At 45.4% G+C, this 144,179-nt stretch overlaps 2 protein-coding genes and 1 non-coding gene across 5 annotated transcripts in view; 2 read left to right on the top strand and 1 right to left on the bottom strand.

Annotated features, from left to right (window-relative positions):
• Window positions 1-22,498, bottom strand: part of PTPRO (protein tyrosine phosphatase receptor type O) — a 131,649-nt gene extending 109,151 nt beyond the window's left edge. For both annotated transcript variants that reach the window (XM_028745896.2, XM_028745897.2), the window contains exon 1: window positions 21,807-22,498. In XM_028745896.2, coding sequence (XP_028601729.2) covers window positions 21,807-21,899 — 93 coding nt within the window. In that variant the 5' untranslated portion in view covers window positions 21,900-22,498. The remainder of the gene's footprint in view (window positions 1-21,806) is intronic.
• On the top strand, window positions 15,541-15,612 carry TRNAG-UCC (transfer RNA glycine (anticodon UCC)). The gene has a single exon. It is a non-coding gene; the product is annotated as a tRNA-Gly (tRNA).
• Window positions 22,499-40,319: 17,821 nt separating the features above from the next.
• RERG (RAS like estrogen regulated growth inhibitor) lies at window positions 40,320-129,275 on the top strand. Of its 2 annotated transcripts, XM_028746147.2 has the most exons (5): window positions 40,326-40,588; window positions 50,711-50,890; window positions 119,676-119,732; window positions 126,217-126,290; window positions 127,039-129,275. In XM_028746147.2, the coding sequence occupies exons 2-5, from the start codon at window positions 50,830-50,832 to the stop codon at window positions 127,444-127,446; spliced, it is 600 nt and encodes a 199-aa protein (XP_028601980.2). In that variant the 5' UTR covers window positions 40,326-40,588; window positions 50,711-50,829; the 3' UTR covers window positions 127,447-129,275. The 2 variants fall into 2 exon arrangements, with proteins under 2 accessions (XP_028601981.2, XP_028601980.2); XM_028746148.2 differs by lacking the exon at window positions 119,676-119,732 and having other exon boundaries at window positions 40,320-40,588.
• Window positions 129,276-144,179: the final 14,904 nt, after the last annotated feature.

Here is a 144,179-nt window from a genome sequence, read left to right as displayed (position 1 = left end):
CTTTCTTTTTGTATTCTTATGTTGTGAACAATTACTAGGAAGTGACCACAAAATTGCACCTGCAGGACGAGGGAACAACAAGTGAGTGAGGATTGGCATCAGGAAAAAGGGAAATTTTCGGATGATGGGTGGTATAAAAAATTAATTAATAATAATAATAATAATCACTACCAGTGCCTTCCCGGCAACCCCCCGTTTGTTTCCTTCTGCTTTTCTGTTGAAGAAGGCTTTCCATTGTTCTGGTCTAGCAAAGCCTAGCCCAACAGCTGAAACCTGCCTCCCATAAATATCTGACCAACAGACAGCAATTCCATAATAAGAAAGGTTTCCCCTCCCTGCCTGTTGGACCTCTTCTCTGATGAAGCCAATCTATAATACTCTTGCTGCCGTTGGCAAATATCATTTTAGCATTTATCTCTCCATGAGGCGGCACTCATGAATAACACCTTCCATTACAGCTCCTGCCCGGCTGCAAAGATAAGAAGCTACCCATCTCTGCCACCCCCTCGCCCCCATTTATTTTAAAATGAAAAGCAGATCGCGCATCACATGTGTTTGCTTGGCGCCGAGTTCTATTAACAAGCAGGGGGAAGAATTACATCAAGGCCGCAAATCCTCGGGTGCAGGGTGGCAGCGGGTGGATAATTATGACTCTTTTTCTGAAAGCATTGCATTCTCTTCCAGAGGTTGGAAATATGCACACACAAAACCCCCGCAAAAAGCTTAAATTGGAGACATGACAGCATATACGTCTTGGGCTTTGATATTGCTGTTACACACATTTCTCTCCTGTTCTGCAAACTGTTAAGATTCAAGGTCTGTGATGGGCATGACGCTACTCTTTTGTTTACAGGGATCTTCTAGCACACTGTTCCGATTAATTCTGAGAGTTGTGCATGTTCTACCTGCCTTTCAAGTTTCCTTGTTTTGTTTTTAAGCTGTCTCTTGTTTTGAACCGCTGTCAGAGTTGGCAGTTTGGGAACCCAGCCAGGAAGCAGGGAAGCTGATATGCATGGATTGGTGGCATTCTAAGAACTTGGTCTACACCTCAGCACCCAGATGCTTAGATCAAGGAGCCCTGTTGGCATTCTGCATCTGGCTCCTGCTAAACTAGCAGCTACACTCAAACCCTCTGGCTGTCCACAATCTTAGTGCTGAATTGCAACACAGAGCAGACAGCCTTCTCCTTCCTAGTGGCTTAGATCAGGGAATGGGAGCCTCATACCCAGGGGTCAAATGCATCCATCCAAGCCTCTCTATTTGGCCCTCAGGACTCTCTCCAGGCCACATCCCTCATTGACCTTGCTTTGAGCTTTCCTTTACCGTGCTTTGCCTTGCTGAAAGTTGTCCTTGGACTCTGACCATGTCATCTTACTTGCCTCAATGGAGGACAGAGACGTGTGTTTGTAAAAATAGTCTACTGTACAAAAGTAAGAAAAAGCCTATTTGCTTCCCTGCCCACTTTTGCCTCTGCCCACAAAAGGTTACCTAGAAAGGAAGGTGACCCTTAGACTGAAAAATATTCCCCTCTTGGGCTTAGATCAGTGGTTCCCAACCTTTTTTTGGCCATGCCCCACCTAAGCATCTCTAAAATCCCGATGTCCCCCATGGCATATAATTCTCATTATTCAAAAAGTGAACTCCTATTCATGTAGAGGAAGCCTAAAAGGCCACTAACTGTTAATAACTCATTCTTGAATTGCCCCCCTTAAAAATCAAATTGCCCCCCTGTGGGGCATGTGCCCCATGTTGGGAACCACAGGCTTAGATCCTAACCAAGCTAATCACCAAGATTGCCCTGTGAGTAGCGTTCTGCTCATGAGATACACCCACAAGTGGGTTGGTTACTTTCACCAATCTCCCCTTCACTCTGAAGTCCATTTGCTCCTTGAAAATCTTCTTCTTCTTCTTTTCTTTTTTTGGGCATTGGGATCCTCTGTAGCATCAGGAGAGACAATGCAGAACAGCTGCAGGAAGAATGGGCAATTGGTGAAAAATGTCAGACGACTCGCATACTCCCTGAAATATACTCAGAGTTGAGAGTAGATTTCATGCTCTTTATTCAGCTCATAGTGGTGAGGAGGAATGGAAGTTCCCCCACAATATCTGCTTTATATACATTATTTACATAATGGGCTGCACGTGATTAGCTAATTCCGGGATTCTCCTGTAGGCCAACCAGGTTGTGGATTCACTTCCACCTGGAGCTAGATTGGGTTTCTCCTGCGGACCAATCATACTGCTGCATTGTTCTAGGACCAATCAGACTGCTGCATTCTGAATCCTATTGTTCTAGGACCAATCAGACTGCTGCATTTTGGATCCTATTGTTCTAGGACCAATCAGACAGCTGCATTTTGGATCCTATTCAACTCAGTACATAACACTTGCATTGGAGCCTTCATTAGATCTCAGTTCATTCCTTGAACTAGTCCTCACTTTATGGAGGACTAGTTAGGATCCATCGTGTGGTTCCCGGTACCACGAGAGTTTCCCAATTCAAGGCCCCCCTGGAGCTTATAAATGTGCCACGATGCCTCGCACATTGTGTGTGCCCTCCTTGACAATGACAACAAGCATCTTGCTGAGCGAGTGCAGCTCCCAAGTGAGATTCGCCAGAATTCAGAGATGAAATTGCAAAAGGCAGAGTTCCTAACGTCAGTTCTGGATGACGGCAATTGGTTTGAACTCTGGCCCCAAGCATTCTAGTGCCAATGAAGAAATTAAAAGCAGCTCGGGTTTCATCATGCGAGGAGGGATGTGGGGGACTTCCATCATAATTAAAAGTACACAATGGGTGTTTTTTTAAAAAAAAAAAAAGTTTTCTACTCCTTTGTTGCTGTATCATGAGATATAGGTAATAAAAGAAGGAATATTAGTTTGCATATCCCTGGAGTCCGCAACAAGGAGTTAGTAGACACCATGGCACTCTCAAGCACAAGTACTTGCCAAGACCCTCTTTTAAACATTTTTAAATGATTTTGTTTTTGTTTTTTTCCAGCTGGTGGTGTCTGTTTTGTGGGAAGATTACCTACTCTCTCTTTTTTACTGTGAAACGGGTATTTTTGTAGTGCCCATGGCAATTTATTAGATTTACAGATGTGGCCCCAGGTCCAAGAAACTGAAGGACCTTTTTCCAGTCTGTGGCTTTCATAATATGATAGGAGGCTGTACAGAAGCAAAACAACCCATTGCAAGTAGTCTCATTTTTAAAACTGAAGGTGTTTTCATTTAATTCACTCTGCTCCTAAACATGTTGGTGGAGGGTGGGATGGATTCATGCCAGTCTGCCCTAACTCTGGGCTTTGGGCACAGCTACCAAAGACAGTTGCCATTCTGCAAAAGAGCTTCCTTCTCTCTCTGCAATCAGAGCTGTCACCAAAGCCTGCTCCTTTATGACTGGACAGAGAGGGATACTTGGGATCACGTATGAATGAACTAGTAGAGGATCGCAGACATAACTTCCAGAATGTACCTTTCAGATAGCAGGTGTTGTTGGGGCTAAACAGATGTTACTGGGATCTGCAATGATGATGGGCTGGATAGGAATATTTTAAATAAATATAACATTGGTACATATGTTACGTAACCCCCACGATAAAAGGAAGAGGACCATGTGAACAGCTGAACCAGACGAAGTGCTCGCCATCTGCAGTTTTTTATTTAATAGGAAATCCAGTTTATAAGCAATTAAGAGCTGCTTTCCATGACTTCTAGGAAGTCATAAAAATAAGCCAATTTATTTATGATGCTCGATTTCCGCTGGTTCCCCACTGCTTCGTGTGTGTTCTTCTGCGAAATGTGGCTTTTGGCAATGTAAACATTACGGGCATTCATCAGCCAGCCACTAACTCTTGTTCTTATTTATTAAATTTGAATACTGCCCTTCTCCCTATGGTTGTTGGACTCTAACTCCCATCTGGCCATTCAGCTGGGCCACTGGCCAAGGATTATGGGAGTTGTAGTCTAGTAACATCTGGAGAGCCACAGGTTCCCTATCCCCGCATTAAGAAGTCGTCAGGATGCACTCACTACTGCAGGAGTAGACAGACACCAGTCTCATTGTCTCATTAGATCATCTCTCTCTATATATTTGCCAGAGTCCCAAGATGAGAGCAAAGTGCAAAAGACATAGTTAGAAGTGAACATGGTGCCTCCGAGCACATTTTCGGAGCCTAACAATTTATTTTCAGTACCAGAACCAAAATGAAACCACACATTTACAAAACCTTCTGCTCCTTCTTAACCTTCTTCATCCCAGCAACCTAATTTAGGTGGCCAAAAAGAAAACATGTCTTTTTCCTATGGTTAAAAACAGTGGCGAGTCAGAAATCTTTGCTGACTTAGAGATCTACCAGGAAATACTGATCTACCCCTGCGCTATTGGACTCTGGAGGTTCCACCGTTTTTTAAAAAAAAAAGCAAGATGAAAACAGACTACTCTTGTTATAGCTTTAATGAGTGTTTACCAGCCAAAGCCAGAACTTTCCATTTAAATTTCATTTTGAAGATGAATGCGAATGATTGTACATTAAGCGAAGAGTACTTCAGAAATGATTTCTAACAATACAGGTTGGGGGAGCTTCAGAATTGCCATGTGAGCCAATCAACCTGAAGTGCACAACAGCAGAGAATCGTATTAAATTCCAAGTGCTAGATAATAGTCTTGTGATGTGCAGGTTGTGCTCTGCTCCCATTGTTATGCAGTCATTACCAGGAAATTACAGAGCTCTGGATATCCTGTAAAATAGTTACCTTTCCCTCCAACAAGCAATTGAGGGTTTCGGCATGGAAGCGAGTGGAAACAAAAGACGAAGATGTCTCATGTGGTACTAGAAGTCTTTTGTTTACCCACAGATGTGCGCTGTGATGTCATCTGAAATGGAAGCAACACCATGCAAACGCTGCTAGAAGCAGCTAAAGGAGTTTCGGTTCGTGCAGCAAAAACACTTTACTTTTAAAAAAATGTTTTCCTGGCAAGGATCCAGCACATCCAACTGGGCAATTAGAGTTTCAAATGCTCCTCTTCTCAAAGGAGCTAAGGACGAGTGACTGGTCTAGCTGATGGACCGGGGGAAAGCCATGGCGACACACTTTCTACAAATGGGCTGATCCTAAGCAGACAAACCAGGATGTTGTAATCCACAGAACTTACTTAAACTTCTACGTTTGTCAGGAGCTGCCAAGGCAAGAACCAGAAGCCCCCAGTTCTGTCCAAAGATGCCCTGTGGGGTGAGCCTTGTGGGCTACGGGCCAGAAAATTTCACCTAGATCAAGGATGGGGAACCTGTGGCCAGTGTGGTGCAGTGGTTAAGAGCGATAGACTCGTAAGCTGGGGAACCGGGTTCGCGTCTCCGCTCCTCCACATGCAGCTGCTGGGTGACCTTGGGCTAGTGACACTTCTTTGAAGTCTCTCAGCCCCACTCACCTCACAGAGTGTTTGTTGTGGGGAGGAAGGGAAAGGAGAATGTTAGTCGCTTTGAGACTCCTTCAGGTAGTGATAAAGCGGGACATCAAACCCAAACTCTTCTTCTTCTCCAGAACTCCACCTACCATCAATCCTAGCCAGCACAGCTAACACTTAGGGCTGATGGAGTCTAGTAATATCTGGAGGGCCACAGGTTCCCTACTCTCATAAAAAGGGGTGAGAAATCTCTGGTCCGAGGGCCAAATGTGGTCCTCGAGATTCTCAGGTTGCTCAGCTGTGATGTGAGCTTGGCATCTTCCAAGCTCAGCAAGTAACAGATGGACACACCAATGAACCCCATTGTGTGTTTTTTCAGCTTGCCTCTCTCTCTCATTTTGGGGTGTTTGGGGTTATTTTAATGTCCTCATCTATGCTTCTTTCCCATCTTATTGGCGGGGGGGGGGATGCAACATGAAAATAGTTGTGAAATTGCTGTGCAATGGCATGGGAAAGGGCCAATCAGTATCATCTGCCCATAAAAACCACCAGAGACTTCTCTATTCTTTTTAAGCATGGAAAGGAAAGGTATATTGGAATTAAACCCGGGTGCAAACTAGATAATACAAGCATGCACTTAATGCGTATTTGGAGCTTTATCTTAAGAGGAAAAAAGTACTAGCCATGTGGGGCTCTGATCTGGGAATGTGGTGTTGCAAGGGGGTGGGGTATTTAGAGAGAATTGCTCGTGTGTGTTTTTGTAGAGTTTATGCAATGTGCACTATTCAGAATCAGAACTGATACAGCACGCAGTTCTGTGTTTCATTTTTAAAAAACAAAGTCTGGAAGTAGATCACTTTTTTACAAAAATGAAAAAAATCCACACAAAACTCCCCCCCCCAAAGGTAAAGGTAAAGGGACCCCCGACAGTTAAGTCCAGTCACAAACGACTCTGGGGTTGCAGCGCTCATCTCGTTTTACAGGCGAAGGGAGCCAATGTTTGTCCGCAGACAGTTTTTCCGGGTCATGTGGCCAGCATGACCAAGCCACTTCTGGTGAAACCAGAGCAGCACACGGAACACCGTTTACCTTCCTGCCAGGGCAGTACTTATTTATCTACTTGCACTTTGAGGTGCTTTCGAACTGATAGGTGGGCAGGAGCTGGGACCGAACAACGGGAGCTCACCCCATCGTGGGGATTCGAACCGCCGACCTTCCGATCGGCAAGCCCAAGAGACTCCGTGGTTTAGACCACAGCACTACCTGCGTCCCTCCCCCAATCCTATACAGGAAGCACATTCCATTGAAAACAGCGGAGCTCACCTCTGAGTGAGAATCCATAGGCTTCTACTCTAATAGTTCACAGGTCTTAAGCTTTCCCCAACCTGGTGCCCTCCAGATGTTTTGGATTACAGATGTCAGACCCAGGCAGCATGGCCAATTGTCAGAAATGACAGGAGTTTTCGTCCACAGTATCTGGAGAGCACAGCAAGGCTTATGAACAGTTCGGTCTTTTGGGTGTGGGTGCTCTAAGTACCCACCTCCTTTCCAAGGCAGGGGCCACCAAACCAGACCTTTGCAATCCTTGCCAATCAGCCCCAATGGCTTTATATCTGGGTCGTACAATACAGTTTAATAAATGACACCTGATGGGTTCAGTCACAGGCAAATATATCTGTCTCTTTCCCATTTTGTCTCCCTTTTCAAAATCCATATGGATTAAGTAATGCGTGATCACGATTCTGGGGCTGTTAGGCCAGCGACTAATTTACTGAACTACCCAAGCAATGAAGGATTATTTTATCTAATTAAGACGAAGCACAGTATTTAAGTCAGGACATTTGCATTAAGCGGGCAATTCTGAATTCTAAATACTGTTGCGTCTGAAATTATGCATGTTAATCTTCTCCCTGTACGACAGTGTTCTACTGACACATATTATAAATCACTTCCTTTAATGCAAAAACCTGCAGAGCCTTTCCCTTAAAACAAAAAACAACAACAACAAAAACCCACACACTGCAATTTTGTGGTGAATAAATGGAAGGGGCATGATCCTCACCCTCTGTCTATGGTTCTCCAAGGGACCCCAAGGATATGCAGCTGATTCTGCTGCTGGGCTGAACACACTGCAACAGGGACCCAATTATTTTCACACTCCCTAATGGCCTGCTCCATTCAAGGCCCCTAGCAGACAGAGCTCTGCACAATGGGCACCACACCCCTGGCAAAGCTTGGGTAGTTGGAGGCCCAGAGAGGATGCAACATGCCTGTCCCTTTAGGGCCCTTGTCGAATATCAGAGAGAGGACGCGTGTTGCTGATTATTGGCTTTCCTGGCTTGCCACACCAGGAACTGCCAACTGCACTAAAAGTGGAGTTTTATCATATGTGGTGGACTTGTAAAAGGGTAAAAGAGTATTGGGAAATGATATATAATGAGTTGAAGTACATTTAAAAAAAAAAGAGTTCTTTTCGTTGAGGATAATTCTGAGGGAAATTCCCAGGTGTCAAAAAAGACTGCTTATGTACGCTAGTACTGCGGCCCGTGTTTTGTTAGCCCCAAAATGGAAAAAGAGTGAGGTCCCAACCAAAGAAGAATGGCAACTTAAACTGATGGAATGCACGCAGCTTGCAGACTTAACATATAGAATAAGAGGACAAGGAGAATGCACGTTCAAAGAAGACTGGAAAGTGTTTACTGAATATATGGGTGAAAATTGCGCTCATTTAAAAAAGGGATGTGGGTGGCGCTGTGGGTAAAACCTCAGCGCCTAGGACTTGCCGATCGTATGGTCGGCGGTTCGAATCCCCGTGGCTGGGTGAGCTCCCATTGTTTGGTCCCAGCTCCTGCCCACCTAGCAGTTCGAAAGCACCGCTAAGTGCAAGTAGATAAATAGGTACCGCTTTATAGCGGGAAGGTAAGCGGCGTTTCCGTGTGCTGCGCTGGTGCTAGCTCGCCAGAGCAGCTTCATCACGCTGGCCACGTGACCCGGAAGTGTCTCTGGACAGCGCTGGCCCCCTGCCTCTTAAGTGAGATGGGCGCACAACCCTAGAGTCGGACACGACTGGCCCGTACGGACAGGGGTACCTTTACCTAAAAAAGCTGGCAGCATTAAGATAAATCCAACAGTTTAAATAAGCTTTGATGGATGAAACAATGGATTAGCAAATGGTTAAGTTCATGTAAAATATGCAGGGATGTATGGCATGCAAAGTGAACTGCGGGACGAGAAGAAGGGAAGTCAATGATTTAAGGTTGTTTAAATGGATATTTTGAAATGTAATTTGGAAAATTTTAATAAAAATTATATATACTGCATATATATATATATATATATATATAGTGGCATTCTGCCAAATGGATTTGCCCCCCGTAAACCATTTGATAAGCTAGTCATGATGGTGGCTATGTTCTCCCTCACCTGTCAGAGGCAGTATGCCTCTGAAGACCAGCACAAGCAGAGAGATGGTTGTTGCACTCAGATCCTGCTTCTAAGCTTCCCATGGGCATCTGATTAAACACTGTGAGAACAGGGTATTGGACTAAATGAGGCTCTTATGTATGAAAGTTGGGTTTTGGTTACGGAGCCTCTGTTTGGTCTCCTCTCCGTGACAGACCCTGGGTTCTTGTTTGTTCTTAGCTACATATTGCAGTTAAGGAAGAGAGGGCTTAACCACGACACCACTTGTATTCATCACAGCTCTACAGAAGCAGGATTGATGGGGAAGACAATGAGGAATGCATGCCTACACACACTTTGAGAGTCATTATGTTTGTTTTGATTATTTCTCTTGTTTGTTTTGGTTATTCTGCTTACATTTCCTGCTCAAAATCAAAGAAGTGCTTTCAGAAACAAGGCTTTTTTTGTGAAAGGATTTGCTAATCCCTTATTTGCTGCTCTCACGCATATAAACACACATGCACCCTCTAACCTTCTTGAAGACGCGCTGTTTTCTTGTAGAGGAATCTCGGGGCTCTGTTGTTTACTTAGGTTTTTCACTTGGAGAGAATCTAATTCCAAGGGCCTGCTAAGGGCTGTTCTACACCATTATGTGGCGCCAGCCTCACATCTGCCAGCAGTATACTCTCAATGGAGAGCAGCAACTAATCCTGGTTTTCTGATGAGTACTCTCAGGTTGCATGAGGAACATTTCCAAATATTGGGGATGGACCATTGGCCTAAGGCAGCAGGATATTCTGATGTTATTTACATGCCATACCCTCCGACATTCCTCAGATGAAAATAGGGACATTTCTCACTCCCCCTCAAGAAAAATTGATCCTCCTCGAACCCTGATTTTTTTGTCCCCTCACTGCAGAGCACTTCCTGTCAGAAGAAGGGTGAGCACCACCATCACTAAACCAATGGGTCACATGCCCTCAACCATCCTGAGAAAACCCCTTAATCCTGATTCTATGTTACAATGATACCTCGGGTTACAGACACTTCAGGTTACAGACGCTTCAGGTTACAGACTCCGCTAACCCAGAAATAGTACCTCGGGTTAAGAACTTTGCTTCAGGATGAGAACAAAGATCATGTGGCGGCAGCGGGACACCCCATTAGCTAAAGTGGTGCTTCAGGTTAAGAACAGTTTCAGGTTAAGAACAGACCTCCAGAACGAATCAAGTTCTTAACCCGAGGTACCACTGTATTTTATTCTTGGTGGATTCACAAAAAGAAAAACACACACACTGATTAATAAATTTTAGAAATGGGCAAGATGAGATGCAGACGCACAAAATGTTTATTTTAAAAATCAAGACTTCTTGCGCTCTGCTGCACTCCCCCTTTCTTCCCGCCCAGGGCGGCCCGGCCCCTCAGAGCAGGTATGTCACACAGAGCTGGGCCTTGGAAATGGCAGCCTCTCCTGCTCCTTGCCCTCTCTCCAGCAGCCCCGCTGAGCTGCCCAAGGGAGAAGGCTGGCAGAGGCAGCCATGGAAAGACATGGATGGCTAATGAGAAGCTCCCTCATCACTGCTGCCTGGGACAAACACCAGCTCATCCTCTTCCCTGAGCTCAGCGGTGGCAGCACTGGTGGGGAAAACAGGGGCATTCTGGGATCAAATCAGAAGCTGGGATGGCTTTCATAATTCCAGGACTGTCCCTGGAAATGCGGGGAACTTGGAGGGTATGGCATACTAGTCAGGAGGGGGTCCTGGCTTCCCAGCAAACCACCTATAGTCATGCTCCACAAATCACAGGCAACAGCTAGCGGTCTCTGGCAGGGGTGTATATTGGCTGGCAACAAGAGCAGCTAGCCAATGCCATGACGCAGATGCAAATGAATATCCTGCTCTTCCATCAGCTGGGTGCTCAGAAGCCTGCAAACAATCTACAGTAATTTGGTCTGGCTATTCTTTCTCCTTCCTGTACAACAAGCTCTCCTTATAATATACACAGTTACATGGTGGAGGGGTGATAGGGGCGGATGGACTACTGCAATGTGCAGCTACATTAAAAATGAGTCCATACATTTGGCTTCATTTCAAAGACAAAGTCATTTCCCAGCACACGGAGATTAGCCTCTCTCCTTGCTTTCGGTATTACATTTGCACATTTCTGGGCTTTTTTTAAACTTCATTTCAGATCCATCGCCAAGCTGGAAAGCACTGCTTAAAGATTTTGTTTCAACCACAAAATAAGTAATTCAATAATCCTAACACAAAAGGGATTTATTTCATTTGTTGGAAAGAGTAATGCGTTTTCCTTTTTTTTGTAAAAAGAAGAAGGGATCATTTTGGGTTTTGCATATTTAGGAAATAGAACAGGAGCACTGAGTGATGATATAGGTCTCTCTAGCCCAGTGATGGCCAAACTTGGCCCTCCAGCTGTTTTGGGACTACAATTCCCATCATCCCTAGCTAACAGGACCAGTGGTCAGGAATTATGGGAATTGTAGTCCCAAAACAGCTGGAGGGCCAAGTTTGGCCATCACTGCTCTAGCCACACCTTCAGCCCAACGTTTCAGAAAATATTTTGTAGGTACCAAAAATGCTGTTTAGCCAACAACCATGTGCTTTGAGGTCACTCCAAAGGCCCCATCAATCAAATGTGTTGAGTTTCATTGTGATCATCTGACACTCATTCACTTCTGTTTGTTATGAGGCTGGCCAAGACATACTTAATTTCAGAAAGCCATTGGTGAACCTGACCAATCTGATTTTATTTATTCTCATGATATACTTTATAGGTTTTAGGTCTCTGGCTAGCTGGCATTGGTACATCATTTAATTATTTAGCAAAATTTATATACCACTTCCTAGTAACGAAACTTCTAAGGGGTTTATAAGAAATTAAAATTCTCAATAAAAGCAGTTAAGAAGAAGTAGTTAAAACATATGAAAGACATATTAAAATCAACAGTAAACTAAAAAGAGATCAAAACACAACAACATCTATGTGTCTGGACAGGCTAGCCTAAATAAAAAGACTTTTGAGCAGGTGCTGAAAATACAGTGAAGGCCCTTACTTAATGTAGATTTATTGGCTTTTAATTTTATCTGAAGTCAATTTGCACTGTGCTTGATACAGACACAGTGTTTTAATTGTACAGGCACTCAAGGGCAAACCAGAAGAGTAAAGACAGAAAATTATGCAGAAATGCACCCATAAAACGTGGTGTAGAATATGTAACTGGTAACTAGGTATCTGCACATAAGAGGGCTGCTACATCAGCCTGGAGGCCCATCTAAGTCCAGCACCTGGTTCTTCCAGTGGCCAACTGGGTGCTAATGGAAAACCCACAAGCAGGACCCAACAACTGGTATTTAGAGGCCTATTGAGGTTCGAGGGAGGATCAACTGGGATCAGAGGACAGAAGGAATCCAGACAACTTGTCATTTTGCCAGGGTGCTGTCAAGAGTGCCACAGAACACTTACTTTCCACACAGGCGAAAACTTCTGGAGAGTAGCCCAGACCTCCACCTCCTCCTCAGCAGCAAATGACAAGTGGAGCATCACTGCCAGCCAGGGATTATGAGGCTTAGAGTCATGTCTATGAATCCCCAGAGCAAAGAGGCAATCAGCATCAGTTCCTGCCTCTGGGAATGTCCACCAACACTGCTGTTTCCAACCCTCTCCTTGTTAGCAAGTCATCTCCTTCTTCTTCCCTCCCCCCCCCCCCCCCCGGGAGAAGCAGGGCTGGCAGAGTGAGCAGGGAGTGGCAGCAGCTGGGTGCAAGCCAAATTTGGGCCAGCAAGCTCAAGGGAAGGGAGCTGTGGGAGCTCCACGTAGGGCTGCTTTCATTGAAGCCGAGGCGTTTGTGCTTCTTTGAACATCCCTGCTTCAAACCATCACCCCAGCCTTTGGAGTCAACACTAAGTTGTTGTCTTCAGCATCTTCTGCTGCATAAGGAGGGAGACCTGTGGCTGTACAGATGCTGTTGGACTCCCAAACCTGGCAGACCTGGGGCTGATGGGAGCTGCATTCTCACAACCTCTGGAGGGCAACAGGCTTATCCATCCTGGCATAATGCTGCACACAGAGTATATTTTAACCTCAGTGCATAGCTAACCTCTGGAATTTGTTCCCATCAGAGGCATTGATGGTCGCCCACCTGGATGGCTTTAGAACATTAGATCAATTCATGGAGGATGAGGCTGTCAGTGACTCCTAGCCATGATATCTAAACTCCACCTCCACTGCCAGACGCATTATGCCAGGCATAGGCAAACTCGGCCCTCCAGATGCTTTGGAACTACAACTCCCATCATCCCTAGCTAACAGGACCAGTGGTCAGGGATGATGGGAGTTGTAGTCCCAAAACATCTGGAGGGCCAAGTTTGCCTATGCCTGCATTATGCCTTTGAATACCAGTGGAGAGAGTGGCTGTTGCTCCTGGGTCCTGCTTTCAGGCTTCCCACAGGTATATCTGGTTGGCCACAATAGGAACAGGATGCTGGACTAGATGGGCCATTGGCCTCATCCAGCAGGGTTCTTCTTATGTAGCTCTGCACTCAGGGAGAGTTCTGGTGTCAAGCATAGGTGTCAGCGGCTGGACTGAGGAGGAATGGTGTGTGGGATGTGAAACACAACAGCAGTCAAGAACAACATTCCTAGAGTGAACATGTTTATACATGAGGAGGAATGTTTGTGCAGCCAGCAGGTAAACTTCCTGTTTCCTTCTAGGCTGGGACAGACTTCCTCTGCATGTGACTAGAGGTGGGCATGGCCTCACCTGTGCAGGTAACAAGAGAATAGGACTGGCCGCCATCTCTCACTCTTTGACTACATGCATCAAAGAAGCAACATCTGTTCAGCCAAAGATGCTCTATTGGCTTCTAACCAAGAGATGACAAAAGGACTGTTTCCTTCTGAGAAAGTTTCCAGGTGTTTGTTACTTTTCTAAGCTAAGTCTGCCTTCTGGGATCCAATTGTGAACAGAATGTGAGTAAACTCATTTTATACTTTTATAGAAGACTGTGTCGTGTCTTATCTTTTATGAGGGAATAAGGGGAAAATACCAGAACAGTTGTTATAGAGGCTTTGGCGAGCCTGAGCAAACGCATCCGCTGTGAGTTTAAAAAGGTTACTCTGCTAAATTGTGAACTTGTTAACACAAGTTGGAAAGGCTATAATCAAACAATATATCCTCTCCTGCATCCCTGAACATTCCCACATGGTGGAGACTGCCCCCCCTCCTCCTGGCACCACACAGAGAAGAGGGAGACAGTGTAGATTTACAACAGTGGTTTGCAGAAGGTCACAGTGCAGAGATAGATGAGGGACAAAGCTGAGGAAAAATGGGAGAAGAGGAGGGGAGAAGCAGAGCCAGAACAGCTGGTTGACACATTATCATTAGAAAGCATTCCAGACCACCACCACCCCTTCTCCCAGCATTGAAAGTAGGAGAGCAAAGAGCTAAGAGGCAAGCCGCCGTAATAGGAGTGGTGCTGTTGACGATTGAGAAGGGAAGGGGGTGGAGATTACTCTGAGCAATGCCATTACTCCAAGTGGCTCTCTTTTGAAACCTCTCTCTGTTAATATTGAATAAAGGACTTTGGTAAGAGTTGTTCTTGTCTATTTATCCCTGGCAGCCTGCCTGAGGGTGGGGTGGGGGATCAGATTCCCTGACGCCTGACAGTAGGGCACATAGATGTGACTTGGCCAAAACAGACTCACAGGCCTATTTAGACCAGTGGAGCAGAGCTTCCCCCCTCCAACACGATGAGATTCTCTTGGCTTTAGTGTTCCCAGCTATCATAGGAGCCCAACTCCTAGGGGCTGAGGTCCCTTCACCCCCTGCCCTCCATAAAATATTTGAGGGGAGTGAGACTCCCAAAAGTTGGTGGGCAGTGCCATTCAAATGGGGTGCATGCACCTCATCTTGCGATTGATTATGTGGGGCAGGTCTTACCTGCCCCCACCCACCCAATATTTTATGCAAGTTGTCATCCCTGCCAGCTGCTTTCTGCAAGTTTCATGCTTGTGTTGCTGAATCGGAGGTTTATAGGACCAGGATTTTAAGGAAAGGACACACCCATTTCCAAGCAACACCAATGATTAAGGCTTAGTCATGTGAAAAATGACCATCACCGTTCTCTCCTGGGGAAGAGATCGGGAACTCTCGGGCGCTGGCTTTTATTTATTTCTTTTGCATATGTGCCGAACGCTGTCATCTGAGCGCAATGTTAATTACAGCCAATGGCGCAGAGCCTGGGTGGCTGGCAGCTCTCTCTGTAGCAAAGTTTCGTGGAGCGTATGAAATGCACTCCGGGGGGGGGGCGGTGGAGGGGGGAAGAAGGACCAACAGGCTCACAGACTAAAATGTCATGTGTAACCAAGCTTGCAGTGTTAAGCAGAACTCAGAGAAATGAATCCGTCAAGAAAATACGCTGACCCTGTTCTATCTGGCTCTGCAGTAATTGGAAGGGGCTGGCGAGGGGGGCAAAGGTAATATAGATGGCACTGGCTCTTTCTTCTATCAGCGTGTCGCTGGTGCTGCCATGAGACTGGGAATATGCTGTGAGCACAGACAATGTGATACTCAAACACTCAGCACACTTGACCTAGAGATTTGAGCTTTTTTTAATAGATAGGGGGGAATAGGTTCCCAAAGACAATAGGGTGTATCCAACTAAGTTAGAATCGATCCATTGAAATTATTAGTCCTAAATTAGTTGCATGCATTAAGGGCTGTAGCTCAGTGGCAGAGCATCTGCCTTCCATGCAGATGGTCCCAGGTTCAATCCCCGGCAGCTCCAGGTACAGCTGGGAGAGACCCCTGCTTGATAATCTAGTTTCTCTTCAGATCATATACATCTTTTGTCTTTTGTGGAGAGACCCCTATCTGAAACCCCTCCACTTGTAATATCCAGATTTGAAATTGCAATATTTGGATTTGAAGACTGGAAAAAAAAAATGGGTTTATAGAAGATAGAATGGTTGGAAATTAATGAGTAAATACTACATTTAGCTGCAGGACAGAGAACTGGAAGTCTTTTTATCTTTCTTTATTTCTCCTCTCTCTTCTTTCCTTTATTTCCCTTTTTATTTTATTTTTTTTCTTTCCGCCTCTGTTCCTTTTTTATAATAAACAATCCCTTTTATTTCAGTAAATAAATAAATAAATAAATAAATAAATAAATAAATAAATAAATAATATATTATTTATACCCTGCCCATTTGGCTGGGTTTCCCCATCCCCTCTGGGCGGCTTCCAACAAAATATTAAAATACAATAGTCTGTTAAACATTAAAAGCTTCCCTAAACAGGGCTGCCTTCTAAAAGTCTGGTAGTTTTTTCTCTCTCTCTTTGACATCTGGTGGGAGGGCGTTCCACAGGGTGGGTGTGAACTTTTGTATATCTTTGGCCAAGTATCAATAAAGAAACTGAAACCCTTCCACTTTTGACTAAACGCCAATGCCTATTCAGATGTTACCTGGGTGTAGGACTAGGCAATATTGAGGGAAAACAGGACCATGCATCTGGCTGATGTCCCTCTCCTCCCAACAGTCATGCATTCAGTGTGGTTGCTTTCAGGGAAGCATCTACATGTGAACAGCTTCTGATGTATAAACACTGATGTATAGATCAGGACATCGATAGTGCGTAGGTGCTCTCTTGAAGGCATCCCTCCGAAATGTGTGAGCATCAGGGAGCAGACTCAGTGGGGCAACCCATCTCAGGACAGGGCAATCAGGACCAACCATTTACATTTGATCACACATAGCTCTGCACATGAGCAGAGCCACAGTTTTCCATAATGTTTGACTCCAGGAACTGTGGCTTACTCTAACTCTAGTTTGTTAAAACAAACTGGGGTTGAATCATGGCTTGATATCCTGGTTTGTTAACCAGTGCATGACCTTTAGAACACATCTAACCATGGTTCTAGCTTTTTAGCTGAACTGGGACATTAGCTCAGTGATACTTCTAGCAGTCTTGCAGGAAAGACACTGCTATTGTCCTCTTGCATTGTTAGCTGGAAGCAGAGAGAAGGACTCGACTAAGGTTAGTTAGCATGTGGCTCAGGCAGGATCTGAAGACATCGTAGCTCACAGATTATTTTACTTTTAATAATAATAATAATAATTTTTATTTATACCCCACCCTCCCCAGCTAAGGCCAGGCTCAGGGCGGCTAACAAGCAATAATAAAAACAAGTTGAATGAATACAACTTAAAAACAAGATTAAAATACAACATTAAAATATTGAAACGTTAAAATACAGCCTCATCACAGGAGGAGAAAGGGGGGGAAAAGAGGGGGAGGGAATCAAATTGGCTCCAAGCCAAAGGCCAGGTGGAACAACTCTGTCTTACAGGCAAAGAAATCAGATCCTGCAGGGCCCTGGTCTCATGAGGCAGAGCGTTCCACCAGGCCGGAGCCACTGTTGAAAAGGCCCTGGCTCTGGTCGAAGCTAATCTAACTTCCTTAGAGCCCAGGACTACTAGGGTGTTGCTATTTATGGACCTTAAGGTCCATACCGGGAGAGGCGGCCCGTAGGTACATGTCCCGTGACATGACTAAGTCACACATCACTGGAATAGATCCCAGGCAGTAACAACAACAATAATAAATTATAATAAAATCTGAAGTACAAAATGAGCCACAATGCAATAAAAGCTAAAAGACAACAGCTAAGACCAAAAAGCTGACCAAAGACAAGTGAAACTCATTCCATGTCACTGGAGAAGACTGTAGCGCATCTGCTTTGCACACAAATGCTCTCAGGTTCCATCTTCAACATCTCTAAGTAGAGCTGGGAGATACCCTGGTCTGAAGTCCTGAGTCACTGCCAGTCAGTGTCGACAATATGGAGCTAGGTGGACCAGTGCCCTGTTAATGCAGTGGATTGCCAATGCCTCTGACAGCCATTGTTCAACAGCAAGGGGCCACATTCCTTCACTAGCAACTTTCCAGGGGCAGCATGCAATTGGTTAGTGGGACAAGGGAGGAAAGTGGGTGGGGCAAAGGCTGGCACTCTTTCCTTTGAACAGGAACACCTTCTTTCCAGCCACACCAAAGCCAGAGGTTTACACACACACACATCTTCATCCTCCATCCAAGCAAGCAAGCAAGAGCTCCTTTCACAGTTCAAGGACACATTCCAGCCAGGCAGAAGCATTCGAGGGGAGTGCAGAGTAGGACTGGTGAGAGATGAGGTCTTAGAACAGTATTGGGGAGAGGCTTGGAGGGTGACATTTGGCCCTCATGCCTGAGGTTCCCACCCGAGTTGTGGAAAGAAGCATGTCAAAATGTCCACCTGATCCCCAGGCTGAGCCAGTCCTCACACGGCTATGGGCTTCCCAACATCCACCAGCAGCTTTTCCAATAAAAATGTCCAAAGCAGCAGTAATTTCTCAAGATTTCAGTCACAGAGTCCTACCAAAATGGACACCATGACCTAAAACCTCTCCTCCTCTTCTACAAGCAGCAGCATAAAGGAGACCAAAAGATCGGCTCAGAAAGGCCTGCGTCAATAAAAGTCTTGATGTGGCAACAAGCAAGGCAGCTGGACAAAATGGGGAAGGCAAAACAGATGCCATTGTGGAGCAGAGCCTCTCCATATGAGCAGAGGGAATGGGAGTGGGGATGAGAATAATTCAGAAGCAGGCAATCCCTAAGGTAGGATGGGCATAGGTCTCATAGGGCCTTCAAGGTAAGAGCCAGAACACTGACTTGAGTCAGGAAATGATCCCTGATCGTTGGCTATGCTGTCTGAGGCCAGTGGGAGCTGGCATCCAGCAACCTTTGGAGGGTTACAGGTTTCCAGTCCCTGCTCCGAGTCCACACAATGGCTCCTTCCTGGACATCGGCTCTCAGTTGGGTGCAAGCAAACGCAGTGGCTAGAACAATGTTCATGTTCAATTAGTAATCAACAAGAGTTGATGGGGCTGAGGGGAACAGTGGTAAAGAGTGCATGCTTTGTCTGCAAAAGGTCCCAGCTTCCATCCCCAGAATGGGCTGGGAAAGACCCCTTTCTGAGACCCTGGAGAGTCACTCCCAATCTGTGTTGACAATGTCAGACTAGATGGACTCAGTCTAGGCAGTTTCACAGGCTGTATATTTCTCTCCTCCTAACAGACTGATCCTAAGCACATTATGCAGAAGTACGTTCCGCTGAAACCAGTTTAGCTTATTTTCAAAGAGTGTGTTCAGGTATGAGTGTGTAAGCCCATTAGCTATGGAAAACTCCTTAGCTGCTCTGCACAGTAGTATATGAATGGGGATTGGGTCTGCAGTGCTGAACGGATAGCTCCTTCTCTCTCAAAACTCTTCCTAGCTGTAAGTTGGTGACTTGAGAAAAAGACATCAGAATCCAGAAAACTCAGAAGCTAATGGGCCTTATGACAAAGCAATTGTCGTTCAGTCACCATTGTCTAATAACATATATGGATAGGGCTGTCACCATGTTTGCCAATATCTGAGGAATTAGGAGACAACTTTTGATCCAACAAATATTTAATATACTAAAAGGGGGAAAGAAGGAAGGAGTTGTTTTGACATAGCAGAGGTGCAAACATTTGGCGCTGATCCATTTATATATAATATAATTTAATCTAATGGAAATTGGATCCAAGTGTGGATGTGATTCCCAATTTTAAAAAATTTCTTTGCAACAAGCTGGAGAAATGGTGTGTTGTTGTTGTTTTTTAAAAAAATATTGGCTTCTATGTTATTTTTTAAAATGTTAGCTTTTCCCCCTTCTTCTTCCCCATCCCCTTTTCCTTGTGTGCCCTGTCTTTTTAGACAGCTCATGGGGAGGGACTGCCTTGTTTTAACTGATTAAGGCACTCTGGAAGGTGGGGTTGAAGCACTCTGAAAATCTATACTGGAAACTAATGAAGAAAAATCGCTCATTTCAGGGATAGGGAATTTGTGGCCCTACAGCTTGTTAGACTCCAGCTCCTATCAACCCCATCTAGCATGGCCAATGCTCAGGGATGGTGAGAGATGGAGTCTTGGTGGTTTCTGCCACAGGATTCTCATCCCTGATTTGTCCCAAGGTATCTTTTCTCTTACAACCACAGGCTAATGTAGAGCTGAGCTGAGAGTTCCCTATGAACAACTTTCATCTCAAGATGGTGTGTGTGTGTTGAACTTATAATGAAACTCCTGGCTGATTTGGGGAGTGCGGGGGCTGGCAAAATCCACAGAAAGCTACAGAGCCTTAAAGGTAAAGGTAAAGGTACCCCTGACCATTAGGTCCAGTCGCGGATGACTCTGGGGTTGCGGCGCTCATCTCACTTTATTGGCTAAGGGAGCCGGCGTACAGCTTCCAGGTCATGTGGCCAGCATGACTAAGCCGCTTCTGGTGAAACCAGAGCAGCGCACGGAAACAGTGTTTACCTTCCCGCCGGAGCGGTACCTATTTATCTACTTGCACTTCATGCTTTCAAAGTGCTAGGTTGGCAGGAGCAGGGACTGAGCAATGGGAGCTCACCCCGTCACTGGTATTCGAACCGCCGACCTTCTGATCAGCAAGCCCTAGGCTCTGTGGTTTAACCCACAGTGCCACCAGGCATTCTCTTTTTAAACTTAGTTTTCATCCATGGAGATCCACCTGGGTGCCCTTTCTTCTACCCAGAATTCCAAAGGGGATTCCAAGAGGAGAAAAATGGTGGTTCTGCTCTTGCAGCAACAGGTGATGGCAAAACTAAGTTTCAAAAGAATTGGGGGGGGGGACAGGGAACCTCTGACAACACTGACAGCAAGCAGGTAGCACCCCAAAAATTGATGAGAATTTCACTCACCTCCAGGGAATGAAATTCCCCACTCGTGCTCCCCACCCATAAACAGGCTGTCAAATTGAGAGGGAGGCACTTCACCTCACCAGGACTATAAAGCCAAGTTATCTGTCCTCACTTCTCTCTGCGTATGGTCAAGCAGGTGTTTTGCATAGAGAAGCTCCCAGGTTCAATCCCAGGCAGGGGTTAGAAAGACCTCCATCCGATACCCTGTAGACCAGCTTCCACCAACCTGGTTCAAAACATCAGGAGGACCCCAGGTTTGCAAAGGCAGGAGTCAACAATCCTGAAGCAGGCAGACCAGTTGTCTCTTCTTTTGAATCATAAGCTCTTTTGGTCTAACTAAATTGTCAAGTGGCTTTTAGATTGGCGTATTTCCCAGGCTTACTTGGGAGACATCAGGGATCGAACCTGGGACATTCTGTATGCAAAGCAAGTGTTCTCCGCCTGAGCTGTGGACCTTTCCTACCCTTCAATTCACCAGACTTGTAAAGAGGAGCAATGAAGCAAACCCTGGCCCCAGGGTTGAGCCAGGAGGGACTCAAGGAAGGACTCAATTGAACCACCCCATTTCAGATTAAGCCCTGAGATGAAGATTCACCCAGCCCCTTTCATCCTGGCTCCTCCAGGCCAGTCGCAGGAGCAGAGGAGAGCCATGCAACACGTTCCCTTGAAGAAGCACCACAACAAAGACCCGGAAAGCAGCCCACGCACACCTTGCCTCGAATCACCAAACGCACCGCCACCTTTTCCAGCCCTCCATCTCCACCACCACCAACCAGACAACCAGCCCGGTGATCAAACCAGCCAAACTGCCCATTTGCCTGCCATTCCTGCTGACACAAACACAGACACCGAGAGAGAGAGAGAGAGAGAGAGAGAGAGATGCTCGTGGTGTTGAAAGTGACCTCATTTTGCCTTGGGAAGCGGATCCCCACCAAGCGACCTTGAGTGCCAGCTCCTATTAGCCATGCTTCAGAAAAGTCCCAAGCTCGGGGGGCGAAAAGAGAGGGGGGGGGACACCGTGGAGGATTGCCGAGATTTCTCAATAAATACACAAACAGGGGAAAGAAACGGGAGGGAGTCTCTTTGCTCCACAGGCGTGTTGCACTAGCTCCTTCCACCCTACCCAGGCCAAAGGAAGAGCGCCAAGGAGCCTGGCACAGGGAGCGATGGCTGGTGTCTGGGGCGAGCGATCTCTTACCTTGAGGAGCAAAACAAAGAGCCACAGCCGGGAGAGGCAGCTCATCGGGGCGCCGCTGCTGCTCCGTCCCTGGGCGAGATGACCCCTGACCATTGGAAAGGAGAGGCGCTGGGGGAGAAGGACCCCGAAGCAGAGCCGCCACGCCGCCTGGATGTGGAGCTCCGGCAGCAAGGCAGAGCCCCGGGAGAGCCCAGGAAAGAGACGAAGCGCCCGCAGAGAGAGACACAGAGGCAGCCGGAAGGTGTGTGTGTGTATGTGCGCGCGCGCGCCTGTGGGCTCGCCTCTCCAAACTGGGGTAACAATGGCGAGCCTTCTCGGAGCTGCGGCACCGTCAGATCCGCAGCGCAGCCTTCCTGTCTCGCTGGGGGAGACCCATCTCCTCTTTCCCCCCACCCTCCTCGCTGCTCCCCCCTCCTCGCTCCTCCTCTTCCTTTATGGCTGGAGAAGTCCGGGGTCTCCTTCCCCCTCCCCCTTTCTTCCTTTCCTCCTTCAATCGCAGCTCCGGCGGCTTAAATGGCCAGGGAGCTGACCAGGGACCGGCGATTGGCGCTGCCCAGCTGCTAGCTGCCTCCTTCTCGCGCCTTTCCCCTCCGCCGCTGCCGCCCGCGCTGGCTGTCTCGGAATGAATGGAGCGCCTTCATGCCAAGCACGCCGCCGAAAGCGACGAGGAGACGCCCTCTACCTCGCGGGAGCCTCCGCCCTTCCCTGCGCTCCGCCCCCTCCTGCCTTGACAGAGCCATCCATACCCACGCCCCAGCCACGCACAGGCCGGTTTCCAAGGGCTTTAGCTCTCCTACCGAGTCGTTATTTGTTGTTGTTTAGTCGTGTCCGACTCTTCGTGACCCCATGGAGGAGAGCAGGCCAAGCACTCCTGTCTTCCACTGCCTCCCGCAGCTTGGTCAAACTCATGCTGGTAGCTTCGAAAACACTGTCCAACCTGGGTCCAAATCTCCAAACAACCGTGACATTTACAGGTGTGGGGTGGAGCCAACTCTCAGCTTAGTTGTAACATCGGGTGTACAAGAGAAGTGTGGGGTGCCAGTTCTGAAATGTTGCACATCTCCTTAGGAACATAGGAATTTGTATTACACTTTGGTCCACGTTGCCCATTAACCCCAGCTCTCTCCATTCTCTCCCAGCCCTACCTGAAGATGCCAATGAATGAACCTGTATCAAGATGCAGGACTCTTTCATTCATTTTAACCTTCACAAGAGTGAGGTGATGATTGATTGATTGATTGATTGATTGATTGACTGACTGACTGACTGACTGACCGAACAGCTTCTCCAAATGAAAAACAGCTTAATCAGCCCTTATATTTGAATGCCGAATGGAAAGTCAGAAAAGGAAGTGTGACGATGCCTGCGAAAGGGATTAAAGCCAACATATATTAGGAAATGAGAAAGGGAGAGGACACTTCCTTGAGCTCAGAAGGAGAGGTGGGATATTTAAATAATCAATTGGGTTTGGGTGAAATTAATGACTCAGTGTGTCTTTTACCACTTCTACAATGGGATAAATCAGGTATCCTAGGTGAGAAGGGACAAAACTGAAAACTATTATGCTTCACCTTTTGTATGTGCTCTGGCACTGGGCTACGGCCTCCCATGATATTTGAGGATCAACACAAAAATCATTTTAATGCATTTTTGTTGCATTGGGTGCGTTGCCCCTGTAAATTAAGGACCGCCTCCCCCCATTCGAACTGAACTGGGCCCTATGCTTATCATCGGAGGCCCTTCTCTATGTGGCCCTTATGAGGCCCTACAGATTCAGAGGGTTGCAAAACAAGAAAGGGCCTTTTCTGTGGTGGCTCCCCACCTGTGGAATGCTCTCCCCTGTGAGGCTCGCCATCATTACAGATCTTTAGGCACCAGGTGAAAATATTCCTCTCTACTTCTTGGCCATTAAATAAACTATAGCCTGTTAAATGTGGGAGGACTGTTGTTACAGAAGAGGCAGTGTGTGTATTTACTGGTAGCATACTTAGCTAGGCTTTATTTTAGAAAACGGGTAATGGGCGGAGGGATTGGTAACAAGAGGCTGTCTGGTTTTCCCCAAGACATTTGTATTTTACATCCCATAACAGGTACGTTTGACAGCTCTTTATATCCGTGCACTTTTCATAAGGAAGATGATTGGCAGCTCTCAAGTGGATGGCCCGTTGAGCGGTGGTGTTCATATTATTCTTATCATGTCTGGGAAAGCATCAAAATACATGGCGGGGTCTGCTGGCTTTCTCAAGAATTCAGAAGCGCACATTTTCAGTGTTTTTCCTTCTGACCTTTTGGACTTTGTTTTCCTAGCAATCTCTCCCGCTCTCACATATCCCTTTTTAGGCTGATGACCACAATAGCTGCAATCCTGGCCCAATGAAATCAGCAGGAGTTTTGCTGCTGATTTATTTTCCTTTCTTTAAAAAAAAATATTATATATTTTTATTTACTTTTAGGGAAAACACACACAGGAAAAAACAAGAACCCAGGAACCTGCGCCGTAGCCCTATAAAGGACAAATTGTGACGGTGAAAGAAAATGCTGAGTACAGTTCATGGAGAAATATAATCATAAATAGCTATTCGTATTGAAGCTAATATGGAGCAAAACAAGGAATTAGGAGGAAACTGTAAATAACTAGTTACTTAGCAGAGGGTAGCTCTAGACCAGGGCTGGCTAACAATAACAATAACAATAATAACAATAAATTTATTATTTATACACCGCCCATCTGGCTGGGTTTCCCCAACCACTCTGGGCAGCTCCCAACAGAATATTAAAAACACGATAAAGCATCAAACATTAAAAACCTCCCAATACAGATGTCTTCTAAAGGTAAGATAGTTGTTTATTTCCTTGACATCTGATGGGAGGGTATTCCACAGGGTGGGGCACCACCACCAAGAACGCTCACATGTCTCATAATCCACCAACAGCACACATATCAATATGGCTAACCTGATCCAAAACACCTACTCACCCCACTCACACATGAAAGCAAAGATCACCACAGCCAATCACAAACAAGCAACCACACCCTAGGCCAACCCCAACCTCTCTCACCACCAAAGGAACACAAGTGAATAGCAGAGAACCTGCGCAAGCGACGCTGACACAAAACCCCACATATATTAAGTATAATAGAAACATCGCCATCTAATCCCACCCCCACTCACCTCCCCCCCCCCTCCACCTCTTTCCCCCTCTTCTTCCTAATGTCTCGACAAATGAAACTGATCTGTAAAAAATGTTACTTGGAAAAGAGAGAGAGACACACACACATTGCAAATACTTTTGTAAACCAAGAAAATCTTTAATAAAAATACATTTTAAAAAACAACAACATGAGGCATGCAATGTGTTTGCAGCTCGAAAGATTCTCAATCACACCGGATCTGCAAGGAATGGTGGGGTCTCTCTGTACATCAGTAATGCATCTAAACACTCAAATGCCTCATGACTTTTTGCTGCTTACACCCTCTTCCCCCCAAAAAACCTTGTCAATTACTTTTGTCAGCTGCCACTTCAGCTTCTGATCAAAATCTAGCCACAATCAAGAATGAAGAGGAGGAGACCCAGAAACAGAGCTAGCTGTGGTGTAGTGGTTAAGAGCGGTGGACTCGTAATCTGAGGAACCGGGTTCACGTCTCCGCTCCTCCACATGCAGCTGCTGGGTGACCTTGGGCCAGTCACACTTCTCTGAAGTCTCTCAGCCCCACTCACCTCACAGAGTGTTTGTTGTGGGGGAGGAAGGGAAAGGAGAATGTTAGCCGCTTTGAGACTCCTTAAAGGGAGTGAAAGGCGGGATATCAAATCCAAAGTCTTCTTCTTCTTCTATATATATTTTTTAAAAACCCCATGCAGTATTCCAGTATGTTTCCATGAGCTCAGTTGGCAAGAAGAAGCAGGCAAATGGGGTAGGTGATTTTCTATTCTGGTGAGGCATTGACCCTTTCTTCAACTCTCTGGATTACCTTATACTAGCTATTTATCTACCCCTGCTCTCTATTTGTATCATTCAAGGCTGTGTGTGCGGTTGATGGAAGACTGCTGAGGTCTTTCATCGTCAGCCCCCCCCCCCCCATTTCACCTTCTGCAAATACAGCTGCTACAGTTGTTACATGAAATCATTAGGTCTACTTTGCAAGTCGTGTTTTGCACTTGGGTTTCTGCACCTGCTGTAGGGAGAAGTGAGGGGCTGACAAACCTGGGAAGGTAGCCCACCTAGGAGAAGGAAAACTCTGGTCCTCAACCTCTGCTGCCTTGTGGGATATCTTCAGGAGAAGAATAGGCTAAGGAGTAAACCCTACACAAATCCCGAGTGCGGTCCCGAAGATGGTTGGGTGGCACCTACTTCCAACAACTCCTGCAGGTGAGCTGGTGCCAAATGTCTTGCTCTGCTTTCCTTTGGACCACATGAGTGAGGCTGAGAGGGGGGTGGTCTTGTCATCTGGGCAGCCCAGGACCTTCATACACACTGCCCAGGCTTGTGCCCCAGGGAGGTCACTTGGGTGCTGCTAACGCAGCCATTTGACTCCACCCCCATAGGTGTGCTCCATTGGCTCTCGAGACAACTGCCTCTAACAGTTGAGATGCAGCTTCTTCTTCTTCTTCTTCTTCTTCTTCTTCTTCTTCTTTCTTCTTTCTTCTTTGGCGATCACTCGTAGCCAAGTAAGATTGTCTTCCATAAACACGGTTTTAACAATGAGTCCGTAAGTGACTGTGGAGGCCAATTCTAGATCCACACGTCCTTCCACAATGGGGACATTTCTGGGCAGGAGTTGATCATGGTGTGGATTTGCCAAGTGTGCCTTCCTCCTAGCATGTTTCTCCCTTGCGTCCTGAGTTTGCGTGTCTTCAAAGCCCATGACACCTTTGGTAAAGGCTGTTTTCCAACTGGAGCGCTCATAGGCCAGTGTTTCCCAGTTGTCAGTGTTTATACTACATTTTTAAAAGATTTGCCCTGAGACAGTCTTTAAACCTCTTTTGTTGACCACCAGCATTACGCTTTCCGTTTTTAAGTTTGGGATAGAGTAGTTGCTTTGGAAGGCAATCATCAGGCATCCGCACAACATGACCAATCATTACTAGGAATCATGGCTAGTAATCAAGGCTGGCTGGCTGGCCAAAATACCACCAGAGGAATCTCTACCGGTGATAGCATGCAGAAAGCCCCGAGGGGCATTCCAGGGGCAGCAAGGATCTGAGGTGACCCTCTTGCCATCACTTGATAGCATTAGGTCCTAACGAGGCCTGTTCCAGGCTGGAACAGTGGTGCTGAAGTCAGTTGACTTCCCTTCTGCCCTAGTTGACATGAGCAGTGAGGCTGTGGATGCAGGAATGAGCTGCCACTACATTACAGCCTATAACTGCCCAGCCAGGGCTTTGACTGTCCAGTTCGGCTTGTTACAGAAAAACAGCACAGCATCATCAAATCTGTCAGGGACCAGCAACAGGTTTCTGCTCCATCAGCTTTGCCAAAATCATCAACACGTAGCAAACACATGGTTTACCTTTTCAGACTGCCTGCTGACCTGCAAATCAAAGAAGTGCCAAATGAATTACGCAGCTATGAAATAACAACAACAACAACAACAACAACAATTTATTATTTATACCCCACCCATCTGGCTGGGCTTCCCCAGCCACTCTGGGCGGCTTCCAACAAAATATTAAAATACAGTAATGCATCAAACATTAAAAGCTTCCCTAAACAGGGCTGCCTTCAGAGGTCCTCTAAAAGTCTGGTAGTTGTTGTTCTTTTTGACATCTGGTGGGAGGGCGTTCCACAGGGAGGGTGTCACTACCGAGAAGGCCCTCTGCCTGGTTCCCTGTAACATCACTTCTCGCTGTGAGGGAACTGCCAGAAGGCCCTTGGTGCTGGACCTCAGTGTCCAGGTAGAACGATGGGGGTGGAGACACTCCTTCAGGTATACTGAACCGAGGCCATTTAGGGCTTTAAAGGTCAGCACCAACACTTTGAATTGTGCTCGGAAATCTCTCATTTGAAACGTGCATCAATAACACAACACAAAACTCCCCCCGGTTACATTTCTGGTCTAATTAAAAATAAATAAATTCAAAGAGCTTAGCATAGCATGAAATTGGCTCCCATTTTCCGTTTTCATATAGCAGAATAGGACCAGTCCCAAGTATGAATGTTCCATGTGTTACAGAGATGCCTACGAGGCTGTTGAAGTGTGTATCTCCAAGCAGCAGCCCAGAATCGAAGGTGTTCCGAAATTGTCAGAACAATCTGATGCTTTTGGACGGATGAGGATGCTCTGGTGCACCCACCCAATCAGCAGCCTGCAACTCACGCCAGGCAGCCAATTAATCAATACTGTTTACAGTACATGTCACAATGACATGAGGGAAGCCTCAGAAGAAACAAACAGTGCATGTTTAAGCTGCAATAATTGAATGCAAATCTGTTTGTGAACTACCAGCGCCTGTCGGAGCAAAGTGTCCATTGACATTCCCCCAATACTGGGAAATTTGCAGTTATGAAATATTGAAGAGCAAGGGTTCCTTGCACTGGAAATTGTAAGTAGCTAAGAGTACCACTGGGAGGAGTGCAGAGAGAAGAAACGCCATGGTGCATCTGCAGCAGCACAACTGGACGCCTTCATCTGCCTCGGCTGCAACAAAACATGTCTCTCCCATGTCAGTCTCTATAGCCACAGCAGTAGATGCAACCATCCATCAGCTTGACCTCATCCCCAAAGGCACACACCTTCCTTGTCTCCTGAGACAGAGGAATACCGACCAATCAAGAGTGAATACTCACCTTACTGTACACATTTGTCAGTATTTACATCCTTAGTTTGGATGAACTTAGAGAGTAGTTCTTAATGATATGATTATTTCTATACATCAGAAGTGCATTTGGCACCTTCCTTGTATAGCTTTAAATATCTAAATCTGTATCTGTAATGTGCCACCCATCCAATCAAAATCTGCCATCTGATCCTTTCTATAGTGGACTACTCTATTCCGAACTTAAAAATGGAAAGCGTAATGCTGGTGGTCAACAAAAGAGGTTTAAAGACTGTCTCAAGGCAAATCTAAAAAAAATGTAGTATAAACACTGACAACTGGGAAACACTGGCCTGCGGGTGCTCCAGTTGGAGAACAGCCTTTACTAAAGGTGTCAGGGGCTTTGAAGACACTTGAACTCAGGACGCAAGGGAGAAACGTGCTAAGAGGAAGGCATGCTTGGCAAACCCTCACCATGATCAACTCCCACCCGGGAACCAATGTCCCCACTGTGGAAGGATGTGTGGATCCAGAATTGGCCTCCACAGTCACTTATGGACTCATTGTTAAAAGCGTGTTTATGGAAGACAATTGTCAGGGAACTGCCATCGGAAGGACAGGAGGTGGAAGGGCTCACAGAGGTTGAGAGAGACTTAGCAGCTGAAGAGGGAACCAGCAGGGGGAGAGAAGGAGCTCCAAGGGAAAGTGAGTCGGAGGGATGGCTCAGGGACACTTCCAGCGAAAATAGTGGGGAGGTTTCAGGACCTCCTATAGGGACACCCACTCCTCGCCGGAAACTGTCGCGCAGAGAGTCCAGAAGACGTGTTTCCGTTAAGGAGCTTTTATGCTGGAAGAGATTCCGTAAGCGCCCACTGTCGGATTCTGCTAGCGACTGACGGAGCCATGCTCAAGGGGCTCCGTTACCGGCAGAGGTTTGCGGACTTAGCCAAACTCTGAGGGACCAGGATTTAATGCACAAGCAGCTCATCATCCCATCACAACAATCTTGCCAAAGAAGAAGATAAAATAGGAGGTGGGAAGGACTGTGGCTCTTCCGATGTTAGAATCACAGGATTGTAGAGTTGGAAGCATCATCTAGTCCGACCTCCTACAATAAGGGATTTTTCACCCCAAGTGGGGCTTGAACCCATGACCTTGAGATTAAGAGTCTCATGCTTTACCGCCTGAGCTATAAGGTCAGCATGTCAGGCAGTGGTCTTCCTCCAGAGGGCAAAGGTTGTTCTTTCCCTCTTCTGTTGGCTTGGCAGATGGATTTTGACTGATGTTCAGAGTTTGATGGATCAACATAAATGGTGTCAGAAAGCTCGCGTTTCTCCCCCCCTTTCAGTATTCAGCTTTGCTCATTATTTAAGCCATCTGCATGGTTTCATCAAAAACATTCCTTGCCTCTGTTGGCATTTGGTCATAGAGTGACATGTTCCCTCCCGAGACGGGATTATTTAGATGAATATTCAAGCACGGGTGAGCGGATTTTCCCATTCTGTTACTTTCTTGTTCCACGGATTCCCTCTGCCTGCTTTCCACATTCCTGAACACAGATTTAATTGGGAATTTTTCTAAACTTTACCCCTGAACTCCAGCCTGAACATTTTGCTATAGCTTAAGAGTCCCTTGCACTTGTCTGGCATATTTTTCAACTCTACATTATCCAAGGGCATTGATAAAACACCGTAACAAATTAATAATTGCATCAAGGTGTCTTTTGTACAGTGTTTTATCAATGAACCCAAGTCCTCAGATGCTGTGTCCCTTTCAGGTCATCCAGCTTTTTCTGTGGTGGCACTCAATAAGTGGAACTTCTTGCCCCAAGAGATTAGTTTAGCTTTGCTTTTATTCGTGTTCCGCCAACAACTGAAAACTTTCCATTTTAAACATGCTTTTTCTGATTCTGTTACTACTAAGCAAATTGATCTGTGGCGCTGTCTCTTTTTGCTTTTGCTGCTGTTCTTATTGGACTGCTTGTGATTTTTAACAGTTACATCACACATAGCTTTTAGGTTTGCTTTTATATTTAAAGGCAAGCCTACTTAATTCGCACTTTCCAATTCAAAACGCAGAGCAAAACACAGCCATCAATTGAAATCTGCGTTTCTCCAATACAATGCGGTGCAGTTCTCAAACCAGGTATATACTAGTGCATATATTAGTGAAAATGACATACCCCAAAAAAATGCATCACATTACAGGAAAATGTTTTGCAAAAATGTGTATATCAGGCACAATTGCATGCAAAAAAATGCTTATATTGGAAGAAATTCGCAAGAAAATGCTGGTGAATTTTCACGATAACTTTTTGGCAAGATAAAAAAAAAAAAGATCTCCAACTGATGTGGAAATGTGAGAACTGAACTTGAGACTGGAAAAATGAGAAACTGACCCCAAAAGCTGTAATGGAAAGATTCACTCATCCCTATACACCAGCTCCAAATCTCCAAGCGCATCTGTGGCTGAAGGTTCCCTGTCTATCCATCAATGTTTATGAACAACAAAGATGTTCAGAAACCATCCTTTAATTATTCCAAGGACATCATCTGCAAAGGAGGGGGAACGGAATGTGGCATAGAAAAAAATCAATATTAATGCGCCACATTAAATTAGATCAACCCCAGATTACCAAAGACATTCTATTCCATACAGTATCCTGCACATTTAATTTGTGGTTTGCTTTTCTGAATAAATTAGCGCCGTCACAGTAGAATTAATTAAATTGGCATTAAAAATATATCAACTGCTTAGTATTCTTCTGCGAGAAAGACAGGGTGGGTGGGAAACCCTGCAATGAATGTATCGTGCCCCTAGGAATAGGAATGTCATTAGCAACTAAGAGAAATTAAAGAATGCTTGCGCACACTTGGGTGACATTTACAATTAAAACCACTCATTCAGCAAGATCTCTTTATTAACTCACCATCCTGGGGAAGCTTCGCTGAATTTTGAAGAGGGGACAGAGAGACTGAAAGATGGGTGTGTATTCTTAAAAAACTTGCCAAGCTGCAACTAGAATCCAGTTTGGCCCTGACTTGCTAGCTTTCTGTGTGTGGGGATTATTATTGCCATTCTTTCTTTTTATCTAGGACCGTTCAAATATATGTCTCAACTCTGAGTCTGAAATGGTGTAGCCAGACACGGGGTCGCCACCTGGAAAACCGACAGTCAAAACAGGATATTTGGAATAAAGCTTGGAAACACTTCTACCTCTTGTTTGATTATCAGAATCTGATATAGATCCAGACTTAGTTACCTTTAAAATAAGCACAGTGACATTGCCAAGACTTCTCTTCACTTAGTCAAAGTTTCCCATTGGATCTACCCTGAGCGTGACTTTCAGTGCAATCATAATCATGTCTACTCAGAAGTAAGACCTACTGAATTCAATGGAGCTTGCTCCTAGGTAGGTTGCAGCCCAAATTTGGGTCCAACCGTATCTCTCTGGCTGCACACAAAAGAATTGCCTTTCTGGAAGGTCCATTTAGCTCAATATCCCATTTCCATATTTAATCACATAAAGTACACAGTTGTGAAATGTCATGAGCAGAACATGGTGGTGATGTTTTGGAGCTCCTAGGCAGAACAGTATGGCAACAGATTTGGAACTTTGGAAGTCCCTGCCCATTGAGATTATTTTGGGTGCCTGCCAAAACCCTTTTGTTGCAGCAAGTTCCCCAGGCCTATAATTTTGACAAATGATTTTACTAGGTAGGTTGTAGTTGCTGGCACCTGTTTGTCTCGGGAAACAATGAAAGAGTGTGACTTCAGGACTGAAATCAAACTGTTGGAGAGTTACAGCACCTGTTGTGGCTGTAGAGACTGATAAGTGTTCCTAAAAGTTACTGGCTTTACTTTACCTTTTGTTTTAACATAGCTTGCTTTTAATGTTTTTTATTTTATTTGGTCTTTTATTTGGCCTTAAAAACTGCTTAGAGATCTTTCGTTTTAGTAAGCGGTATACACCGTATTGGCCCGAATATAAGCCACACACGAATATAAGCCGCACCTTTAAAAAAAAATTGGGGGGGAGACAATACCCAAATATAAGCCACTCCCTTAAAATTCTGTAGGCACTCACATCTGTTCCAATTTGCCATGGGTCTATTTCAGCAGCGATATCATAAAAGCCCATTTTTGTAAGGTTGTGAATTTAAGCCGCACTTTAACTTTTCACGGTCAGAATTTGGGGCAAAAAAGGTGAGGCTTATATTCAGGCCAATACAGTAAGTTTTGTAACAGCAAATCAATAACTTTTGATCCTGATGTGGATGAGGGCCAATTGCATGGTTTTCCCCCGTGGTTATGAAACAGCCACGATTACACAAACAAACATCAAAATAAATATTAAAAACAAGACTAAAAGCAATTGTGCATAAATGAACAGATCCAGTTCAGCCCTACTTCAAAATATGCAGAAAACTAAGGTCCAAAGGTCTGCATGGATATAAAAGTGTTTTTGCCTGGTGCCTAAAAGCAGATAGTGATGGTACCAGGTGTGCCTCTCTGGGAACAGAATTCCTCCAGGGACAGGGAGCCACCACCGAAAAGGCCCATTCTGGTGTCACTTCGCTTGTGGGGAGGCACACAGAGACGGGTCCATGCACTACATATTGAGTCACTGAGTTCCACCTATTAATAAAGGTAAAGGTACCCCTGACCATTAGGTCCAGTCGCGGACGACTCTGGGGTTGCAGCGCTCATCTCACTTTATTGGCCAAGGGAGCCGGCGTACAGCTTCCGGGTCATGTGGCTAGCATGACTAAGCCGCTTCTGGCAAAACCAGAGCAACGCACAGAAATGCCATTTACCTTCCCGCTGGAGCGGTACCTATTTATCTACTTGCACTGTGTGCTTTCAAACTACTAGATTGGCAGGAGCAAGGACCGAACAATGGGAGCTCAACCCGTCGTGGGGATTCGAACCACCGACCTTCTGATCGGCAAGTCCTAGGCTCTGTGGTTTAACCCACAGCACCACCCGTGTCCCTTCCACTTATTAACACTGTACTGCATTTCCTTTTATTTGCCTTGAAACTACTGCCTTCCACTCTTGCTGACTGACCCACAAGGAAGTCATGTCTACCTGCTGCTTGATAGGAGAAGAGGCTGTAAAATCAGCTCCTAGCCTTTCCTATCAAACGAGCAAACAAGCCCATTGTAGCCTGCTTTTCAATCAGCTTAAGGAAAGCCCCTCGGACAGGCAAAATATGGTTTCATTCAATCAGCCGAAGCGAAGCCTGACCGAGATCTCCTCTGAAGGCTTTGCAGCTTAAAATACGCTTGGGGGCGGGGGCGACATAGCAATTGTTTCCAAAGACAGGAAGACAGTCTGGCAAATAAAAAGGCCTGAGTGACATTTCCCCCCAAAGATGTATGTAGATGGAAAGTGAGATCTACAACAAAATGTTGCAGCGCTGCTGCTCAGTGTTTCAGGGCACCTCCATACGGCCAGCAATTTGAAGAAAGGATCTAAGCACAAACTGGGAAATTTAGCTTTGTGCCGTTAAAGAGCCCATGCAGATTGCTGGGGTTGTGGGGTTTGTGTTTAATAATTATTATTATAACAGTCAGAGACCAGCTTGTGGGGTTTGTATGTTTTTGCAAGTGTGTCCTGCAACATGCCATTGATGCATTAATACTGCATTAATGTGGATTTATACTGGACTGTCCACACACCACTGCACACTTTATTAGTCGTTCCATAAGGCTACCCCAATGCTTCCACATTAGTGCCATCTGGAGGGGCGCTACTGCACTACAGTGCAACAAAAGCAAAACGGCAACGAAAATCCGGGACAGCTGTGGCACGAAAAGTTATAGCAGAAGCAAATGGTATTGAAAGTGTGATCTCTTATAACTGAGACTGAATCCCAGGGTCGTGGGTTCGAGTCCCGCGTTGGGCAAAAGATTCCTTCATTTGCAGGGGGTCGGACTAGATTACCCTTGCGGTTCCGTCCCACTCTATGGTTCTGTGCTTGTCTAGGATTGCCCCTAAGGCACAATAAAATGGACATCTGGAGGTTCCTGAAGCATATACCCTAGCACAACAAATCCACTTTTAAAAGGAAACTAATTTTTGCAGTTAGGAAAGTGGCGTGGGTATACATCGAAAAGCGTGGGGGGAATGATTATTTGCAGGAAGACATCTAAACACCTTGTAGTCATATCAGGATGAATGCTCATTGCCTGAATAACCTACTCACAAGCAAACCAGAACGGACACTCAATAAAGACCAGGTAGGATCTAACCTCCTCCTAAGCTTTGTGCAAGCAAATCAGGGCAAATGTTCAGGAGCCTAGAATACGTCGGCCATGCTGATTTTCACATTTGGAAGTGGTTGTTTCCACTGCTGAAATTCTCTGCATGTGATGGATTTCTCAGGAGATCCTTGAAAACTTGCACAAATCCATTTTAATTGTACCGACTTGTGGAAACATCCAGCTTAACCTAGACTGGTTGCTCGTTATTGTGTGGAGTTTGTGTTAAAATTAATCCTCTTTGAAGGATTTCTCCATGAAACAGATGCCATCTGGCCACCTTTTCTGTCTCTCAGAAACGGTAATCAGTCTGGCTCTGGACAGAGAGTTGACGATTACAGAAACTAAACTTGTCTATGGTCCGGGCCATGGACACAAAATAGCAGCCACTCAGTGGCCCCTTGAAGTAGCTCCACCAAGGCCAAATGAGACACGTGGAGGCAGCAGCAGGCTCAAGGTTTGATCCTGGCGTACAAGGAGAGGGACTGCTGCTCCACAGTGCCCCTCCCTTGAGAAAGGCAGGAAGGGAAACTGCTACTCAGAATTGATCAGGTAAACCTGGAAAGCCCAGCAGCAGTAGGGTAGTGGTAAATTCACCAGTGCTGTATCTCTTCCCTATAGTCATAGCCTTGTCCACTCACAGCTGCATACCTTTCTAATAAAAGGTAAAGGGGCCCCTGACCATTAGGTCCAGTCATGACCGACTCTGGGCTTGCGGCGCTCATCTCACTTTACTGGCCGAGGGAGCCGGTGTACAGCTTCCGGGTCATGTGGCCAGCATGACTAAGCCGCTTCTGGCGAACCAGAGCAGCGCACAGAAACGCCTTCCCGCCGGAGTGGTACCTATTTATCTACTTGCACTTTGACATGCTTTTGAACAGCAAGGTTGGCAGTAGCTGGGACCGAGCAACAGGAGCTCACCCTGTCGCGGGGATTCAAATCGCCGACCTTCTGATTGGCAAGTCCTAGGCTCTGTGGTTTAGACCACAGCGCCACCCGCGTCCCTAGCAGGCAGGCAGGAAGGAAGGAACGAACAAACAAACAAACAAACAAACAAACAAACAAACAAATGAAGAACTGGCTGCCACTATAGGTAACCATATCAGTCAGTACAATTGCCTTACTACCCATTGTGCCACCCAGGTAGATTTTTTTCATATCTCACGTTAAGTGGATTATGAAGTGAAATCTTTAGTTGGCCTTCTTCAGACCATTTGCTAACAAAGAACGTGGCCTTTCATCCAAATGCTTCATGGCACTCCATTGACTGCAGCCGACAAATTATCTTTCAGTATCCAGGCAACGGAGCCGGTAAACATTTCCATCAGCTTCCCTTTTTGTTCATTCAAAAAAGGAAAAGGAAAAAGGGGCCTGGTCAACAAGCCAATCTGTGGGCCAGTCCTTTTGGTCTAGCAACACTAAGGCAATTGGGGGGAAAGCAGCATTGATTCACAGATGAAGACTCACTGCTGGCTGATCGCTGCTTAGCTTCAGAACCATTCATGTTTAGACCAATTGATTCACGATGTTTGGGACAAGGGATTTCATCCCCCTGCAAGCAAACCTCAAATATACAGAGATCCATATTCTGTTAAATATGAAACACTGGCTGGCAGCACTGCACTGAGATTGCTTAATGCATGTGTGAATAGGGCAGTGATAGGAAGTGAGGTTCTTTGAAACGCCATGGTGCACCTGTATCAGCAAAGTGGGATGCCTTCATCTGCCCCTCTTGCAATAAAATATGTCTCTCCCATATCGGTCTCTGCAGCCACAGAAGGTGCTGTAACTCTCCAACAGTTTGAGGTACACTCTTGTCTTTTGAGATAGCCAACAACTGCACCTACCTTCCTCTCAAGTCACTCCAATCAACCATCTTGCTGTAGACACTGGGGCTCCAGTGCTGGGATAGCTCAGTCGGTAGAGCATGAGGCTCTTGATCCCAGGGCCATGGGTTTGAGCCCTGTGTCGGCCAAAAGATTCCTGCATTGCAGGGGACTGGACTAGATTACCCTCATCATCCCTTTCAACTCTACGATTCTGTGAAATGCATGGAGCACCCTCCACGGCATTGATTCTCTTCACACACATCCTTTTGAGGGTGCTCAGCTGTCCCCTTCAATTCATGTGAATGGGGGCATCCTGGATATGCCACTGTACCCAGGCTTTGTAATTCCTTCTGTAGGGAAGTTCATCTTGCTTACGGCTTGTTGGCATTCCACCACAGTGTGAAGACCTTCTTTCCTTTATTTAGTTGATTTATAGCCAGCTTACTATATGACAAACCTAGACAGCATCTTAAAAAGCAGAGACATCACCTTGCCGACAAAGGTTCGTACTGTTAAAGCTGTGGTTTTCCCAAGAGGGATGTATGGAAGTGAGAGCTGGACCATAAAGAAGGCTGATCGCCAAAGAATTGATGCTTTTGAATTATGATGCTGGAAGAGACTCTTGAGAGTCCCATGGACTGCAAGAAGATCAAACGCATCCATTCTTAAGGAAATCAGACCTGAGTGCTCACTGGAAGGACAGATCGTGAAGCTGAGGCTCCAGTACTTTGGCCACCTCATGAGAAGAGAAGACTCCCTGGGAAAGACCCTGATGTTGGGAAAGATGGAGGGCACAAGGAGAAGGGGACGACAGAGGACGAGATGGTTGGACAGTGTTCTCGAAACTACCAGCATGAGTTTGACCAAACTGCGGGAGGCAGTGGAAGACAGGAGTGCCTGGCGTGCTCTGGTCCATGAGGTCACGAAGAGTCGGACACGACTAAACGACTAAACAACAACACTATAGAGAAAAATATACTGGAGCCATTTGCAATCAGCTGTCTCTTCTTAAAGTTTCATGGTGTGTGGTTGATTTGCATACCTCAAATAGATACTGAAAATTAATAGGAGTCACAAAGTTTCACCGGTTCCCATAGCCATAGGATAGATTGCTGATGGGAGCATTTTAATCCAGCCTTTTGTGAGCACAAACGTGGCCTGTAGGTGGTGCTATCAAACTGCATTTGCACCAAGCAGTTGGCACCAATGATCTCATAGAAGAAGCATTATCGCCCCCCCCCCCCCGTTATGTAGCTTTCAAACTTTAACTTGGGTGGAGTTTTGGTTTTTTAAATAAATAAATAAATGCCACAATGGGTGTCAACATAGCACACTGATGCATTTGCTGCCTGCTTCACTAAGGGGCATGTGCTTTCTGAAGAATGGGATGGTGGGTTGCTTGCTTTGGAGGGGGGGAAATATCAATGCCTCGCTTTCTTTCAAAAGGTGGACCTTCAGGCCAGGAGGAGGGGAATTGAAAGCAATTGATTAAGAGACCAATTAAGCAGGTGGGAGATGGAGGTAGATCTTGAACAAGGTCCAAAGACAGAAGGACTATATGAATGGGCTAACACCTGAATTCTAGCACTTAACCTGCCAGATCTTTGTCTTCATCTTTCTGCTGTTAATAAATATATATTATTTCAAAACGGGGGAGCATGTACCTAAGGCGCTGGCTTTTCAGGGAGTGGCATATTTTGGGAGGGGAGGGATGGTAGTTACACAAGCCTCTAGCTCAATGCCTAAGAGCCATTATGGAAAATGAATAACAGAGATTCTAGTCCTATCGGGGTTTGACTCATCGCCAATTTCCAGGCCTGCACTGAAGCAGACCTCATGTGGGTTGCAAAGACAATTTGCCGGAAAACCTCTATGGACCGGTATTGATTCTTTCTCCCCTTCTTGCAAGCCTCGTCTCATTTCTAAGAGAGTACCTTGAATTAAAAATAACCTCTGAGCAGTAACAACTGATTGGAAACGTGCTTCTTGTCAAAGTGAAGAAACAAGCTTGCTCCCCAAAGCACCCTGTTATATCTTGTTAAAGGGCTCTTAAAGAAAAATGTTCGCTGTGAATAAAGCAAATATATATGGATGTGGAATTTGGTCACAAATTGCTCCAGAGGCTACTTCACTTGAAAGCACACCCCGTAAGTTCATAATTCGAACTGGTATTGAAAAGGGGCCAAGGCTAGACAGCATCTGTTCCCAACCAGATGTATTGAACAACTCCCATCAGCACCAGCCAGAATGGCCAAAGGTCAGGGATGATCATCGTTTCAGTCCAAAAAAATCTGAAGGGCACCAGGCTGATATTAAGAGTGACAGTAGAAGTGGAGCATACACTGATAGCCTTCCACAAACTTCTCTAATTCTCTTCTAAAGCCATCCAAGTTGGTAGCCATCGCTGCCTCTTGTGGCAGGGAGTTCCACAGTTTAACTACATGCACCATGGGGAGAAAGCATTTTCTTTTCGCCTGCCCTGAACCTTCCAACATTCCACTTTAGCCAACATTCAGTATCAGGAGAAGAGGAAAAGTTTTATTTATCCCAGTGGTTCTCAAAGGGTGTGGTGCACCACACCGGTCTGGCAGAAGAGGATGAAAAGAGTGGTGGGAAGATTCAAGGACATTCCAGTAAACATTTCAACATTTCTGTGTAATATAGTAAGGTAAAGGGGTAAAAGGACCCCTGACCATTAGGTCCAGTCGTGGCCGACTCTGGGGTTGCAGTGCTCATCTCACTTTATTGGCCGAGGGAGCCGGCGTACAGCTTCAGGGTCATGTGGCCAGCAGGAGTAAGCCGCTTCTGGCGAACCAGAGCAGCGCACGGAAACGCCGTTTACCTTCCTGCTGGAGTGGTACCTATTTATCTACTTGCACTTTGACGTGCTTTCGAACTGCTAGGTTGGCAGGAGCAGGGACTGAGCTCACCCTGTCGTGGGGATTCGAACCGCTGACCTTCTGATTGGCAAGTCCTAGGCTCTGTGGTTTAACCCACAGCGGCACCCGTGTCCCTGTGTAATATAGTATAATACCACAATTTATTTATTTGCAGAATATGGATAGATATCTTTTCAGAAGGACAGTAAGAACATCAAGTGAAGCTGAGGACAATCCCAGTTGCCGTTTATAATTATATTTTGGGAATGAATCATGTTCTTTGGTAGCTACATTGTTTTATACTTACTGGATATCCCCTGATTATATTATAAAGCAGCTGTATTCTATGTTATTCATCAAGCACCGCTAGGGGTTGTTTCTTTTTGTTTTCCAATGTATTCCTTATAGAGAAAAAATTCGGTGAGCAAATTTTTATGCTGAAAGTGTGGCCCAGAGGGGGGGGGGGGATTGAGAACTGCTGCTCTAGCCACTTTTATTCCCGCGCATCATTTTGTACTCCACGCTTCCCTTTTACTCGCCTTTGACCCAAACTAAACAAAAAACCAGTGCGGCCACCTTTCCTCATCGGGGAGCTGTTCCAACTTTTGGGGTCGTGCGTTCTTCTCGCTGCGCAAATACGCGCGCCCTAGAAAATAAACTCTGCCTCCCCACCTCTCGAGGCTGCCATTTTTTGGTATGCGGCCCCCCGAGCCGCCTTGAAGCCCGGCGGCCTGCCGGTGGCGCCCTAGAGCTTCCTTTCCCCCCTATTGAAAAAAACCGGCGGCGTGATTCGTTGCTCCCACAGCGTTGCCGGCAAGCGAGGGAGACGCGTCGGGCTGCTTTGGAGCGCTGCGCGCCGCGCCGCCTTTTTAAACGCCGCAGTCTCTGCCGCTAGCCGAAGAATCCGGGAGGCTGTCCATGGCTCGGCGGCGCCTCTGATCCGGACGCCGGGTCCCTTCGTTTGCTGCAGCGCCGCAGGGCTGCCGGGCTGGAGGCGGGCAGGGAAAGACCTGACCTCGAGGGGCTGCCTCCCGGAGCGCAGGCTGAGCGAGGTAAGTCGGTTTCGCCGGATGGGAGACCGAGGGTCGCTGCGCGTTTGGAAGGGTGATTCCCCCCCGCCTCCATCGCTGCGGCAAAAGCACGAGGAGAAAAGTGCCGCCGCCACAAGCTTGCAGATCTCCGGGATCGTGGGCGGGTAATTTGCATTTAAAATGTGCCGGAAAGGAAGAGTTTTGTTTCGTCCTTCCCAAGGATGAGCGGAGAGGAGTCTCCCTGGTTTAAAAGCCAGAGCATGAGACTCTTAATCCCAGGGTGCTGGGTTCGAGTGCCGCTTTGGGCGAAAGATTCCTGCATTGCAGGGGGTTGGACTAAATGACCGTTGGGGTGCCTTCCCACTCTACGGTTCTATGATTGTCAGGCAGAAAATGACAGCGAGAGAAAGAGTGGAAAAGGAGACGCACTTCCTGGAAGGGGATCCTTCTTTTGCGTGTGAGGGACCTCTTTGCAGCAACAACACCACAAAACTGCAAGCTTACATATCTTGCTTATTATTTTTATCGATTGCATTTATGCCCCACCTTTTCCCTCCTGCTCCTCATTTAATCTGCACAGCAATCCTGCGAGGTAGGTTAGTTTGAGAGACAGCAGCTGGCCCAAGGTGACCCGGCAAGCTTCATGGCCGAGCGAGGATTCGAACACTGGTCTCCCAGGTCCTGGTCAGGCACGCTCACTATTATGTCTGCTCAGAAGTACGTTCATTGGGACTTACCCCCAGGGAGGAGGGCAGGATCGCTGAGGAGGCAGGTGCAGGAAAGTGTGGTGTGGTGTGGGGGTGTATAATTTGAAGCTTTCCACTCCTCTCCAGGGTAGAAGAGGTTGAGGGAGTTAGTTGCAGAGAGGTTGGCGTCTTCTGCTCTTTCGTCGAAAGCGTCTCCTGGCACCTTTAAAGGCTGTTAGATTTATGGGGGTAGAAGCTTTCGAGGCTCTGAGGAAGTGGGCAGGCATCCACCAAAGCTGGTGCTTCTGTTGGACTATAAAATGGCTCGGTATTCTCCCCAGCCGCACACCCACAAATCTGGGATTCAGCAACGGATCTCCCTCATCTGTTACCTGCGTGGCTCATTTGCAGAGCAGAGCCACCTGGGCTGTTTAGGAATCCTGGCTTCTCAATCTTAGGAACTTTTTCCACCCGCCAAGGCAATGTTGGGCTGCTAGGACTGGAGAGACTGGGAGCCCCTCCAGACTGTGTTTTTGTGGGGGGGGGGGGATGATGCAACGATAGTGGTGGATTTTGGTACAGTACTTATTTTCTTTTTGAATTGCATTTATATACCAGCGTTTCCTCCAAGGAACCTCCAATGTGGTTCTCCTTACTCTCCATTTTATCATCACAACAACCTGCAAGGTAGGTTCGGGGTTGAGAGACTGGGACTGGCTCAAGGTCACCCAGTAAGCTTCATGGCTGAGTGTGGATTCGAATCCTGGTCTCCCAGGTCCTGATCCAGCACTCAGAGCACCAACTGGACCATCCAAACTTCAGTCGGTTTTACCTGTTCTTCTGAGATGCTTCTCCGATGTCATCTCATTATTGCTATAGAGGCAACAAAAGTGTTAACAAAAGCTGGACAAAAACCAAAGGAGCGTTTATGGTCTTTAAAAGTTGTGGAAATTCTGCAGGAAGTTACGGGACGTGCACTGATTTGGGAATGAAACAGTATGTCCGCCCCAAAACTTTTGCAGGTGCAAACAATATTGATGGTGGGTTTGCACATGACCACCCTGATACCATGAGTTCAAATCAGCATGGATGGACAATAAAAAGGGTATATTGAAAGGTTCAGATCCCCTTCTGCAGCTCCATAAGTCACTGGGTGACTTTAAACTAGTCCCTACACGTACCACCTACACTGCAGGGTTGTTGTGACATTAAAAAGAGGGAGAACTAGGTATGCTGCCCTGAACTCTTTGGAAGAAGGGTTGGTTATAAATGAATGGTGAAGGTACTCTGCATATGTTCAGAGGCAGTTTTCTTTTTCTTAAAAGAAGTTCACGTTATATGTTGCCACCACCAAAATCTAGGCCAGAGTTTAATTTACCTTGCTTGGGAGCAAGGCTGCTCAGAAGTCCTGCACTCTCACTGCATGCCTAGGCCAAATGTAGATATTTGGGGATTAGCTGTGGCTATCTCAATGCTCTGAGAAAGGTCCTCTTGCACATGCTTGGAGGGCAGGGACCTCCATTCTTAATTCATGTATTTTCAGAGTGATCTTAGTGGCACAGAAAACTTGTTCTATTTCGAGCTCAATAATAATCTGAACTACCAGTATTCCAAGCTTTGGCAAATCACTCTTCGGGGGGGGGGGAGGACCTTACATAAGCTAAAAGTGTCTGGGGGCCAAAATGCTTGAGACCATTTGGTAACTCAGGAGCTACCAAAGAGCTATGCTAGTGTGTCAGTTTGGTACAGCTCAAGGTTACTTTTTGTCGTCTTCTTTTTTTAAATAAAAACTTGTAATTGTTTTGATTTAGACCATGAGACGCTTTGTAATTATAGACCAAACATCCCTTCCCTCTTGCTATGCCTTATTATGGACTCGGTAAATCACAAAACTGTATCCTATACTTTTGTTTGCTGGCAATTGTGACAACTTTCCCTTTTTAAAAATTAACTTTTCTTTCATTTCTTTTCCTTTTAAAAAAAACAAACTTGCTTGTTATCAAAATGAAGTAAATGGAGCAGCATGTTATTTTTTAGGGGAAAAAAATCTGTCCTGCCTTATTTTCAAAAATGGAACTCAAGGGGGGCAAGAATCACAGTATAGTTTTTGAAAATAGTATATCATGCCCACCTTTTAGGCAAAGTTTTTGTTCCAAAATAAGCCCTGAACAGCAGCAGCACTTTTTAGTTTTACACCTGCTGCTTTTTTAATAGTCTCCCTATCAAGTTCCATGAGTTGTTCATCTGTGCTTTTCTTTTGCCTCTGAGGTTAGCAGTTGGTGGGGCAGATTTATACCTGGGGTTGCCAGTTGTTGACTCTTACTTTCTGGGTGATCAGAAGCACTTTCACCAGGACACCTTGTCAATGCTGCGTTCCTCTGGCATCCTGACTGCACAGTAGCCAAGACAGGAAATAGATGCATATGCCTGCTTTGTTTACGTGTGGCTTTTAAAAATAGCTTTGCAAGGATGAATGAAAGCTCCTGCTTTGTTTAATTTAGCATGAAAATGTTAGTCTCTGGAATAGGATACTCTACTCTAAACCTAAAAGATGTAGCACAGTATTATCTCTTACTAGAACAGTTCCAATACATCGGAAGAGCTGCCAGCTTTTGACTTTCACAGAGCTCCTTGTCAGATTTTTTTCTGTTACTTTTGCAAAGCTCAAGAACATTTCCTTCATTCCTTTTGCTAACGTCACCCTACCAGCTTCTCTGCCTCCTTTTTTTTTTTGCCATCTCCTTGCAAATATTATCAGTGTTCAGGTGTCTTTGACTCTTGTTCAGGCACACAAAAGGTTTTAATAATAATAATAATTTATTATTCATACCCCACCCATCTGGCTGGGCCTCCCCAGCCACTCTGAGCAGCTTCCAACAAAATATTAAAATACCGTAATACATCAAACATTAAAAACTTCCCTAAACAGGGCTGCCTTCAGATGTCTTCTAAAAGTCTGGTAGTTGTTGTTCTCTTTGACATCTGGTGGGAGGGCGTTCCACAGAGCGGGTGCCACTACCAAGAAGGCCCTCTGCCTGGTTCCCTGTAACTTGGCTTCTCGCAGTGAAGGCCCTTGGCGCTCGATCTCCGTGTCCGGGTAGAATGATGGGGGTGGAGATGCTTCTTTTAGAAATCCACAAGATGCAATGAATAATAGAGAGGCAATCTTCTGTCCGGGATGGCTGTCTTCCAGCTTTGGACATCTTCTTGAGCTGGAGACTGACCAGTTTCAGAGGTGGGGCAGGTGTGGAATATAATATGTGTTCTTTGTGGTGGATCTCTGCAACATGCAATAGGCATAAGGAGAGCTTTGCTAGATCAGACCAAAGGGCTATGTAGCCTAGCATCCTGTCCCCAGAGTGAAACAACCAGATTCCTGCGGGAAGCCCACAAGGAGGATATAACAGCCCTTACCTCTATTCTGATTCCCCAAAACTGGTCTTCAGAGGCATGCTGTCTCTAATACTTAAGGTAACACTGATCGCTCTCTGACTATTAATCATTGATATCCAGCAACTTGGATAGCTTTAAAAGGGGGTTAGCTGAATCAATAGAAAACAAAAGCTATGATCACATCTTATGGTAGTGAAGGTCATAGCTTTAACTATGGGCTTGTCCACACTTCCGCTTGCCCCGCCACTTCCCCCGTGTAAAAGCAGATTGTTTGTTCTGATTGAGTGATAAACAGCAGGTTTTCCTGGGGAAAGTGGTGGGTCTAACAAAAAGTCTCTCAGACCCATGCCTAGAAAGCACAGGGCAAGTGGAAAACCTCAGTTTCTAGGCCTAGGAAAAGCAAAAGTATGGATGAGCCCATGTGCCAAGTGCAGAAATATAATTTCTCCTCTGTCCATTCAGCTTCATTTAGAGGACCCTGCGTTCCAGTATTTTGAGAGAGGCCTACCAACTTTTTTTTATCCCCACCGTGTACACTTTGTATTCCTCTGTCGCATTCTCCCTTGCTCACCGTTTTTCTACCCCAAAAAGCTCCAAATGTTGTAATCTTTCCTCAAAGGGGAGTTGCGCTGTCTCCTTGATTATTTTGCTTGCACTTTCCTAAACCTTTTTGCAGCTCTACCTCACCTTTTTTGAGGTGAGGAGACCAGAGCCGTTCATGACATTGCAAGTGTGGCCGCGCCACAGATTTGCACAAAGGAATTATGATAATTGGCAGCTTTATTTTCAATCCCTTTCGTTATGACCCATGACATAGAAGTTTCTTTTTTCACAGCTTTCACACTTTGGGGAGACGTTTTCGGAGAGTAGAGTGTTGGTTTGTTTTTACTTGTATCTTTCTCACCAGCCTTTTGGCCTACTGAGGCCTTCAGCAGATTATTATTTTTTGCCAGTATTATAAACACCCCTGAGCCAACAAGATAGCTCTGGGAACAAAGTTGTGATGAAAAAGAGCTCCAAAGGCATCAGCTGCAACCCAGAACAGAATTAAGCATGTTTAAACCAAATGATTTCAGTGAGCTGAACTTATTGGATGGTGGTCACCATGTTGTCTGACTGCAAAGTCCTGGATCCTGGGATCTTAGAGGTGGAAGGGACTATGAGGTTCAGTCAAAACCCCTTTGCAGGAATCTTTTACCCAACATGGGGCTCAAACCCTCGATCCCTGAGATTAAGAATCTCATGTTCTACTGAGGTATCCCATCAGACTGCTAGCTTGGAGAGCCCAACTACGTGCTTCTTACACATAAAAAAATGAATTCTAAATTCTGTTCCAAGCAAAGTTGGATTTATTTACTTATTGCCAGCCCAATAAATCAGGCAAGAGCAGTGTTAGAAACTTACTTAAAGTGAAATAAGTCAGTGTTTAGTGAAATAACTTGGCACGGAGCACTACAGTCTGCATTTGTGCAAGAACATTCAAAAGGCCTCGCATCACCTCTCAAAAAAACCAGTGGAATCACTTCACATGCCCAGCTGTCAGTCCTCAAGTCAAATAATGGTTGCTTGGCCGTAGTATGGGTGAAAAGGATCTCAGGACTGTAGTTGATCATTAACAGTGTGATGCAGCTGCAAAAATAAGAAAAGAGCCAGTGTGGTTTAGTGGTTAGAGTGCTGGTCCAGGATCTGAGAGATCAGGCTTCAAATCCCCAGTCAGCCAGGAAGCCAACTGGGTAGTCACCAGCTCTCAATGACTCTGAATAGAAATCACATTTTAAAAATGTAAATTAGAACACAGATGTGGAAACAAGGAGGAAGCTAAGGTTCCCCTTGTCTGTGTCTGTCTGTCTGTCTGTCTGTCTGTCTGTCTCTGTCTCTCTCTCTCTCTCTCTCTCTCTCTCACACACACACACACACACACACACACACACACACATTTGCCCCCTTAGTATAAATGCGGGTGCAGGTATCTCTGAGCATGTGGCATGTTCCTATAACAATAGCTACCCAACAGCTGTATCTCAGTGGGTAAAACATCTGCTTTGCATGCCAGAAGGTCTCAGATTTGGTCCCTAGCATCTCCCAGGAGACTGGGCAGTGGAAGAGATACCTGTCTGATACCCTGGAAAGCTGATGCCAGTCAATTTGGAGACTAGGTGGATCGGGGGTCCGACTCTACATACATTTGCTTCTGTGTTTCCCCACATAACTGATGTCATTTGTAGGCACCCTGTGAAAATAGAGGCTGATGAAGAATACTCTCTACAGTTGCTTGTCAATTGTTAGCATAGCAAAACAATAATAAGTCTTGTTACGATGGCTTTAAATGGCACTTCAGGCCAGAGTCTTTTTGTAGATATGCTCTGTAACACAACAACAACAACAACAACAACAACAACAACAACAACAACAACAACAACAACAACTTTATTTGTACCCTGTCCACTCTGGGCGTTTTCCAACAAAGTATTAAAAGCACAATAAAACACCAAACATTTAAAACTTCCTTATACAGGGCTGCCTTCAGATGTCTTCTAAAAGTCATATAGTTATTTATCTGTTTGACATTTGATGGGAGGCCACTACTGAGAAGGCCCTCTGCTTGGTTCCCTGTAACTTCCCTTCTCCCGGTGAGGGAACTGCCGGATGGTCCTTGGAGCTGGACCTCAGGCTGAACAATGGGGGTGATGACACTTCTTCAGGTTTTCAGGGTCGAAGCCATTTAGGGCTTTAAAGGTCAGCATCAACATTTTGGATTGTGTTCAGAAACCTACAGGTGGGCCAGCATCATTGATTACTTATAACTGCCCCAATATTATCATGAGCACAAATTATTGTGGATGCATAATAAAAAGGACATCTGGAGGGACCTTTGATTTTGGGCAAAGCATTTCTTCAGAAGAGCCAGTATGGTGTAGTGGTTAAGAGCGGTAGTCTCGTAATCTGGGGAACCGGGTTCGCTTCCCCTCTCCTCCACATGCAGCTGCTGGGTGACCTTGGGCTAGTCACACTTCTTTGAAGTCTCTCAGCCCCACTCACCTCACAGAGTGTTTGTTGTTGGGGAGGAAGGGAAAGGAGAATGTTAGCCGCTTTGAGACTCCTTAAAGGGAGTGAAAGGCGGGATATCAAATCCAAACTCCTCCTCTTCTTCTTCTTCTTCTTCTTCTTCTTCTTCTTCTTCTTCTTCTTCTTCTTCATAGTTGAAGATTACTCACACCCTCTTCCAAAAATGGCCACACTTTTTCTCACAGTTGTCAGTTGTCTCATGCTTTTCTGGGATGGGCAACTGAGAAGGGTGAGGGGGTCAGTGTTGGTCCACTCCACCTCTTAGCATTTCTCACAAAGAACTCCTCCATCAAGCCGATGACTGAGATGGGATGGGGCAGGGTGGGGAAAGCTTTTTCGAGCTCTATAATAAAACACCTTTTAAGCCTTGCCTAACCTTGCACTCTGCCCCTGATGCAGAATGCACAAAGGGCTTCTGAGCACTTCAAAGCACAGAGGTTTGTTTAAGGGAAAATGTTGAGAAGCATACCTTTCCCAACTGGTGTGGCTTTTATAGCAATTCCTGAGGACCAATAAAGGGAGTTACAGTAGGCTGTGGGGAGCTGACTCCGCAACGGCGTTAATGGGTTTTTCGTACATTCAGAAACGTAAAAAAACTGTATTGGAAGTTAGTTGTCAAGGCCAACTGCTGGCAATAATAATTGCAGCTATCTTGGCTGGGGTGGAAATGGGACTTTTTCAGTATTTTGAGCCTATTATATTGAAGAATGTCGAGACTTTATTCAGCGGTTGTGTGTCCTGTGGTATCTATTAACTGTTAGGTAATTTTGCCAAACATGACGTTGATAATCTCTGTTATGCAAGCAAGACAGAACCACCGAAAAGCCCCAAATTAATGCTCCCCTAAAAACAGGAAAGCACAGAGTTGCACCCTCAAAAGCGGTCTGAATCTGGATTGGCAGATCATTTTTTAAACAAGGGCCATACTTCAAAATGATTAAATGTTGACGGCTAGTAACGGGCTGCTTAACCCTTTCCTCCCAATTGTAAAAGAAGTTTGTGCAGAGTTATTTCCTGGTTATGCCCTTTAAAGTATGTTTTTAAGGCAAACTGTTTTGTGCTTCTGGGTTTTTTTTAAGTGACCAGCCATTGTGCGTAATGAGGCATGGGCTCTGCTCAAGCTGTGATGCCCCCACACAGGAGGAATTGCTAAAGATAGCTTTGACTGTGTTGTCCTCAAATGTGATTGAAGAGCAGAAGGGAGGTGAGGTCTTGGGTTTGCGGGTGATGCTTGGAGCCAGGGGGGGAGGGAGCTGAAACAAGGACCTACAAGGACCAAATGGAGGGACTGGTTGTCAATTTTACTCCCTAGGCTCCATACCATGGGTTGCTGGAAGCTACACTCCTCCATCTGCTTTGCTGCACAACTTCTTTTTCCTGAAACTCAGCTGCACAGGAACTGGCAGAAGATGCATGTGTTGTAGTACCAATGGCTTCTGCTGTTGCACCAAGGCTTGAGTTGGATTGATCCATTAAGGCCACATTGGGGCCTTGGCACTTCATCTGTGTTCCCTGCTTCACGCAACAGCACATTGGATTGTACTGTTTAGTATGTTAGTTCTATAAAAAGAAATTGGGGGGGGGGGTTACAGGAATAATGCAAAGGTCACTGCAGATGCATTGTGTAGTGGATGAGCAGGCCTAAATTTTGCCCATTAACATTAACCTAAGTCCTGTGTCCTTGTGTCTTCATTCTCCTGGGGCTGGCTTGGGGGTCTTGAAGCGCAGCCAGTTGCTGGGAATCACAAGTGAGTTGTGGCATTTTTTGGATCCTGCTTTAGGACTTCCACTAGGTATCTGGTTGGCTAGTGTGAGAAACAGATGCTGGGATAGATGGCCCTTTGGCCTGATCCAGCAAAGCTCTTATCATGAAGTTATGTGGAAAGGTAGCATCTCAGGGAATAGGGTTCTTGCCAAGATTTCCACATGATTTGCACATCTTTGGTATGCAAGCTTATATGTGGGTGTGGGTGTGTGGGTGTGTACACACACACACACACACACACACACACACACACACCACATACAGTCATACCTCAAGTTACAGACACTTCAGGTTGCGTTTTTTCGGGTTGCGAACTGCCGAAACCCAGAAGTACCAGAACAGGTTACTTCCAGGTTTCGGCGGGGACGCATGCGCAGAAGCGTCAAATTGCAACCCACACATGCGCAGACGCACTGCTGTGGGTTGCAAACGCTGCAGGTTGCAAACGTGCATCCCGCACGGATCACATTCACAAGCCTGGCGTCCACTGTGTGTGTGTGTATGGGATCATTCAGGAAGGGAGTCAAGTCCGTCCATCGCCCCAGCTGTGATCTGAAGAGAGGGGGCTGTAACATGTGATTCTTCTGAACAGAGCCATCATGATGCAGTGGTTTAGAGTGCCAGACTTGGACCTGGGAGACCAGGGGTCAAATGCCCGCTCAGCCATGGAACTCACTGCGTGACTTTAGGCTAGTCACTCTCTCTCAGCCTAGCCTAGGTAAATGTAATACATAATATAAAGAAATATAGCTTTTGCTCTTTTTCTTCTTTCCCCATGCCCGAAGACAGAGAACCGCCCCCTGAGTTTTTGAAAGAGATTGGTTCTAGGTTCATGGAAGAAGAAGAAGAAGTGTTTGGATTTGATATCCCGCCTTTCACTCCCTTTTAAGGAGTCTCAAAGCGGCTAACATTCTCCTTTCCCTTCCCCCCCCCCCCACAACAAACACTCTGTGAGGTGAGTGGGGCTGAGAGACTTCAAAGAAGTGTGACTGGCCCAAGGTCACCCAGCAGCTGCATGTGGAGGAGCGGAGATGCGAACCCGGTTCCCCAGATTAGGAGTCTACCGCTCTTAACCACTACACCACATGGCTTATCGTTTGAGGGCTGCGTCTGACAAAAAGCTCTCCTGAGAAACAGGACACACCTCAACCTTCTGCTGAGACCTTGGCAGTAGCTGGCAGTACCCCTGTTCACCTGCTCATTCCTTCTCTTTGGTGGGTCTTTTTCCATTAGGCCCTGCTTGAAAATCACAATGGCACGGTAAGGCAGAAGAAAGGACTTGGGCATTCATCCTTCGTGCCAGTTTGGTTCAGCCAGTGACGATTCCGCCAGCCCTCCATTTTCTCCCCGCCATGGCTAAGAGCGCAGAAGTGAAACTGGCCATCTTTGGCCGAGCCGGAGTGGGAAAGTCAGGTATGTCTGCTTTCACTTCCATTGCTCCTTATTTGGCTTTGTTTTCTCGTGTTTTCAAGATGTATTTTTTCACACAAACACACACACAGCAGAGTTCTGATCCAGCTGAGGCCTCTCACACCCGTAATTCTGTTTTATTTTTTAAAAGGTTGGAACATTTTAGCCACTTTAGGTGCATTGAATAAACTCTGAAGCTTTTGCCGCACACCGAAAAGGTCACAAGAATTAACCTGAGCCAAGATGTGGGAGTTTCTTTTAAAACAGGCATCGCACTGTGATTGTGTTGGTGACCAAACCCGACCACCTACCATGGTCTCACTGAGTCCTCTGGAACAGCAAATAGGGGCAATGGGAGAGGGTCTCAGGCACCTTCTTTTTTTTTTAATAATAATTTTTATTCAGTTTCCAATATGCATTCCATCCATATTTAACATCCACTTCTAACATATACATCTTTTAGACTTCCCTCAGCCTATCTGACAATTTTCCATATAATCACAATTACTCACATTTCTTAAATTTATATTGCGCTTTAACAATCTTAATCTTATCATATCTTTTAAGCAACATTTCTATCCATCATTCTCACAGAGCTTCTTGAAAGCCAACAAGCGTTATTTGCTTCTCACATACATTTTTGATATACTCTGTGAATTTATTCCAGTCCTCGGTGAATCTCTGATCACGTTGATTCTGAATTTCCCCCGTTAATTTGTCCATTTCTGCATATTCCATCAGTTTCATTCTCCATTCTTCCCTCGTCGGCATCTCTTCCTGTTTCCATTTCTGGGCCATCAAAATTCTAGCTGCTGTCACTGCATATCTAAATAATTTCACATCCTTATTTTTAATTTCATTCCCTAATATTCCTAATAAAAATGCTTCTGGTTTCTTAACAAAAGTATATTTCAACATTTTCTTCATCTCATTATAAATCATTTCCCAGAAGCTTTTCACTTTCTTACACTCCCACCACTGGGTCTCAGGCACAGTCAGTGGACTGTCTTCACCCTTCTGTGGAATAAAAATTTGGCCACCACTAGGACAAACCTGTGTAGGGTAGCTTGGTTGAGTAGCCTCTCCTGGAAGATAGGTGAAAAAACTTCAGGCCACAGGTGTAGAAGCAGCCGCCCAGGCCTGTCTTGGTCTGGTCTTTAGGACTCTTCCCAGGCCACACCCCTCCTGAAGCCACACCCCCTGTCCCCGGCCACACCCCCTCAATGCACTGTGTCCTCCTTGAGCAATTTTTTTCTTGAATTGTGATAATGCCTCTTGTCTGCCTGGATGGAGAATAAAGAGATGCGCATGTAGAAACCTCCTGATTTTATTTCACAGGGGTAAGAGGTACACCTCTGGCCCTGCCCACCTCTGGCCTGTGGCCCCTGGAAGGTTTCCCATGGGAAGAATGTGGCCCTGGGGCTGCTAAAGGCTCCCTCCTCCTGTCATAGAAAGTCAGTGGTAAACAAATGAAACGTTTCATCACAGGAGGTCAGCATGACTTTTTGGAATGACCCAGCTTTGCTGTAATTTACTTCATTCAAAGCATTAGTGCTTTGGAATGGGGGCTGCGTGGAGGGAAAAGCTGCCAGCCTGCTGCTTAACCGATTACCTCCCTTATGGTCTCCACTTAAAAATTAGCAGTTTGCCAGTTTTTGTCCTCTGACTGGAAGAATTGTTCAGGTTCAAGCATATTGAGGGAATGGGTGTGAAAGCAAAACAGTTGCTGCTGCGGAAAATGGTAAAATGTCAACGCCTGGTTCTGAATGCTAATAGTCTTCATATAGCACATTCCAAGTCCTTTGCAGACATCATCAGTACAATATCCCTGAGAGGCAGGCCGCGAGGATCCCAATTTTGTAGATAAATGTGAATGAACGACTGAAAGCATTGTTTTGGCTAGCATTTTCAGCCCCGCCTCATTTCCAGGGAGCAATGTTGTGGGAGGAGCCTGAGTTCAGTGTCTGCTTTGCTCGCAGGTGTTTCCTGGTTCAATTCTCAGCATCTCCAGGTAGGGCTGGCAGAGACCTCTACCTGAATTTCAGTGTCTGTGTATTGACTACATGCCACTGTCAGTGGAGACAGTGCTGAGCTAGATGCGCCAGGGGTCTAACTCGGTATAAGACAGCTCCAGTTGGGCTCTAATTAAAGTGCTGGCACCTGGGGAGGCTGCAAAGTGCAGAACACTGGTGTGATGGTTTGTAGAGTAGGAGGAAGGTTCAATACCTGTACCCAAAGCATGAGAATGTAACTGAAATCTTCTCTCCCCTTTGATAATTTGCAAGTGCACTTTCTTGATGGATAGTTGAGTGGGGAGGTGAGGAACTGCTGGATGATTTGGGGGGGGGCATGTCACTAGAAGACATGCACAAAGAGGGCTGCAGGGACTGGTTCAAGATCACCCAGGAACCTCTGGGATTGGGTAATTTTTTAAAACCCAAATCACCCTGCGCAAATGCCAACACTTTAGAAGCCAGATGCATGTTGGGCTATTTGGTGGTCGTTTATTACATATGCCGAAATACCGGGTTTACAAAATACCTTATTGCCAGCGTTGAACGTCATGATTATATTTCTGCTCTGAACTTTGTGCTTGGGTCTCTCACTCTCTTCTGGCCAATGAAAACAGGGACATTGTCCTGATGATATGCCCTGCGAGGTCCCTGCAAGAGCAACACAGGAAATGAAGGATGTAGGCAACAATACATAATACATAAGAAAAATACATTAAGAATTCATTCAATACATTAGAATGAATAAGTTCACTTTCCTGGCTTCTGGCATAGAGGGGAGGGAGGTATGGTTGTTTGTTTTTGTATTTCTTGTTACATTCAGTTTCTATTTTCTGACTTCATACGGTGCATTTATCACTGAAAAGCTGATAAAAATTATAAGCATGTCCAGCATTTCAGCCACAACACTATGCTAGCTCAGCCTCTCTGAAGCAGGGATTTCTCAGACACCACACCATGCCATCGCCCTCCTCCCTTTTCTGCTCTGCAGATGGTTTTCTTGGCAAAGTGTGGTGCTCGCTTTGCGAAAGGGGAAGTCTCTGGGCTCTAGCACAGCCACTGGGTTTTCTGCTTGGAGCAGCCTGGCCTTGATGGATGTGCTCAACTCTCAGTTCAAGTAGATAGTTGCCTAATGGATGAGCTTCTCCTTCTCCAGATCTGCAGGGTTTCCCGCCATCAAAGGGAGGCCGCTGTTGAATGTAAAGCTGCCAGGAGGAAACTCTATCCAGCATTATGACTTATGTGGCAGTTCTTTGCACTGCCTGCTTCACTTGACAGGGCTGGCCAGACAGCTGGAGGCCCTTGCCAAGCAGCGTAATCCAAAAACGTTAGCCAAGATCCCGGAGGAGGAGGCCTTGATCCACTATAAAGAGAAAAGTGCATGCAACAGTAAATAAGATGACCGGGACTGCCAGGAGTCCCTGACAGTTGTTCTATCACTGGTGCAGCTCATAGTTTCTAACCAAAAGCCAGACACTAAACACTTATGGTCTTCCAAAGTTCAGATCTGGCTCCAAGATTTGGGGTCCCCAGTTCATTTGCCCTTGGTGTCATGGACTGGTTGGATGCAGGGGAATGGTGGAAGGCACCAGCTGGGGAACCCCCAAGGGAAGAAGGCTTAGAGCCCAGGGAATGGTGGTGGGATGATGATGAGTGGTCAGAGTGAGAAGAGGGAGCAGACAGAGTGGAGGAGGTGCTGAAAGCTGAAGAGGTAATAGGATTTAGTGAGCAGGAAGAGTCTGTGGCCAAAGGAAGTCCAGAATGAAAGGCAGAAGCTGAAGCAGGAGAGGAGGGAAGCCAAGAAGCAAAGATGGGTCAGGGAGAGGCATGGGTGTCTCCTCATCCTGCTGCAATAAGCTCCCCTCCTTCTGGTCTCCCAGAACAAGGAGAGGCATGATGCGGGAGGAGCAAAGGCAAGCAGGCAGGTGCAGTCTCAGATTGCTTGGGGGGGGGACCTCTGGAGAGGAGGAGACATAGATGGCTGTGGAGGGTGGGGACCTTTAGTCTCTGTGTCATGGGGACACGACCTACCAGAGATGGGTTGCTCTCCTCATTAGGCCTGACACTCAGCCAAATCTGTGAAGATTGTGTTTTTGCTAATAAAGAGTTAACTCCAGCTTGCTTGGTGTGATTTCCTGCTGGCTCACTCCTGTCACTTGGGGGGTCCCCGGTTCTTGCCCATGGTGGTGGTGGCTGTGCTGATTACACTGTGCACACATTCCCTGGCGATGCTGGCTTATGCCATCCACACCCTGAAGGGTTCTTGCCTTCAGGAAGAAGGCTGGCACTAAGCTGATGGCCCCAGTGCACGTGTGGCCCAGTGCTGAGAGCGACACCATGCCACGCTCATGTCAAGGACCCAGGAAGGGCCCAGCAATGGTGAAGATCAGAACTCCAGCCTGTGTACACAAACTCCCTGCCTCCACCAGCTTGAATAGCACCCGCCTCACCCTCAAACATAGGCATGGCAGAGAACATAGGACGTTGCCCTGTACTTTGTCCTTTGTCTCATCTAACTAAGTATTGTCTGCAATGACTGGAAGCAGCTTTCCTGGCTTTCACACGGGAGATATGGATATGGTGGGGATTGAACCTGGGACCTTCTGCATGCAAAGCAGATGCTCTGTCACTGAGCCATAGCCCTTCCCCAATCATTGTTGGCCTAATTAAGCTGGTGTTGGTGGGGAATTTGCATGCATGGCCAATTGCCCTGCCATCCCCCAGTCCTTAGCGCCAGCCCAGGAGTGGTGGTAGTGGCAGTATCAGCAGGAGTGGTTTGGGACCTGGCAGCCAGTAGTGGCAATGGGCTTTGCCAGGGCCTCTGGGTTCTAGTGCTTCTCTCAATATACGCCATATGCTGGCTTTCCAAATATGAATATATAGAATACAAGATGGTAGAACAGTTTAATTCCTTGGGGTGGTACTGCAATAAGTTTCATAGAATGGACCCCCTGAAGAAAAACCTGAAAAAAGAGACAAGGCGTGTACTTTTATAACCTAAGAAAATATTTAATTTATTTATTTTTTTAAAGTGGACCCACTGAAATCAGTGAACATTAAGTTTGGTCCATTAATTTCAACAGGTCTGCTCTGAGTAAAACTTACTAGACTATCACCCTTTGTTCCTTCCCACCTCCCCCAAGATCACATCCACACCCTACATGACTTCCCCAAAGAATCCTAGGAGTGGTGACTGTACAAATGTGCTTTGAAGGTGTGGTGACCCAAGAAAGCATGCTTTGAGGAATCGGTGCACTCTTAACATTTAACCCAGAAACATGGGTGCCATTGAAGGAGGTCCTTCCTGCATCTCTGGGCCAGTGATCCTAAGGAGATATTTCTTTTTAGGGTGTATTCAGCAAGCTTTCTTTCCTTTTCCAGCGCCTTGATTAAAGGCTTCCTCGCAAAGCTAAAAACAGACTGGCGAAACTAGTGCTGGGAAGCCTCAGAAGATAAACCAAGAGAAATGGGCCTGTCAAGTGGTCAGTCTGGAATTTCCGTAGCGCTTTCAAATAACTCGTTTGAAAGTTGGTCAGGTTGCAAGCCTTGTTTAGATGCTTGGTAAACCTTTGCTAGTAGCAACAACTCTTTTTTCGTGTGCAAAATGGGCCCCTAAGCCACTTCTGCATTTGTTATGTAGAAAAAGTCTGAAGATGCGTCCGTGTGCAATGCATGTTTGCCAGAGAGTTGTGGCTTATTGCAGCTCTTCTTGTAAAGAAGACCATCCTGAAAAATGACCATCCTAAGGAAGGTGTAGCAGTCCCATTTCCTACTTCAGGAAACGAGAGTCCTCTGAGGGAGTTGCCACTACGCCATGCAGGCTTGGGGATCTGGGTTAGTCAGATGGCAATGACAGCATGCGAGGAGTAGGGTTGGGGAGAAAATTGATCCCAGCTGAGTCTATCAAATTTTCACTTTTCTGAAACAGTATGTGAACAGAAGCACAGCTAGCCTTTGAAATTTGCACTTCTGCAAATTTCGCTATGCAGTTCGCTGACCAAACAAGGTTTACAAAAATGGTGAAAGTGCGCGTAAAGATGGATATGTTAGTGAAAACAACACCAAAATGCATTTACAAAAATGTGCATGCGTTAGTCAAGACTGCATATAACAATGTGTTCTATTAGGAAAAATCTGCACTAAAATGCTGGTGAATTTTCATGAGGTTTTCTTAATTTTTTATTTTAATCACATTTATATACCACTTTTTTTCTTCCCAAGAGCTCATGGTGGTGTACCTTGAGGGTCCCCATTTCATCTTCACAACAGCCCTGTGAGGTAGGTTACGCTGAGAGACAGTGACTAGCCCCAGATCACCCAGTGAACTTCATGACTGAGGATTTTTAATTTTTAAAAAGTCACAAATTGCTGCAAAATGTGGAGAACTGAATTTAAGATTAGGAAAAAAATAAGAAACTGACAGAACTCAGACTCACAGGTCCTATCATCCCTAGTGAGAAGCAATATAAAGAAGGTAAATAAACCAAGTGTAGGGATTGGGGAAATTTTGATTCAGTCCACATTTGAATGCAAATCTCCCCTTGTCGCACTTACCACACAGCTTAACTCACAAACCGAAACATAGCCATTCTTCAAGATTTACACTTCTCTGAATTTTAAGATCCCTTTCTCCTGCCAACTGACATGTCTGTTTTTAAAAAAGAGAAGAAGTATAAGCTAGGGTAAAGTTGCATAAAATGCATATAGTTTTGATTATTTGTTGTTGTTTAGTCATGTCCAACTCTTCGTGACCCCATGGACCAGAGCACGCCAGGCACTCCTGTATTCCACTGCCTCCAGCAGTTTGGTCAAACTCATGTTGGTAGCTTCGAGAACACTGTCCAACCATCTCGTCCTCTGTTGTCCCCTTCTCCTTGTGCCCTCCATCTTTCCCAACATCAGGGTCTTTTCCAGGGAGTCTTCTCTTCTCATGAGGTGGACAAAGTCTTGGAGCCTCAGCTTCGGAATCTGTCCTTCCAGTGAGCACTCAGGGCTGATTTCCTTCAGAATGGATAGGTTTGATCTTCTTGCAGTCCATGGGACTCTCAAGAGTCTCCTCCAGCACCATAATTCAAAAGCATCAATTCTTCGGCGATCAGCCTTCTTTATGGTCCAGCTCTCACTTCCACACATCACTCCTGGGAAAACCATAGCTTTAACTATACGGACCTTTGTTGGCAAGGTGATGTCTCTGTACAAAAAAAGTTACATTAGAGAACTTATGCTTTGCAAAAATGTGCATATTAGGCAAAATTGCATACAAACATTGGAGAAATTTGCACTAAAATGTTGATGGCTTTTCATGTGGACTTGGAAACAATTGCAAATTGATGTGGAAATGTGGGTAACTAGGCTGAAAGCTGGAAAAATGAGAAAGCATCACTGACAGATTTTTGGATCCCTATCCAGATCCCATAAGGAACATAAGGGACAATGAGACAGGTCTGCACCATATGTCAGGAGTGCTCTGATGGTGTTTCCTGCTTGGCAGGGGGTTGGACTCGATGGCCCTTGTGGTCTATTCCAACTCTATGATTCTATGATTCTATGATCCTGTTCTCCTTTTCGCAAATGGCACTCTGTCCCTGATTTTTCTTAGAATCATAGAATCATAGTTGGAATAGACCACAAGGGCCATCGAGTCCAACCCCCTGCCAAGCAGGAAACACCATCAGAGCACTCCTGACATATGGTTGTCAAGCCTCTGCTTAAAGACCTCCAAAGAAGGAGACTCCACCACACTCCTTGGCAGCAAATTCCACTGTCAAACAGCTCTTACTGTCAGGAAGTTCTTCCTCATGTTTAGGTGGAATCTTCTTTCTTGTAGTTTGGATCCATTGCTCCGTGTCTGCTTCTCTGGAGCAGCAGAAAACAACCTTTCTCCCTCCTCTATGTGACATCCTTTTATATATTTGAACATGGCTATCATATCACCCCTTAACCTCCTCTTCTCCAGGCTAAACATGCCCAGCTCCCTTAGCCGTTCCTCATAAGGCATCGTTTCCAGGCCTTTGACCATTTTGGTTGCCCTCCTCTGGACACGTTCCAGTTTGTCAGTGTCCTTCTTGAACTGTGGTGCCCAGAACTGGACACAGTACTCCAGGTGAACTGTCAAAAGGTGGAAACATATTAGCAGGTGTTAGTTACAGGGAACCAGGCAGAGGGCCTTCTTGGTAGTGGTGCCCACCCTGTGGAACGCCCTCCCACCAGATGTCAAAGAGAACAACAACTACCAGACTTTTAGAAGACATCTGAAGGCAGCCCTGTTTAGGGAAGCTTTTAATGTATGATTCCTTACGGTATGTTAATATTTTGTTGGAAGCCGCCCAGAGTGGCTGGGGAAGCCCAGCCAGATGGACAGGGTATAAATAATAATAATAATAATAATAATAATAATAATAATAATAATAATAATAATAATTGTTGTTGTTGTTGTTGTTGTTGTTGTTGTTGTTATTCCTGATGGCACTACAGACAATAAGGAAGTGTTGGGGCAGGCTGGGGGCTTTCAACTTGAACCTGGGAAGCATGAGAATAATAAGTCAGCAGTCTGAGGAAAAGCATGTCCTGAGGTACCCTCCTCTTCTCTATCATATCACCCCTTAACCTCCTCTTCTCCTCCTCTTCTCTTGCCGAACTGAAAGCCAAGAGAAGGAATGCTGTGAGTCCAAAGGCCTCCAGTTGCCGATCTCGAGTTTCAGAGCTGGTCCCAGAGCTGATGCAGTAGGAAAGATAATAAATGGCAAATTGGCCTGAAAGAGCCTTTTAAGTGAGTTGAATTTCCATAGAACTGCATGCCAGGAGATTAATGGGAGGGAGAGCAAGAGGACGAAAAGGAAAGTGTGCAAAAGGCAGCGCGAGTTGAGTTTCTGCATCGAGATAATTGGTTTCATTATTCCGTAAACACACATTTGCTTCACTGCTAGGGAGAGAACTGGCTGCAACAACCATTTATTTAGTTATTTGCTAATTACATTATGTGGGTGCAGGAGTGCTATTTCTTACGCCGCTTTGTGAGTAAGCACAGTCTATCTCTTAATCAATCTCTTAATTGCATAGATTTTTGCCTTTCGTGCAAGGAGGTGGTCAGCGGAGGGTTTTGTATCAGGAAGAACCCAGGCTCTCTTGCTGCTCCTGAGGACCACTTGCTCGTTCCAACACTTTGGCCTCGTTGAACTTCCTTAATTAAGTCGGACTTGCCTTAATGGCATTCTTGGCGATCCGTCGCACGACGTTGCGCAACAACCGGCTGGTAGCACAATAGACTTGTTTGATTTACTCATCGGACCATTTCCTTTGTTTAAAAAAAGTGGAATCGTTGCTGATAAAATTCTGTCTGAAGAGCCATTCATTCGAAAGGAGCCTGCAAAAAGTTGGCAGGAAGGAGCTATGGGGGAGAAAATGGGGAAGCAACAAATTTGGGCACTGCAAACAACAACAACAACAACTTTTTTATTTATACCCTGCCCATCTGGCTGGGTTTCCCCAGCCACTCTAGGAAGTTTACAGCACATATAAAAACATAATAAAGCACCAAACATTAAAAACTTCCTGATACTGTGCTGCTACGGTGTTTGGTGTGCCATTGGAGCAATAGGTTAGACCGTGTGCGAACCTTTTGCCCTCCAGATGTTGCTCCCATCAGTGTCGGCAAGCATGGTCAGTGATCAGGGATGTTTGGAGTTGAAGTTCAGCAACATCTGGACGCGCAAAAGTTCCCCACAGGCAGTGAAAGAGGAGTTAGAAACCTTGTTCAGCAGAAGTTCCCTATGGGCGGCCTTCTGGGTTGTCATGGTTACTGCTAGTGATGCCTCTGCCTCTCACCTCTGGTGCTTAAAGGATTGCCAGGGCAGCCACTGTTTCAGTTGCCCATATGGTGAGTGCATGGTGCTCATCATAAGTTCATCAGCACCTTTTTTTTCTCCTATAACGGTATCTGTGTCTGGGTGGAAATAAATAGGAAGAAGTGAAGGGTTGCCCACTAACACCTCTTCCAGAAAAATAGAAAGAGAAAGTTTGCAAAAGTCACCTCTTTTGTTCTGTCTGCCTACAAATGTTCGGGTGGCAGTTGGATGTCTTTCATGGACTAGAAAGCCAAAAATCCCGATCCCAGTGAGCTGAAATAATGCTCTAAGTCTGTTGGGCAGAAGATGTCATTCCAGTTTGCCACTGTATTGATCTCATGAAGGGCCACTATCTCTGCAAAGTACACTTGTATTCTGCCAAGCACCATGTATTCTAACGTCATTGCAGCAGGGGCAAACTCTTAACACTTCCTTAGTGTGGGTTCCTCAGCTGACTGCCCAGAGTTTAGAGATTTCAAAATCACAAACTGCTTTTGCAAGGCTGGACTTAGCTAATACAGAACATTTTGTTCAGCTGTTTTGATTTCCACTAAATCAGATATTTTTCTATCCAAGTCTGGTCCAAGCTGGGTGGCAGCTATTAAAGCTGTGTTTCCATGTCTCCTGTCCAGTGTTATGGGTTTTCTGGAATATTTTCGATTGGGAACTTTTGGGGGGAAAGTTTACTATGCAAAACTTTCCCGGGAGTTATTTCAGTATATCATAGGATAATTTGCATAGGGACTTTTCCAGTTTGAATGGGGAAATTATCTGATGCCTGAGTGATCTGATTTAGCATGTTTATTTTCCTTCTGTTTAGGAAATAAAGCTAAAAAACATTGAAACTGCCAAGCTTGCCTACTGTTCTGGTGTTCTCTTTTTTTTGCAGTTGGCATCCATCTACCATTAACAATGAATTAATGTTATTCGTTTCCACAGAAAAACAAAGCGCTATAAATTGTTCCATCCCACACCACTGCTTCTTTCTGTATATGTTTTGCTAAGCCAGTCTTTAACACCTGGCCCTGAAGGGAAGGATGCCAAGCTTCAAGGACTGCATCTGTTCTGCAAAAATCCGAGTGTTTGGCTGACTGTTATGATGACTTCCTCCATCATATCTCCCTCCAACATATTTCTGCAGGGATTGCCGAGAATTGTTGTTTGTTGCTTGCAATGTGTCTGACGTTTGAGCTAATCTGCTCATACAGGTTCTGAGAATTGTCACATGATACAAGACTATTGAGACTGTACCATCTGACAACGCAAATGGAGGATTAAATATGTTTGCATATTCCTTTTGTGTCTTAAAAAAACCATGACACTCTTAATGTAGAAAACTGATAGGCTAGTTCTCAACAGAGAACAGTATGTGAGAACCTCCATGTGAAGGAACATTCCAAGGTGCAAACCCTCCACCTGCAGTGTGAAATGGTACAGTCCCTGCACTGAAACTGTACAGACAACTTGTTTATTCTGGGGTATTTCCATAACTGGGCAGTAAATTAACCTTTCCAGCCCCCCAGTTTGTTTTTCTTTCCTCTGACACATGGGATTTAACTCACTTGCTCAAATCTTCCAAGAGGTATTTCCACTGCAAACACCTTTTGTAGAGTACAGTTTCTTTCTGCAGGTTGTTTGGATTGTGTTTGTGGGATGATAATTCTGGGATTGGCAGGAGCCAAACTATACATGGTTTATTTTATTGTTTGGCACCTAAAAAGTGTTTGATTGCATTAAGGCTGTAAAGTTGTGATTTACTCCATGTTATTACCAGGTTAAGAAGTTGCTTCCCTTTCGTGTTACCTTTTGTACGCAAGGTATTTCAAGTAAAATTTGCAGGGTTTTGCCCCAAGGTCTTGCCTTCTGCCTTTGAGTGGTCAGGAAATTCTTTCTCTTTTTCTTCTGCCCTGTTTTCAAAAGACCCCAGGGAGTGGTTCAAGAGATAGAAGCAAAGATTGCAAACTGGTTTGTAAGAAAGAACCTTCCTTGGCTCGCGCACCGGATTGGGCTGTGTGGACACACAGATCACTTAGTCAGGTCATGAGGCAGCTTTGCCAGACTGGTTTAAAAGGGCAGCAGTGGATCCATTTACATTGCTTTCAACTCTGTGTTTGCAACGGGGAGAAATTAATAGGGAAAGCTTTGAATAAATAGGCTTTTGTGAAAAGCAGCCCAGAGCCTTTGCTGACAATTTATAGGCTCACTCTTCGACAGAATAGAGTTTATGGGGACATAGTGCTCGTTTCCCCATCACTGTGGTATGCGTGTAGATGGATGAAGTTTGCAGCCTAATTATTAGTTGCACAGAAGAAGAGAAGAGAAAGGCAGAGGCACACGTACGCACTCTCACAAAACAGGACAGGAAAGCGTAAGGAGCTTCCAGTGCTGGCTCCAGATTTTGACCTTTGACTCCCCCAGTGAATCTAGTTCAGTGGGGAGGAACCTGTACCCTCCTTCATTCCCCTGATGAAATCAGAAGGTGAGAACTAGGTGACTCGTGTGGTTGAGACACGGGTGGCGCTGTGGTCTAAACCACTGAGCCTCTTGGGCTAGCTAATCAGAAGGTCGGCGGTTTGAATCCCCACGATGAGGATTTGCTCTGTTCCAGCTCCTGCCAACCTAGCAGTTCAAAAGCACACCAGTGCAAGTGGATAAATAGGTATTGCTGTGGCAGGAAGGTGAACAGCATTTCCGTGCGCTCTGGTTTCCATCAGGTGTTCCGTTGTGCCAGAAGCAGTTTAGTCATGCTGGCCACATGATCCAGAAAGCTATCTGTGAACAAACGCCAGCTCCCTCGGCCTGAAAGCGAGATGAGCACTGTACCCCATAGTCGCTTTTGACTGGACTTAACCATCCAGGGGTCCTTTACCTTTTACCTTTTTAGGAGAGTGTGGCACTGGCTTGTTCCCGGGACATTCTGGGATCAATTCAGAAGCCAGGATGGCTTCTGTACTTGTAGGATGGTTGGAAGGTATGGGAACCTCTGCCCTACCAGACCATTTTAGCCAAGTCATGCCCACCTGCCATCATGGATTGTGTCAGGTGTTGGGCACAGGCAAAGGTACAGCTGGGAAAATGAGAGTTTTCAGGCCCTGGTGTCTGACGGCATAAAAATTGCAACTCATTAAAGCAAACCTACAACTTCCTAAGCATTCAGTATGTTGGGTTCTCCTAGCTGTTATGAATTTATGAATTGCATTTTACATGCATATGTCTCAAGGCAATTTAGCTGTATCGTAAGAATGGCTAAAGTAGTCTTTTAAACAGTACAAACCTGAAAATAGGTTTAAAAACAATTCAGAATTCACACCTGTTCTAATTCAAGGCACTTTCTATTTATACTCAACTCACCTAGAAGCCGGAGGTTCCCTGGACTGAGAGGTAAATGAAAGTGAAAGCTTCATTTCCATTATGATTACCTTTTGAAACATGGTTTGAATTATGGTTTATTGGCCCCAAAGAAGGTTTGCACTGACATGTGCTATAGCACTGAACATTCATTGTTTTCAGGTTCGATCCCCCTATAGGACAGCTGCATATTCCTGCATTGCAGGGGGTTGGACTAGGGTCCCTTCCATCTCTACAATTCTGTGATTCCATGGTCATATTCCATGGCGTTCACACATATTCCTGTTAACCATTTGTTCTTCCTCTGCCTTTCATTCTTCATCACTTTCCTAACTGCAAACCAGTCCTTTAAAATACAAGTAGTGGGTTTGTTATGCTGAGGTGAAAGAGCAGTTTACAGGTGCAACCCAAATTTACAGTGCGTGTTTGAATCCTTCCTGCAAAATGCTGAAAGTCTGGAGGTGAACCTTGTTTGTTGGTTCAGATGCCAAAGGGCAACTTCCCACCCTGAACTCCATTTGTGCTGGAGCACAAAATCTAGCAAGGAAGCTGGAAATAATTCATGCTGGTGTCACCACCCAGGGTTCTTGACACGCAGCTCAAAAAGCTATCGAGACATGAAGAATGAAGCCCAGAGGAAGGCAGCTGATATATGGACACATACGAAATGTGAATTTCTGCAAGAGGACGCACTCAGATGCCATCTGGAATCCCAGAAACGTTAAAGACGGTAGCCGACGGAGGGGAAAGCCGAAAATGTGCAGAAAACATCAGGCCTCCTTTTGACAGAGTACGAAATCCCCGAGTGCTCGTAGGTCACTGATTCCATTTCCATGCTGGAATTGTAAAGGAAGCGGGTGGAGATGAAAGAGTAGGAGCTTGTGGCAGAATTAATGTGGAAAAATGTTCTTCCCACAAGCTGAAAGGAGGCTTTGTACTGTCCCAACCCCGAATCGGCTGCAGGGGACGTGGAAAAGGATTCATAAGAATGCAGAAGTTGCCTTAGAATTAGGACCCCAAGGGTCATCTAGTCCAACCCCAATACAGGTGGCCCATATGGGGATTGAACCTGCGACCTTTGCATTATCAGTGCCACGTTCTAACCAACTGAGCTAACCGATGATGCTTTAGGCTGGGGGCTAGGTAAGCTTTCACCAACCTAGTGCTCTCTGGACTGCAACTCACATCAGCCCCAGCCAGCAGAAAACTTCAGAATGATCTTCTGAAGTTTGCTGAAATATAAATAGAACGACATCTTGCCATCCATAGCAGGTAAGGCTGAGGCCAGGTAATGTGTGCTTCTAGGTGTGAACTACTGATGGGCCACATCCAGACTCCAGCTCTCTCTCTATCATTAAACTGGACCCAAGAGTCCTTGAAACAGAACAGGGGCAGGCCGTTCAGGTGTTGTTGGACTCCAGTTCCAACTAACCAGTGCTCCCAGTGGGTCTGGGATGAGGGGAATTGGACACCAGCAATATCTGGAGGGTCACAGGTTCCCCATCCCTGATATAAGAGGCTTGTTCACTGACAGACCTTCAAATATGTGACTGTGCCCTGCTCTCAGTAGGTGACATTAATTCAGTGTCAGAGGCCTGTCTGTCTGGTGCTGCCCAGGTCACATGCTTTCCCCAGCCACATCCATCATGGGCCTTTCTCTGCATCCTCTTTGAGGAATATGCCTGGCTGGAATATGTCCTTGGGCTCTATTGATGCCTCCTACTTGCCTGGATGGAATGGAGAGAGGAGAAACTAGCCTTCTGCACAAAGGTAACATTTGCATTCATGGCTGTACCCAATTGTGCCTCCATCCCTGTCCTCCATTGGTGTGTGGCCCCTGAAAGCCTGCCGAGAAGGGAATGCGGCTCTCGCTACCTGAATTAGTTTGCTTCAGCTAATAGTCTGGCTTAAAACAATAAATGCACTGGGCCTGAGTCAGGCTGACTTCAGTAGAAGGTCCCTTCAGGGCATTGTGGTTTGTGGGTCAAGGAAAGCATGTGTTCTTTCTCTCTCTCTCTCTCTCTCTCTCTCTCTCTCTCTCTCACACACACACACACACACACACACACACACACAGAGAGAGAGAGAGAGAGAGAGAGAGAGAGAGATTTCATCTTAATTCCACATGGTGATAAATGTATCCTTCAAAGCACATGGATTTTGTGCCCTTGTGGCTTTTATCATACTAAGTGCAACTGCAGATGTAGCTCTTATTCATATTCATATATAATCCCTTTTGGGGTGTTTTTAAAACACAAACACACAGCAACCGAACGAGCACACACTGTTTGTAAAAATAGCTAGCACAGGAGTCCAGCGTGCATCCAGTTGAAAGAGATATAATCTTGTAAATAGCCCTGCTGACTGCAAAGCACAGCTGGAAGAAATGGAAATGTGGGGGAAAGGGAAACAAACTAGACCCTGGTTACTTAGCATGCAATGTTTTTAAAAAGTTTGGTTTGGTTTTTTCTAATGTATGTAAAAAATAATAGTAATGTGAGGTTTGTGGTTGCAGAACTGGGGGAAACTTACAGCTGGGGGGAGGTGAGCCTTTGTGTCTCTCCGGAATGTGAATTAAGCAAATGCTAAATCTCTGTCCTTGACAAGTATAATCTGTTATGTTTCCGTTCTGCTTTTCCTTCAAGGAACTTGGGGTATGGTGCGCAGTTCTTTCCCCCCTCTGTACCTCTTCTTATGCTTTGTGAGGTGGGTTAGGCTGAGAGAGAGGGTGAATGGCTCGACATCATCCGATTAGCAGAACGGGGATTTGAACCCAGGGGTGGGTTGGCTCTACTGTTAGGTAAAGTGAGTCAGCTGCCTCTGGTGGCTGATACTGGCAGCGCACAGCAGTGGCAAGTGATCAGAAGACAGAGCGGTTTGTGCCATGTGGCCTGCTAGTTTGCTGTCCTGAAGTGCTGAGGAGTATGGTCATTGTTGGAATAAGATATAACTGCCAATCTAGTTGACTTCTGGTTGGATTGGGGGCGGGTGTTATCCTGTCCTATGCCTCGGACAGCAAAATGTCTTGGACAGACCCTGCTCAGCTTTCTCTAATCTTACACAACATTGGGCCAGTTTCTTCCCCATCTCCATCTGCAATTGCGCCAGGTATAAAAAAATGCACCTATATTTATTGTGCGAAGGACTATAAACTCCCCACACTCCTCAGGAGGAAATTATGGAACATATAAAAAGGGCCCACCAACTGTTTTAGACTTGTTAGCACATGCGGACTTTTGAGGAAGTGTGTGTGTGTGTGTTACTATAGATTCGTGCAGAATGTACTTTTCTACCCAATCTATAAATAAAAATATATTGCAGTTCCGAAGGAAGTTGTTCTAATCCATTAGCTGGGAGCTTTAAGATATTTATCACTGCATGCCCCAGTCATTTCCAAGGATTTTATTTCGGTCACAATCCTTTCACGTCACACTACCGTCCTGCAGTGTGAAAAATGCTTTATTTCATGTGAGACAAAAGGCGTGTGAGGCTTCTGTGGCTGCTTCGGATTCATCTGTTCGACACTTCAGATGATACATTTAGACTCTGAACAAAGGGTCTTTTGATATCAGTGGTTTTCCTGACACCTCCAGTGACCCAGTTTGTTTGGTGAGGTTTTTTTGTTTTGTTTTGTTATACTTCTTAAAGCACCCTGAGCTTCTGTGGCTTTGTCTTTCTATGTGATCCTTTCATGCAGACTGATGGGGCTTCTGCCGCTGCTACCTGCCCCCTGGATAGGAATGTTTGTCCCATGGGGTGAGAGGCCAGGGAGTAGGAGAAAGATAGCTGCTTTTAATGATATTCAGCACAGGTCAGCTGATGCCATCCGTAGAGCTGAAATAGTCGTGCAAAATCCACCAGGAATATCCACAATATCTGCATACCCCCCAACATTTATCCAATGAAAATAGGGACGTCTTATTCTATAATAATAATATTGATAATAATATATTATTTATACCCCATTCATCTAGCAGGGTTACCCCAGCCACTCTGGGCAGCTTCCGACATACATAAAAACATAATAAAACATTCAAAAATTTTTTTAAAGAAAACTTCCCTATACTGGGCTGCCTTCATATGTCTTCTAAAGCTTGTATAGTTGCTTATTTCCTTGGCTCGGTCGTCACATAACTCCATACCCTCTAACACCTCTCTGATGAAAATAGGGATGTCCTAAGGAAAAGCGGGACATTCCAGGATTAAATCAGAAACTGGGATGGCTTCTGTAAATCCAGGACTGTCCCTGGAAAATAGGGACACTTGAAGGAGCATCTCCCCCCCCCCCCCATCGTTCAGCCCGGACACTGAGGTCCAGTGCTGAGGGCCTTTTGGCGGTTCCCTCACTGCAAGGTTACAGGGAACCAGGCAGAGGGCCTTCTCGGTGGTGGCACCTGCCCTGTGGAACGTCCTCCCATCAGATGTGAAGGAAATAAACAACTATCTGACTTTTAGAAGTCATCTGAAGGCAGCCCTGTATCGTGAAGTTTATAATGTTTGATGTTTTATTGTGTTTTTAATATTCTGTTGGAAGCTGCTCAGAGTGGCTGGGGAAACCTAGCCAGATGGGTGGGGTGTAAGTAATAAGTTATTATTACTTGGAGGGTCTGTATCTGCCTGTGCATCTTCCTTTAATCCTAAGATTGCTAAACCTGAGCCGAAAGTGAGAGCGTTCCCCATTCGTAAGGGCCACAACTCCACAGATGAACAGATGCTTTTCCGTGCAGAAGGTTCCAGGCTCAATCTTCAGCATCTCCAAGGAAAGCTTGGAGACTCACTACCAGTCAGTGTCAACATTATGGAGCTAGAGCAGGCTTCCTCTGCCTCGGCCCTCCAGATGTTTTTGGCCTACAACTCCCATGATCCCTAGCTAGCAGGACCAGTGGTCAGGGATGATGAGAATTGTAGTCTCAAAACATCTGGAGGGCCGAGGTTGAGGAAGCATGAGCTAGATGAACCAGTGATCTGACCTGGCCCGAGACAGCTTTGTCTAGCCTGTGATTTGAGGAGAGCTCCATGCAGGTGAGCAGCTCCCTCACATTCTTTGGAGTAGATTTGCGTTTTGGCTACAGAGCTAGGAAGGGAGGGGGCAGCAAAACAAGCAAGATACAAGACTGTAGAGTTGGTCCTGGGGTTGCCTCCCCACACCCGTCCATCCCAGGTATGCCTGTCCCAGCTGGGAACCACCCACGGAGGAAGATGTGATTCTCTGCTAAGGTTGGCTTGCGTTAGTGGAGAGAGACCTGCTGCTTGAAAACTTGGAGATCTGGGGTCAGTTTTCAACGCGGCCAAAGGAAGCCACGCAGCTTTCTGTGTGGCCTCAGGCCTCTAATTACTTTGCTTAAAATGGGAATATTAGGCCTATTTCCCACAAGGGAAGATGCACGCCCTTCATTACTGAGTACGAGGTGTGGGCTGTCGACTTGTACGGCGCCAAGAAAACTAGATTAATTTGTTCCATGCTGTCTCACACTTCGGAAGAGTCCTGTTTTGGAAGAAGAGCTGTCATGGTGGAGAGAGAGTGTGCCGGCTCTGGGTGTGTCTGTATTACCAGGATTTGGTTTTGTCTTGTTTTATGGGGAATTGGTGTGGTTTCTGTAAAACATTCGGCACTCCCGGAGGCAAACATAGTGTCATTGTTCTTAAGATAAGTGCGCGCGCGCACACACACACACACACACACACACACCACAAGATACAAATGGCCATATTGCTGAATTACCACTGCAGGCAGAGGGATTGGATTAAAAAACTACTAAACATGGAACTGACCATCGTATCACAGCTTACTAGGGTTCCCATTCAAGTTCTTTGCAACCCAGTACGCCTTAGCATTGTTCAGTTAACTCTAATGTACACTGAATCTTCAGGCAGAGAAAGGAGGCAAAATAGGACTCACTTTTCTGAGTGTTTCATTAGTTCCAGCAGAGCTTCTAACATTGTGTGGTTTTGAACAACTTCCAAGTGTTTTGAAGTGATTTGGCTCTCTTGGCTTTGCCTTTCAACTTCCTTTTTACCAATCCCCTCCATCACTGGGGGAAAATTTCCTCTTTTGAAGTCAAAATTGGCCATGCTGGATTTTCTTGGCGATTGGCCGATACTGAATTTGATAGCCCTATCGCTGCTGTTCCCATGTGGTTCAACCACACTACGTCCCGGGTACCATTTAAAAGTAAGTCCCGGGTTACCTTCCCTCTGATTTGAGTGTATGACCTGCTGTTTTAGGGCACAGTTGTCTAGGCTTATCAGTAAATTTAATCTCTTTATCATGAGAGGAAAACCCTCTGTGTGAGGGCAGTTGGTCACTCATAACTACAACATCTATTTTGGATGCTTCCCTGATCCCATTTCCATCTCAAGAACTCCCTGAGCATTTTGATACAGGGGACAATAGCACATTCCTGGTTTCAAATTGCTTTTGGAGCCAGGCATCACCATAAAAATTCTGTGGAGTAATCTGCCTCTTTGGGGAGTTCTGGCTCATTCAGTTCAATGCCCTCCCACCAGATGTCAAAGAGAACAAGAACTACCAGACTTTTAGAAGACATCTGAAGGCAGCCCTGTTTAGGGAAGCTTTTAATGTTTGATGCATTACTGTATTTTAATATTTTGTTGGAAGCCGCCCAGAGTGGCTGGGGAAACCCAGCCAGATGGGCGGGGTATAAATAATCAATTATTATTATTATTATTATTATTATTATTATTATTATTATTATTATTATTATTATTATTTATCTACAGAGCAATGCCACTTGCAGTTCACCCTTCCTCGTGCTTCCCACAGAGTATGTGTCCCTCTGGTTCTTTCCAGTCCACCAGGTAAGGTTTTCCCATAGTTGGGTCTCCAGCTGGACTACAGTTCCCACCATCCCTGACCACCGGTCCTGCTAGCTAGGGATGATGGGAGTTGTAGTCCAAAAAGAGCTGGAGACCCAAGTTTGGGAATCCCTGCACCAGGTCTCTGGTAACACCTACCACATCAATGCTATTCTCTTAACACCAAGTGCTCCAGTTCACCCATCTTGGATTAGAAGCTTCTGAGCATTAGTGTATAAACACTTATATACCATGTTTCTCTCCAGCTGTCTTGGGCGCTTGCATTTTGACCTGAGGTGCTTTGTTATGTCTGAGTTGCTATCCCATGCCTGTGCTCTCATAATGCCGAGTTCTAGACTGCCTTCGGTAGCTCGAAAAGAACTGGAGGTCTTCTGTGGGCTTGTTTTTTTAAAAGGCTGATTCAGTTGAAAAGCTTTTTAAAAAATAAATAAATCCCAAAGTCTTGCACAGCCGTCAAGCTCATAAGATATTTCTTATCACTTCAACAGCCAAAATAAGTACCTTTCACATTCAAGACATGTACAAAAAAACAGAAAAAACCCTTTTTGTGATCTACATTTAGATTCTTTTCACGGCAGGAGCCAAAAAATTAGTTTTGGCTTCCTTTCTGCCTTGCAGTGCTTGGACGTTTCCAGCAATATTTCCTCACTACGTTGAAGCTGACAGATAACTGGAAAGCAAAAGCCACTTCCATCACATTCATGGGGCCCGAGGCCATCCCCTCCTTATGGGAGGTCTACAAAAAAGAAGGGGAGAGAGAATGAAAGGCCTCACGAGGGGAACATGGCATGTAGTTCCTTAAATTTTATTTTCAAGAAAGTCCTTCAAATAACAGTATTCACAAGAGGAGTGCTGCGATCACAAGATTCATCTTGTATCTGTATTGGTAGCATTTGGCAGCAAACTGATCTGGTTCAGATTTTCTGTGTGCCATTCCAATTCAATTCTTTATTTGCGTCCAACTCTGACCAGCTAAATCCAAAACTCTGTTTTGCTCCTGTTGCATGTATGTATTTGAATATGTATACATAACAACCTCCCCCACACACACACACACATAAATGGATAAAATCTGCAGGCAGAGTAGCACCTCCAAGCGGATTGTGCCTGTCAAATTTCTGACATATCCATCCACATCATGTCCTGTGATCATGACTACAAACCTCCATTGGATGCAAACTGCCCTCAGATCTTCTGTATTAGCTACTCCTAAAGCCTTTAGAAAATGATATCCTCTTGGCCTATTTCCAGACGAGTCCTGGCAGCAAAGACAGTTGATTAGAGATACACCTTCAAAACCATGTTTCCCCATTAGTGAAATTTATTGGATTCAACCTCGTCTAAAAGAGTGCGTAAATATTCGTTATTGCATTTATTAAAAGTGTTTTTAGCCCACGCTTCAGCTAAAAATGGTTTCCAGGGTCACTTACCAAGGTCAGTGATAAGAGACTCATTTTTCTTGGGTTTATCGACTAAAAGGCACCAAGTTAAAGGAAAAAGTTTTGTGGAGGGAAGTAAGCCCAGACACCAATTTCTAGTTACAAAGTTGTTGCAATGGCCAGCTGGAATGGAATGACGCAGAGAAGAGGAGCCCAAAGTCGCTGGCTTTTCAGCAGAGCAATCTCCTCTCTCTCTCTCTCTCCCTCTCCTATATAACCTGATGGAATAGTTGCTGGTTAGATGGGAGAAGGCTTCTGAAATGAGAAAACACAGGTTTAGATGAAAGCCTCTTGGCACACACTGGGGCACGCGGTTGCTTTTCGCACCGGCCTTATAGCAAATGCCATAATTGCTTTCTGGAAGCAGCAAAATATCAGAGCAAAATTTCAGAGCCAAAATCCTGTTGGCCGAGAAGCAGCTAACATGCATCACCGTTAATGATTACTCCTTTTGTGGCATTTTCGTTTGGAATATTGACAGAGGGAAGCGGCAGGGGGCCTACAGGCTATTCTTTTGCAATATGCCAGTTCTGAGTGATTAACTCAAGGATGGTTCGCAGAGAGAGAGATGCTTCCTATTAATTTAATAACTTAGAAATAGTGGTTATCTCAGCACAGAACACCCAGGTATTTCTTCCGCTCCCTCCTCCAATAGGAAAACTGTTATCGTCAGTGATGCTAGCGTGTGTTTTTGTTGAGTGTGGCCTTTGGATCAATGAGAACTCCTTGCCTTTTGTCCATTTCATTTTACAGCATGATGAATTGGCATGGGGGGGGGAGCTCATTGTCAGCCCCTGTTGTTCTGCACTATTTAGACATCCTCAGACCTGTGAAAACCAGCTGGGCCAGAAAGAACATCAATACATGCTGCTAAAGCTTTGCTCAGCAAGGCTGAGTGAGCTTTGGGGGAAGGAGTTGCTGCAAAAACTCTGAAACTTGGGGCATTCCCAAATCACTGATTCCCCACCTCCAGGTGGGATTTAATCACATGCCAGCAAATTACAAAAAAGGAGAGTCCGACTAAACATCAGGAAAAACTTTCTAATGTCAAGAGCTGTTTGACAGTGGTCTCCCTCGGGAGCTCCTTCCTGAATTTCATAGAATCATAAAATTGTTTGGATCTGGATTTGATATCCCACTTTATCACTACCCTAAGGAGTCTCAAAGCGGCTAACATTCTCCTTTCCCTTCCTCCCCCACAACAAACACTCTGTGAGGTGAGTGGGGCTGAGAGACTTCAAAGAAGTGTGACTGGCCCAAGGTCACCCAGCAGCTGCATGTGGAGGAGCGGAGACGCGAACCCGGTTCACCAGATTATGAGACTCTTAACACTGGCTCTGAATTGTAGAGTTGGAAGGGACCCTGAGGGTCATCTAGTCCAACCCCCTGCAATTCAGGAATCTCAGCGAAAGCATCCATGACAGATGGCCATCCAACCTCTGCTTAAAAACCTCCGAGGAAGGAGACTCCACAACCTCCCAAGGGAGTCCGTTTCCACTGTTGAACTGCTCTTACTGTCAAAGTTCTCCCTGATGTTAGTTTGAATGCTCTGGAGCTGATGGTATAGAATTGCCCTGTTTGTGTTCAAGTCACAGATTCCACCCCCTGGCACAAAGATATTGCTTAAACCAGCACATCATCTTTATTTTTCCCCCCCATCGGCGCAGCATTTTGCTCCACCGCTGCAAGGTGGTCTGGGAGTGATCCTAGTGGGTGTAACTCAAGCATATGATTGCTCAGTTCGTTCACTGACTGAACACTTTCTTACCAAAGAAGTGTAAGCCCAGGAACATTCTATTAATAGGACCACGTTGCTCTTCAGCCTGGCCACAGTTAATCATTTTTTTGCTCTTACTTAACAAATGTGGTATGTGAGGCAGAACTCCCTCAACGGTTTGGGTCAGCAAGGTTGGGCACAGATTCTCAGCCGCATTGTTTCCTGTGAAGTCATTAGGCAGTTGACTTATTTCCCCCCTTTGCAAAATATTTCACCCTTTGTGAAATGTGCGCTGGCAGATCTGGCAGGAGTTGTGTGGATCCACTGGATTGAAAGTCAGACCTTTTTCTGATTCTGGATCAATTGATTGATGTGCTCATGGAAATAAATGGCATGGCACAAAGTTCCTGGGTCAAACACATGAGATGCTTTTAAAGAGCAGTGTATTCATCCAGACTTCCTGTGACTGCTGAATTTTGGTTACTGAACCCGAGCCCTGTAGTTAGCAATTCTGATTTGTATTTCATCTGTTGTTATAACAATGTGGGGGTTAATGATTATATGTTGTTGTTACATGTTGAGTTTTGCACACTGCTAAGGGAGGTTTCTTTAATATTAAGTGAGTCCTTAAGTAAATAAATGTCAAAGTGCAAGTGGAAGACTTATGTTTGAATGTTCTTCCACATCAGAAGTTCCCTTCCCATTGGAAAACCAGCATTTTTGATGCCTTATTGGCCATTGGCCCAGCATCTCAGTACTGTCTACACTGACATTTTCAATCTCGGGTCCTCTGGAACAGTGCAAAACCAGGGCTAGCCCTCTAGATGCTGTTTGGCTCCAGCATCAGCCCCAGCCAATGTTTAGGGATGGTGGGAGTTGTACTCTTTAACAACACCCAGAATCCCACATTTGCAAAAACAACAACATTTGGAGCTCTCTCTTATTAGAAAAATGGTGAGCAAGTGGGCAGGAGGTATGATAGAAGTGTATAGAATTATGCATGGTATAGAGCAGGGATGGGGAACGTTTGGTACTCCAGCTGCTGCAGAACTACAGCTCCCATCAGCCCCAGCAAGCATGGCCAGTGGCCAGGGATGATGGGAATTGCAGTTCAGCAACATCTGGAGGACCAAAGGTTCCTCATACCTGGTATAGAAACAGTGGATAGGGAGGTGGTCTTCTCTCAAACTTTGGGCCACTCAGTAAAGCTGAGCGTTGCGAAGATTCCAGATGGACAGAAAGAAAATGCTTCTTCTACATGGCCCAGTCATCAGGGATGATGGGAGTTGTAGTCAGTGGCATGTAGAAGGTGCCATCCCTGATTGAATGGGCCTTTCCACTTCCTAGCAAATGACCTCAGGTGTTGGTGGGATCCTCTTTGAAGGAGATACTTAGGCAGTGGCAGCACAGCCAAAGTAGCTCCATCTTGCATTGTAGGGGAGGGATGAACAAGATGTTCTCATCAGTCTCTTCCGATTCTATGATTCAAAGTACAGAGGCAGTGGGTAGCTGAATGCCTAAAGCTGGAAACATACGATGGGAAGGATTATTGCTTCCCCAGAGACACAATAATGGCTACCCCTGACCTATAAATGTGGGGGCTCAAGCCATGGTTTGTTTTGTAAACCATGATTAGCACAAACTGTGCCTGAAATGAGCTAATGAGTTAAGGTTTCCAACCTGCAGGAGCCTACGTTATAAATAGAATACTAATCTGAAAGATTGTTCCCAAGCAAACACGTAAGCTAACAGTGTGATAAAATAGTCAAGGCAACTCATTTGCAGGGACCTCTGTTGGCTGCCATTCACAAGTAGCTCAAGATGTACTTTTTCCAGTTCCTGACATCAGGAAGGCTGGCGCAAGCAGCCACTTGTACTAATCTCTTCAAGGCAGCAATCAAGTCCAGTATGTAGCTCCATTATCTTGGATGGTTTTCTGTCGAGAACAGCAAGAGTTATTCTCAGCAGTGATGCTACGCTTTGTCTATGGAAAGCAGTGTTCTCCTGCCCTCACCCCCTTGGAAAAAACCAAAAAGGACTTCTTTTTAGCAGATTGTCTTCATGATGCATTTCAGCAGAGAGAAATGAATGCATTCAGAGAAAGGGAAGGATTTCCTTGCCCTTCCACACAAACATGATCCCGCTTTGCACACCCACTGAGATCTAGAAGAAGCTACGGCGTTTCTGCCTTTCAAGGCTCTGTCACAGTTTGATGCCGCAGCGCAAGACCCTAAAGCCACTGTGGTGTAGTGGCTAATCTGTTGGACTAAGACTGGGCCATGCCAGGTTCAAATTCCAATTTGATGTTTATAGAATTATGGATGACATGGAGAAACAAATAAAAGAAAGTACCGTATTTTTCGCTCTATAAGACGCACCAGACCACAAGACGCACCTAGTTTTTGGAGGAGGAAAACAAGAAAAAAAATATTCTGAATCTCAGAAACCAGAACAGCAAAGGGATCGCTGCGCAGTGAAAGCAGCAATCCCTCTTGCTGTTCTGGCTTCTGGGATAGCTGCGCAGCCTGCATTCACTCCATAAGACGCACACACATTTCCCCTTACTTTTTAGGAGGGAAAAAGTGAGTCTTATAGAGCAAGAAATACGGTACTTTTTCCACACAGCTCGTCATTAAACTCTGGAACTCATTGCCACAGGAAGCAGCGACAGCCAGCAACCTAGAATGGCTTTGAAAGAGGATTAGACAAATTCATGGATGAGAGGGCTATCAGTGGCTCCCATCCATGATGGCTATGCTCTGCCACCATGGTCAGAGGCAATAATGCTTCTGAATACATGTTGCTACAGGAAGGGAGAATACTTTGTGCTCAGTTCCTGCTGGTAGATTTCCCACAGACATCTGGCTGACCACTGTGAGATCAGGATGCTGCAGTAGATGGGCCCCTGGCCTGCTCCAGCAGGCTTTTCTGATCTTTTTTCCTGGTGGCAGATTTCGCAAGAGGAGGTGTGAAGGAGTTGCCCTCCTCTCTTGTTGATGTCTGGGGCGGTTTTGACTTCTTTGCCATTCCTTGGAAGAACTCCCCTTGTCCGGCCCAAATCAGATCCAGTAGCAGAACATGGGAAAATGTCCAGGTCAGAAGGACTGGGGGCCCTCATAACTTTTGAGTCAAAGGGGATGGTGTGGAATGACCCATAGGAGAAGACATAGGGAACAAGGTGGTTAGTTAGATGCTAGGAAGCCCGATATTCTCATGTGTTGTGTAACCCTTAGAAACGGAAAAACATTTTTATTGGATGGAGGCCTCTGGCAGGCATTCAAAGCCAAAACCCAACAAAAATACAGAATATTATTAACCTGCCAAGAGCTGAATTTTTGCCATGGAACATTTCCCTCCTCCCTCTACCTAGCAAGGTTACTCAACATGATTTAGGGATGAGCGAATCTGTCAATTTTGGTTTCTCTCATCTTCTCATTTTTCATATCTCCAGTTCAGTTCCTCACATTTCCACATCAGTTTCCAGATTCTTTGTTTCCAAGACCTCATGAAAATTCATCATTGAATGTCTCCTAATAGGCACATGGTCATATTGCTACCTAAAAACACACATTCTTGAGAAGCAATTCCCTGCATTCTAAATGTTATTTTCACTGATATGTGCATTATTATGCACAGCTTACCCTTGTATATGCATCTCTGGGGACATCACTGGGCTGGAGAACTGCCTTGCAAAATTTAGACTGAAGTGGGAATTTCAAAGGTTAGCTTTGTTTCAGTTTGTGAATTCTTTGGGAAAGTGAAAATTATGTAGGTTCGCCTTTAAATGTGAACTGAATCGAATTTATTCCCCACCTCTGGTGTGTTTCCATATCCTTATGCTCAGTGGTATCAATAGTAAGGTAAAAAGTAAAGGAAAATGACCCCTGGATGGTTAAGTCCAATCAAAGGCTCATCTCACTTTCAGCCCGAGGGAGCCGGTGTTTGTCCAGACAGCTTTCCGGGTCATGTGACCGGCCTAACTAAACCCCTTCTGGCACAATGGAACACCGTGATAGAAACCAGAGTGCATGGAAACGCTGTTTACCTTCCCACCACAACGGTACCTGTTTATCTACTTGCACTAGTGTGCTTTTGAACTGCAAGGTTGGTAGAAGCTGGGACAGAGCAACAGGAGCTCACCCTGTCGCAATTGTATTTCCCCTGAAGAACCTTAATATCAAGTACTGAATCACCAGGCCAAAAACAAGGATCCCCTTTACACTTGGGCAGAGATACCATTTCACCTAAAATCACTCTGCCCGCCCACCCCCACCGCGACGAAGATGTGGAATTGTAATTGATGTGATGGTGAATTGATATATGTTGGAGCCAGGAAATTTGTGCAACAGTGGAGAAAAATTGCAAGGGGGAAACTTCTAAACTTGTTCCTAATTTTTTGCCATGCGCTATGGGGAAACTTCATTTCCCAGCTTACCAGGTGCCAGGGAGAAGGAAAGGGAAGGAACCTCAGCTTTGGGACCATTGGCAGCCAACAGCAGAACAGCAGCTGGTGGGTAATTGGGTAGGAAAGGGAAAATGGTTCTCTGGTTTGGATTAATATGTGAGTTTTGATAGCCACTATGTTTCATGGCAAGCTCAAATTGCCACACTTTCTTTCCCACAATCTAGTGGCATTCTATAAGCTGACAATGCATTGCATCCGGCCTCTCTGTTTTTTAAAAAAGTTCAGGTTGTCGGCCACCCCGTTGCAATACCTTGTGTTGTGTTGGCAGATGAACATCCCACCCAGCCACCCGTCAGTCACCAGACATCACAGGAATATTTAGCCACAGTCAGTGCAGCCTGGTGACAGTAACTGATGGGAGTTGGAGTCGAAAACATCTGGACTCCTGGCTGGCAAAGGATGCCTTAGAGGCCAGGTGGAGATTTCCTGTTCCAGAAACCTGTTCCAGAAGCCAGACTCCTTGTTTTTCTCTTCTGTCTGTTTTATCAGAATCTAACAATAGCTGGTTTTATTGGCGATATATCATACCAGGGTAGGAGAGATCATTTTTTCCACATTATCTGTCAGATTACTCTTTAAACAAACTTGATTATCTCGTAAAACATGTTTCAACAGGGCCCAGACACTGAAAGAAGCAAGTAAATAAGGCCCACTTGATGCAGTTCAGGTGGGGCCAGAATCTGGTTTAATTCTACGGAAATGTCAAAGCCCAAAGAGGCAGAGAATTTCAAACACCCCTTTGCTAATCTCCCACCGAAATTGGCAAGGACGTCATGGCTGGCATGAAGCAGCCACCTCAATACATCCCATTTTCTGTGTGCTTGTGACATGCAGGAAATATTTTAAGCCACCAAAATAAACCTCCCTAGAGAGGGTCAGAAAGCTGGCTTGGAATTGCTTTGCAGGAGGTCATTTGAAGACTGCTTTGTTCAGGTGAGCCTTTGGAGACACTTAAACCTACCTCTCTATTTTCAGATTTAACTGAGGGGTGTTGTTTTTCTGAATTGCTGCTACTAAGAATTGTTACTTTAGTGGGTTTCTTTTTAAATGGTGCCCTACTTATTTTTAGGAAAAGTGTACAGTTGTACCTTGGTTGTTGAACGCCTTGTGACTCGAGTGTTTTGTCTTCCGAATGCCGCAATCCCAGAAGTGAGTGTTCCAGTTTGCGAACGTTCTTTGGAACCTGAACATCCGATGCTGCTTCCATGGCTTCCGATTGAGCGCAGGAAGCTCCTGCAGCCAATCAGAAGTCATGCCTTGGTTTTCAAATGCTTTTGGAAGTCGAGCGGACTTCCAGAATGGATTCCTTTTGAGAACCAAGGTACGACTGTACTTCCTTGATTTAAATTTAGCTGACGTGCAAGGTGGTGTTACTGTAAAGTGCAAGAAATTAAAAGAGATTATTGGAAGTCTTTGTTATTCAATACTGCTGCATATCCATATTCACTATGCATATTCATGTATGCAGCATCAAAGCAACTGCTTTAGCATTTAAATGCATGAAATTTAGCTTCAGATCCCTGATCAGCCTTCTAGCTCAGTCAAAGCACTAGGAAGCTGCTTACACCAAGTCAGTCTTTTGGCCCATCCAGCTCAGTACTGCATAAGTATAGAATGGAAGCAGCCCTCTGAGATTTCAGACAGGGAATCTGAGATCTTCATGTTAAACCTGAGTTTCACCTCTGAGCTCTACCTCCGAGCTGCAACCTAACCTCCAGATAGGCAGTGCTTGATTTCTAATGTTGCTATGGTAAAGCATTCCCAGAGGATTCCCTCCTTTGGGGTTTATAGAGTGGCTTTCTAAGAGGAGCTATTTAGTGACAGGTTCCATATATCCATCATGGCTAATAGCCATGGGGTTGAGTCTAAAAGTGTCCTTTGACTCATGGAAAACTGTTCCCCAACTAAGCACAAAATTCTTGCCTGACAAACTGGATCTGAAATCTAGGGATGTACAGGAGATGTCGCATTTGTTTAATGCTTTCTCACTGTTGCAATCTTCTTTTCACTCTCTTTTATTATGTTTGTTGATTTTAATCATGATATATTGCATATATATATTTTGGCATTGCTTTGTTTGTAAGCTGTCCGGGGAATATTTACTGGCAAGTGGCTATATAAATTCAGTTTATCATCCTCTTCATAATCTCTTGTGCAAGATCTTGCCAGGGCTGGCCCTTTCCTTAGACAGGATGAGGCAAGCACATCAGGCAGCTGATGCTGAAGGGCAGGGGACAGTGGCAAGGTGTTGTCAGGCAGGGCTGTGCATGCCACATGGCTTGATGTTCACTCGTAAGCTCAGCTGCCACTATCAGCTACATTGAAGGGTGCTATCGGGCCACTAGTGTGAAAGATGGTTCAGTCGCCAGTCTGGACAGCTTCTGTGCATGAAATGGGGAACCACCCTGATAAATTTTATGAAAGGTGTACTATCTGGCTCCCTCACAAGGTCTCAGGGCGCATTCTTGTGCAATGCCTGCGTATTTTGAAGTCTTCCAGGAGCTCTTGCATAGCAGTTCGCAGGATAGCACCCCAACAAGTGTTCTCATTGCTGAGTCGCTGAATCCAATCTGTGATCTTTTTAATAACTCCAGAGCAAAGATGTCAAACTAGTAAACTGGTGCCAACTGCCAGAGAAACTTTCATCTGGCCCTGAATGCTAATCAAAGTTCAGTTTTTAAAATTTGCTTGTGGTGTCACTGGGGAGAGAAAGAAGCAATAAGTCTGTGTGTACATTAGATAATCTTTGTGTGTTTATTTTGGAGAGCCAAAGGACCACCACCAATCTGGTCTCTGAAACGATCTTCATTACCCAGCCAAGTGTGTGTGCTGTGTTGCCAATGAAGCCTATTTTGCAAACTATTTGAGGCTGTCATCATTCTAGAGAATAAAAGGGTTTGCCATCCTTGCTCTGTGGGAGAAGTTGGGTTGACAAGAGAGCCATAGTGGTGCAGTGGTTAGAGTGTTGGACTAGAACCTGGGAGATCCGGGTTCGAATCCCCACTCAGCCTCTGAGAAGCACACTGGGTGATTTTGGGCCAGGCACTGTCTCTCAGCCAAACCTACCTCACTGGGTTGCTGTAGCATTAACAGGAGCAAAAATAACTCCTTGGAGGAAAAACAGGACATAAATGTGCTGATAAGCAAACAAAACATCCTTTGGAAGATTTTGATTTCTAGATCTTTTATTTTCTGTGAGAGTTTTATGAACCACCACATTCGCCATCTACTGTGCAATTAATACACACACCTCTGCCATCCCTAGTCTAACAGACTAATCATTAATCATGTATATTTATTTTATTCTGGTTTTGGGTTTTGTATTCTGGAAAAGCCATCAGTCGTTTTATTTAGTCTTTTGCTGCTAGAAATTAAAAAGCAGAGGGGGTTACGCATATTTTCCCCCCTTCAAAGCCCTCATTTTATCTTGTGTGTTTGTGACGCTGTGCTGTCCTCACCTTATAAATGTTTCAGGAAGAGTGAGTTATACCAGAAAAGCCGTTCCACATATTTCAGTTTGTCATGTTAATGAAGCCAGATTGGGTGTACATGGGAAATATTGGAGGGTGGGGGGTGGGGATGTGGAATCTGGGTCAAGAATGACTTGTGCGATAGGACATATTTGAACACATTTGAACATTGCACCACTGTAGCATTTCTTGAAGAATAAGAAATATTACAGGGAGATTCTTCCCACAACATGAGTATAGGCAATAGAGATGGTCCAATTTCTATCAATTTCCATTCCTTAAGTTTCTTGTTTCTCCCATCTTAAATTAAGTTCTTTGCATATCTGCTGCAATTTGTGATTCCCGCCGCTGCCAAAAACGATCTCATAAAAAATCACCAGCAATTTACTGCAAATGCATTTTTTTACGTTATCTTCACATAAAAATGCATTTTTATGTACATTTCCTGTTAACTTATGTATTTTTTTTCTACATACTCTTTGGTAAACAGAATCGCCTAGGAATTTCGAAAAAGTGCAAATTTTGAAGGATGGCTCTGTTTCGGGTCACACGTTGGTTAAAGAAGCGAGGAACAAGTAGTTTATCATTGTCAGATACAAGAAATATTGACTTTCTCTTCCATCCCTGATCGTGAAGGTTGTCCATTGTCCCTTGGGGGCTAGAGCTTCACTTTGGGGGCCTCAGCAACAAAGGCAACTTCAGTGAAGGAGGCAAGTGGGCTACAACCACAGATCCCAGCCATAGTTGGGAAGAGACTCATCCCCGCCTCCCTTGAGCTCTTTCCTTGTATCGCAGAACCACTTTTATCTCCTTCCCTTGTACCCCTTGGTCAACTTTCTCCCACAATCCTCTCCCTGGATTGCTGTTTGCACCAGCCATGTTCCCCCAGGGTCCTACTGCCCATTACTTTCCTGAGGTATTATCCTTCACATGAGTTGCTGGGAGTGCCACTTGGCAAAAAATGTGCCAAAACACATCCTGAGCCTTAGGTCTAATGTGCTAGATAAATTGCTTCTTTATTGCATTTTGCTGAGGAACAAGCTATTCCCTGGAGATAAAGGTGAGGTAGATATCTGGGATTTCCTCCCATTGGAATACTGTTTTCAGCCTAGTGGTCCAAGGACTTTTGCTTACAGCCTGAGAGCCACATCTGGTCCTGACCTCATTTTATGCCGTCCCTGATATCTCCTGGAGCTGCCCCAAACTTTTGTCCCCTCTGAGTTCCTTTCTTCCTGTTGTGTCCTCCTTATTTTCCCCTAGCTTTTAAAAGTAGTGGAAAGGACAGTATTTTATTCGATCAGCATACACAGATGTAAAATGAGCTATATTGGTCTGTCATACAAAAACAAATTTAAAAGACATAATAGAAAAAACACCCTTCCCTATACAGGGCAGATGTCTTCTAAAGGTCGTATAGGTACTTATCTCCTCGGCTCGAGAATCATGTAACTCTAAAATTTTCTCAGATGAAAATATGGACGTACTAAAGAAAAGTGGGACATTCCACGATCAAATCAGAAACCGGGGAAACTTCTTTAAATTTGGGATTGTCCCTGGAAATTAGGGACACTTGGAGGGTCTGGAATGAGGTGAAGCTGCTGAAATAATGAATCCCCCCAAAAGGACATTGCTGCCTTCTATGCTCCTCTGTTAATCTGGTGCTGAAGGGTGGTGGGAGTTTTGTGAGTCAGTTCACCTGCTGTTTGTATCTCCGGCATAACTCCCCACCTTTTTTCCTCACTTCCTTGCCATTCTTATACTTCCATGTATATCTAACTCAGTTCTTGTCTACACTTCTGCTTTCTAGGCATGGCTCCGAGCAGTTTTGCTCTCTCCCCACCACTTTCCCTTGGAAAACCTGCTCTTTGCTGCTGAATTGGAACAAACATCAGTCTGGAGAAAAGCCAATTGATGTTTGCTCCGATTCAGCAGTGAACAGAGGGTTTCTGTGGGGGGGGGAGCGGAAGTGTGGATGAGCCCTTAGGCAAATCAGAGTTGCCAACGGGAAATGCATGGAGGCTGGAATGATTTATGACGCATTTCGGAAATAAACAAATCCTTTCTCTCTCCTCCCTCCCTGTATTATCTCTCATGCGTGAGAATGATAAGGAAAGAAACCGGCCTCCCATCCTAATGATGATGGATATTTTGAATCAGCTGATCATGGTTCCATGTTCTGCCAGACATCTGACTGACATCTCTTCAGCTTCATAAATTGGCCAAATCACTTGTCGGAATTCTTTTCTGGCTTCAGCAGCGCCTCTTTTACAGACTTAAACAAAATATTCTCTCGCCGTAAATTGCTTCATTGCAGACTAACGGCACCAGTGCCTATCTCAATAATAAAAGAAGCCTCGCGGGGAGAATCTGTATTAGTGTCTATACACTAATAAAAAATAATAATACACTGGCCGATAGGGCAGCTGGATAATGACGTTCAAGACTTGCTTGCTCTTTGTGGTTGCTTCATTCTTTGAAAAACATCGCGGCCTGCTGTCAGGGATAGCGGTTGGTCTGATATATGGCCTGTGCAATAAGCCCCTTGGTGATGTCATGGAGGGGGAGGTGTCTGATCCCGAGCAAGAGTGGGAGGAGCTGGACAATCTAGAGGTCCTAGTGGGCGGGGAGAGATGTCTGAGTCTGAGCCATGGGGAAACGTTTAGCTTACTTCTTCTAAACTTCCATAGGCTACACTGTTGTGTTTTTGCAGGGTGTGTTTATCTTTGAGTTGTCCGTGTTTTGTTCAGGAGAAGCCAGACTCAAAAGAGAAATGCAACACTGACATAACAATTCCTTAGAGAGTAAAGCTCTGTGTGTGCGCGTCTTTTTTGTTTTTAGTATAATGTTCATATACAGTGGTACCTCGGGTTAAGTACTTAATTCGTTCGGGAGGTCTGTTCTTAACCTTTAACTGTTCTTAACCTGAAGCACCACTTTAGCTAATGGGGCCTCCCGCTGCCACCACGCCACCAGAGCACGATTTCTGTTCTCATCCTGAAGCAAAGTTCTTAACCCCAGGTACTATTTCTGGGTTAGCGGAGTCTGTAACCTCAAGCGTCTGTAACCCGAGGTACCACTGTGTTGTGCATAGGATCATAGAGTTGGAAGAGACCCTGAGGATCACAGTGCAGGAATATGCAGCTGCCCCATACAGGGATCGAACCTGCAGCCTTGGCAATATCAGCACCATGCTCTAGCCAACTGAGCTTCAGCACAGAAAGCATGCACACTAGGAAACAGCCTTATACCAAATCAGACCATTGGTTCACCTGGCTCTCCATTGTCTACACTGTCTGGTAGTGGCTCTCCAGGGTTTTGCACCCGGGGCAACCACCCCTGTGCCCCCCCCCACGCTACACCACTTGGTTTGCCCCACTTTCTGCAAACTTTGGGTTCCCCCTAAGCCTGCCAATACCTCCTTGTTGTGTGTGGACGATGCCTATTTGACTGCAGTAGGATCCACACTCTGCAAATGTGTGTACTATTCATGTTACAGGCTGCCTTTGATTGCAGCCCAGTCATGGGACATATGTATCTCCCACAGTTGGACCTTTTCGGTTAGCTGAGTCTCTCTCCTCCTCTTTCCTCTCCCTGAAATCTCACATGTCACCCTCGGGCAATGCCACATTTGTTGGGAATTGTTTAGCACAATTTCAACCTTGGATTAAATGCACCCACGCGTGCCCTTAGAAAGGTAAGCCTTTGTCAGTAAAGAAAAGGAGCTATGAATTCATCATCACTACCAGAGTGCTACAGGGTTGAGATTAAAAATAGCACCTCCTCCTTTGTTATTCATCAGTTGCAATTTGCCTGCCTGGAGGTAGCAGGCGCGCGGGGCGGGGGGGGGGGGATGCTACAGGAGAAGCAGCCGCTAAAGGGAACAGATTTGCACAAATGGATTGTGCAAAGCTTCAGTTGGTGAATAATAATAATAATAATAATAATTTTATTATTTATACCCCGCCCATCTGGGTTGGGTTTCCCCAGCCACTCTGGGCGGCTTACAGCATATTTAAAACCATAAAACATCAAGTGTTAAAAGCCTCCTGATACAGGGCTGCCTTCAGATGTCTTCTAAAAGTTGTGTAATTCTTTATCTCCTTGACATCTGAAGTGAGGGCATTCCACAGAGAGGGTGCCACTACCAAAAAGGCCCTCTGCCTAGTTCCCTGTATCTTTGCTTCTCGCAGTGAAGGAACCAGCAGAAGACCCTCGGAGGAGGACCCCAGTGTCTGGGCTGAGCAATGGGGTGGTTGTGTGTATTGTCACTCAGCCCTGCCTCCAGCAAGCTATTTGCCACCACTTTCAGGGTTGCTGAACTCTGCTGACCTTTGATGCAGGACAGGCTTGGAGAATAGGATGGTGGTGGGTGTATCTTGTCTTTTTCTTCTGTTTTGCTGTTTGTTATGTATGGGGTGCTATGGCTTGTATCCAGTTCAATTCAGAGCAAACCCATTGAAATCAATGGAATCTAAATTAGTTGTGTTCATTGATTTTGTTTTATTTGCCTTTTTCTAGGCTTTTTAAAAAAATGATTTTATTGAAAGATTTTCATGGATAACAAAGGTACACATAACGTCTCTTGTTTTCAGTTCAGATGTCAATAGCGCATGACCTTGCAGAAGGGCATGGCAGAAAAAGTTAATAAAGTGGAAGGTATGTGGATGGTCCATTATAAATCCACCACAAATGCAGTTGTTCCATCAAGGACATGTTGCAGAGTACACTAGCTTGGAGGGGTCCTTAAAAGCAGCCACTGATAGAGGATGATTGGATGGCCAGGGGGCAAGGTATTTAAATGATTCTCCCCCATTCCTGAAGCTGCTCTAGGCATCAGTGGGGAGGGTGGGCGAGAGATAGGCACCTGTGCGCTACTGATCCTTCCCCCCCCCCAATAAAGCAAACGAAAGAGCCCTGCAGAGGAGGAAGAAATCATTTCTAGAGAAAGAGGTCTATAGCAAAAACAACCATGCAACTTCCCCATTCACTTTCATAAGCACTTGATGATGGGCCATTTCAGCAGGACTGCCGGAAGCATTTCCTACCATACATGTCTAGGAAAGGAATTCACTGCCGGCCCTTTAGCATGGGTCCCATCGCCATTCTGCACGCGTGGGAAAAATGTCATTCTTAGCCCCTCCGCCGCAGGCGTTCTGCTGGAACCAGCTGTGGGAGCTTGCCTGGAACTGCTACCTAGGCTCACGGTCCGAGGTTCCTCAGCTCGCCTGAGAGTGACTTGTTTGTCAGGGGATATGTTATTCGAAAGGGAGTGGTTGGGAAAGGCTTAAAATAATACACAGCAGGCTGCCAATCTGCAGAACACGCTGGAAGTCAAAAATAGCCCAGAGAAAAATCCCCAAAGGTTGCATTTAGCTTCTGCTCTTTGGCTATCTTTCTGAGGGAACCACGGAAAGTTGTTTTCTACTGGCAGTTGAATATGGAAGCCCGGAAGGGTCACCCTATTCCCACCCCACCACCCTACACACACACACACACACACACACACACACACACACACATATCTGGTTCATTTTTATTCTTCTAAATTTTCTTCCCCAAGACTTTCTTAAAAAGTCTTTTCGTGAAGAACATGAAAACTTGCTGGGAAGACGCAGAGGCTTCTCTCTGCTAGCCCCTAGACGACCATGTATTACCATGGCCCTTCCTCCTGGAAGAAATGTAAAACTCAGAAAATTCAAGCCTGTCTTTTCACGCTGTTTTCTTATTGTGCTGAGTTTTCATAGTATTCATAGGTGTGGGGCAGGTAAACCCATGGCTGCAAAGGAACAATTGGGAACATTAGACTACACTCATGATTGTTCCTCTGCAAGTGGGGTTTGCCTTCAGCACTGAATTTAAATGCAGCTCTGCTCTGAATATAAGTGCAGTGGGATGAACTCTGCTTGGGAACGCCCAGTCAGTGCTTGCAAATTAAACCCATCCCAGCCGCAAGTAAGGCTGGCATTCAGCATCTTCGTTTGCGGACACAGCTCAAATAAAGCTGTTCCTGCAAAGCAAGGAAGGAAAGAATCAGGAGCCCACCCCTGATTCTTTCCTTTGAAATCATCACCAGTCCTCATGGGGATGAAAGGTGCATGGCCCAGCCCACCTGTCAAAGCAGCCCGCGGGGCAGGTGAACTCAGGATCTGTCTCTTCAACCTGTTCCCCAACCAGGGAGTATGATTAAGACTGATAAATGATAGCTGCGGATATCCTGTCACTTCTTAATTTGAGCATGAAACTGGCGGTGATGTCCCACAGGGGCACTGAGGAAATATGTAACTTCCAAGCGTTTCAGAGGCCTAGCAAGTTGCAAACAGCAAGCTTTTGGGTGAGAACATTGCTTTTTAAGGCAGGGGTTTGTGTGCGCATTTGAAGCCAAACTGAGTACAGCTGTTGAGGAACTGTCAAAAGGCGGAAACGTATTAGCAGGTGTTAGTTACAGGGAACCAGGCAGAGGGCCTTCTTGGTAGTGGTGCCCACCCTGTGGAACGCCCTCCCACCAGATGTCAAAGAGAACAACAACTACCAGACTTTTAGAAGACATCTGAAGGCAGTCCTGTTTAGGGAAGCTTTTAATGTATGGTTCCTTATGGTATTTTAATATTTTGTTGGAAGCCGCCCAGAGTGGCTGGGGAAGCCCAGCCAGATGGACAGGGTATAAGTTATTATTATTATTGTTGTTGTTGTTGTCATTATTATTGTCATTATTATTGACATTATTATTATTATTCCTGATGGCACTACAGACAATAAGGAAGTGTTGGGGCAGGCTGGGGGCTTTCAACTTGAACCTGGGAAGCATGAGAATAATAAGTCAGCAGTCTGAGCAAAAGCATGTCCTGAGGTACCCTAATCCAGTGTTCCCCAACCTTGGGCCTCCAGCTGTTTTTGGACTACAATTCCCATCATCCTTGACCACTGGTCTTGCTAGCGAGGCATGATGGGAGTTGTAGTCCAAAAACAGCTGGAGGCCCAAGGTTGGGGAACACTTCCCTAATCCATGCCTATAGTGATGCATGAGGTAAAAACAGGAAGTCAACTTGGCAACGCATATCACCATGGCTACTCAGCTTAGCACCACAGGGCCAAAATCTGCCAGGCTATATGTGCCTTCAATGAATGAGTGACGAAATATGAATAAATGGGCTGCTGTAGTGCTTAGAGAGTATATGAGTAGGGAACAAAGAGAGCTATTCAAATCCCCACTCAAGCTGACGGGAAATGCTAACCGCTCCTTCACTGTGAAGAACCTTCCAGAATGATTCTGCCTAGCCATTGGGTAGAAAGGACATCCTGCCTCAGTGGAACTTCTCTTGAGCAACAGGTCTACCTGAGCTTAACCTACAATGCAGAATGATAAAATCTGGTGGCAGGGAAAACAACCATGTTCACTGTGCTGTGCTTCTTAAGAGGAAAGGCAGAATATGTTACACGATTGACTCATCCAGCTTAGTACTCTCTGTACCAAATGACTCTCCAAGGTCTCCTGCTGCTGAGGCAGGGTCAACTTCAAGTTTGAGGAGGCCTAGCCAAGGAGCCTTCTGGAGGCCCCTTCTCTATCAGTGCCAGCCTGCTCCAGCAATAGGCTTCCCTGGGGACAGTAGTAGTAAATTTCCCATAATACCCTGAAGCACCTGGCATAGCACTGATGCCCACCTGATGCCCAGGCCAAGGCTCAGGGCAAGGTCCAATGAATCCTGCTGGCCATGGACTACGGTCTTTTCCATTCCTCCTACTTGAAATTATTTCAACTGGGAAAGCTAGGAACTGTCGTGACCTCTTCTTCAAGCTGGGGATTTGGAGTGGATGAGAGAATCGGCCTCTGGACCATCCCCAAATGTACATAACAAATCAGAAGCATGAGAGGAACCTGACTGTATCAGTTCCGTTCCACCCTGAAAATGTCACATTGCCCTCCATTGACTCCGAAGAAATACTGCTTAGAAACCCTGCTAGGATCACACTATAGCAGGCTGGGCCTCTTCAGATGAAGAGGCTCCTCAAATGGCAGCGCCGGCTACTGAGATAGAGCTGTATTTCCCAGTTTAAGGATGACCTCTACTGAAACAACATCCCAGCTCTTATGGAACCTCCAGCCTGAGACCTGCATGGAGCTGTCCAGGGTGCTGTTCAGCCTCATCAGACTTCATTCTTGTACTACCAAGGCTGTGACTCAAAACAGAACAGAACCAGGAATGGTACATGTGCAACAGATGGGGCGTAGCAAGGAGCTAAGACTTTCCCCACGACTCCTGTTCAACATTCCTTCCACAGATGCCACAGACATAAGGACCCAGTTCAGGTCTTCACACAAATACGCAATTGGAATTGGGCGTGGGGGAAGAGTAGAAATGTGCTTGTTGGTTCCACCACCTTCGTTGTGTTTGCTCAACTCCATCACCTTCTGTGGGTCAGAAGGGTAAGCCCAGAAATGGGATCCTGTCTATTTGCAAAGGCTCCCTTCATGATTTGAACACAGCACTCTGGCATTCTAAATTGTGCAGAGGAAGTAGAGTAGGTTCCCTGCTACAGACGTTTCCCCTCCCAGTGCCAACTTCTGGAAAGCAGTGGAAGAGATTCGGGTAGTATGCATGTTCCCATTCTCTTCATTGTGCTATTCTGTTTGGGGATGGGGGATGAATTCCTGAGCAGTTCTAAGATGCCATGGACTTGGGGGTCTTCTTATATACAAATTCTTCCTCATGCACACACTCCCAATCACATGGACCGGATCTTTGCTAGCAAAGCATCAAAGCAGTTTTCATTATAACCCATTTTTAAAAAATCCAGCATATAAACAGTTGCAATTCACAGCAATATGTGCAGTTTTGAATTAACAGTCTGGTCTTGTATGCAAAGCAGCCACAGACATTAAATATTTAAGCACCGACAATTATCCACCGGAGGTTGGAAATAGATATAATTTTTGGATGCTTCATGGTGTAATTAAACCATCACAAACAATGCTGCCAGTGCTCTGTTATTATTGTATTATTGTATTAAAACACAGCAGCCACCTTGCGACATGTAAATTAAATGCATAGTTTGGTCCGCCAGTTGACAGACTGTCCCAAAATATTTGCATGATATGTCGTTAATCATAAAAAGACCTTCATTCCATCCAGGCATTTGCAGTATTTAGAAAATGCAGTGTCTAAGCAACTCGTTGGGTGCAGGCATGCTTAGCATTCAGCAGTGCCTGGGCAAACACCTGTTCCTAAAGCATTGCATAGACACCAGTTCTTTGCTGAGTCAAGATAGTAAGAGGCCTGTAAAGGGCAGCTTCCATGTGATCATATCCTTTTGGCAGGCAGGTTTAGTGTGTGGACTCTCCATGTTGGCAGCTGTAAATTCTAGCGTGGTTTCCTCTGGATCTTCCTGATAAAAGTGGAGCATTTTCCACTGTCCTGGGGACGACAGTTGGTGGCGTGGAAGTACCCGTCACGGATCCACATGGCAAGCTTCTCAGAGACTTTTGTTACTTATTTGTTTGGATTAATAGCTCCTGCCAGCATAGTCTGTAAACAACTTATAATTAAAGTCAAGAGTGACGCACGGCGTCCTACTCTTCATGAACTTGCTGCCAATTAAAAGCCCAACTGAGCGCCGTAAAACAAATGTCATTAAGGGCGAGAAGGCACAGGAAGAGCAGAACAAACTCAAGCACTTGCTTCATCAGATCTGCTGAAACACCAGCTCTGTGAGCCCTTCTCTCTCAACCATTGCCTGGTAGCAGCCAGTAAGGCTGTCTACAACTCTGTCTGTGATTCCATCAACTCTTGTCTACAATTCAGTTGTCAAAAGCCCAGATGAAATAGAAAAGTCTAGATCAGCCTTCGCTACCCTGGTGCCTTCCAGACCTTGGACTATGGCTTCCATCAAATCTAGCCAGCTGTAGTTCACACTGTGCTGCCTGGGGCTGATGCGAGTTGTAGTCCAACAACACCTGGAGGGCGTCAGGTTGGCGAAAGCTGGTCTAGAGTAAGAACCGCCCTGTTGGATCAGACCAAAAGCCCTTCTAGACCAGCATCCTGGTCCCACAGCAGCCAGCCAGATGCCTATGGGAGGCAGGGCCTGAGCACAACAGCACTCTCCATTTTGCATTTCCCAGGCATTCAGAGGCATATTGCCTGCTACAGTGTCGTTCAGGGCTTTAGACTGAGGCTGTTTCTGTCCCAAAGCCCCATCGGCATCCAGACTGAAATGACTCCAGGTGGATCCTGAAAAATTCTACCCTATTTACTCGGATTTTATCTTATAAACAACAAATGAAAACACACAGGGCTCCCTCTCCACAACACAATGTGAGATTTGCCTTTCCTAATGATCTTAAGCACATTACCGACTTATTATTATGTCTCTCCAGGATTGCTTTTTTTGTATTGCTATTATTATTATTTTCCTATTAATGTCTGTGATCTGCTTCAATAAAATCTTTAAAGCGCACACGCACACACACCATTGGGTCTGGGGTGTTGCTGCTTTTGCAGAAGTCACACATCACCACCTCCTTCAAGGCGGACTCCCGCTCACACAGAGATATCCTCACCATACCCACTTACCTTCTGACTGGGATAGCTCAGTTGGCAGCGCATGAGACTCTTAATCTCAGGGTCATGGGTTTGCACCCCACATTGGGCAAAAGATTCCTGCATTTCAGGGGGATTGGACTAGATGACCCTCCTGAGCCCTTCCAACTTGACAATTCTATTATTCTAAACCTCGCCACATAGCTTTAGTAAGCTGCAAAGGATAGGGGGTGGAGAGTCTGTGTGTTTGGCCACTTTGGGAGGGGAAAACTGGATTTGACAGTGCACTGTACTCCATTCTTTGGTACCTCCCAGTCTGGATCTCCCTTTCATCATTTCTGCTGTGTTAGTTCAGCTGAGGAACAATAGCCAGGGAATCAAGACCAAAGTATGACTTGAAAGCTACTTCCTTGCTGAAGCTACGCAGGTCTTGGGCCTAGTTGTGGCCTGGTTGGTAGACTGTCTGATAATCACATGTGCTGCCGTGTGTTCTATGACGGAAGAAAGGAATGTAATGGTAAAGAAATAAAAATAAATACATTCAAATCCAGGCCTTCCACAGTTGAATCTAACACTCTGACCACTTCACCACACTAGTTTTGCAATAGGTCAAAGGATGCATCCATTTCAGGCCAAATGGTTTAGAAAAACAAACCCAAGTGTCAGTATAATCTTGGGAAGGCGGTGGGAGTGGAAATTCCTCCCTTCTTTTAGGGAGGACATTTTGTAGTCTTTATGGCTGCGTTTTCCATTCTCTCTTTCATTAGTTGTGGCAAAGCAAATGAGAAAGACAGCACTCTAGCTGTCCTTGAATCAGGACATTTTGTACCCCATTAAAGACAGCAATGCCTAAAGCCTTTCTATTCGTTCTGAGTAATGTGAACACTCCCTTCACCTGCTTCATAGGGATCTCACGGAGCTAAGCTAAGGATTCCATAAGTCAATATCACTAACAGCATTCATTCATCTTTCCCCTTTTGCTGATGTTGGTGAGAAGAGAATTTCCATGTTGTAAAGGAGCGTGTTCCTAATCACTTGCCGTAATGGTGGCAAATTTAATAACTTCCATAATTGCCACTGATGTTAACAGCATAGTGGACTAGGCCCTGTAATACATTACCCTCCGACTCCTATTGGGAGGTTAGCCAGTGGGGTGGCCTTCAAATGCTGTCAGACTATTTGTTCCTGGAAGCCCCAGCTAGCATGGCCTGTGACCAGGGATGGTGCCATTACATCTAGAGAGCACCATGTTGACTTCACCTATCCTATGGAGCCTACCAGCAATATTTGCAGGAGTTATAGAAGGTTAGCGATGGTCAGTCCAGTCCAGTTGGCATCCTGCAGTTGAATATGGGTCACAATTCACTGCTTCTGCACATGTGTGTGACTTCATTTTGAGCGTCTGTGCAGGCGTGAGTAGTGAAACCCGGAAGTAACCCTTTCCAGTACTTCCGGGTCGCCGCAGGACGCAACCTGGAAAGATTTAACCTGAAGCAAACGTAACAAGTGGTATGACTGTACCATCTTTCTGGTGTCAGGTTAAGCCTTTCCTAAATGTCAGGGCATTTTGGACAGAATTTTTACCGGTGCTGTTTTTGTTCTTTACTTTTGTGTCTTTATCCTGTGCTTTACTTTTGTGTTTGCTCTGTGTATGCTTGTTTCACAGCATGGTGGTGTACACACTGCATGAATTGCTTTCACTGTTTTGTACACTATCCTGGAATCTTCTGATTAAAAAGTACTTTGAATAAATATATGAATAAACATGTACCCTTCCAAAAATGTACCATTTTCAGCAAGAAGTAATACAGATTCTTGCTGATGTTAATCGGTTTATTGTTAATTGCAAATCCTAGATTCAATGTCCAACTTTCTCGGCATGCTCTTCAGATGCCCCCAAAGGCATGTTTTCTCCCAGAAAGGTATTGTGGAATGGAGCGGAAAGTTCAGTTTTCTGTCACATCCCCAAAGTACCATTTGAAGGTGCTGGACAAAATCTTTAACCTGCATTTGGTGGTAGATGTACATGGTCAACTACATGGTGCAACCTTTTCCAATGATTGCTATGAGACAGTGAACCCTTTTCTAAATCCCTTCTGATTGCCATTTTCAAAATCCCTGTTGCTAAAAACAGCCAGGAAGTTGGAACTCTGACTTTCCCCTGCATGAGCAGATTTCCAAACGTAATCAAAACATTGCACTTTGTCTTCATGAGTGGTGACCAAATCGTCTTGGCTAATGCACTGTGACGTTCCCCCATAAATAAAATGTCCGCTCTAGTCTGTACTTAACTCTGATTGAGCAGCTCTTTTGCTGAAACAAATTGCTCTGTGTCCAGCCCTGAGATCTGGAAATGAATGGAATGTTTCCCTTCAGGTTTTTTTTTAAAGGAGATCTTAAGAGCAGCTTGATGCCAAACAGCTACCTCACATGACACAACCCCGAGCTAGATGTGTTTTTGAATAAGCTGAGGCAAGAGAGAAACAAAGACAGTTTCAAAGTTCCAGACACCTCTTCCAGACACATCTTCTGTTCGGTTCCTAAGTCCCACTCAGCAAGCGAGGAAAGGCAAGAGAGATGAGGTCTCAGTGGGACTGTGCGTCATGCATAGTGACAACACACAACATACTCAGGGAAAGGCCATTGTGCCAGAAGGACCCATGCCCACTACTACCCTATCGTTCTGCCCGGACACTGAGGTCCAGCTCTGAGGGCCTTTTGGCGGTTCCCTCGCTGTGAGAAGCCAAGTTACAGGGAGCCAGGCAGAGGGCCTTCTCAGTAGTGGCACCCGCCCTGTGGAACACCCTCCCACCAGATGTCAAAGAGAAAAACAACTACCAGACTTTTAGAAGACATCTGAAGGCAGCCCTGTTCAGGGAAGCTTTTAATGTTTAATAGGTTATTGTATTTTAATATTCTGTTGTAAGCCGCCCAGAGTGGCCAGGGAAACCCAGCCAGATGGGCGGGGTATAAAAATAAATTGTTGTTGTTGTTGTTGTTGTTGTTGTTGTTGTTGTTGTTATACCAGAATATCACTGTCTCCACAGCTGATATCAGTTGAGTGGTGGTGATTATGGAGGAATGACCAGACCCATATGGTAAGCATAAACTCAATGGTGGAGCTGGCATGATTCAGAAGCCTGCTGTCAGGAGGGAGCCAGCAGTAAATCACACCATGCAAGTTGGAGTTAACTCTTTCTTAGCAAGAACATGATCTGCACAGACTTGGCAGAGTGTCAGGTCAAATGAGCACAGCAGCTCATGCCCCATGAATCAGTTGTCGAGAATGAAAGTTCCCATGTCCTCACTGCTGTCTAAGTTTCCTCCACTCCAGCAACCAGAGACTGTGCCTTTGTGAAGGCAACCTCCCCTCCACCCTTTTCATGCCTCTTCTGGTTCTGGGAGACAAGGGTGGGGAGGGAGCTTGTCACAGCAGGAGGAGGAGACACCTGTGACTCTTCACCAGCCTGACTCATCTCTGCCTCTTGACCTCCCTAATCCCATTCTCCTGCTTCAGCTTTTGCCTCTGATTCTGGACTTCCCTCTACCACTGACTCCCCTAGCTCACTAAGCCCCTCTTCTCACTCATCATCATCCCACCACCAATCCTCAAGCTCTGAGCCTTCTTCCCTCAGTGGTTCCTCCCACCATTCCTCTGCGTCAGACCAGTCCCTGGCATCTGCACTAGCAAGTACAGGTCAGTGTACAAGCCAGGAGCTCAGCTTGGCTTGTGCCCAAGGCAGGCAGGCAAGTGACCTGATTACCAACCAATTAATATGTTTCCAGGATCCACTGTTTACTTTGTGATGTCATTTCTTGTAACCATAAGTTTTCAAAACTGGTTTTAATATTGTATTTTAAATTGTGGCTCATGGTACCGCTGGGGGGAACTTGTGGTCAGCTAGCCCTAAGGCGCTGCCCTCAAAACCCAGAGTCGAGCCTGCTGCATATCCAGCACTCAGAAATCCATTTAGTATCCACCACTACATGCAAACATAGAGGGGGCCTCAATAATGACAACCCGCCTTTGAGTGTGCTTTCCATTTGCATTTACTTCCTATATGGATGCTACTTGCTATGTGTTCAGTTGCATCCATCTTCCAGTCTCTCTCACCAGCCACAATTCCTTGGAGTGATGGAAGTGGGAGTATGAGACATCTTTTGCCCTGAAACTTCCACAGTCCTCCTTCCTCTACTTCCTTTTCCCATTCTGACTGGTTCCAATGTGTATTGAGAATAGGCACCTTGCATAGATATAAGAAATTCGATTTATTAAGAATAAGTTTAATTATGATAAAAGTGTGTATTGGCAATAAGCAATATGAATTTGAAATATGGAATAGATGGGAGGTTGGGTCTTTGGTGTTAAGACCAATAGATGTTTTATTGTTTGCTAAGAAAATTATGTGTCTATGGTTATTCTTGTGTGTAATTTGATATTTGTGGTTTTTTTTCTTTTTTCTTGTATCAATTAAAAACTTTATTTTATTTTATTTTTTAAAAAGAGAGAGAATAGGCACCTAGCAGATAGTCAGGGATGTGCTTAAAAGAAAGAAGTCATTTACTTCGGCTCGCGTGGCATAGCGTGACTGCAGAAACATGGCAAATATTTTCTAGGCAAAACTGATTGGGCTGGCAGCTAGCTGTTCCTGAGATTCAAGGCCCAGGAGAAAAACGTTGCTTTCAGGAACAGAGGAACGGCAAACGTACAGATCCCGACAGTCTAGGCAACACTGGCTGCTAAATAGCGCACTGTTCAGAACAAAGTGTTTCAGATAATTTGATTTAGTAAAAAGAAAGATTTGCATTCGTGCATGGCGCCAGCAGATAATAGATTGCTCTGCTTTGTTTCTCACAGGCAGTTTTTGTAAATATCTATATGGTGTGCGGTAAGGTGATTATGTAAATGAACTTTAGCAACTTCATATTGGCATTTCTTCTCAGCGTGTTGGCAGGCAGGGTTTACCCAGCGTAATAATCACATGTGGGACTTCAGTTTACGCTGTGCACCAAGTACATCTTTGGAGGATGCTGGACAAGGCTATGCAGCCTACAAGCAGAATTCTTATTCTGGGTAGAGGTTTCATTTAGATTTTGTGTGTGCGCGCTCCCTCTCTGCCCTGTTATGTCTGGAGACGTGCACTGTGGCTAAAGCCAGTTTTGTCAGCCTCTTGGGTTAAAAAAAGATGTCATGGAGGATAAGGCTTCTCGCCACAATGGATATGCTTTGCCTCCATGGTTAGAGACAATCTGCTTCTGAATAGGTAAAGGTAAAGGTACCCCTGCCCGTACAGGCCAGTCTTGCCAGACTCTAGGGTTGTGCGCTCATCTCACTCTATAGGCCGGGAGCCAGCACTGTCCGCAGACATTTTCCGGGTCACATGACCAGCGTGACGAAGCTGTTCTGGCGAGCCAGCGCAGCACACGGAAACGCCGTTTACCTTCCCGCTGGTAAGCGGTCCCTATTTATCTACTTGCACCCGGGGGTGCTTTCGAACTGCTAGGTTGGCAGGCACTGGGACCGAGCAACGGGAGCGCACCCCACCGCGGGGATTCGAACCGCCGACCATGCGATCGGCAAGTCCTAGGCGCTGAGGCTTTTACCCACAGCGCCACCCGCGTCCCCTCTTCGCACTCTGAACCTGCTTATTGGGTTCCCACTGTGGGTTCTTCCACTGTGAGAACAGGTTGCTGGGTTGGGGGAGGGGTCATTTTATTTACTTAATTTTACTATATATTAAATTTGTATATTGCCTTTCATCCAAAGATCTCAGGGTGATTCACAGCATTAAAAAATGCAAAATAAAAATACATAATATATAATAAGAATGAAATGAAATATACCTGCCTACCCACATTTAAAAGGACCTAGAGTGTTAATCAGCCGGAGGCCTGGTTGAAGAGGAATGCTTTCACCTCAAGATGTATAATGAAGGCACCAGGTGAGCCTCCCTGGAGAAAGCATTCTACAAGAAGGGAGCCACCACAGAAAAGGCCTGCTCTCTCATGTTGCCGTTGTGGTGTAGTGGTTAAGAGCGGTAGTCTCGTAATCTGGGGAACCGGGTTTGCGTCTCCGCTCCTCCACATGCAGCTGCTGGGTGACCTTGGGCCAGTCACACTTCCTTGAAGTCTCTCAGCCTCACTCACCTCACAGAGTGTTTGTTGTGGGGGAGGAAGGGAAAGGAGATTGTTAGCCGCTTTGAGACTCCTTAAAGGGAGTGAAAGGCGGGATATCAAATCCAAACTCTTCTTCTTCTTGTGACCTCTTTTTAGCCTGCCACCTCTCTTTAAATAAAAAGAAGAAGAAATGGGGGGGGGGGGGCAAATGACTCAGCGACAACTGTTAATCTAACATCTCCAGTCTCTGCTCCATTGTGAAATGGTGAAGGCAAAAAAGAAAAAGAAAAGATCTAGCATAGGAATCTATGCAAAGTTCTTATGCGAAGTCAGGTCCCTTGGTCCATCTAGCTCAGCAGCTGACTTGGCAACAGCTTCCCAGGATTTCAGGCAGGATTTTATCTCAGCCTTACCTGGAGATGCCGGGGGTTAAATCTGGGACATTTTGTGTGCAAGGCAGATGCTCTGCTTTTCCCATGCTGTGCATGAGTTTCTTCATTATATATGGCCAGATTGGGTGCTTTGTACAGCTTGCCAGAATAGTTGCAGGTTTCTAGAACTACGTTTGTTTGTTTGTTTGTTTGTTTAAAAAAGAAGTAAATATCCGGACCATTTAGATATAGGGGTGAAATCTACAGGCTTGTTTGTCACTGTGGCTAGTGAATTCAACTTTCGGGTCAATAAATCGGTTAATATTTTCACCTCCAACAACTTTGCCACAGAAATAAAAGCAAGTGTGTTTTAAAGAAGAAGGGGGGAAGCAAGTGGGTGGAGGAACAGGTTCCTAAGCTCAAAATATGCTGAGACTAAAGGCCAGGGATTCTGCTCCAAATATTACACATCTATGAATATTTCTGTGCAAGGTGCGTAAAGAAATTCAAGACAATATTTGAGTCACAAACCACTTAAGTAGGTGGTGAGTGGAAGCATTCAATGGTAGTCGGACTATTAATGGCTTTTTTGAACACGCCTGAGAGATGGTGACTCAGGCTCTGTAAAATAAATCATGATTTCTCTTAACTCCGGGAGGTGTAACAGATCCACAAAGTGCTTCACAGGGGGAGCAATAAGCCAAAGAAAGTCGGAAGTCTGAAATGGAATCATTAGCATCTCTAGAAATTGCCTTCTACTGAGTCATGCCATCAAGCCACCTAGCTCAGTGCTATCTCTGCTGGTAAGCAAGCTCCTTCTGAGTTTAAAATTGGGTTGACAATTTTGAACCTCATTAGAGAACATTTTTGTCTTCCTCTCCCAGCCGTGGTGCACTGGTGGGCAGAAAGTAAACCATCCTGGACCCTGAGATCATCTTCTGAGGCTCTTCTTCATTCGTGTGCCACCTCCACATGAGGTCCAGAGAGTGGCAACACGAGAACGGACCTTTTCTGTAGTGGCTTCCTGTTTGTGGAATGCTCTTCCTAAGGAAGTCTACCTGGTGCCTTCATTATATATTTTTAGGCTCTTCAACCAGGCCTTTGGCTGATTTATATTCTACAGCCTTTTAATTGTGTCTGTGAGAAGGTTTCTGCGGTCTGTTTTGCGGTTTTGTTTTATTTATTTTCACGTTTTTATCCTGTATTTTATTCTGTGAACTGCCCTGAGATCTTATGGTGATGAGCGATATATAAATCTAATAAATAAATGCCCTGTATAAATAAACCACAGCAGCTTTCAGAGGGACTGAGGGTGAGCAAGGCATTCACTGGCAAAAGAGATTGCTCAATGACAAGTTGAAGCAGGTTTCCATTCCAGGAGTGTCTCGTCACAGTCGGTGCCCTTGACTGTGGAAAACCAGCCTGTAATTTTTGCATAGAATAAAGACCACACACTGGCCACAGATATGAGATTACAATTCAAAAAGGCAATTGTTTTTGCTTCAGTGCTGCTTTCAGCCACCAGCAGAATTTGCAGCGACCTTGCGCTGAAACAAAAAGAGGAAGCCACATTTTGCCTTCGTTTATTGACTGAACAAATAACAGCATATTTTGGAAGAAATGTAATAGTATCTTACATATTTAATATCTTTTATCATCGAAGCAGAACTGCAAGGTGTGTCAATATAAGTACGTATATTGATTAAGAATTCAAAAACATTAATATACATGAAAACCCTATAAATAGAAAACTAGTTTTCAGTTATTCTTTTTAAATCAATCTTATTAAGAGTTTTCAACCTAAAATGCAATAAAAGCCAAACTAATCTAAAGAAGATGAATAGGGAAGAAGCAAAAATAAGCAAAAGAAGAAAATAAAGACATAGAAAAATAAGAAATAAATGCAAGAGCCTCTACCCTAATTATGCCTTAACCCTTATTCCACACACAAAAGAGCAATCCCTCCGAGTTCTCACCTGGGAATAAATTTCATTTATTCAGCGTCTGTTATATGTGATTTTATTCTATTCCAATCCTTGTTTTTCCTATTTATGTATTCATCCATCAGTTTTATCAACCATCTTTCATCACATAAGTCATCCCAGGGTTGTTTCGAACATATAAACCAACTCAATTAGAAATGCATTTAAATAAAGCAACCGATAAGAATTAAAACTACCATAGCAGTTTGGAGACCAGTAGCAATGGGAGTTCTTGTTGACCAACCACTACAACAAAAGGCAGGGTCTAAATTTTCTAAATAGAACGAAAATAGTATTATGTTAGTTCATTCATGTTCTGTGCATGTTAAAGCTGGCTGTGAAATTATGATCTTTCTTTTCCCTGTGAAATAGCCAGGACCATTTTCAGCATTCTCTCTCTCTCTCATGTATTTTTGGCCAGTAAATGGGGCAGGGGGCAGTGAGGATAGACTGGCTTAATCCCAGTCTATCCTCCCAACAACCCTATGAGGAAGACAAGGCTGAGAATGACTGGCTCACAGCTTCCGTTGAGAATTTCATGGCTACGTTGTGTTTTGTTCCTAAGCCTTCAAGTTCAACATTCTGGCTACTGGACTACAACATCTCCCTATGTGAAATGGCTTTATCCGTTCCCCATAGATCTGTCCAGGCTCTGGGAAGAAGCAATCAACTGATCTCATTTCTATAAAACCAGCCGGCTTTCATTTGGATTCCATTTCGTTCCTTTAGTTCCTTCTGTTTTATACACTCTCTCTGTGTGTGACTTCTAGTCCCATTATCATACTTTTATGAGGAGCTTTAAATATTTTAAACCTCTGAAGGCCAGAATGGGAAACAAGCTCTGGAGGACTTGTCCTTAGTTTGTATAAAGGGAGGTTGTGATGGCCACTTTTTCTTCCTTTCCATTTTTTGCTCCCCTCAATCTGGCTGGCTGCCTAATCCAAACGAGGTCAGGCGAGACGGATGAGTCACTGGTGAAGAAGAATTATTAACTGGTTATAAATATTACCAGCAACAGTAACCTATCATTTTGCTCCACTGTTTGGAAACTTCCAAATTTATCCCTTAACCAGAGTCAAATTCAACACACACATCAGGGCCAAGTACTCCCGCAGGGAGCAGGAAGAGAATTTATTCAGGGTTGAATCTCACACTGAAATCTGTTGCAAATGCCTGCGTTTTCTATTCTGTTTGCAGAGAGTTTTGCATAGATTAGTGTGGCATTGAACATTTAAAGGTCCCAAGTTCAGTCCCTAGCCCCCCAAAAGGGGGGGGGCTTTGGAAATCTGTTGCCAACCAGAGTTTACAGTTGATGGGCAAATAGTTTGACCTGATATCATTGTTCCTAGCTTGTCTGCATTTAGGTCATCCCTGACAGCTAAAGTTAAAATTTGCAGCTTTCTATGCCAGATGCAATTAATTTGACAGAGAAAGGTCCTTGAATGCCTCAACTAAATCTATTGTACAGACTAGCTGCGTGTCTAGCCTGTCTCTGAGGTTTCCCTCCCTCCAAGTTCCTCCTCAGAAATATTATTGTCGAAGTCATCCACATTTTATGAACTCCCTCTCACCAGCCCCCTCTCACTAAAAACACACTTTTCTGCAGGGAACAGTGTTCTCAGTCAACGCTTCTGTAGTGCACAAAATCCACAGAAAATAAGCACGCCGGTTGCTATGTGCAACTCTCTCCTGTGTGTTATCTTGTGAATAAACGTGTGACTCATTCATTCGGCATCACTCTTAAGCCGTACAGATTGGAGAAGAATGACTGCTTGCGGGCAGGCTAGGGTGATGCATGACTGATAAGCATCGCTCTGTGGGTAGGAAATAAAGAAGCAAACTCCACCACCAAATATGAAAATGTTCGGTTGTCTTGCAGAGTAAATGTTCAGCAATCCAGCTTTGGCTGTGAGGACAAGTCACGGAGCAGCTGCTTCCGTTTCAGATAGTTGTGTACCTGTAGCCTTCAAACCACCATTTCCTGGTAACCCATCAATCTCACTTGAGGCTCTCACTTGCGTGGAGTGGGAATTCAGGTGATAAATCTGCCTCATGAAACAGGAATGGGGGGGAGTTCTGGCACTCCAGATGTTGTGAGACTGCAGCTCCAGCATAGGGATAGTGGCCCTCCCCTCCCCTCAGCTGCCACCTCAGGGGGAACTGAAGGACCATCTTGCCCTGAGAGGAGAAGAAGCAGTGGCAGCTTTTTCTAAAGGAGCAAGTTGCCCTTTCAATTCCTTTGTAACCTTTTTCTTCTAATTTGATGCTTATTTTTAAAATAATGCCATGTAAACTGCATTGTGGGGACGCGGGTGGCGCCTTGGGTTAAACCACAGAGCCTAGGACTCTGGTGGTTTGAATCCCTGCGATGGGGTGAGCTCCCGTTGCTCGGTCCATGCTCCTGCCAACCTAGCAGTTTGAAAGCACATCAGAGTGCAAGTAGATAAATAGGGACCGCTCCGGCAGGAAGGTAAACGGCGTTTCCGTGCACTGCTCTGGTTCGCCAGAAGTGGCTTAGTCATGCTGGCCACATGACCCGGAAGCTGTCTGCAGACAAACGCCGGCTCCCTCGGCCAATAAAGCGAGATGAGCGCCACAACCCCAGAGTTGGTCACGACTGGACCTAATGGTCAGCGGTCCCTTTACCTTTACCTAAACTGCTTTGTGAGGTTGGCCTGAAAAGCAGTATTGTTGTTGTTGGCACCTGTTTTCTTGAGAGACAATGGAAGTGCGCCTCTGGGAGTGAAGTCAAACTGCATAGCTGTCAACCTTCCCTTTGGGGGGGGGGACATTCCCTTATTCCAGCGCCGTTTCCCGCTGCTTCCTGCTGCTATCCCGGATTGTTAGGTATCCTGTAGACTGTCCCCAGGACAGGTGAGGCTGCTCATCCCTTATTTTCAAATCTGAAAGTTGACAGCTATGGTCAAACTGCTGGAGAATCACAGCACCTGCTGTGGCTACAGAGGCCAGTAACTCAAAACTGTTTCCTCCTGGGTTGTTTTTGCTGTGTTAGAAGCGCTGAAGTGACCTACCCTAGGTGCAAGCCTGGGCAGTGTGTATGCAGGTCCTGAGCTGCCCAGACAACAAGAACCCCCTCTCTGCCTTGCTGATGTGGCCCAAAGGAAAGTAGAGCAAGATGTTTGGCACCAGCTTGGCTGCAGGAGTTGCTGGAAGGAGCCGTACAAGGCGCCATCCAACCAGCTTAGGGACTCCACTCTGGATTTGAGTAGGGTTTAATCTTTAGCCTTATCTTCTTCCGTTGCCTTGCGGGACATCTTTGGGGAAAGCAGTATATCATATCAACACTGTAAACAAACAAACAAACATGCCCAATGGCCAGGGGTGATGGGAGTTGGAATCCCATAACCTCTGGAGGGCCACAGGTCCTGACACAACTTAAAGTGCTTCCTGCTTGTTGCTGGGTTAGGTTAATTGTTAAAAAGAACCACAATTTTGTGGTCAGCAGGAACTGGAGCCAAAGCTTCACTTTTGGAAACAACGTGTGGAACAGTCCAGTGCAGATGAGCCACTACAGGCAGCAGGTTCAGGGATTTCATAGTTAAATGCACCTCTCCGTTATATATAAACAGCAGTAGATCATTCTAAACCTGTTCTTTGGTGTGCAAATGCGAGAGCATTCAAATATGCAGTTCCCCACCTGCATTCCACAGTGGTACAGTCTCAGGAGGCCTGCACTACATCACACACGATTTCAGGCAATGTAGGTCAACTCTTGCATGCTTGAGTGATCTATCCATGTTGGACCAACTGAGTTCCCACCCCTCCCGTGTGTAAGAACCTTTGGCACTCTTGAACCGCCTCCTTTCTCCGCTTGCTGCATTCTATCGCCTAGTTTTACTTTAGCTTGGATATTATGCACAGTTATGCTTTTGACAGTTACATAGGACAAGAAAAGAACGCGGCAAACAAAGGGGGGGTGCTCTGAACTTCGGCAAATTTGTATACTAAACTACAGCATACCCAGTCCAGTATTTGTCAGACAAAAATAGAAGTGATTAATTTTGCAAACAAAAATAGCATGCTGTGCTGGCCTATGATACATTTATTTCAAGTCTCACCCCAGTAACTGTGAAAGAGTGCAATGGAATACCAAGGAGAATGGGGTTCCAAAATGTGCATTTTGTGAGGGGGGGGGGAAATAATGCAAAGTTCCACACATAGAAAAGAAAATTCACAAACTGTAGTGGAAACAGGAGTGAATGAACATGAATGGAACATTGCAAACTCACAAATGGGTGTAGCTCAGTGGTAGAGAAACTGCTCTGCAATGTAGAAGATGCAGTCCCTGAAATTTCTGGGTGGAAATGGAAAAGACCCCTGTCCGAAAGGTCAGTATCAGCCAGTGAGGCAATACCATATGGACCAAATGGCTTGATTCGGTATACAGCAACTTCCTAAATAGACAGAGCCATCCACCCCTAAAACAGAGACATACTTTTAATGTTCTAAGAGCAAAGCTGCTTCTCAGAATTCTCGGAATCTAATAGCATCGTTTACAGAGCAATCTTCTGCTTGTTTGCTCAGAATTATCTCCCACTGAGTTCATCGGAACTTAATCCCAGGTAAAATGTGCATAGCGCTGCATCCTTAGTCTAGTAATTCATCACTTTCTGATCTCATCCTGCAAATTACAGAAGAGCAGGATGGGATAGGCAAGGAAACAGAACCTTTTATAGGCCACGTGAAAAACAAGTATGCTTTTTCTTCTGGCTTCAGAAGGAGAAAAAATATGGCAATGGACTCAAAATTTGCCTTTGCATGTGGGCTTTCCTGGTGTGTGTGTGTTTGTGGGTGCGTGCGTGTTTTAATTAAAAACAACAGCAACCCATAAAACTCAAAACAGCTGCAAATCTGCTGATTGCTTGGAGAATTCCCTGTGCAGCCAACTCTTTTGAAAGAAGAGGGAGAGGAAGCATCTGGGAAAAGAGATACCCTGAATTATAAAAGGACATTTAAAAATTAATATACAGAAGAGAGAAGAATGGGAGAGGGAGGGAAGAGCACTGAAATATTTTCTGCGCTGTTTGTTGATTGCCCGAGTGTTGAAAACGTCCTTGCTGCATCAGACTAAAGTTCCTTTTCATTCAGTTTCCTATTTCCAGCAGTGACCGCAAGATGCCTTGTGAAACACACAAGCAGCAGGACATAGATGGGCCACTGAGAAAAGAGGATAGTGGACTAGATGGGCCTGAGCTCTCCTTATGTCACCAATCTCCCTGGTATCTGTACAGGCAACTCCCCGTTTATGCGGCGGTTACGTTCCGAGGCACCTCACGTTTCAGTGAAATGACGTATATTTGAAACACCATAGGAAAAGCCTGCAAACACCTTCCAAACCTCTGGAAACCCTTGGAAAACCCTTTAAAAAACAGCAGTAGATGCCAAACTCCACCACCGTTGCTCCCTCCAAACCTCCTTTCTCAAACTCCCAATTCTCAACAAGGCTCCTGGGATTGCGCTTGCAAAGGTTTGTGGGATTGCTAGGCACTGTTTTTGCACATTTTGCCCTTTCTGGGCTCTTTGAGGGCCATTTTTGCTATTTTAAATGTCACTTCTGGGTTCGGAGCAACGTGCACGGGCACACGCCAATTGGACACTTGTAAATTTCTGCTATAGTTTAATTGAAGTACAAGCAAAGATACCATGAGGCAACTCCTCCTGTGCGACTTTTTTCAGATTAGGAAATGTTCTTCAGATCAGAGAAGTGAAAACAGTCCACCTTCAGCGGTGAGGTAAGCTCAGCGCTGCACACACTGAAATTACAAAGAAGGTCTAAAGATGCCCGTCTATGAGGCACAAAAATCACAGAGGGAAGAAAACATAAAAGAAATTGGAGGGGCAATTTCAGCACAGGAGCACCCTTGGCTTTCTCCTGGAGCTTGTTTTTAAGCCGAGCGTCTGCTTTTGACCCAGCAGACACAAGGGCAGCCCGCTCTGACTGACAGCCGCTCTCTCAGGGTCTTGTGTTGTATCTGAACTTCCTGACAGCATTGACGCATTTTCCAGACCTTTTTCGCTGTAGTTTCTTTCTTTTAAAAAGGGGAATATGGGAACTGTAACGCTGAAGAAGTTCAGTCTGTTTATATAAATAAAGCCTTGACTCGTAGGGAGAGCGTGGAGCAGGCTCTTGAGCAGAACCGTAAGCTGGGGAAGATGGCAACCAGGACTGAGTCACATCTCGGAGCCACGTGACAGGTAGAGGCAGGGAAGAGCTTCGCCCTTGCTCAAATCCCAACAGGAATCATGGCTGCTGGTGGAGGCAGAAGCATTGGTGGAGCAGAAGTGGAATCGGAGTGATGGAACGCTGGCCAAATCAGCGCTTCCATTAGGCAAACTGAAGCAACTGCCTCAGGCGGCAGCCACAGAGAGTGGCACATTTGTCCTGCCCCCTGCTAGACCTGCTGCTTCCCTCTGCTGGGTTACTGTCCTGGAGTGAGGGGCTCTATCTCCCTCCCTGCTTCTAGCAAGAGTTAGGGGGGCCCTCAGAGCAAAGCATTCTGGGTAGGGTGGCCATGAAAGCACTTGCACCACAACTGTGGTTTGCTTTGGTGGCTAATGGAGCCTAAAATTAGGGGGGGGGGAGTAATAATGTGAGAGGGGTAGCAGGGACAGGATAAGATGAAGAGGAGTGAGGACAGCAGCTCAGGCAGACCATTTTCTTGTGCCAGCCCTGAATGCTGGGGGAAAGTAGGGTGAAATGGATCATGCAACTGCTCAATGGTTGTTGGCATGCAGTACTTGGGATGGGCAATCTGGACAGTTTTGGTTTCTTTTCGTTTCCCGTTTTTCCTTCCTGCAGTTCAGTTCTCCACATTTCCACATCAGTTTGCAAATTTATTTTTTTTAAAAGAAGAAGCCTGATGACAATCCACGCCCATCCTAATGCAAAATTATCCTATCATTTCATTCTAGGCAATTTTGCCTAATGTGCACATTTTTGCAAATCGATTTCCCCCAATGTATTGCATTTTTGCATGCATTTTTGCTCCCATATGCGCTACGATGCACACCTTAAACTCGGCATATGCATCGTTAAGGCACGTTGCTTGAATGGAGACCTGCATTGCAAAATTCGGATGAGTCAGGATTTCTAAGGAGGTTGTTTCAGGTAGCGCAAACTGGGCAGAGCCACCTTTAAATGTGAACAGAGCTGAGTTTCTCCCCCATCCCTACTCCGTACACAAAGTGGCGTGCTTTTTAACCAGCTCTGAAGCCGGACCACCTCTCTGCTTCCTTCGCTCCGCCTCTCCGGTTCTTCTTCCATGCCTGCCGCAACTCTTACGGTTTCTGTGGTGTGCAGTGAGTTGTTGATCTTTAGAAAGGGCAGGCAATTAACCTGCTCTGCCACCCACCCACGTTGCTGGCTAAGTCAAGCTGAGGAAAGGCAGAAGCCACACATTTGTACACAGCAGCAAATATTATTAACGGGGAAGGGGTTGGTGGCCACAGGCTTTAGCCTCTGCCTGCAGCATGTCTGCTAATTCTTCTTAGGAGGCTGGCGAGATAAAGAGCAAGCACTAAGAAGAGAAGAGTGAGGCAGACACAGCAGGAAAAGATGCTTCTTGCAATGCGTAAATGGCTTTGCATAACTTCACAGATTATACTGACGCAGACAAATCCCCACAAATTTCAAATATGATATATCATCTAGAGCTCACTCACTGAATGCAGTTGGAGCACCAGGTGTTGCTCTATTTGTTTTCTTGCTTGCTCGTTTCAGAAAAATTTAAACGCTGCCTGATTGTAAGGGGAAAGGAACCTCAAAGCGAATTACAAAATATAAGACAGTAAAATCAAGAAAGAATTACTTTAGAACATACAAAAGTTAAAATGCTAAAAGAGATTAAAATCACCCCAACTTTCCATTTTGAACTCCATTTCCGAGTCCATGAAAAGCCCCACCCGCTGCATTTCTGAAGATGTTAATTTCTCCCTTCAGTTACAAACTCGAATATCATGCTCAAATTTGCACTGCACCATGGGTTAGGTTGGTCTATCTATCCAGTTTGGGATTAGGCTTTTAGATCAGGTATGGCCTAGGCAGCTTTTGATTCCCAAAGCTGCATAGATCGCAATTCTTATTTAAGGTTGGTTGTACCCAACTACATTATATTCAGAGTAAACCCATTTAAATGAATAATCCTAAATTAGTCATCTTGAATACCATAACTGGGTCGATTCTGAGTGGGATGAAGCCCTGTGTGTTTATAGGTGATAAAGGTAAAGGTAAAGGTACCCCTGCCCATACGGGCCAGTCGTGTCCGACTCTGGGGTTGTGCGCCCATCTCACTCAAGAGGCCGGGGGCCAGCGCTGTCCGGAGACACTTCTGGGTCACGTGGCCAGCGTGACAAAGCTGCATCTGGCGAGCCAGAGCCGCACACGGAAACGCCGTTTACCTTCCCGCTAGTAAGCGGTCCCTATTTATCTACTTGCACCAGGGGCTGCTTTCAAACTGCTAGGTTGGCAGGCGCTGGGACCGAGCAACGGGAGGACACCCCGCCGCGGGGATTCGAACCACCGACCTTTCGATCGGCAAGCCCTAGGCACTGAGGCTTTTACCCACAGCGCCACCCGCGTCCCATAGGTGATGGACTGGATCAAAAGAGGCTAGAGAATACAGAGTGTCTGTTGCCTTGGTGCAATACACATCAGAGCACTTTCTGCCTGAGCAGATAATTGACAAACAATTCAGAAGTCATTAAGTCACCCTGCAATTAAATCATTAAGTCACCCTGCAATTGGAGGACACTTAGATTCTTTAAGGGTATGCCAAAGGCAGCTGGCAGAAGTTGCCCTCTTTTCACTTCTCTCTTTTGCAGCATAAAAGCAGCCCAGCAGTTCAGAGAGAAAGATGGGACAATTATCTAAGGTGCTGATTTGTGTGGCAAGATCCCAGAGCAATGTTATGTACCAGAAGGGGTAGAAACTGCCATAGTTAGTGCTGAGGGTTGCTATTTGATCCAGATTGCCTTGACTGATGAACCTACCTACTTTCTTTTTATTTTGCACCATAAACGTTCAGTAAATAATAAACTAAGGCAAAATAGCATACCTAAAGGTAAAGGGGCCCCTGACCATTAGGTCCAGTCGTGACCGACTCTGGGGTTTTGGCGCTCATCTCACTTTATTGGCCGAGGGAGCTGCCATACAGCTTCCGGGTCATGTGGCCAGCATGACTAAGCTGCTTCTGGCGAACCAGAGCAGCACACAGAAAAGCTGTTTACCTTCCCGCCGGAGCGGTACCTATTTATCTACTTGCACTTTGACGTGCTTTCATTTTTTATTTTATTTTATTTTATTTTTTTTTATAAAATTTTTTATTGCGTTTCTTTCCATAGTTTTATACATTGCAGACACATACAATAGAAACAAGAAACATTTTTTCTTTTTTAGCAATACAAAAAGCACAGAAAAAAAAGAAAGAAAAAGAAAGAATTAGATACATTTGGACTTCCCCACCCCTTCCGGATCTGCGTTCTTTAAATTAACCATGTCAGCAATTTGTTACCTTATTTCATACCTCACTGTAACTTTCAATTGTTATGTATCCAAAATCAATGTATTATATCTCAGTTTTAATACCTTTAAAATAAACATAACATATTCAATTCAATTTGTCTCCTTTTCTCTTTTATCACTTATTTTACCATTTACTTAATCATAATTGCTAAAGCATAACATTTCCTGATCGTGCACTATCTTAAGATTCGTACAGTTTGTAATATTTTTGCAAATAGTCTTTAAATTTTTTCCAGTCCCCCTCAATTGTTTCTTGATCCAAATCTCGGATTCTGCCGGTCAGTTCAGCTATCTCCATGTAGTTCATCAACTGCGTCTGCCATTCCTCCAGCGTGGGCAGATCTTGTGTCTTCCAACTCTTTGCGATGAGTATTCTTGCTGCTGTGCTAGCGTACATAAACAAAGTTCTGTCCTTCTTTGACATTTTCTGGTCCACCATACCCAGCAGGAAGGCCTCTGGTTTCTTGGGAAAGGTATACCTAAATACCTTTTTCAATTCATTATAAATCATTTCCCAGAAGGCCTTCACTTTTGGGCAGGTCCACCAGAGATGAAAAAAGGTCCCCTCTGCCTCCTTACACTTCCAACATTTGTTGTCAGACAGGTGGTGAATCTTAGCTAACTTGACTGGGGTCATGTACCACCGGTATATCATTTTCATAATGTTTTCCTTCAGGGCACTACATGCCGTGAATTTCATTCCGGTGTTCCATAACCTTTCCCAGTCTTCAAACATAATGTTATGTCCAACATCCTGTGCCCATTTTATCATGGCAGATTTAACTGTCTCATCCTGTGTATTCCATTTAAGCAGCAAGTTATACATTTTCGAAAGTGTCTTAGTTTTTGATTCTAACAATTCCGTCTCTAATTTCGATTTTTCCACCTGGAAACCCACTTTTTTGTCCATTTTAAAAACCTCTTGAATTTGAGCATAATGTAACCAATCTCGCACCTTATTTTTTAGCTTATCCTGACTCTGCAACTTCCAGTTATCTCCAATTTTTTCAATTAATTCCCAATATTTCGGCCAGTAGGCCTCCATATTGGGTCTTTTTCGAGCCTTGGCCTCCACCGGTGATAACCACCTCGGTGTTTTACACACTTTGACGTGCTTTCAAACTGCTAGGTTGGCAGGAGCTGGGACTGAGCAAAGGGAGCTCACCCCGTCGCGGGGATTCAAACCGCCGACCTTCTGATCGGCAAGCCCTAGGCTCTGGTTTAACCCACAGCGCCACCTGCGTCCCATAGCATACCTTACTATGAACCAAATCATGTGTAAGGTTGTATATTTCCTAGAGGTTTGTTGCTCAAAAGCAACACAGCAACAATAATTAGCATTTTCTGATTCCAAAACAGCCATCCTTTGCAACTGGCAATTGTTTACATTGCACAGAGCAATTCTCCAGTCAAGTAGCGTGGACACAAATGCACAATATTTTAGAGTCAAGTGCGCATAACAAAGCATCTGTTGGTGAAAATAGAGTACAAAAATGCATTATACAAGGCGAAATTGTTTGCAGAAATGTGTATGGTGAGCAAAACTGTATACAAAAATATGTGTACTAGGAGAAATTAGCACTAAAATGCTAATGAATTTTCATGAGGACTAGTTTCTAAGAAAAGCAAGGCGGATGTGGAAATGTGGAGGATATATCTTAAGAGCAGAAAAGTGAAAGACTGAGAGGAACCACAATTTTCAGACTTGCCCGTTCCCAGCCCCAGGATAATTATAATTTATTGTCTAACACAAGTTACCTTGGGAAACTTCTTGCATCAAGAAGTGAGATAGAGATAAAATTAAATAAAGTTGTGCAGGCCTAGGATAGAAGAATCCTCTTGGCTGTCAAGAGCTTAAAAACCTTTATGTTGTATTAATTCTCCCTGATCCTAAAACTCCCAATAAGCTGTTGGTTTTACAACATCCATTATGTATAGCTGTAGGTTTTATTCAACAGCACTGAAATTTATTGGGGGGGGGGGGACGGGACACAAACCATAATCCTCCAAGCAGCATTTTGCTATATTAATCAAAATATTGTGCCTAGATAAAAAATAATATTTCGCTTAACTGGCCTTGCAAGATGAAAGCAGAATTCAAGGAAGAAACTTCAGGAAAAGGGTTAAAAAGAGCAAGGTTGGTAGATTTCAAATTTTGCCCCACTGATCCTCTCCAGGGTCAAGAAAGAAATGCTCTGAGCTTCACCAGTTGTAACAAAACAAAACAAAATCAGTTCGCTGGGAAAAAAGAACTCATTGCATTGGCTTCAAACCCATCAGGCAGCAATCAAAATGGCAGCCAGCTGTCTACTGAGAAAACTGTACCTCTTTACCCCATCGACATGCACACAAAACAAGGGAGGGAATTCAATGGAGATTTCTCCACCACACCTAACTATTGCCTTGGCCAATAGACTTTATGGTGCTTTTCCCTTGATAGATTGGATGGTTTGATTCCGATTTGGTTCGGTTCCAGTTGAGTATTTAAAACTTGCTTGAGAATATATTGGTTTCTGGCATTTTAGTGACAATAAATTGATGGAGTGGGGAATAACTTTTGTCTTTGGGAGAGTAATAAATAGATATATGCCAAAGAATATTGATGCACAATATCCTGCATAATAGGAATTGGAAAATATATATATATATATATATATATATATATATATATATATATATATATGAGAATAACGGGAACAACAGTGTAAACTCAGCTTATGCTGGAATCAGAAATCTCTGTATGAAGATTGTAGAAAGGAAATCTGAGATGTTGGATAAAGAGAATATTGGTGATAGGATAACATGTTACAGAAATTTTATTGTGTGCACTTTATTTCAGTTGTATTTGCAGTTTATTTTTTAAGAACGCAGGTGTATTGGCTGTTATATGAACACTCACACTTACACACTTTGAGAACCTTGCTCTTTCAACCATTGGGTCCAGTTGTGGAAGGCTGGTGGTTTTTTAGGTCATCCTTCCATGCTTTTTGATAGACTACAACTCTCATTAACCCTGACCGTTGACCATTCTGCCTGGGACTGGTGATGTCAGGGACCGTGCTGAGAAGAGCTGCACTGAGGAGGAAAGGTGAGAGCCTCCCCCTCCCCCTGCTCCTGATCAAGATCCTGAATCTTCCCAGGAGCAGGAGGACAGTATAGATTTGGAACAGTGGTTTGCAGAGGGATATAGTTCAGAAGGCAGAAGCTGGGAAATACTGGGTGGAGAAGAAGCACTGGGAGAGAGAGAGTTAACAGAGTCACTGTCTCTGGAAAGCCTTCATCCGCTCAGACCAAGGTCAAGAAGAGCTGATAAGGTGGCAGCACAGAAAACACAGTGGGTGCGAGATCAAGTTACAAGATGCAGTAGTGACGTGGGTGACAAGGGAGGAAGTGGGTGGAACCCTTAATTGGGAGCACCGCCATTCCTAGGAAATGGATTCTTTGTTCTCTCACTGTGATCATTAAAGTTCCTAGCTGGTAAGAAGACTCATTTTCCTTTGTTCTGCTTATCTACTGCCAAAGGGGGAGGAAGCCTGACAGACATGAGTTGTAGTCCGAAACATCTTAAAGGTGGTAGGTATTACTTAAAAGTACGTCCTACATAGTGTAGTGTCCAGGTTACGTTCCAGATCTGGAGATGTGACTGGTAGGCAGCAGAGAGCCTCACACCCCTGCCAGGAACTGTGTGGCATTTAACAAAAGTCACCTTGGCCACCTCATCATATTCAGGCAGGGATTGCTACAATGGGACCTACCAGAGGTTGCTAGATTCTAACTTCCATTGGCCCAGCTCGCATAGCCAAAGGTCATGGATTATGGGAGCTGCAGTCAAGCAATATCTGGAGGGCACCACACTGGTCACCCCAATCAAAAATAACCCATGCCTTTCACTCAACACACTCAAAGATTCCTATGAACTTCACCCATGGCCCCTTGAAAGCAGCTGAAATCTGTTTTTCCTGCAGACAAATGGCCCTCCAACAGTGGAGAGTGGTTCAGAATACCTTTAGCACATATTCCCTGAATGCATGAGCCTTAACTTCATTGGGGTGTTGAACCTGTGTCTGCGGTGTGCTGCCTTCAGAGAGGGGCTCTCATGCGACTGAATGTTTCTTCATTCCAAAAAGAATATCCCTGCACATAGAAAACTAGGGGCCACATTCAGCTAAGTCATTGAACTAACAGAAGCCAGCAAAATGAGTCCCACTAGCACCATGGGACTTTCCCCAACTCTCTGCCGCACACCCCACGTCCTCCCCAAATCTGTTTAGGAGAGTTGGGATAACCACACAGGAGGAGGAGAGGGGAGATCATCCTTGTGCAGAAACGCTTGTGCTGACAGGGTGATCACCTTAGTGTGAAGTTGAATTCCACCCTAGATATCCAGGGGAAGGCTTCTGGGCTAGTGCTTTGCTCTGGTGTATTGTGTTTAGGAAGGAACGTTCTGTTCTGCACATCCCTACCTGCTGTTTGAATTGACATCACCCAGACACAGATTTACCACCACACTGAGAACTAGACCTAAATGGAGATTAACATCTGGGGGCAGAGCCTTTCCTGTGCTTATGTTAGTCCGCAGCATACCATGTACACAGATGGCAATATCTAAATAGTAATAAAATTTGAGGACTATATTTCAAGTGGGATTTGGCTGTGTTCTTTAAGCATCGCTAAGGAGTGTGGTGTTCAACAGCTGATGAGGAGAAGCTGGACCAGAAGCCTTGTTGTATCCTTTGGTGGTCTTAAAAGGCTAGAAGCCATGTTCCTTTAGGAATGCCATCCACTCTGCTTAGTGAAGAAGATCTGGCGTCGGCCTATCAGGGTTGCATCTATTCTAGATTTTTATTTTATTTATTTCAGTGGGACTAATCTGAAGGGTTGTGATTTAATGGGGTTGCGAAACAGGCTCTGTGTGTGCATGTGTGACAATAAAATATGTTTACCGTAGAAATAGCTATTTTATAGACAGCAGATTTTCAGACGCTAGGTGATAAACAAACAGATGTCTTGATTATAAACATGAGTAAACATATGCAAAAGATGGGAGATTTAGGCACAATGTGCATTATTTTAGGAAAAAAAAGTTTTACCAGGATTTAACCTAATGCATTGATGAGTGTATATATCAGCAATGATTACTGTTGTTTAGAGCTTTATTCCTTCCTTTTGTGATGCTTTCGTCACCTTCCCTGTTCTGACCTTCTCTCCCATCACAGCTTCAGTAATGTCATCCTTACAGAAAAGAGGGGTTCAAATGCCCTCCATTATTTAAAAGAAAATACAGAGGTGTTGTGAGGGCACATGCAATTCCTCGGGTCTCTGAAGTAAAGATACATATGTACAGAAAGGTCCACTAACACGGTCGCCATGCTAGCTAACACGTAAAACCAACACTGTCTTCCCCTGATTCTCACAAATTCAGAGTCAGACCCTGTCCCACAGAGAGTGCAGCATCAGAATTTGCAACAGGGCTTAATGCAAGCAATACCCATCTCTACATTCCTGGACCAGTGGGAGGAGGAATAACTCAGCAAGTCATGGGCCTTGCTGGTGTTGCTGTGGTAACCCAGAGCACTTATCTCTTATCTCAGAACATCCAGACCTGGGGGATGTGCTTCTCAAGACTTGAGACCAAGCACTGTGCAATATAACCCATTGTCTGAATTACAGCAGCAGATATTCATCAGATTGCGAACCTTAGTGAATCATAGATGCGGAGATGGATGACTTACTCACGTTCTGCTTATGGGTTTTGCATGGACCTCTGGTTGGCAGCTGTAAGAAAAAAGCAGAACTAGATGGAGTAGCAGGTTCTTCTTATCTTTGTATGCCTCAAAAAAGGACTCCCATGTAGTAAGGCAATAAGTATGCACGTTTAGGAAATTGTGGAACAACAGGCAAAGATTCATTTTTGAAAATTGTTCAAGAAGGGAGGAAGCGGGTGGAGATCTGGAGCCTTGCGAAAAGGACCTGGGACTCAGGCTTCCTGGGTACTTCCTAACCGCCCCTGACTAATCTCCCATCATTCCTGACCATTCGCCATGCTAGCAGAGACTGATGGGAGCCAGATTCCAACAACATCTGCAGAGCACCGTCTTGGCTATTCCTACTGTAAATAGGAATGAGGGAGAAATTTGATTCAGTTTGCACCAAAGGCAAAGTTACTTTTTTCACACGTTTTGATACAGTGCATGGGCTGAAATACAGCCATCCTTCAAAATATGCATTTAACCAAAATTTTGCAGTGCGGATCTCCAGCAAAGCACTGTGTACCAAAATGCCTATATGTGCTATACTAAAATGTGTGTATATTAGTCCATTATAATGTACAAACTTGCATTGCTTTTGGGGAAAGTTGCTTTGCCAAAAGGTTTATATTTGACAAAGTTGCACACACCATGGGTCTCTTACAAGAAATTCACATAAAAAATACTGGTGAATTTTCATGCGAATTCCTTTTTTAAAAAATCGCAAACTGCTGAGTAAATGCGGAAAACTAAACTTAAGTTTAGAAAAAAGATTAGAAACTGAGAGAAACCAAAATTGACATATTCTCTCATGTCTAGCTATAAGTAACCCTGCCTGTGAGGTGGGGTTAAATAGGCATCTCGTGGCAGAAGCCAAAAGGTTGGCACCCCATCTGCCCCACTGGCAGAGCTGCGGTTCCACTTTCCACCCAGAGGGGCACTGCCTCTTTGGCTCCCCACGTAAGAGCAAGGAGCGGGGGAGCAAGGTGGCACATTCCCCTTTCACCTTAGGTGGCAAAACAGGATGGGCCGCCCTGGGTGTAAGTCAGGCATCCCCAACCTGTGGCCCTCCAGATGTTTTGGCCTACAACTCCCATGATTCCTAGCTAACAGGACCAGTGGTCAGGGATGATGGGAATTGAAGTCCAAAACATCTGGAGGGCTGAAGGTTGGGGATGCCTGCTGTAAGGGCAGTTGCCTGGGCCCATTTTACATCTTGCAAACATTGAGCAGAAAGAAGGCACCCTCTACAGCGGTACCTCAGGTTAAGAACTTAATTCGTTCTGGAGGTCTGTTCTTAACCTGAAACTGTTCTTAACCTGAGGTACCACTTTAGCTAATGGGGCCTCCTGCCGCCGCACGATTTCTGTTCTCATCCTGAAGCAAAGTTCTTAACCCGAGGTACTATTTATGGGTTAGCGGAGTCTGTAACCTGAAGCATCTGCAACCCGAGGTACCACTGTACTTCAAAAATGCCTTTGAGGACATTTTCAGAAAGCCATATGTCCCGCACATGTTTATGTAACCTCCATCCATATTTCTGTTAGCCAAGGAAGTGTAAGAGGAAATGGCCCAAGCATGCAGCTAGATGCAGCTGGTTTCCAAAATGCTTTTAAAATGTATCTTCCATACACACCATTAAGAGAAGGACTTGCCAAGTGCCCCCATTTGGAGATCAGAGGAATGGAAAGGTCACAATACAGAACAAAATGTGGATCCTAAACTTAACATTTTGTTCATCTTATTGCCATGGCGTTTAGCTGGAGCGCTACAGAAACCACAGCATGTTGGGAGGTTTGATGTACACCGAATTATAACGTCAAGGGTGTTTACCTGAACTTCTCCAGACTTCCGATCCATTCAGCGAAGCAGATGTTCTCACAAGATTTAGCAGCCCATCCTGCTAATGGATGGGTAGTTTATACCACAAGGAAAAACATTTTTCTTAAGAGTTTTGTGGTTGTGCCTCTGATTCTAGCCAAACCCAGAAAGCAAATATGTGCCTTTAAAAAAAACCAACGATAATGATGAACCATTGCAAATAGCTAATAAAAAGTTATGTTAGCCTTTGTTTCATAAAACCTTTCATGTGTACTCCATGGCACCGTGTAAATCAAATTGGTTTTTATGGAAATACATTATACACTGTTAGTGGTATAAGAGTGCTTTAAACATATGGTGTGGCTATGAACTATCATTCTTCCTTGTATGCTAAACAGAGAGAGAAGGATCCAAATGTTGCTGATCTTTCAGCATTTTGAAGCTTGGGTGAACATAGAAAACTGAAAAAGCAGCATGCTAAATAAAAAAACTCTTGCTTGTTAATTGAATTAAAAAATACATTGCTACACTGATTTCTTTAAAAGCTTTTTTTTTTAAGACTTCACTTAAATAAATAAGACTGAACAGCTGTTCAGCTAGGCAGACAGCAGACAACCTCCCCACCTTCTTGGGCTTGCAGGAAAGCTCAGCTGGGAATGGCATTCATTTTTCAGGAAAGACAAGCACCAGGAGGGTTGCAGAGTGCAGCCCTCCAGAGAAATGATTTGCTGAATGCAAAAAATGGCACACCCTAAAGACCCCTTGACGCCCCTTGAATGCAAAGTTAATACAACAAAACACTGCACCATACCCATGAGAATATCACTAATTTTATTTTTCTTCTCCCTTTGGACATTTTTTTTTTCTGTATTCCATTTCTCTTTTCATTAATTGATGGAGCGTGGTTGAAAAAATGCAGTTTTTTTGTGTAGTAGAAGTGTGTATGTGTGTATAAAAAAAACCCTAACTTTTGCCCCTGACCACACCACTGGGGTGCGGCCCCTGAAAGGATCCCCATGATGCAATATGGCCCTCAGACTGACTGAATTTACTTCCCCAAATTACGCTCACTGCAATCAAAGGTCAATATTCGAGCACTTTCTGTACCTAGGGCACCTGATGTTACATGACAGTAAATAACGAAGAAATCCTGCTTGAATGTCCCCATCTTATGAGACTCTTGTACAGAGCTGCAGTGTTGTAGCTAAGAGACTGAGGCCCCCTTATATGCTGAATTCAGTGTGGAATCCATTCATGCCAAATTCTCAACATGCTAGTTTGGTTGTGTGAATCTGCTCTGCCTTGCAGGAGAGACTGCCCAGGTCAATAAGGTTTTTATTGTTCCATACAGCCCTCAAAAACAGCAGCTGTCTAGAATATGGATAAGGAACCTGTGGCCTTTTCCAAATATCGTCAGTGGTGAAGGACGATGGAAGCTGTAGTCCAGTAGCATCCAGAAGCTGCAGGCTCTTCACCTAGAGAATGTCCCTGAACAAAAGATTTGTACTCCTCTGAATCTAACTTCATTTGTTTCTTTCTCCATAGCTCTTGTGGTGCGTTTTCTGACCAAACGGTTCATATGGGAGTACGATCCTACTCTTGGTAAGTTCTATTCCAGGCATGGGCAAACTCGGCCCTCCAGATGTTTTGGGACTACAACTCCCATCATCCCTGACGACTGGTCCTGTTAGCTAGGGATGATGGGAGTTGTAGTCCCAAAACATCTGGAGGGCCGAGTTTGCCTGTGCCTGTTCTATTCTGTTGCCTGTAACCATGGAATGCCGCAGAGCCGGTTGGAAAGAGATTTATAGTACTTGACTGATTTATAGTACCTCTCCCACTCCACAACCTTCTAACGTCCAGTCACTTTCAAGATCAGCAAGGGAACAACCCTAGCATTGTTATTGCAATGATAACCCCTCCCCTCCCCCCAAAAAACCCAATGGTCATTGATCCAATGCACCAGGTAGGGCATACTCTTGATGTAGTGATATGAGGGCTGAACCCAAGTTTTGGGGGGTGCAATACATTCCCTTGTCATGGTCAGACCATTTCTGGTAAAGTTTGAACTGGAACTTTCTGCCTAGTGACATCAGGCAGGTTCCTTCACTGCAAGTTTTTCAGCACCTGAAACATTTTTGCTTAGGCAGGTTTATCCAGACCCATCAATGTTGATGCGTTTTACTATTACAGTGGTACCTCTAGTTACGAACTTTTTTCATTCCGGAGGTCCGTTCTTAACCTGAAACTGTTCTTGACTAGAGGCGTGCTTTCACTAATGGGGCCTCTTGCTGCCGTTGCACCGCCGGCACACGATTTCTGTTCTCATCCTGGGGCAAAGTTCTCAACTCGAGGTAACTCTTCCAGGTTAGTGGTGTTTGTAACCCGAAGCGTTTGTAACTCGAGGTACCACTGTAATAAAAAACGTTTTTATTGATGATTTTGATATTTCTCGCAAGCCCCTTGGAAGTTCTGCTGCAAGCAAGCGACATACACATTTTGCTAAATGAAATAAAAGATAAATAAAAGCCTTCTTTTAGGATTTTGAACACCCCCCCCCCAAAAAAAAAGCAATTCCCTATCTATTTTTGCAGGTGGTGGCAGAATGGTCCTACAAAAATGGAGCAGGAAATTCAGCCCACCCCTAGTTTATGCGAACGTGGGTGTGTTTATATAAATTGTGAAGAATTCGGCATTTGTTGACGTGGTTTTCGAGTTGGCTTGGCACAGGGTTTTGCTCATTTCCCCCCTAAAGAGTAGAGTATACAAACGTCCAAAGGTCACGGCACTAGCAGTACCTCAGGCTGAAGGTGTAATGAAAACCGCTCTGATAGCTGTGCAGAATAGCCAAGCCATGCACTGTTAAGAGCACTCTTCTCTGCCAATACACCAGGCAATAAGACTTGGATCTGATTCAACCCCCAACAAGGCAATTAAAGTTAGATTTGGAGCACGATACAAAACCAGTCCATTAAGCATTCCCAAGGTTTTTTGGGGGGTGGGGAGAATCTTGGCTTCTTGAAAGGTCTTTTCTTGTTGATTCAAATTCTCCAAGCTCTTCTAAAAAACCCAAATGATCCGGCCTTCACATTGTGGTCTTCTCCAAATGTGGAGCATTCATGCAAAGTCAGAATTTGTGTGATCCTTTTTCTGGCAACCCATTTCAACTCCAGCATATGGCATTGCAGTCGCATACTCTGCAGACCAAGGACAATTTAAATGATCTGTGGACGGCTGCCAGGTCCTCTAAAAACAAGCCCGTGCAAAATCAAATAAATGGCTCTCTTGCCAATGAAGCTGTTCATTCTTAACAGTGCTTTTGGAACATCTTTCTCCCCACCACTACTACCTTCTAAATGCTCCCTTGTGGCCTTTGAGCAGTTATGTCAGGCAATGAGATACACAGAATGGGTATGACTTGTGGTGTTGGGGCGGGGGGGAGATGTTTGGGGCTCTTGCCAGCACAGATGACTTGGACATTTTATTTCTAAAAACCACTGGAGGGGAAAGGAATAGGCGGGTTGGCTTTTAAACATAGGATTGCTCTCTAAAATCTTTTACACCAGTGTGTAAGTATGGAGTTACTTACCATAATGCTTAGCTCAATGACCTTTCGAATATAGATAGGTCACATGAACATTAATGGCTCTTACACGCACTGTGTGTTTAAAGTGGCATCATACCAATTTAAGCAGCCATGTCTCCTGCCCCCCTGCCCCAAAGAATCCTGGGAGCTGTAGTTCATTAAGGGTGCTGAAAGTTGTTAAAGGTAAAGGGACCCCTGACCATTAGGTCCAGTCATGGCCGAATCTGGGGTTGCTGCACTCATCTCGCTTTATTGGCCAAGGGAGCCAGAGTACAGCTTCTGGTCATGTGGCCAGCATGACTAAGCTGCTTCTGGCGAACCAGAGCAGCACACGGAAACGCCGTTTACCTTCCTGCCGGAGCGGTACCTATTTATCTGCTTGCACTTTGACGTGCTTTCGAACTGCTAGGTTGGCAGGAGCAGGGACCAAGCAATGGGAGCTCACCCCGTTGCAGGGATTCGAACCGCCAGCCTTCTGAACGGCAAGCCCTAGGCTCTGTGGTTTAACCCACAGTGCCTGTTAGGAGACCCCTATTCCCCTCACAGAACTACAAATCCTATAGCACTTTAACAGTTAATGCCATTTCCCAAGCTCTGTTTGTGGAGAAGGTGCTGTTTACTGAGCCTTCATTGGGATTAGTTCGTGGAGAGGTTATATGGTATTATCCCAAGCAATCCTTATCCTGCTCTTTCCAGTGCATTTTCCCCTTTCAATTTCCTTACTGAACTAAGTCCACAAGGTTTTTTGGGGTTTTAAATGAAAGTTTGTTGTGCAAGAGTGCCCGATCCACTTCTTCAACTGCACAAATTGCATTTGCCAGTCGGCAGTTGAATTCCACCTGCAAAATAGCGCCTGTCTAGAAGCAGCAACCTTGTGCAAAATGAACTCATCAAAAATTGCTGATACTCTTTGAGGGGGATAGTGAAGAAAGGTGGCATTGCTATTCTCCCAAGGAGAAGGTGGCACTGGATTCTGTATCAGAGTTCTGTAGTCTGTCCCCTGTTTAATTAGTGGCATGCCTTGTTTGGGGAGCTGTTTTCTTATCCAGATTTTCACAGCTAAAGAGCATCATAGTGTGTTACCATTCTCAAGGCTACCTTAACAGGTACCTGCCCCGCAAAGACATTATTTCCAGTTGCCAAAACGGAGAGCGGAATATTCAAGTCACTCAACTTCATACAAATTTAATGTGCCTTCTGTTGCCAGCTCCCTTCTCTCCTCTCCACTGACGTGGATGGATTGGGCTTTGGGCTCTTCTTCCACATCATTTGTGCAGCAGAACTAAAATCTGGGCTCCCAGATAGATTTTCCCATCCATCCTATATCCCCAGATGCCATGAGGGACTAAATAATGCAAGGCAATGCGCTGCAATATGTTGAGCCATGGTTTGTGCCCCAAGCAATTAAATAAAAATGAATTTTATTGTGGGGCAGGGAGTTTCCTGCTCTTTTTTGTCTGAAATTTCCAGTGAGTAGTGTCCACAGTACATGGTTTCCTACAGGGGTGTGTAGGAAGCTTCTTTCCTAGGGAGGGCCAGTGACTCTCAGGAAGTCAATGAAGGGGCGGAGCCAATGGTGGGTGGAGCCACAACCCATGTGGGCAGAACTACCACTTCTCCCTCTCATGTTCTCTCCCACAGCTCTGCCCACCTCAAGCAAGCCCCCATAGGAGAGCCCACCACCAAAGTGTTAGGCAGGATAGTGTACCTTTTCCTCCTGGGCAACCTTTTGGGGGCCACATGAAAGTGGTGGGTGGGGCCAGAGGCAACAGTGGGCAGAGTAAAGTATGTGTCAGGAGTGAGCCAGCAATAAATCACACGGGGTAAGTGAAGTTAACTCTTTATTAGAAGAAACAAGGTCTGCTCAAGGGTCCCTGGCTTAATGAGCACAGCAACTCTCCTGTGGTAGGTTTTGGTCTTAGGAAGGAGTTGCTGAGACTGAAGGTCCCTGCCTTCCCAAAGCTGCCTAAGTCTCTTATTCTTCTGGGTCATTCCCAAGCAATCTGAGGGTACGCCAACACGCCTGCCTTTGCTTCTCCTTCTTCATACCTCTCCTGGTCATAGGAGATCAAAGGGAGGGGGGATTGTTGCAGCAGGAGGGGGAGACACCATGGCTTCTTCACCAGCCTGATTCATCTCTGCTTCTTGGCCTTCTTTCTGATTCTAGATTTCTGATTCTGATTCTGGAGTTCTCTTTCCCACAGACTCGCCTAGCTCACTAAGCTCTTTTACCTCGCAGCTTCTGACACTTCTCCCCTAGTTTTCTCCCTCTGTCCCCACATCGCCATCCCACCACCAATTTCTGGGCTCTGAGCCTTCTTCACTTGGGGGTTCCCCAGCTGGTGCCCCCCCCCATTCCTCTGCATCCAGCCAGTCCACAACAATATGTAAATTTTACTTTTGAATAGTAGGCTAGTTTCTACACACACATCTCACACGTCCTTCTCTGTCCTCCATCCAGGCAAGTAAGAGGCACCAACAGAGTTCAAGGACACATCACAGTGTGATAAAAACACTCAGGGAGGGTGCAAAGCAAGGCTGGTGAGGGATATGGCCTGGGGAGAAGGGGTGGGGTCTGGGAAGAGTCCTGAGGGCCACTCAGAAAAGCATTTGGCCCCACATGCCTGAGGTTTCCCGTTCCTGAGTTAGGAGTTTGTGTAGTGGGTATATGAGTTCCACCTAACACCAGAGACTCTACATTCTGATTCCATGTTTTCTAGCGTTCTCATTAACTCTGTGGCACAAATCAGCCCAGGGGAGTTTTTTTTTCCCAATCTGCTTTCTCTTTTTTCCCTTCTCGCTACATCTCCTTTATAAGAACTTTGTGTCTCTGGCAATTTAAAAGTAAATTGAATTGGGCAACATGGGGTGGGAAGGAATGAAAGTGCCTGGCTCTGCCAATATTCCGTAGCCCCCATTGTTGTTGTTTTTAAATGAAAGCTGAACCAAACTAATATCTCAAGCATGGATCTAAATATTTAAAGCGTGAGTTTTACATATCTCAAAATCTTGGCTTTCAATCCAGTCAGGGAACAGAACATGACAGGAAAGAGAGCCAAATAACAAACCAGCCATCGGATTAATGACGGTGGGAAAAGATCCAAGGTTATGCCAGTAGCATGTAAAATGGATTAACATCATGTTTTGTGGCTATGAATTTTTACATCTATATTCTGCCCTTTCTCCAAGGCGTCTTGCTCCTTCCTTTTAACCTCACAACATCCCTGTGAGGGAGGTTACATGGAGAGTTTGTACCTGGTGAACTTCTCATGGCTGAGTGTGGACTTAAAATATGGGTCGCCCTAGCCCTAAGTCTGTTGCTCTTAAACATGGCAGACATTCAGTCTTCCAGCTCACGAGGAGCCATGGGGGCAGGGAGACAAAAGACAGATCTAGCATGCTGGTTTTTATGTACTGAGTTGAATTGGATCCAAAAGGCAGCAGTCTGATTGGTCCTAGAACAATAGGATCCAGAATGCAGCAGTCTGATTGGTCCACAGGAGCCACCAGATCCAGCTCCAGGTGAAAGGGAATCCGCAACCTGATTGGCCTACAAGAGAATCCCGGAATTAACCAATCACGTGGGGTCCATTGTGTAAATAATGCATATAAGGCAGACATTCTGGGGGAACTTCCATTCCTCCTCACCACTATGGGCTGAATAAAGAGCATGAAATCCACTGTCGACTCCAAGTATATTTCACTGGCGACAAAGGTGGGATCCCGCTGAGCTGACCGCCACACACAGCACCACAGCACCGCCACCCTCTGCTCTCCTCCTCTAATTATGTGAAGGATCTGAATTCTCAAAATGGTGGAAAGGTGTGGGACCTTTTATCCTTCTTGAGTCAGGCCACCCCTCCCAAGCTCCACCCTCTTTCTGAAGAGTGGAGACTCTTAAAGGGGTAGACCGGTTGCCTGGAGCATAACACCCCATCAGCTCCCCACTTTATGCATTGCCTGTGTTGGTGAACAGATGTTGGGAGCAGTGAGACCCCTGGTATAAAGCAGGTTGGTTTGTCAGCAGAACTTGGCTCAGGGGGAGGGGAGGGTTGCCGTCTTCTGAAACCCAGTTTGGGGGTCTCTGGCTCAAGGGGATTCAACCAACAGGCTCCAGCTCAGGTTTAGAGCCAGAGTCTGGGTTCAGAGCATCCATGACTTCCTGATCCAGCTTTTGTAGTTATTATTAAATCTCTAGTCCACCTTTCCTCCAAGGAGCAAAAAGGGGCATATATGGTTCACCCCTCCTCATGTTATCCTCACAAGGTCGGTTAGGCTGAGAGATGGCGACCATTCCTACTTCAACAATCTAGCAGGTACACCACACTGTCTCACGCTGGTTGGGATCATAGGCCATATCTGTCAGAATAGAGAGGGGGGGGAGGGCTTCTGCGGCCCACTCAGATATATAGAGATATGTTGTGAGCGGCTGCACCTAAAACTGTTTGCTTTTTGAGTTTTAATTTAATTTCTCTCTCTCTCTCTCATGTTTCTTTTAAGAGTCCACTTACCGTCATCAGGCCACAATTGACGATGAAGTTGTTTCTATGGAAATACTAGACACAGCTGGGCAGGTGAGTCAGAACTCTACAGATCCCTACAATAGAAACCAAATGCCAGAGAACTGTAAGTAACTTCAGAGGAAGGTTGTGAAGCATTGCTAAGCCGAACGATAGACGTTAAAAGCATTCAAGAGGCAAAAGGAGACATGCCAAAAGACAACGGGCCAAATGGGTAGGGAGGTGACATCTTATTTTCCTTGCCTGTAATTGTATTATTATTATTATTATTATTATTATTATTATTATTATTATTACTACTACTACTACTACTACTACTACTACTATTATTAAATTTGTATACTGCCCTTCATCTGAAAATCACAGGGCAGTTCACAACATAAAATTTCAAAATGAGAACACAAAATAGGTCTCCATTGCATAAGAGGGCATTTAGGGTGATCTAAATGGACCAGAAATCGGGACACACACACACACACACACGGTTAGAAGTCCCTGTTTTACTACTGCTGCTATTTTTCATGCTGCCTTCTTTATTTGAACGTAGCATCAAAGTACCATGAAACCATTGAAGGAATGCAGGGTAATAATGCTTTCTGCTAGTATTGCTGCTCTAGGGCTTGCACATTTAGTGCCTGGCCCTGGAGAATGGACACTTTTTATAGATCGTAAACAAAAGCCATAGCACAGCAACACTAAATCAGAACATAGTCCTCTGCAGTCCAAAATACGGGTCCCAAAAACCCCCTTGATTGTGTCTTTTGACCACACCCATTCTTCCTGCCTCTTTCTTTCAAAACAGGAGGATGTCATTCAGAAGGAAGGCCATGTGCGATGGGGCGAGGGCTTTGTGCTGGTCTATGACATCACCGACAGAGGGAGCTTTGAAGAAGTCCTGCCCCTTAAGAACTTGCTAGACGAAGTTAAAAAACCCAAGAATGTTACCTTGATCCTAGTTGGAAACAAAGCAGACCTGGACCACTCGAGGCAGGTCAGCACCGAAGAAGGGGAAAAGCTGGCCACCGATCTAGCCTGTGCATTTTACGAGTGCTCTGCTTGTACAGGGGAAGGCAACATCATGGAGGCCTTTTATGAGCTTTGCCGGGAAGTGCGGCGCCGGAAGATGGTCCAGGGCAAGACCCGGAGACGGAGCTCCACCACTCACGTCAAGCAAGCAATCAACAAGATGCTCACCAAAATCAGCAGCTAAAATATTTCGCTTGTTTCGTTAATATAGAACATCTCAACTGAGGTGGGGTGAGAAGGCCGGATTGTAGGCAATCAACAAGATGGTGAAAGCTTTGCTCTTCCCTAAACCCCCCAAACCATCACATTACTCTTCCTGAAATTAAGAGAAGCAAAGCAGGTTTCTGGAGTTGGAGCAATTACCAAATTGAATATTTTTTTAAATAATAAATTCACAGGGTCACTTAGAGAATGTACCAGATCGCTTACTGCTTCCCCTACAACACAGCATGTTCACCTCTCACTATTATTTGATGACTTATCACTGGCCAATAGGTAAATGAGTCTCCAGTCCAGTTTTACTGGGTGATATATTCTTTTATTGGGTCTTTTACCACTGGCAACTTAGGCTGTGTACACACAACATTTTATTCTAGAATCAAAGGAATGCAGTATTTGGTTTTTTCCTACGTAGTCCACGCACACACATGCTAAATCTAGTGCATTTTTATTTATTTTTGGCCCCTCAAAAGTGCTTCTTGAGAAACTGGTTTCATTCAGAAAATAAAAGCTCCTTGCAAGTTGATTCTGCATTGCCCCCATTTGAAAGCAGATGTAGGTGGTCCCAGCAGTGGGGGTTTCATCCACACCTACTCAATGGCTTTGATGAAGGATGTATAACAAGAAGGGAATCATCGCTTCCTCCTTCATTCACCTTGGTGGATGTGCAGGGAGGAAAAGGTGTGGCTAACCTAATCGAGGGGAGGGTTTTCAAATCTGTACTGAGTAACCACACCCACTCTTGTGGACAGCAGGCTCTAGAATCAGTCTAGTTTGAAGGCATGTTGAGAATGAGTGAAAATGGTTGAGCATGTTGAGGATGAGCAAGAATGAGAAGTGGAGACAACATCAGTGCTGATTTCCAGCAAGATCTTGCTGAAGTCTGGCAAGATCTCATGAGATTTTGATCAGGTCTCACAATACCTTGCTGGAAATCAGCACCGAGGCCAGAGCTTCTCCACCAGGGGCAGAGACGGTAGGACTTCACCTCATCTCATGGGTGGGCCAGGCCTGGTTAGTGTGTACACAGCGTTAATCTGCATGTTGCCGATTCTTATAGCATTGATCAAGAACATCCACCCTTTCTGCCGGATGTCTAAACCCAACCATAATCTAAGAAAGCAGAGGAATTGTCACCTAATTCCTCCAGTGTACTTACTGGCCTATTGCAAGTGGGCAGCTTAGCAAGTGACTGCATCAGCCTTCCCACCACCAGGATGTTTTGGACCACAATTCCCAGCAGCCCCAAACAGTACCTAGTTGGAGAAGGTGGTCTAACTTGCTCATTGTTGGCAAAGTGGCCTGTTGCTATCTGCATATCTACATAACACAGAAGGCCGTCTCTGGGTTAGGAGAATGCTATGTATCTGGCTGTCAACCTATGGAGGGTATGAGATGGATTTCACACGTTTCACTATATTAATGCATGGTCAATTTTTCTTAAGAACAAAACTGCCTCTTTCCTTGTGTCACTTTTCCTGAACCTTTATAATGCCTACATTTTAGTAGGATATCTTTGTAAACTCAGCTAGCGGAAACTCTTCAACGAGTTGGTAGGCTCAACTGGATTTATTACGTTATGTTAAAAGTTTATTTTTATGCCGCTTTTCGGTTCCTAAAGCCTCCCCAAAGTAGTACAGAAAAGTGAAAATGCAAAAAATAAAATAAAATAAAATAAAAAATATCAGTTACCAAGAGATTGTATGTAAATGACACACTATACGCTTGGCTGTGTATCTATGTTTGTAAGCCCTGCAGAATTAGACAGGAAATAATACTCATTTCTTTCACAAAGGTTTGGCTTTTTTCTTGTTCTGCTTCCTAACTGGTGGATCCATTTCTACTTTAATTGGAACGGGCTATAAAGAAACCTCTTTGGCAGGTCACAACTGGTAGTGGTGCACCTTAAAGTAAAGGTAAAGGGACCCCTGACCATTAGTTCCAGTCGTGACCGACTCTGGGGTTGTGGCGCTCATCTCGCTTTATTGGCCAAGGGAGCCAGCATACAGCTTCCGGGTCATGTGGCCAGCACAACTAAGCCACTTCTGGCGAACCAGAGCAGCGCACAGAAACGCCATTTACCTTCCCGCCGGAGCAGTACCTATTTATCTACTTGCACTTTGACATGCTTTCGAACTGCTAGGTTGGCAGGAGCAGGGACCGAGCAACGGGAGCTCACCCCGTCACGGGGATTCGAACCGCCGACCTTCTGATCAGCAAGTCCTAGGCTCTGTGGTTTAACCCATAGCGCCACCTGCATCCCATGGTGGTGCACCTTAGCTTATTACTTATTACTGGGGTTGACAAGCCCCATTTGTGCTGATCAAAAGCTGTATTTGTCTACAATATGAGCTCGGTATTGGAGCTGATTCCAAGTTAGGTGGAGCTTGATTTGTGCAAGGGCTGGAATATACAAGCATCTGAATTTCCTTATAGAACAGGTCCAAGACATTTTTCTGCCGGCCAGTCGAGGCACAAAGTACCTAAGGGTGGTCAAGTTGCTTTGGTGCCTGAGGCAGAAAATATCCCAAGTGCCTCTCCCTGTCCCTGGCAATAAAAGCACAACAACAACCAATTAAATGAATAAAAGTGTGCTGTCCTTTCGTGGGGCACCCCAAATCAACTGCCTTGAGGCAACTGCCTCAATCTGCCTCAGATATGGGGAATCTCACGCCTGGAGGTCAAATGTGGCCCTTCAGGCCCCTTCATCTGGCCCTTGGGGTTATCACACATACCCTCTCCAGCTGACCCTCTAACCAGCCTGGCTTTGCACCCACCTTCTGTGGGGAAAAGCAGAAGTTGATGTAGTGACGAGAGAAGGAGCAGGGAAAAGCCATCTCCAAGCAAACAGTTCAGATCAGCTGCATGGGGCGGGGGAGAGAGAAAGGGGTGTCAGAAAGAGAAAAAGGGGGATAAAGTCCTTTACATTAAAAAAAAAGCTCCCTGTCTGTGATGTAGAGGAACATCTGAAAGCTCTGATCCCCACCCCTGTATCCCTCCCAAGTTTATTAGGTACCCAAGAAGTTTATGGTGTGACCAACACAGAGGCCTCTATAGGAATCAGCACACTTGAGCTCCCCAACAAGTCTGGCTATTGCTATCATAAACGGTCAAGATTTCAGGAGGTTATTTCCCACTGTGCTGTTAAAATAACGATAATCTGAAAAGATGGGTTTTGTTCCCTTTAGCCTGGCGATTCAGTCGTCAAAAGTGTTACAGCCGACTCTTTTATTGCAATGCGCTCCTGCCTAGAGCCCAGAGTGCCGCTTTCGAAAAGTGTTGAAGTATATTAAAGCGTTGCTTCCAGAAGTCTTTCAATTTTGGCAGCCGTGTTGAAAGGAGCCAATGTAACATGACCCCCTTTCAACTGGGTTTCCAGCAGCAGAAAGTAGCAGGGTTGAAATAGCCCCTAATACTTTCCTTACATTGAGTTCTTTCTTCCATCACCACTGCTCCAATTCCCCAGCTTGGCTCTCATGCTTCCTGCCATATTCTGCTGGGACAGCCCTTAGATTCAGGCCTGGAGCCTGCACCCAACATCCTGGGCTGACCCCTTGCCTGGGTGACCCACCTCTGTGCCCCCTCACCTGCTGCCCCCTGGTGGTTGTGCTGCCACCACCTTCCCACCCTGTTTTCAAGGGTGCATAAAGGTAAAGGGACCCCTAACCTTTAGGTCCAGTCGTGGCCGACTCTGGGGTTGCAGCGCTCATCTCGCTTTATTGGCCGAGGGAGCTGGCGTACAGCTTCCGGGTCGTGTGGGTCAAGCGTGCTTACCTGGCAACAATGAGCTTGTTCCACTGACATAATTTTATTGTTGATTTTATGCCATTCACTGCCGCGAGCTATTTTTCTTAATATCAGTGGTATATAAAAGAATGTAAGCCTGCTTGCACGTGTGAACGGAAGGCTGGCAGCTACTCCCAGCAACCTCCTGCTGCTTATCTAACAGCTGCCGTGTGCTGAATGGCTCCTGGCCCATGAAAGGACCACCGCCAGGTAAGTCCACAAGCAAGCATGGAGCTAGGTGAGCTCGGAAGCATGTGATGGAGGTGGTGAACATGCTAAAGGCTGAGGAACCACCACTACTGGGGTCCCAGTCAGTGCTGAGAGGGGACTGAGGGCAGCTTGCACAGAGCCCCTCAAAATCCAAAGCTGATGCCGTTTACCATATTAGCCATCTGACTGACATATGCATGTTTTGCTGCACTAAGTGGAGGCAGTGAGTGTAGTAGCATCTGTGGTTGAGTTGCACAGAGGCCTACAATGGGCATTGTTTGGCTAAAATTGGTGAGAGGTTGTCAAGTCAGGGAACGTGGATTCCATTAAACACAGAGTTCCATGCCCTCCAACATATCTTCAATGAAAATAGAGCCATTATTATTATTATTATTATTATTATTATTATTATTATTATACTCCACCCATCTGACTAGGTTGCCCTAGCCATCCTGGGTGGCTTCCAACATAACTAAACATTAAACATTGAAAAAATTCCCTACACGATGCTGCTTTCAGGTGGCTTAGGGGTCAGATAACTCCAAACCCTCCAATGTTTCTCGAATGAAAATAGGGATGTCCTAAGGAAAAGTGGGGTGAAATCAGAAACTGGGATGGCTTCTGTAAATCCGGGACTGTCCCTGGAAAATAGAGACACCTGGAGGGTCTGGAGTTCTGCCTGTAGTGAAAGTGGTTTTAAGCCAGGGTTGCATTAGCTAACAGGAAGGATATGCAGCAGCAACAGCTCAATCTTACACACATTTATTTATAAATGGGTGCCAAATCTTGAAGTTTAAAAAAGTCTGGTTCTTGAATCCGGGAGGCACAACCCAGAGCAGATTAAGGAGGTTGCCCGGCTAAGGCAGCGATTCTCAAACGTTTGTTCACAGACCGCTTGAAAATGACTGGCGGCCTCAGCAGACCACTTAAAGAACTTTCACAGCACAGGCATAACTTATATTTTAATAACATCTTTCCTCCAGTGGCAGCATCGCAAGAGCCAGCATTGTATTATGTTAATCGTGGGCTCTAGCCTAGGTGCCTTGGGAAGATCCCCTTAAACTTGTAATTGTTTTGGGGAGAATTTGGTAGACTGCACCAGTACAGTACTGTATTAAGAAAACCACAGGCCCAGTTGTTGTGACCCTGTTTGATTACTTGGCCTTGGTTGGAAGAGGAAAAAAAGCATCATCACCAACAAGAAAAAGTGCAGGGCCAAGCACAGATGTTCTCAAGTGTTCTGCAACATTTCAGCAGACCAGCTGAATCTGAAAGGAGGTAGTGGACTGCTAGAGGTCTGCATGCCGTATTTTGAGACCCCCCTTATGTGTGAAGGGCTGTGGCTGTGTAATAGAACATCTGCATGGGAAAAGTCCCAGATTCAACCCCAAGTATCTCCAAGTAGCTCTGGGAAAGTCCCCGTCTTAAGACAGACGAATGGTCTAACTTGGTAGAAGACTGCTTCCAGTAGATATTTCTAAACCACCTTGCAGGATTGCTGTAAGGATTCCCAAGGTCTTCATTTTAAAGTGCCACAGTGTATAATTATATAATCATAGCTGTCAACTTTTCCCTTTTCTTGCGAGGAATCCTATTCGGAATAAGGGAATTTCCCTTTAAAAGGGGGGAAAGTTGACAGCCATGTATATAATCTCTGTTCACTAGATGGTGCGCCACAGTCTGAGAACTGATGCTGCCCCTCAACTGTCCTGATAAAATCGGGACATCACGCTTTTAGGACCATGCTCTCACAAGGCAGCCCCAAAATATATGAGAGCACAGCGCCCAAAAATCCACATTTGGGGTCTCTGTGCCCTCGCAGGAGTCACGTGACTCACATGGGAACACGGCCAAGAAGACTTGTGTCCTGATTTTTGGCCTGGACCTGTTGGAGGCCATGCTGATGGAGATGTTGCTGTGGGGAGACAGGAGAGTATCATCTCACTTTTTCCAGGCGGGTACATTCCAGGTCTGAATGTGCCCTTTGTACTCAGATCCCCTTACATGTGGCAAGCCAGCACTTCAGGGAGGTTCCTGGGCCTGCCTTCAACGTGATGTGCTGACTTTGTAACTAATAGTGGCATGAGGGCTTTTTCAAACAAGCAAACTGCAGGCAGAAATTTATTTAAAGTGGTGCAGATGGTACCTTGTGCTCTGCTCACCATTTGGTCCTGTTCCAAGTCAATACACAATCGGTCATATTTTCAATGGTTTGGCATTACACAAAACTTGTGGAAGGCAGCCAGAAAGGAAATGTCTTTGAAACCCCTATTATTCATATTTTGTTCTATCAATGATTAGCCTCAACTCCAATCTTTTCTTTTCTTGATTTGAAGGCGGGGTGGGCATCGTTTCAACATGCATATTCTGTCATACTTTGTACTAGAGGAGAAGGGACCTAAATGATTTTTGCCAGATGGACATTGAGTTTGGCTGGTTTTGGTCCCCAACCTCAATTATTTTGTTTTTAATGGCTTGAGGTATTCACATATCTTTTCAGAAAGGAAACGAAAGCATTTGTAAAATATAGAGGCTTTAACTGAACAATATTTCTTGGCTATTTGGCATAACTGACTTTATTTTCCTTGAAAACATTAATCTATAATAAAAGTGTCATTTTAAAAGCTCTCGGCTTTTGGATGCTGTTTCCACCTTCTGTGCCAGAAGTTAAATGTAACATTTCAGTCATCTTGTTCCGTGATGACGGAGATGGAAGATTACAGGCCCAACAGTTAACTGTGAGGATGGCTGTGTATGCACCGTACATTTAAAGCACATATCTTCCCCCAAAGAATCCTGGGAACTTCAGTTTGGGAACTCCTTTGTTAAGGAGGCTGGGAATTGTAGCTGAGTGAGGAGTAAGATGCAATTCTTGGGCTGATTTGCAGGAAGTTATGTGCTTTAAATTTGTAGTGAGGTGAAGGACAAGATTGTGTCCCTCACTCCATTCCAAAATAGCACCCCCTACTATTCCATATACCCAGCTTGACCAGACTGGCTGCTGACTGCAAGCTGTATGGCGCACAGACACCCTGTCCTCCAACATCCTGCTGCCTGCCGTTCCCCAGTATCTGCACCTGAGGAAGCCATCTTGTACTGCCTAAATCTAAGGCCAGCCCTGACTAACACTTAGAACTTAGTATAATGACTTATCTACTTGGGACTTTGTCATGACCACCTGTAGCAGAATTGAGGCCTACCACCACACACCTAAATAAAGTGACCCCCCCCTCGGATATTCACACTATGAAGCCAGTGGCCTTAAGAGAACACTAACCTGTGACACTTCTCACTTACTGCTGCCACCATCTCTCAATCCACCCTAGTACTTGAGTGGAAATAAATCCCAAAAGCTGTGGCTTAGTTTGGGAGTAAAAGGTAAAGGTACCCCTGACCGTTAGGTCCAGTCGCGGATGACTCTGGGGTTGCGTCGCTCATCTCGCTTTACTGGCCGAGGGAGCCGGTGTTTGTCCGCAGACAGCTTCTGGGTCATGTGGCCAGCATGACTAAGCCGCTTCTGGCGAACCAGAGCAGCGCATGGAAAGGTCGTTTTCCTTCCCACAGGAGCGGTACCTATTTATCTACTTGCACTTGACATGCTTTCTGTTAAGTTGTGGGTGAACATATCAGACGACACAGCAATTCTTCAAACAGCTCTTGTTTATTCACAGGCCAGAACAGAACAGAACAGAACAGGAGGGTTCAGCCAGCCTTATATAGAGCTCCACTACAACGCAACAGTAACCACTTTCTGTAACTATTCAATCACTGAACGTCACTTTCAATCCCTTATTTGCATATGTGGACCTAAGTGAAAACTATCTACAGTATACCCCTGCTGACCCAGGGTGAGAACTTCAGTACATAACACTTTCGAACTGCTAGGTTGGCAGGAGCTGGGACCAAACAATGGGAGCTCACCCCGTCGCAGGGATTCGAACTACCGACCTTCTGATCAGCAAGGCCTAGGCTCTGTGGTTTAGACCACAGCGCCACCCACATCCCTTCAGTTTGGGAGTAGTACCTACCAATCACTTCTGCATGAGGTCAGCCTGTTTCTCCCTTATCCCTCCTTGGTCAAGCTTGTGCTGAGGGTCAACATGAACAGGCTGTGGGCTGACACCAGCAGGGGCACCACCAACGGATGCTGGGGATCGCAGGTGGGCAGAGAGTTGTTGCATCCATGTCCTGCTTGCAGGCTTCCCAAAAGATATCTGGTTGGCTGTTGTGAGAACAGGATGCTGGACTCAGTAGGCCATTGGCCTGAGGCAGCAGGCTTGTCTTATGTCCTGTGGGGACCTGAAGTAGTTTCGAAAGCATCAATTCATGAATCACCCTCCCTCTGGTAGCAATTCTTTCCCCCGCGTTTCAGTCTGGCTCATTTAAATGAACCCATTAACACAAAGTACATTGATGGAGACAAAGACAGATCGAGCTTGCATAACGGCTGTGGGGGAATTCTCCCCAGCCTCCTTTCACATCCTAGTCACAACTCCATTCGTAGAGCATGGAAGATGCATCATCGCTGCTCCAGACAATTTCCACTAAAGTACAAGATCTACAGGAAAGGAAACAGAAGGTCATTGCCAGCCTGCCATGAGCTCTTGGGATGAACTCGGGCTGAAGAGTACAAACAAGCAGTAATTATCTAGTAAAGTAAAGGGACCCCTGACCATTAGGTCCAGTCGTGACCAACTCTGGGGTTGCGGAGCTCATCTCACTTTACTGGCCGAGGGAGCCGGCGTACAGCTTCCGGGTCATGTGGCCAGCATGACTAAGCTGCTTCTGGCGAACCAGAGCAGTGCACGGAAATTCCGTTTACCTTCCCGCTGGAGCGGTACCTATTTATCTACTTGCACTGTGTGCTTTTGAACTGCTAGGTTGGCAGGAGCAGGGACTGAGCAACAGGAGCTCACCCCGTCGTGGGGATTTGAACCGCCAACCTTCTGATCAGCAAGTCCTAGGCTCTGTGGTTTAACCCACAGCACCACCCGCATCCTCGTAGTGTTTATCTACTTCCCACTGGAATCACAGTCCAAACACTCCTTGGTCTAATGCCGGGATAAGGAAACTTTTTCTGTCTGAGGGCCACATTCCCGTCATGGCAACTTTCTGGAGGCCAAATGGCAGAGCTGAGTAAGGTCAGAGGCAAATGAGGACAGAGCAACAAATATAAACTTTACCTTTGTATACTGTGTGGAAACCTCTAGACATTCACACATCTCTCTGTCCTCTGTCTAGGCAAGCAAAAGTACGATCAGAATTCAAGGACACACTCGGAGGTGAGGGTGCAAAGCAAAGCTGGTGAAGGGTGCGGCCAGCAGAAAGTTTCAAGAGCCAGATACACCAGGAGGGTCATAGTTGGGTCCCAGGGCTGAGGTTCCCCATGCTTGCTCTGATGGTCCTGGATTGTCCAATAAAGCTGCATTCTGGAAGCCATGCAATCTGTAAAGGAGACTCCAAGCAGAGTTTTCCAGTGCTGTTACCATAGGTAGAAGCTGGATTTAAGATCATTGGCGGGAGCAGGCAGCTCAATCTGTGCCTGATTTCAAAGATGCTCAGACTGAGAAGATGGAATGAGAGGGGTGTCCCAGTCAGGAGTTCCCGCCCATGCCCAGACGTGCATTGATTAAACACTGCAAAACAGCAATCTCGACATTCCGTGCCGTTGCATCAAGATTCCTTTTGTGAAATGTTTCAATGATTGCATGCATGCACTCTTGATCAGTAGGTAAAGCACCACACAGCCATCTCTATCTTAAGCCACCACAAGGCCACGGGTTACAATCACATTGAGGGTGCTTTCTTGGAGTGTTTTATCAATGCACGCATCGAGACAACAGTGGTCTGGCACCATCAGGACTGGGGTGATTTCTTAATTCTTGTTGCTATATTTTATTCTATGTACCTAGGACCGGATGAACTACCACCCACATTTGCAAAATGGATGGTTTTCAGGGTAGGGGCCAAAAGCATTCAGATGGTTACAGAGAGAAAAGACACGTGGAGTGCACTCGCTTTTTCTTCTGCTGGGTCTAGCAGGGTGTTGCAACCCATCGGACTTTGGGGTTCCACTACCAGAGGCCTTAAAATGCAATATGTGAGATGTGCAGCAGAATTAGCCTGGGAGAAGCTGCAGAACGGGCTGAATGTTTCTTCCCAAAGAGAGAGAAAACTTTTGCATTAGCATCACAGAGCTTTCAAGCCCAAGAAACCTCGTTTTGCTCCAAAGCATAATGCACAGTGTCAGCTGCGATATATGTGTCTAGCTCGACTAAATCCTTAAGTTTGTAGGGCAAGTTGCATGCCATTCCTTTGTCGTAACCCCTGTTAGACACGGAGAACTAATTAAGCATGATATGGCATTAGGATAAGCCAGTTGCCATTACAGCCTTGACGATTGCTTAGATGACAACACTTCATGATGTACTGGAAACTAATCTTGGGAGACTAAATAGTCAATAAATTAAATGCCCTACTGAAATCCAGACTTGGACACCATCAACCGGGTTTTGAATTACAAATCTCAACCCCGTGTGACTAGCCTTAGCAATAATATTTGCATATCCCGTGGGTTGATGGCTTTGTGGTTTATTTTTCTCTTAATTGATTTTCTGGGCAGGTTCCCAGGGTTATAAATCAACATTGTTTGTAGCTGATAATTTTTTTCTAAAACTGAATTACATCGACTTACAATTCACACAGTAGACAGCTTTGTTCATGTAAGGAATACTTGGTTTTACTCTTAGGACCAAACACTATTCCAAGACCAGTCCAAAGCAGAGGTTCTCTCAGGCTAAAGTAGCATTTGATGTCCAATCTAAACTAGGAGGCTATCTCTATATTAAGGGCTGTCAGGCCTCAGTCAGGTTTAAAGTTAAAGAAGAACTAGATAAAAGAAGAGTATATTTAAAGCATGATACCACATTAAACGGGACGCGGGTGGCGCTGTGGGTAAAAGCCTCAGCGCCTAGGGCTTGCCGATCGAAAGGTCGGTGGTTCGAATCCCCGCGGCGGGCTGCGCTCCTGTTGTTCGGTCCCAGCGCCTGCCAACCTAGCAGTTCGAAAGCACCCCCGGGTGCAAGTAGATAAATAGGGACCGCTTACTGGCGGGAAGGTAAACGGCGTTCCGTGTGCTGCGCTGGCTCGCCAGATGCAGCTTTGTCACGCTGGCCACGTGACCCGGAAGTGTCTCCGGACAGCGCTGGCCCCCGGCCTATAGAGTGAGATGAGCACACAACCCTAGAGTCTGTCAAGACTGGCCCGTACGGGCAGGGGTACCTTTACCTTTACCTTACCACATTAAACAGCCATGGCTCCCTCCCACTCCCAAAAATACAAGGAACTGTGGTTTATTAAGGTTGCTCAGAGTTGTTAGGAGACCTCCATTCTGTTCACGGCGCTACAATTCCCAGAGTGGTTTAACAGCCACTCCCTCTTCACAGGGACCTCTGAAAGTGTCCCAATCAGTTAACAAGTCATATGTTACAATTAGGGTTACCATGTGTCCTCTTTTTCCAGGACACACCCTCTTTTTCTTGGGTAGAGCCGTCATAGCGATCCATAGTTAGAAGTATAAGTCGGCAAACATGTCCTCTTTTTTGCTCTTCAAAATATGGCATTGTTGGGAGAAAGTCTTGCCCAGCATCACACAGCTTTAATGGTCGCAGCTCCTCCTCTCTCGCTGTCAGGAAGAGCCTGCCTTTAACGCTCCGCCCCCTCAATATTGGGGGGCTGAGCCCCCTGCTAAGAAACACTGAGGGTGCTGAGGACACCTCTTCCCCCTAGAGTTGGCGTGCCTTATCTATATCATCACGGGACATGGTCTAAACCACAGAGCCTAGGGCTTGCCAATCAGAAGGTCGGTGGTTCGAATCCCCGCGACGGGGTGAGTTCCCATTCCTCGGTCCCTGCTCCTGCCAACCTAGCAGTTCGAAAGCACATCAAAGTGCAAGTAGATAAATAGGTACCACTTGGGTGGGAAGGTAAACGGTGTTTCCGTGCGCTGCTCTGGTTCTCCAGAAGCGGCTTAGTCATGCTGGCCACATGACCCGGAAAAACCGTGGACAAACATTGGCTCCCTCGGCCTATAGAGTCGTCCGCAACTGGACCTATTGGTCAGGGATTGCCTTTACCTTTACCTTTATTTATATCATCACAACAAGAATAAGTCATAGCCAAGCTTTGGAACAGGGATGGAGAACATCTGCCACTCCACAGGACATATTCCTTCTGGGCAACTTTAGCGTTGGGGGTGGTGCATAAGGCAAAAGTGGGCAGAGCAATGAAAGTAAATATAACCTTTGCACAGTGAGAAGAGTGGCCTACAGAGAGGGGGTGTGACTTGGTGGAGAGAGACCCGAGGGCCAGATGGAGGAGCATTGAGGGCCACATTCATGTCCTAGAATGTGTCTGCAGGCCTAGGATCAACCCAGGACAGCACTGCTCAGCCAGGGAAAAAGGAAGCTCTGCGTTTGTTTCCCATTTTGAAGGTGTAATGAGCTTCCCTTCAAGCCCTTCCATTCTTCCTTAGAGTGGCAGCAGGTGTGCCCTGAAGTGTTCGCACACAGCAGCGTTCCAAGGCTGAAATCTGAAAGCAGCAGATGTTTTGATCAATATGAGATGAGTACAGTTTTACACCATGCCATTTCTCTCCCCCCCCCCTCAGGAAACACCAAGGAGACGAGGTTGCTTGAATGGGACCGAGTAAATTGGCGGATGCAGGCGTTCTGCCAATATTAACATATATATGAGGTTCCTTAATAGCGAGACATGCGCCTTCCTCTTCCTTTTCATTTTTCTAATATTTGAAATAATCACAGCGGATGTCGCCTGACAAGATCCACCGTGCGCTTTCGTTTTAAACAACAATCGCTCTCCTGTGGTTATTATGGAGTCAGGCAGATTCCGAAGTTAATAAGCAAAATGCTAGTGGTATAATAACATTGATAAGAAAGAATGGAAAGAATGGAGGGGGTGAGGAAGAGCGAGAAGCAGTACAAAAGGGGGACGTGTTCTTCAAATTCCATCAGTGTTTTAAGAAGCTCCTCTGCAGTCTCCTCAGGCACGGGAGGCGAATTCAGTTCAATTCTCATTTAAAAGCAAACTTAGCTGATTTGCCCTGAAACAATGCACAGACCAAAATACAGCCATCCTTTGAGACTTGTACTTCTATTGGGTTGTTCTTTTTATTTTGATGGTGTACGGTATTTTGTGGTTTTATAGTTTGAGTTTATTCTGTGAATCGCCCTGAGACCTGTGGGTGTAATCAATAAATTTATCCCTGTTCAATGAAGGGCGTAGCCAGTATACCAGCTGAAGTTGGCAGTAGACTTTCCTATCCATGGAAGTTCCTTGAGCCTCTAAGGACAAAGGCAGTTCTAGGACATGGGTCAGCAAACTAAGGCCCATGGGCCAGATCAGGCCCAATAGCCTGCTGGATCCGGCCTGGGGATGGTTCGGGAATTGCCTCATGGATCACCAGCACGCATGTTCTATCCCTCTCCCTCCCTCTCCCTCATATGGCGGCAGTGCCTCTTCCCTCCCTCCTCCCGGCTTCTCCCTGCCCTGCCTAGAGGAGGAAGGGGGCTGGACTTTGTTGGTGCCAGCAGCAGCAGCACTTGAGTGGCCGCCATTTTAAGCAGCTCCTCTCCGGAGTCCTTTCACATGCCACTCATCGTCCCTCCACCGCAGCTGCCAGCCCCTGCCGCTCAGAAGACACAGGTAAGCAGCCACCGGGGCTCGTGGTGAGCTTGCATCTATAGATGATAGATAGATAGGTAGATAGATAGATAGATAGATAGATAGATAGATAGATAGATAGATAGATGATAGATAGACAGACAGACAGATAGATAGATAGTCCCATGGACTGCAAGAAGATCAAACTTATCCATTCTTAAGGAAATCAGCCCTGAGTGCTCGCTGGAAGGACAGATCCTGAAGCTGAGGCTCCAATACTTTGGCCACCTCATGAGAAGAGAAGACTCCCTGGAAAAGACCCTGATGTTGGGAAAGATGGAGGACACAAGGAGAAGGGGACGACAGAGGACGAGATGGTTGGACAGTGTTCTCAAAGCTACCAGCATGAGTTTGACCAAACTGCAGGAGGCAGTGGAGTGCCTGGTGTACTCTGGTCCATGGGGTCACAAAGAGTCGGACACACCTAAACAACTAAACAACAACAATATATAGTCCAGCCCCCCACAAGGTCTGAGGGACAGTGGACCAGCCCCCTGCTGAAAAAGTTTGCTGACCCCTGTTCTGGGAGCATCCCCAAGTTACATACCTGTTCCTTCAGAGGGAGTGCAAGGTAAATAAAAGTAAATACCCCAGCTTCCAGACCTTGGATCCCCCCACCCACAGAGTCTCTGTCTTACCCAGATTCAATTTCATTCTGTGTGCTTGTACATGCTCCACTGGTGCATGCTGTCATCCCAAACATTGCTTCATTGGGCTCTTATTATATTACAATGTGGGTGATGCCCCACAAGAGATAGCGCTCACCAAAGCAAGCTGGGAAAACAATTTGCTGATAATTGAGAATAAGGAAGGGTTCCAGCTTTCCCCATGAATTTGGAATGAAGATGGATGCTACAAAAACACAAACTTACAGTATTATAACCATTAGCTCCAAGCGTGGATTGCATAAAGCAAAAAGGGGAAGATATGCAAAATGCATCACCATAGGAACTGCTCTCCAAACATGTGTGGGTGACAGAAGAATGATGATTAGGAGAGTCCCCATTGGCTGTAAATGTCACCTGGTTCTAGAAAAGAAATGAGATCAATGTGTGGTCTCTACAGGAGTGGAGAATGTGTTGTTCAATAATGGTTTGGCACAATAGACAAGGTTGTTCTCAGTGTGGCAAAGCTCTGAGCAGAGCTGGGAAATGCTACAGTCGATATGAATGACAAACAGAGATGCTTATGATCATTAATATCATTGTTTGTGTTAATATTGTGCAAGGAATATTTTTTTAACAAAAATCAAATCATATAGTGTAAATCTTGGAAAATTCAGTTTTAAACGAAACTAGCTTTACATTCTAGTTCAACATGTCCAGAAAGGAACCAATTCTAGTTCACATTTGTCCCTTTATAAAATGAACTAGTATGGTTCACGTTCAGTTCAAGTTCATCCAAATGACCCTCAACAAAATAAATAAACAGGAGGAGGAGGGAAACAAACCAAACAAGAGTATGAGTTTGAAGTGGAAATCAAAGTTTTATCCCAAAATGAACTTAGTTCACCTAGCAGTTATGGGAACTACTTTAAGGTGCAGTTCATAAAGTTTTGAACTAATTCAGTGAACATTGTTGAACAAAACTAGTTCATTCCAAGCACTGATACATAGCACATACTAGTTAGCCAAGTCAATTCCACACTGCTGGGTCTCATTTGCTCCAGAGGCAGCTGAGAGAGATGAGGGGGTTTTTTTCGTTTCAACCTTGTTGTTTGAGAAGCGTTTAAGGCTTAGAATTGGAAGACCATATGCACCAAAAGTCTAGAAATTTTCAAAATGCCCTCGAAGAGCACATCGTGGTTTACATGTAGAAAGGTTAAGTGAGAGCCCAGAACTCTGAAGCTGTCTGTTGCGCAAGCATTAATTCACTGTGAGCCATCACAACCCCAAGGTCAATGAGCGCATTCCCACATTAACAATCATGAGAATATGCGCGCGGGGGGGGAAGATGCATTATAAGTAATAGATCCTGACAGCAAATGAGAGGAATGAAGGACCATAACAGGCATGGCATTAAATGGGACTGCACTTAATGCGTCATTTCCCATTAATAATAGCAGCTACAGGAGACAGGGTAAACAGGGCATGTAAACACGTCATGTGTTCTAATCTGGTTTCAGCCGGTTGCTGATTTGGATTATTATTTTTGGAACATTTTAAATACTCGTTATTAACTCTCCCTTTTTTAAATTTTAAAAAAACAAACAAACACCTGATAACGGTCGTCATTCAATTCTTCCTGCAAATCACTTTGGGGTTTTGTTGCAATCAAATGGTATACAGTGATACCTTGGTTGTCCAATGTAATCCATTCCAGGAGTCCGCTCAAATCTCAAAACCATCCGAAAACCAAGGCGCGGCTTCCGATTGGCTGCAGGAGCTTCCTGCACTCAAGCGGAAGCCACGTCGGATGTTTAGCTTCTGAAAAACATTCGCAAACCAGAACACTCACTTCCAAGTTTGTGGCATTCAGGAGCCGACTTGTTCGACAACTAAGCCGTTCGAGAACCAAGGTTCCACTGTATAAGAAATGTTGTGAAATATAAATACAGTGGTACCTCAGGTTAAGTACTTAATTCGTTCCGGAGGTCCGTTCTTAACCCGAAACTGTTCTTAACCTGAAGCACCACTTTAGCTAATGGGGCCTCCTGCTGCCGCCGCGCCACCGGAACACGATTTCTATTCTCATCCTGAAGCAAAGTTCTTAACCCGAAGCACTATTTCTGGGTTAGCGGAGTCTGTAACCTGAAGCGTATGTAACCCGAGGTGCCACTGTAAATATATCAACAGGACCAGCACTAGAGTGGGTTAACCATTTCCTTCTGCACCATGGTTCCATAAAAAACAACATCCACCACCCCAACCTCACAAATAGAAGCCCCTCTGCTTTAACTACTGGTGGAGGAAGGGAGGGTGGGGGGGTGAACTGGCCCCAGCACCATCGGGGAGGGGGGTA

Source organism: Podarcis muralis, chromosome 10 (assembly GCF_964188315.1).
Source record: "Podarcis muralis chromosome 10, rPodMur119.hap1.1, whole genome shotgun sequence".
Lineage (NCBI taxonomy): Eukaryota > Metazoa > Chordata > Lepidosauria > Squamata > Lacertidae > Podarcis > Podarcis muralis.
Note: the sequence above shows the minus strand (reverse complement) of the source record. Positions and strands in the feature narration are given on the sequence as shown.

What these genes read in the sequence shown, in the direction of transcription:
- RERG (XM_028746147.2), top strand. Translation starts at nt 50,830, where the DNA reads ATGGCTAAGAGCGCAGAAGTGAAACTGGCCATCTTTGGCCGAGCCGGA. An exon ending in GGAGTACGATCCTACTCTTG is followed by an intron (nt 119,733 to 126,216) that starts GTAAGTTCTATT and finishes GTTTCTTTTAAG; the next exon opens with AGTCCACTTACCGTCATCAG. An exon ending in TACTAGACACAGCTGGGCAG is followed by an intron (nt 126,291 to 127,038) that starts GTGAGTCAGAAC and finishes CTTTCAAAACAG; the next exon opens with GAGGATGTCATTCAGAAGGA.